The following is a 106812-nucleotide window of genomic DNA, read 5'->3' as shown; positions in this document are numbered from 1 at the left end:
AAACCTATGAATCTCTGTGTTTAACATGAAACACACAGTACAAAAATTGTATCCACTGTTTGCATTTCAACAGCCACATTCGCCATATTTTTACAAAAATCAGCGTTGGTGAAACATCATTTTTTAATTCACAGGTTGTTTACTATTATATGTGACTATTTTTGTAAATGGGTTTTATGTTGGGGAAGGGGGTATGAGAACCAGGTGTTCTACTCTCGGATTCTCTATAATGTACAGACAGAAGTGATTTGCATGAAGGCATGCTGCACTTGTAGTTCATGCATGGGAAAACATGACGTCGCACAAAGCAGCAGAGTCTGACTACTTCCATGTTTCAGGGTGGCTCTATATTTTGAGGTGCTTAACAACAGTATCCATCTAGTATCTCATCCAGACAAATCTTAATGTGCCTGTAAAGTCCCAGAGAGTCTACAATAATAGAACAGATTTTTATTTTTTCATAAGTCATTTAACTGTAGTTGAATGAACTCTGCATAAAAAATTTACTGAGGGACAGACAGTCCATTTTTAACTATTCTTCTGTAGAAAACAGCTTACCTGAACTTAGGAAATTGAATTTACCAAAATTCTATAAAACTAGGATTATGAAGTTGTTCTGCTTCACCCTGCAGTATCATTTAGCTATCTTTTGCTCTCAGCAAGGTTGACATTGTATGTGTTGATTAAAAAAATACCATCTATGTAAATAGTTATTTTATCCTGTGGTGCATGTTTGAGCAAACAAATAATGACCTGTGCACAATATTTATTGCATCAAATATGTACCACAATAAGTGTAGTTTGCAAGCTTTCAACAGCCGATATGAAGTATTCTGTACCATTATAGATAGTTTGAAAGCTATCACTGATGCATGTTTATCTTGCCTTTGCTGCTGTAATTTTACTCTTTCCACTGTTAAAAGTCTAATATGGGAAGCCATATCTCAGTGGTTAAGTGAAACAAATTGTTCAACTGATCATCATTCTTTCATGACATCAAGCAATAGTTTGCAGCTACTTAAGAGCTTCTTGCTTTGCATTATAAAATTTTAAGTGAAACTGTATGGTGTATAGTCAGACTGTACAGGATATGTTGCAAACTGCTTAATCTGTTGAAAAATACATGGATAGAATTTTCTAAGAAAATATAAATATTGTAAAAAATACCATTTTATTTTATTTTTCAGCGTTTTGTACATAAGAAATGAGAATTATCTTCAGGTTGATGTCAGTGTCACTTTTGTTATTTTCTATCCATAGCACTTTTTAATTCAAGAACTTCACAAAATAAGAAACAAAGGAAAGAATGGGGTAGTTTTAGGTTTCTGCTTTTTTATTAGTACTGTATTTTTGCACACATTTTAATGTGAAATAAGTTTGAAACTGAGTCCAAAATGCACTTGCTTCCAAATAGACATAACTTGTAATTGAAATGTGGTGGGGAAGATTTGTTTGAAATTCTAGCACTGCCTGCATCAGAAGTTTCAAGGTAGTCTTTTTATTCATGAAATCTTTACCAGTGTTTGTTTACATAGACTATTCTTATTCTTGTTGATTCATGCTGCACTAGAACTGTTCTAAATATAATATGGAATTCACAATGTTTTTTTCCCACAGAAATTAAATAGAAAACTTGTATAATTGATCACATCAGGACATTTTTGTTTCTTACACAAGCAAAAATTCAATGTTGACTCCTCCTTTTACAAAGATATTGACTTGTGTGTCAGTGAACTGCATGCAGGAAAATGCTATTACCATAAAGAACAGTAAACCACATTACAGTTGAGCCAAAAGAATAAAGACTTCATTTTTTATTGTATTTAATTGTTCTGTCTTTGTTTTCATCATAAAAAGCTACCGAAAATAAAATATGAATATATAGAATGTTAGAAATAGGAAGTAATGATTAAACTCATAATGATTTGCACAAGTAAAAAATCGAAGCTATATTCTTTCAGAAAGATCTTCAATATGATTTGCACTTACACTGTTCAGGTTATTAATCCTGTTTAAAACTGTTACATAGTAGGATAGTGTTTACATGTACATGATGCTTAAACCCCTTTTTCATGTCAGGTATTCTGAGACAACTAGGAAAACAGATGTTACAGAAACTACCTAGCTATCAAGGCTGCAAACCAGTATGTATAATTTCAGAGACATTTTACAATTTAAGTGAAGAGTTGTAAGAAAAAGTTTGGTTTGTACATAATTAGTAAAATATTTATAATTTATTATTTTGCTTTAAGACATGAGGGATAAAAGTCAGCAGAAATTTTCCTGGAAGTTTAGGTAAAGTATCAAACTAATTATGGGGTTTTTTTTGGTGGGTTTGTTTGTTTGTTTTTAATCTAAGGGTGCTGGATGCAACTATAGTGTGAAAAATACTATAATTTTAAACTTCTATAGTGCATTAGCAGACAGTGCTTCTCACTGGTAGGGAAGCATCCCCATCAAGTGATGCATAATTGCCTATGGAAGGGCTAATACCAGAACGCAGAAGTTAGGTGTAGGACAAGCATTATGAGAGCAGTAGCAGTGGAACTAAGAAATTTTAATTTGAGACGAATAAAAATATTCCTTGTGTCAGTCTTGTCATGTAAATTATCTAATCTATCTGCACTGTACAGAATCCCTCATGAAATGCTTAGAAGTATGTGAGAAAAGAGCCTGGTATAAAAGTACTTATTTTTCCTTCTAGCAGGACTTCTTATACTTTTGAGATACAAAGCAGTTTCACAAAAAATTGAAGGACAAGAAATTGTCATTGGGCTTTCTTTTGACTATGACATAAAACTGTCTTCTCAGTGCATTAAAATTAAATTTCATTTACATTGTTGCAAAGTCCAGTAAATCATGCTAAAATTGGCTATGAATAAAATAGCATTTATGCTGCTGAAAGCAGCAGAGCCACATTTTCAGAAAACAATTACATCAGAGCACTATATCTAAAACTTTCTCTGATGTAAATGTGAAGTAATGCCTTGTGAAAGTAGGATACACTGAACAAATCCCTAGGGACATTAAAAGTCAGGCTTGATGGGGCTCTGAGCAACCTGTCTAGTTGGAAATTCCCCTGCTTACTGGAAGGGGGTTGGACTAGATGACCTCTAGAGGTCTCTTCAAACCCAGTGCATTCCATGATAAATTAAAAGCAAAGGAAAATATGCACAAACTTTCCAATAATCATCACAGATGTGCAGACACAGAGCTCTGTAGATTATCAGGAAAATCAGACGAACAAAATCACATACATGATGTGTAAGTTCTAGCACTGGGTGTGCACCCAGAAGAAACACATCTCAACAGAGCAGTAGAATGGTTCGTGGCATTTCTTAGCTCTGCAGTTTTCACCACTAGTGGTCTGTTGAGATTGCTTACTCCAAGAATGAGTATTGCTATGCTAATGTAACAAGCTCGTAGACCGAGGCGCTGCAATTGGATTTTTCACCTCTGCTATGAAAAAAAACAGTTGTTGAGAGTCTAAGATACAAAGCAATGAATCTGAAATTCTGTAACTGAAGGGCCAAAGTTATGGGTGGCAGGTTGGTTTTGTGGAGGAAAATGTACTGAAAAAAAATGCAGACACAGAAAAGATTATTGTGTGAATTATTAGACCATTCAGAAAATAACCTGTATACATCTTGCAAGCATTTACACTTCACAGAAGACTGTTATAAATAAAAAAAATAATTAAATGCTCAGATGCTCAACACTGACAAGCAGGTATATTTTTGCTTCTCCCCATCCTCTCCCTTCCTCCCCCTTTTTTTTTGGTGGCATATCAGTAGATTTACTAAAAACACCTGCTAACACACTGAACAACAGTTATGCACAGGCTTATTCCCCAACAGTAATCTCCCAGTTTTTACCCATTGGGTTACTGCAAGACCCCGCGCTCCCCTTTGCGGCGTTTGAGGCAGCGAGTGCCGCAGTGAGGTACACAAGCTATGAGCGTTCAAGCAGCGCCCTCAGCCTGCCCCTTGCTACTGTTTGCGAAGCTGCACCAAGGGATCCGTGTGGCTGGGTCTCTCTAGGCCCCTGTCCCGGCTTCAGGGAGCCGAGCGGCACGCATCGGACGGGAGCGCCTCGGCTACACCCCGCAGCTCACACGGCCCAGCGCTCTGGGGTGGCCACTGGCTCCGCCGTTCTGCGGCACAGCGCCGCTCCCTGGCCGCGCCGTGCGTCTCGACCAGCGCCGCCCCATCCTCGGCTCGGACGGCAGCCGCAGAGCGGAGCGGCATGGAGTGGCTGCTGGCATTTGGCAATCGGGCGGCCAAGTAGCGAGTGCCCGCTCCGAGCTAGCCGGCCATCAGGTGCTTCGGGACCTGCCCGCGTCTGCAGCTGCTTGGGACAGGTACGGGGAGCGCGGGGAAAGGCCGGTCTGGTGGCAGGCGGCGAGGGCGTGGCGTGCGAGGCGTGCCGCTGGCAGGCCGAGGTCTGGTGGTTCTCCGGGGAAGACAGCGAGCTCCGGGCGGGAGGTGGGGGTCGAGCAGCTCGATAAGGACGCGGGGCGGCCTCGGCTCATCGGCTGGCGGAGGTAGCGAGTGACGGCTTCAGCCCGGGGGTTGGTGAGAGCGGCCCTGGCCCGGCGGCAGGTGAGCGCGGCGCGGAGGAGGCAGCGGCCTTCGGCAGCCGTGTGGTAACACTCAGCCCGGCGAGCGTCGATTGCGGGCTCTGCTTTGGCGGTGCAGGGCACGGGGGCCAGGCGCACCCGTTACTTGTGTTATTCGTAAAAGCCAACGTAGGGCCGATTACCCCAGGCAGTGGCAGGATGAGCTGAAATAACAGTTTTCCAGATGACGACTCGTAAGCGCGCTGGGTTTTTGTAACCACAGAGGAGGTTGTGGAGGAAAGCTCAGGAGCTTGGGGGCTTCTTCGTGAGGAAGAGAGCAAACTCCATTGGTACCCAGGTTTGTAATTTGCCTGGAGAGAGCAATTGTCTGCAAATCAAGATCTACTGGGGCCTCGCCTATGAAACTGTCTTTCCAGGTGTTTTTGACACCTGAGATGTTAAGAGGGGTGAGGTGAGACAGCCTGCGGCACCCCTTCAGGCCGACATGGCTATTAGCTGTCGCTGGGTGCTGCAGGTGCCCCAGTGCTTTTTCTCCCTGCAGCAACGAGTGGCTTAGAGCCCCTTGGTGGAAGTGGGTGTGGGGAATTGGAGTGCTGGCATGTGGGTGGGGGTCCAAGCCTGCCTGCCTTGCTGTGCAGGTGGAGGTAGAGCAGTGTGAGGGCAGCTGGTGATAGCCAATGCAGCCATATCCATACATTGGGATAGTGGAATAAATGTGAAACATTTCATGGGCTTTTTCTGTGTTCTGTGGTTCTGGATAAATCTTGCCCTACTGCATGACTGTGCTAGTCCTGTGTAAGAAGCCAGGTTCTAAATCCACTTAGTGTGGCAAACTTGGGAGCAACACGTACCCCCAGTTCTTTCTTTGCCTGAAACACCTTTTAGTCTGAGTAGGCAGGAAAGACAAACTGTTGGGTAGGGGCAGTGTCTGACACAGACAAGTAGAGCTGAAGATTGAACAGGTTGCTTCAGAATGAAAAATGCAGTCAGTTTCCCATGTTCTTTCATTCAAATGAATTAATTGTACCCCTCTGAGTGTTCTGAATGAGGATGTAGACTCATAGAATCATTAAGTTGGAAAAGAACTTTAAGATCATTGAGTCTGACCATAACCCAGTTACCATGACCACTAAACTATATCCTGAAGCACCACGTCTACACATTTCTTGAACACCTCTAGGGATGGCGACTCCACCACGTCCCTGGGCAGCCTGTTCCAATGCCTCACCACTCTCTCAGTAAATATTTTTTTTTCTAAAATCCAATCGAACCCTCCCTTGGCACAACTTAAACCCTTTTCCTCTCTATTGCTAGTTACCTGGGAGAAGAGACTAACACCAGCCTCACTACAACCTTGTTTCAGGTAGCTGTAGAGAGCAATAAGATCTCTGCTCAGCCTTCTCCAGACTAAACAACCCCAGCTCCCTCAGCCACTGCTTGTATTACATGCTCTCCAAACCCCTCACCAGCCTTGTTGCTCTTCTGTTGTCACACTCCGGGACCTTGATGTCTGTCTTATACTGTAGCACTCGGAATTGAACACAATACTCAAGGTGTGACCTCGCCAGGGCAGAGTACAGAGGCACAATCACTTCCCTACTCCTGCTGGACACATACAGGCCAGCATGATGTTGGCTGTCTTGGCCTCACTGGTGGCTCATGTTCAGCTGGCAATCCACCAGCACACCCAGATCCTTTTCCACCAGACTGCTTTCCAGTCACTCTTCCCTAAGCCTGTCGTGTTGCTTGGAGTTGTGACCAAAATGTGGGACCTGGCATTTGGTTTTGTTAAATCTCGTTCTGTTGACCTCAGATGATCGATTTAACCTGTCCAGATCTCTCTGCAGAGCATTCCTACCTTTGAGCAGATCAACACTCCCACTCAATTTAGTATCATCTGTAAACTTGATGAGGATGCCCTTGATCCATTCATCCAAATCACTAATAAAAATGGTAAACATAACTGGTCCCAATGCCAAGCTGTGGGGGATAGCGCTTGTGACCAGCTGCCCACTTGATGGAACTCCGTTTGTCACAACTCGTGAGGCCCAGCCATCCAAACGGTTTTTAATCCAGCAAAGAGTCCACCTCTCTGTGCCCTGGGCTGCAAGTTTTTAGAGAATGCTGTGGGAGACTGTGTCAAAGGCTTTGCTAAAGTCTAGGTAGACAACATCCACAACCTTTCCCTCACCCACTAGGTGGGTCACCTGGTAATAGAAGGAGATGAGGTTGGTCAAGCAGGAACTGCCTTTCGTGAACCCATGCTGACTGGGCCTGATCCCAGAGTTATCCTGCACTTGATGTGTGAGTGCACCCAAGATGAACCACTTCATAATGTTCCCCAGTACAGAGGTCAGGCGGACAGGCCTGTAGTTCCCCAGATCCCCCTTTTGGCTCTTTCTGTAGATGGGTGTCATGTTGGCAAGCTCCAAAAATCTGGCAACTCCTCTGGCATTCCCAAGACCTCCCCTGCTAACAAGAGAGTGGCTTGTCAAGCTCCTTCACCAGCTGCCTCAGCATCTTGGGTGAATCCCATCCAGCCCCACAGAATTGTGAGTGTCCAGGTGGCATATCAGGTTGTTAACTGCATCCTCCTCGATTACGGGGAGTTGATGCTACTCTCCATCCTCATCAGGAGCCTGAATACCCTTGAGGGTAGTGGGTCTGACTATTAAAGACTGAGGCAAACAAGGCATTAAGTACTTCAGCCTTCTCCTTATCCTTGATAACAGTATTCCCCCCTGAATGCAATAAAGGGTGGACATTTTCCTTGGCGTTCTTTTTGTGTTGAAGTATTTGTAAAAAACCTTTTTTGTTATCACTCAGCAGGCAGGTTGAGTTCTAGCTGGGCTTTTACCTTTCTGACGTTATCTCTGCATAACCTAACTAAGTCCCTGTGCTCTTGAGTTGCTTGGCCCTCTTTCCAAAGGTGGTAAACTCTCCTTTTTTTTCCTGAGCCCCTGCAAGAGCTCCCTGTTCAGCCAGGATGATCACCTTCCTTGACAGTCTGTTTTACGACATATGGGGACAGCCTGCCCCTGTGCCTCTTCCTTCCTGAAGAATGTCCAACCTTCCTGGACCCCTTTGCCTTTCAGAACTGTCTCCCAAGGGACAGTCTTAACCAGTGTCCCAAACAGACTGGTCTGCCCTTCCAGAAGACCATGGTAGTGGTTTTACTGACCCCGCTCCTTTCTTCACCAAGAATCAAGAATTCTATCATTTCATGATCACGAAGCCCAAGACAGCCTCCAACCACCACATCACCCCCCATGTATTTTACTGTGGGATTTATTAACTAAACTCCACCATAAATGATTTTAAACCCACATTTGTTGTCATTTTTTCTTTTTTGTGCAAATTGGAGGATGGAGTTTTTTGCATAGTATGTGTGGAAAAAATAAAGCTGTGAGAAGTTCGTAAATTTTAGTACACTTTGGGAAGTGGTAAAGACATGAAAGCAAAGATGCTGGAGTGGAGTCATTCTGTTTAGCCTTGTCAGAGTAAACTATTGCAATCTCTCAAATGCCATTTATAAAAATTTACTATAAGGAAGCGTCTCTGTATGCCTATTCTTATCTCTGGCTTTTGGTTTAATACGTTATTTTTGTGTTTATTATATGAAGCATGGTTCAGACCAGCCCAGTAATATACCTCCCTAGTCTATGGCCAGTCACTAAAAATCTGGTATTTATTTAAGATAGAGAATGGAATAAAGAGCAGGAGTACCAGAGAACTCAGAGGGATTGTTTTTATTTATCTTCATTTGTGACTAAGCATTCTTTATTTTAAAATGCTCTTAGATATCTCAGCAGGAGATCTTTAGATCTGTCTAGCTTTTATCATGAAAGAAACAGAACTTTCCGTAGTACAAGGTGTAAGTTTGGTTGAACCTAGAGAAATCCGTTTGTAATTTGAGTTAGGTATTCTCAGATTTCTGGAATACAAAGCACTTCAACGTAGGCTGACTTCCTCACTTTGTGGGGACCCTTACTCGTGTAATAGATTGAGAGGTGTTTGCAGCATGTGATGTTACCTTGCTGTGAATGCATCATTGTTACTTGTCTTGTTCCATAACGTTTAGGTTTTGGATTCTGCCAGGTCATTCTAAGGACAATTTAAAATTATATTCTGCCTTTATGATTGCATAGCAGCAGTCGGGTGATCTGCGGGGAGTAGTGGTGGTGCAGAAATAAGCAATAAGCCACTGCTGGATGTTGTAATTGTTACAATGCATCTACTATTGTGAATTGTTGTGCTTTGGTAACAAACGGCCTTGTAGAGAGGCTACAGATCCGCATACAGCCTGGTTTGGTGTTTGTCTTCTGCAGCAGTAGAAGCAGCAGCTTGCTTTAACCACAGACAGATGTAGCAGCACTGATGTAATACATTGATCTATTTGTTCAGCCTGGAGAAGGGGGTGAATGGGGCTGAACAGTGCTTTAGTTTCTTTTCCAAATAGCTAAATATAAGTAGGGAAGTCATCTACAGTCTTCCAATTTAGAGAAACAGTGAGCCAGAGGACAAAGATGAGTCTGAAAAATGCAGAGCATCCCTATTACTGAAGTGACTCGTTAAATAGATGCAATGTTCACAGCATCAAAGGACTGATACATGCAGATAAAATGAACTATAAGATTAAATATTTTCCTGTGTTTGTTACTATTTGTAGTATATGTTGTTGTATCAGTTCTTACTTCACAGCCCTTTTCCCTCACCAGTCACCTTAGAGGAAAAGACATTTGCATTTTTGTGAATTCTAAAAACTGGTCAAAAGATCGATGCCATACTATTCTGAAAGCACTTCAGAAGCTCCACTGGAAGTGCTTTGTGTTACTCAGAATATTCTCAGTTACTTGATGATTTGTTGAAGCATTTCACAAGACCTGTGCAGTTCTGTGTCAGTGTGCAGGCAGTCTTGGTCAAAAAGGGGACTTGGCATGGTTAAATTGCAGGTGGCTTGCCTTGTTCTGTCTTCTGGGGATGGGGGGTGAAGAGTTAATCAAAGCTGATTGGTTTCAGTGTTACTGTGTTGTGTATAATGTACTGTTTGATAAGCAAGTGTTGCTAGAATAGATTTAAAAAGTATGTATCTAAGAACAGATATAAAAGCATTTATTCCCTAATTAACAGTTCTGCAAAGCCATCTGGAACCATGAAGCAGTCTGCAGATAAGATTTGTACTTAGTTTCCGAGGTTTCTTTTTCAGTTTGCCATAATCTTAGGTAGTTATACTATTAAAAGAAAAATGTATTTCAAATATATATTGACACTGCTTTGATATGCAAAAGCAATTTATGTAGACACTGTTTTACAGAACATTTTTCTCCAGGTTTCTTTCCAAGTTTATCATGTTACAAACCAGCATATGGCCTAGAGATCACATAATTTTTATAGCAATTCTATCTAATACTTTTCATGGGGCATTCTTGAGACATTCCATATTATAAACATATTTGACAGGAAAATAAATATATTGAGATGGAGTACTCTGAAGGGTACATTTGGTAGTATGAATTCCATGTTATTGCATGGATCTTTTGATCAGTGTGTTGCGGGTTTTTTATTCACACTTCTTGGAACTGTTTATGTTCCAGTGGGAATTTTTGACTCTCTTTTTTCACTTTACTTTGAAGTGCCAACAGCCTTCTCAAAAGGCGCGATATTCTGTTTTAGTAATCAAACGTTAATTTTTGTTACCTGGTAAGAACACAGCTACAAAGGGCAAATTGCATATATAACTAACCTTGAAATACTGTTTTAAACAATTGCATTATAAATCTTGCTTTGTACAGTCTGGCTTATACAATATTCTTTTGTGTGTGTGTGTGTGTGTGTGCTTCTCAAGCGCTTTAAGGCTTTTTTAAGATCTGTTTGTTGCCCTCTGCCCAGATGGACTGAGTGATGTAAGTCATTAGTGCACAACTTAGTACGAAGGATACCTGGAAAAGATATATATGCAAGTTGGTGTTCTTGCATTGTATGTAGGACACTAATATGCTTACCATTCTTGTGTAAACATTATATAGATGCATGAGTAAATTTTAGGGAAAATTGGCAAAATATTTGTGGAAGCAGAATTTGGAGCTAAGATTTGAGGAGGCATTTTGTTTTCAGTTTGAAAATAACCAAGCATTTTTGATTAAAATTCCATGGGCTACTGGTAAATTCCCAGCAGACGTTTCTGTTGTAGCCTTGCAATATCATGACTGTTTGTGGGTTTTTTGTAGTCCCCATGGCAACAAGGATTTTTGATCTGCAAAGCAGAATACTGCACGCGGTTTGAGGATGTAGAAATTTTCTTTACTACAGAAGACATTTCGATCCATGAAAGCTTATCGGGCACCCTGCTGCACCCCCTTCCCATCCCTTCTCTTAATAATCTGTGTTTTGCCTGTAAATTCACATGTAAATGTGAATTCCTATTTGGTAAGAATACAGTTACCTATTCTAATTTTTGACAGCATAAGAGATGGTGTAAAATTTGTAAAGGCTTACTGTAGTGATAGCATGAAAAACGTCATCCTCCAGTTGGAGTCTTGAAAAACAGGAAGGTATCATATATGCATATAAATTTGTATGTGTGTGTATCTGTGAACCTTGTATATGCATCTGAGAGTTAAAATTGCTCAGGACTTGCATTGGCTTCTGCTAATGTTTACTTTGATTTGGACTTGTTTGCATGATGTATTCATAACTTACTTTTTAAAGGGACATAGACATTTTAAATAAAGAATCTCAGAATGCTATAACTCGTTCACAAACTAAAATTTGTTAAGTGGTACTAATTGTGTCATTTTGGTTGTGTGTCTATCCCTCACCTTCTCAGATGAATACATGAGTGCTGTGGAACATTTGGGATGTATCCTGAACCAAAGAGTTATAGGAGAAGCCTTGATAGAGTAACTGCTTAGGGGGCATAGGTAATTCTTTTCTAAATTAGGCAAACTTTCTGTGCTGTTAGTGTTTTCCTTTTTGAACACCCATTCTGAAAAAAGACAGATTCAGATTTGTTAATTTTCCTCCACACCCCCGTTAGTTTAGTTTGGTGGGTTTGTTTTGCTTTTTTTCATATGTGTGTACTTTTGGGGTCTTTTTGTAACTGGTAAAAAAAAAAAAGAAAGAGAGTTATATAATTACTGAGGCAAACAGCACAGGTAAACTAGGCAATTATTGTTTCTGTTGGAAAAGACTTTGTATAGTACATCTAAGAAAGCTATGAGATCTGAATGGCAATTTAGATCTGCGTTAAAAACAAATCTGGAAAGTCTGCTGCTAGTGGCCTGCTGGTCTTTATATGGTCTGGGCTGGGAGACCTCCATCTCCCCCTGCCACTGTCACCACGCAGACATACATGTAGGATCATTATGAAAACAAAAAATACTGCATTAATCTGTGAAACTGAAGCTACTCATTGAAAGACATGCACTGTTCTGCTAGAGTCTTGTTATATGGGAGTAGGGCAACCTAGTATTTAGGTACTAACTTAATAGTTATTACTAGTTTCACTGGTGCTATCACCTGTGTATGTCATAGCTGTGACAAAATAATTCGCATATACATGAGAGAGAAATTGAGCTTAACATTCATACCCAACATGAACACCCTAGATGCATTTATTTATTTATTTATTTATTTATTTATTTATTTATTTATTTCCAAGTGAAGGTAGACGTTCTGAAAGGTTTAATTTTTAAAATATTTTTTTCCCCACTTTCCTCCTTCCCCAGTGGCCTTCTAGGAGACAGATTGAATATGGCATGTGTGAGTTGTCTAGACCTCTGGGTCACTGTGCTCACAAAGAACAACTTTCAAGTCAGTTCAGTGCTAATGTTGAAAAAAAAGTAAATCCTATAGCCTGCAGTAGTGTATCAGTCAGAATATCATGTGTGACTCTGGAACATCTTTATATTTGGGAATTCAAGAAAATTAAGGTATGAAAACTGGAATTTTGAACGTGGATTGGCAAAAATTTACAGCAATAATAGCATCTGGCAGTGTATTGCATACCATCTCCTCCCCTGACCCCCAAAACATCCTCAACCAGAAGGTTTCTTTTTATATTTGTTTTCCCAGCTTTGCTTGTCAGTGCAGTTTTTCACCAAAAAATTTTCCAGTCCTCCCTGAGAATTCAATAGAAGAGATAGTTGCTGGCTTGGGCTTTATGCTTAAGAAATGTTCAGTGTTTCGGGGAATGCAGTTAAAGAATAAGAATAATTATGAGTTGCAATGTTGGATATTTTCCTTTGTGTATGGAGAGGATGTGAAGCTGGTGATTCTGCATGGAGCTGGATGAATAGGTCAAACAGCTAGCTTCTGCATATCCGTTGAGATGCTTTAGGACAAGTGACAATGTGATGACATAATTGCTGACCCCAGATTGTTCTCGACTATAAATCCTCTGGTTGCAGTCTCCCCTGTTTCTCAGCATGTGCTGTTCACATTTAAGGGCTTTTCAGATCATCTCCATCACCATCTGCTACATGGTAGAAACAAAACAAGTGTGCTGTGTGTGGAGCCAGCTGACTTCCTGAGTGGAGATGAAGGTTTGCAAAATACATCTAGGCTTTGAGAACTTGTTTTGTCTGTTTGGTGTCATTGACATGCTGTCACTGGGCTGTGGTTATGGATGAGAAATAAAAAGAGGTAGTGACCTGTTTACAGGGACACACATGTTTTTTGAGCAGGTTAAATACTGCATGGTGTATGTGCATTTTTATGCCTGTGCACAAAAACTATTGTATATCCTAATATCTCTCTAATTAAAAGAAAGGAAGCATAGTCCATATTTGGAAACAACTTGTCATCATTAGTAACATTTGTCCTGCATAGGCAATGAGAAGATAAGCAACAGAATTTCTCAACTGTGGGTATTCACTAGGTGTCAGTGCATGATCACACAGAACTGATGTTTTGCTGAGTAGTTGTGCCTACCTTATGAATACAGATTTTAAAGAAAATTCCTATTTTTGTCTCTAGAATGCAGTGTGGATTAAATTTATGAATAAGTAATGATTAAAAGTAATTAATACATTTAATTACTTTTAGCAGAAGTCTAATGCTAATTTAAATATCAATAAATTTTGTGCTAATATTCTTTAAAGATAAGGAAATTTTACAGTCTTCATATTGATATGTTATCTCTAACACAAACATGTTCACTTTAATTATTTGCAAAACTATTGTTTTCCTTAACAAGGTGAAAGGTTGAGTCTGTAAATGGCAGTCAAAGTGGACAAAACCCCCATGAATGTAGCTAAAATTGCCTAGGTTTCCGTAAGAAAATCTTGTTCTTTTTGCCATGTCATGTCATTAGAATGAAATATCACATTTCACAGAATTGTCACAGAATTGTCACAGAATCACAGAATTATTGAGGCTGGAATAGACCTCTGAGATCATCAAGTCCAGCCTATAACCAAACGCCACCACATCAACTAGACCATGTCACTAAGTGCCACATCCAGTCTTTCCTTCAGCAGGGATGGTGACTCCACCACCTCCCTGGGCAGGCCATTCCAGTGTCTAACTACCCTTTCCATGAGTAAGTGCTTCCTAACATCCAACTTAAACCTCTCCTGGCACACCTTCAGGCCATGCCCTCTGGTCTTGTCGCAAGTTGCCTGGGAGAAGAGCTCAACCCCCACCTTACTACAACTTCCCTTCAGGTAGTTGCAAAGTGTGATAAGGTCTCCTCTGAGCCTTCTCCAGGCTAAACAACCCCAGCTCCCTCAGCCTCTTCTCATAAGACTTTCCCTTCAGTCCCTTCACCAGTCTCATGACTCTCCTACTCCAGTACCTCAATATCTTTCTTGAAGTGAGGGGCCCAGAACTGAACACAGTACTTAAAGTGTGGCCTCACCAGTGCTGAGTACATGGGCAGAATTACATCCCTAGTTCTGCTGGCCACACCATTCCTGATACAAGCCAAGATGCCATTGGCCTTCCGTGCCACCTGGGCACACTGCTGGCTCATGTTCAGCTAGTTGTCAACCAGCACTCCCAGGTCCCTCTCTGCCTCTCTGGATTTAGAGTCATACTAGCCTAGCTGTAGTTAGGGAATGTATCTTTTCAATCTGTATAGAGCGATCTGCATTCATCTGGAGTTTAAATTTTTTCTGGCCAGAAAGTATTCTGTGAGAAGTATGCATTAGTAGGTTAAAATAGCAAAAAATAGTAAATCACTTGATAAATGCAAATATTTGAAATGTCTCTTCTGTATCTTCCAGTTTGTACTGAACTTTTTCTATTACATTTTAAACCATAGCACTCAGTGAATGGTAAAAATATTACCCTTTCATATCTCTTCTGTTTACAAGTGAGGCCTTTCTTAGCACTATTGCCTGGAATCCTAAGGGAAGTGTTAATACTCATGCTAGTAGATAAGACAATTTAGTCTGGTTACAAATACACATTTTTTGATTCATGCTCACCATTATGTTGCTGCATATCAGTAGTTTTTCTACATACTGAATACGATTTTCAGTGACTTCTTGTATCTGTAGAAGAGGACCATCTTTGCTTTGTTTATTTATACCACTTTACTGTCAGAAATTATTTAATCATCAGACTTATATTTCTTCCACCCCTGTGTCCTTCTGGTTGCATAATGCATCTCTCATCATGGGACACAGGTACTTGCCTGGCCAAATTTTAAGACAAATTCTTATTGAGCTTGTATCAGAAGGTCCACAAGCAATATGGTAGGAAGCCTGTTGAGATTAAAATAAACCAGGCTAATGTGCACCTCTCCGCATATAACAAGTCCTAAATAAAGGAGAGCTTGAGAGAGCTCTCATTGCATATGACTCTCTGTGTCTCTGAACAATGAATGAAAGCCCATTCTTAAGCTTCAGTTGCTCATTAAGTTCTCCAGATTTATTATCTAATCAAAATGATGCAAAATAAAGTGGATTCTTCCACTGTGTTTAAAATTCCTCTTAATTAAGGCTTAACAATTTATGTATAAGAAATGCCAGTTATCATTTCCAGTGACAACGTCGGGTTTTTTCCAGGACCTCTCTTCTGAAACTGATCTGTCTGAAAAGAGATCTGTCTTCCCAGTGACAAAATTTTTATCTTTCCTTGTTTGACATGTCTTGAGAAATTTGTTTAAGATAATTCCTGGTGCTTTTTTTTCTACTGTCCTGTTTTTATTGCCAATCATGACATTCTGTCGGCATAGGTGCTTTGAAGTTGATGATTCTGCTGAGCATTTTCTTGCAGTTCTACTGCTGCACCGAAGGTGATTAAGAAAGGCAATGCAGGAAATCAATTTTATATTTCTCTGCAGCAGCAACTTTTAAAGTAATAAATACTGTGTTTTCTGTGTAGAAAAATAGGGCTTGTGTCTGCGCAAACATGCAAACAAGCAAACAAACAAACAAAATTCAGTTACCATGTATTTCAGTGGAGTCCCCACCTTGATGAAATAGACGTATTAGCACAGTAGGATATCTGAATTTCTGAGCTTCTTTAGAGTACAGGCAGCTGCGTGCTCTGAGACTCCAAAGCACTGATCCTCCTTCTATGGGACTTTTAATGTAATAGGATTTTCTTTTTTACCAGTGATAGACATGTATTTGTTTATTGTAGTTGAAAGTACTTCCTAAGAAAGCAAGAGGTCTGGTTATTCTTCTTTCCTCAGCCTGAAGATGTTAAAATCCATACCTGCATCTTCCAGAAATGTACTTTAACTGACAAGTTATAAAATAGTTTTTCTGAGTCTTGTCTTTTTTGGGGGGGTGATACTGAATGAAAAGGGGCATAACATTCTAACTTAATATTGAACCATTCATTTCTGTGAATCTGGGCATTCTTGTTCATAAAATTGTTTTGGAAATAAGAGACTAGACTCCTGTTCTCGCTCCTCCCCACGCCCAAGGGAGTATTTTCTTCTAGAACAGTCTTTTGCAAATCTTTATGTGAAGACACAGAACACCATTGCAGAACGCTTTTCTTTAGTGTGCTTGAAGTTCATGTCGCTTGGGGAGGGACCTATGCACCAACATTTTGAACCTCTACCTTAGCCATGACAGAGCAGAAAGGTAAATAATGACCTTTCTTGTTGCAAGCAGCGTGACAAATCAGGCACCTGCTGCATTTCTTAAAATGTAACTGATCTTTTGTATAATTTCTTTTGGGATTTTCCCAAACAGCTTTCTTAAACAGCTTTGCTGCTTACAAGCTTTATAGTTGTTTACTTTACATTCAGTATCCTAATTTAATGCTATATTTGTAATCTGCTAAGATTAAAGATCTTTACCTAGTCCTCCAAACATCTGATGCTGACATTTGTCTTTTTCCAAAAGTATTTTGTATTATCCATGTTAATGTTTTTTCACCTTTACCCTCTGGATTAAATGTAACTAATTGCAGTATAGCACACATCTATGTTTTTGGGCCTTTTATTATGTTGTGGTACTCTCTGCAATGAAGATTTCTGAAAAAAATACTAAAGTCTGTCAAAAAGGGCAAAATATTTATGACATCTGTTTGTTATTTAATGAACTTCCAAGAACATTTAAATACACACACATGCATGTGCAATTTCAAATCAATTTTCAAGCATTTTCTCTAAATGCAGGTTCAGTAACAACATCTGTGGGAATCATTTACCATAAGCATTCTACATAAACCATGCTTGTTTTTGAATATGAACTTTTACGCCGTGGCAGAAATATAGGTATTAAAGACTGATGTTGTAGTTACTTTATCAATAAACTCCTTTATTCATGGTCCTAAAAAAGAGAAGAGGGGGAAATACACTTTCTTTATATGGACTCTGGTATTTATTAAAGTAATAATAAATGAAATAAAAATATCCAGGGAGTCTGGGACATGTGAAAGGGCTGCCTTTTTTTTTTTTCTTTTCTTTTTCCCTCAGGCATCTTTATGTGTAAATGCCAGCTAGGTCAGAACTGGATTGTCTCAAAATCAGCTTAAAGGTTTCATCAATTCAGTGCATTAGTAGAGGAACAAGGAATATAAATAAAAGAAGGAACTCATCTAAACTTCAAAATAAGCAGAATGAAGAAGAAGTATCTTTCAGGTAGTCAGCTGTGGTGACTAAGTAAAATCTCATAAGGTACCTGTTATAGCAGTGAAAAGTTATATTCCTTCCTGATGTAGATCACTGGAGCAGGTAGGGCTGAAACCCAAGAATTTTATATACAGCTAATGAAAACTGAGCAAGTAAACTTGAAAGTTATAAGAAGTGGATTCCTGATTTTTTTACCTTAGTTGTTGGTATGCAAATAAGAAAAAATTGAAATAATTTCTGTGCTCGAAAGCTGCTTTATGAGATTGTCACAGATGAATTAATGCAAATTCATATAGGCTCTTGTGCAGAAGTTCTTTGCTTAACTCTTCTCTCTTTTGTATCATTTATTGATTTCACTGAAGGCAAGTGACTGTACTCTGCAGTTTATTGAAGGAATATAAATGGATGTTGGTAAGTGGGTGGAAGTCTAAGGAAGTTGAAATGCATGTACCTTTGACTTTCTAAGAGGTGAAAATTAATCTGCCTTGATTGTTTCTCAATTTTGCCCTCAGATTTGTTTCCACCTGGCACTATTTCTGTTTGTTTAGGGTTTTTTCCACACAAGCTGGTTTTGTTTTTCTTGTTTATACTGAGGAAAGGAGAATTGTTTTGGGGTTTGCTTGGTCCTGTTTATCAAAGAGTAAAGAAAATCCTGTTACAACCAGAGGTGCTGCAGTGCTGTTTCTCTTAGAACTAAAGAAAGAACTTACTCTTTCTGTCTTCAGCTGCACTACAAGCAGCGTAGTCTTGTTTTCTTTCTTCTTTTTTTTCCCCCCTCACCGTCTTAGAATAGGTTTTACAACTCCTTCATAGATAAATCATCATAAAGTAAGCTGTTCTCAAGTATCAGAGCCACTGAACAGTATGGATACTTTCTAGCATCCTGGTGTGCCATATAAAAGGGCTTGGTTTGTTACTGTTCTGATCTGAAACAAACGCTGTTTGACACAGCTGCTTCAGAGAAGGGAGAGTCTTCTAGGTTTTGTTGCAGAGTAAAAATGTAGGAATGCTGTGGTAAAGTAATCCTAGTCTTCTTTCCTGATTACAGTTTTGATTTTCAAACTATAGGATGATGTGTTTTCACAGTGTATCACTCATAATTATCCAACTTCTTCTCCAACCTGAACAGTCATCCCTTCAGGCTTCATTAAATGCAGTCAGTAGGGCATTGAAGCCAATATAGCTTGTTGTATGACTTCTGCATTTTAATACATTGCTATTTCTGACTGCAGAGTTCTTTTTCAGAGAGTCATGGAAACCGTACCACAGATGTCCTATTTGATAGCTTCTCACTATTAAACCTTTGACTACTGGAATCCTACATGCACTGAGAGATTTCTGAAAAAGAAACCACAATTCTCCATTTGGTTTCCATCACAAGTATTTTCCTTGCAGTGGCAGCATCTTCAAATTAAGGAAATGTAGACCTTGATTTCATGATCAAACATCAGTGGGTTCTAGTTCTTTTGACTACACGAATTTTCCAGCAGCAGCCCTGAGTGCACACTTGTAAGATATATGTAGTTCACTTGTAATTTTAGCCTTTTTTTCCCTATCAGTGTTTACTGACAGAGAAAGTGGTTACATGCTGGCCCATTTCTTAATGATGCTGGATGCTGAGTTGCCACATCAAAGTGGTGGTGACTGCGAAATTCAGATAGTCTTGTTGCTGCCTTACAGGCTCAGTCCATTTCTCTCTCCACAGGCAGACAGGATGCTGAGAAACGAAGTGTTACAGTGTCTCTCAGGAGATCTAGTAGATCTAAAGTGTTGAATGTGACTTGCACACCTGGGATCTTGCTAGTAGACAGTGAATATGTTCTTTATTTCTACACTGTATGTGAGAAATTTGTTTGGATGTCATGATGTAAGTAATGATCTTTCAAGAATGGGATTATGCTGTAGGAGATCTGACTTCTTCCAGCATTAGGAGGTGAAGTAACACTTCTTGCTCATGAGCTGCTATTTTTTCAGGCAAATGCCTGGTCCTGCAGTCAATGCCTGGTGAAGAGTGGTAATAGTCTCAAATGTCTGCCTGTAGCGTTCTCTAAATATCAAGCTCCACAAATGTCTCCATTAAGCAGAATGTTAGGGTGGATCTCACACTTGACAGATCTACAGTAATTGGTTTCTAATGAAGGACTATGTGATCAACTACCATGGAGTTATGTAACCCAAGGATAGTTTCTGGCAGTCATGCACCTGTGTTGATTATCAAGTAGAGGGTGAGATATGTTTCTTACCAGAAGTGAGATGACTTTGAGATATGTGTTTATGTAGATTTCTACAAGTACCTTTTGCCTTCAGCCATGATTTCCTTTTCCTTCTCTCACTACAAAGGGATGGGAGTGGAACACCTTAGCTCTGCTAAAGGAAGAGTTTGAAAGCAGGTATTTTGGGAAGGGTCATGTTCAGTTTTAGCAGAATGTGTTATGAAATCCAAGAGATTTGTTTGAATTATTTACTAAGCTGTGTCAGTTCATCTTTACAGTCAAAGTTGTCTAAAGCTTTAAATTGTTTTTTTCCAGCATCCTTGAGTGTGGAAGTTTGTATAGTTTGATCATCATCATCATAAATAAATGATACTGATACATTACAAGTTTACTTATTTCCCAAGGGTCTGTGCAGCATCTTTCAGCTTTGTTTCCATAATAGCTTATCATTAACTCTGAATGGGAAGTAAAAAATCTTTATTGATAAGCTTGGATATTACGAAGAGCTGTGAGTTGCAGGTGAAACCTGAACCAAGATCCATGAGTGGTTTGTAATGAACCAAACCAAGAACTGACTTCAGCCCTGATGGCACAGCTATATAGATTTAGTCAAGGGACACTGGCAGCCTTGCAGATGCTGATTTGAATTTACTTGTTATTTTCATTTACTCAGTACCTTTATATAGTAAGGGAGAGTGAATTACTGAGATGTTTCATATGTGTATATATATATTTTAAAAAATATTTTTCCCTGAAGCTTTTTTTTAAGGAAGGAGATGATCCTGTAATATCTAATCCATGAAGGGTTTTTCTGAAGAAGCTTCGTTCTTTGTAGAGTCAGAGAAAACAGAAGCAGGTATTTTAGTAGAAACAAACATAAGAAAGGAGAAGTGAAGAAAGTCACTGTAGGAATTTGCTTCTTGATGAAGTCTTCCTTTCACCTAACATGATAAGTCTGGAAAACAAACAGAAAAAAGAAAGCTGAAATAGCCAAACAAATAAGCACACTCAATAATCACTTGAGTCTCAGCAGGGACTAGGTACAAACCTGGATTCAAAAAGGAATTTTCCCTTTCACCATCTCTCAGTATATGTGATTAATTAGTCTAATAATAGGAATTTGGAGCCAGAGAGCACTGTTAAGACTTCACAGGTGCTGGCTCTGGAAAGGGAACAGCCAGACTTTGATGCCATGTGGAGGAGCAGCCAGGGCAGCAGGTGGCTTGGGAAGAAAGGGCAGGTAAGCCAGAAGCTGGGGGTGGCCCATCAGTACAGCAGTACAGCCTGAGCCAAGAGCCTTGTGATTTGATTTGTAGTGGTGAGGCAGGTCAGAGATCCTCCTGAGGCAGGCAGGTGTAGTCAGCTCTTCGGGGTAGTTGAATAGCTCAGGCAGGGGCCAGGGGCAAGAGGCTGAATTTGAAAGCAGCATCAGGCACCGTGGGCAGGCCCTCAGCAGGGCTGCTGCTCTCTTCTTGCTTTCTGAAGGCCACCAGCTGCATTGGCTGTAATTGGCCTTATGCCCATGCAGCCAAACTGCAACCTGCATGGGAATGTCCTCAGCACCCTGGTGTACGGGTGGAAGTGAATTTCATATACTTAAAATGCAGTTTAAAAAAAAGAAAATTAGTTTAAGTTTTGATGTGCAAATTTGGGCAAATTTGACAAGAAGCATCTGATCTTATGTAGAATTCTGAAGAAACTGCCAAGTATAGGTTACAGACATTTTGCACAGACACCACTGCTGGGGAGTGTCTGTGTGCAGTGCTTGTGAATTGTGGGGGAAATATCAGCCTGCTTAATGATAATTATTTCTTGTAGCAAGGCTATTTGTGTTTTATTTTGGAAGCACTATATTAGAGTTCCTTTATTTTGGGGCTTAGAGATGTTAGGGTTTTTTTTGTTTGGTTGGTTGTTTTGGTTAATAGCTTCCTTTTTTCATAGCAGAGTTTTGCAAGGCATTGCAATTTACTTTTTGGTACCGCCCATTTCTCTGTTATTAGTTATTCTAATAATGCTTCAGGACTGGAACAGTATTGCACTTTGCATCTGTATTGAAAAGACTTTTATTAAATCCTGTTATGACACTACAATTTTGTATGTCTTTTTGTTTCCTTCAATAGCCAGGCTAGTTAAGAAGTAAAGCCTCTTTCTTCAGATTTAAAAAATAATAAAATAAAGCTGAAGGTATATTCCAGTCAGTCACTTATCAGGGCAAAAATATCACTTTAGGTTTTCCTTAGTGTTCCCCACAATTTCTTCCCACTAAAGAAATTTGTATTGATTGTCTGGATTTGAAACCTTATAGTTATTTTAGTTTTTTTAATGCTTGCAGGAATATATTTCCATTTTTCTAGGAATCCAGGAAGAGGTTTTATGTTAAACTGAAGTAATTTGATTAAAAAGACACCTTCTTTACTTGTTAAGACAGAACCTGAATGTAATGCTTAGGATTCACTGGCAGTTCATTATGATAAGACTGACAGCTATTTTTTTCAGAAGCTAAACCAGCTATTTCTTTGTAGTCTAAGTATGATAATTGGTATAGTCATGCTGTGGTTAAAGATCAATAATTCACTGAAGAGGATAGATGCTCTTATTTAAAGGAATTCTCAGTTAATTTTATTGTAAAGCCATAGAAAAGATTGAAATTTGTAAGCAGAAAGGTATTTGTCAGCTCCTGCTGCTTAACATTTTCCTTCCAAGGGGAAATCTTGGAGTACAAATGCTTTGATGTGGCAATAAACATTCCCTTAGCTAAAACTGAAGACTCATTCTTGATTTTTTTTTATTTTAATTAAACTATCGTAACATAAATCTGATGAGCTGATACCTGATTTGTACGGGTATGTAGAAAATAAAGATTCCCTGATCTTGGGAAACACTTTTTTCAAATAGATTTAAGAGGCTACAAATAGACTTAGTAGTATATTTAAGGCACATGAGCTGAAAATTATTCATCTAGTAAATCTGTGCATTTGGATTGTTATTTAAGTATAAAATTTTGTGTGGACAAAGTTCATGCAGCACATTGGATTTTGGCTGCTATATTAAAAATGCAGTAAAATAAATGCACATGCAATGCTTATACAGGTAGAGCTTTACATAGGCAGAACTTCAAGAAAAAGTATCTAGTAATTACTCTCAGATATTTTATAAATACTGCCTCAAACAGAAAGAAAATGTGTTTAGTAGGAAATTACTGGCATCCATCTCTCACTTACTGTATTTTGCATTGAGATTTTTAGATTCTTACTTTATTGAAAAGCACCATTTTTATATTGATAATCACAGAATTTCCTTTCCTGAAGATGCAGATAGCTGAGTCAGTCTCAAAGAATGTATGCAGGCAATAGCTGTGTTCCTACAGCTCTTTGCTTGCTTGTTCCTTATAAAAAAGAGCTGAAAGGGAGAATTGCTATTCACTAGTGGAGCTGAAGGTTATTAATAGACTTTTTTTTTCCTTGTCTTTAAATTTTGCCATTACCTTCCGGTACAGAGTGTCCTCACTGATTGCTCAGGAGTTCATTAAAGCCAAGCTTCAGATGTGCTTTTTTGTTTTGTTTATTTCTTGCTGTTTTCCCATTTTGGTAGCATGTAGATGGGGGTGGGGAGTGAGAAATAAGGCAGGGAGCATGTTCCAGAGGATGCCAGGATGACTTCAGTTATTGGAGGACTGCTGAGTGATGGACAGAAAGAGGAGGAGTGAACCTTTCAGACTGCACTGACGGAGCTGAAACACAGAAACCCGATTTACAGGTAAGGGTGAAAAAAATCCCTATTTTGAATAGCTGTTCCTGATCCTTGCCACAATATTTCTTGTGTATTAAAAAAAATGCATATGCAAGAATCTCATTTGTTCCTCCTTAATGACTTTGAAGCAGCATTTCAGATTATTATTCTGCCTAGGAGGTTTCAACCCATGTGAGACCCATAGACAGCGATGCTTTCAACTTTCTTATGTGACAGTATAGGCACTGCATCTCTTTGATGCTGAAGTTGTTCTGTAAGCTGTAGGAAGAGAGGTCTTCTGTGTGATTGAAATACTCCCTGTTGGAAATACAGGGTATACTATAAGCAGGAGTGCTGGAAGATCTAAAAATATTTTCTTTAATTTTGGATAGTAAAAGTACTTACAAATGAACTGCTCCTAAAACTGTATGTGCTTTATTTACTGTTGAACGTACAGTAAAAACGGCTCCTGAGAGCAACTCTTAAAGGGGTTTTGTGTATTTGTGCATTATGTTTAGGTCTGGAATGAATGTGGTTTATGAATCAGTCATATAATTATATTTGTCATAAAGAAAAAACATGATGCATATAATTCATTTATGTGTACAAGACCAATACATCTTGTAGTACCTGCAGCAGTTATGTATTAGTTTTAATAAACATTGAAATAGCTTGTATGAATCCTCTTCTGCTGAGTTTACATGTTAGCAGCAGCTGTTACTTCAGATGCTGTAGATCACAAGTAGAAAATAACTTACTTTGTACAGAAAATGGGTCTGTTTATTAAGCCACGTTATTTGAGGATGCAGGACTATAGGAAGAAGTCCTGGCCTCACTGAAAAAAAATAAGAGTTTTTGATATTGGCCTCAGTGGGGCAAAGATTTCAACATGTCAGCTCTCTATTGTCTTATTTCTATTTCTACATGTAGAAAATAATTGTTGTACTACAGGACCCTGTTTTGCTGCTTTGAAGCAGAAATCATTATTGAAATAAATAAATTGTTATGGTCATTGGTTTCAGAGAATTTAAAATAAGTGATAAAATATATTTATAAAACTAAAACAGTGGAATTCAGTGTTAATAGATTTCCAATATAAAAATGAGTACATGCATACATCCCATTTTTGTAGTATTCACTGAGTGAATTCCCTTAGAGTAGACTCAAAATTACGGTAAAATTGGACAAAATGATAAAAAAAAATTGGGCAAAGACATAGACCTCTTACCGAGTACTGAAGAGGACTGGAAGAAGCTTTGTCCTCTGTCCACTTATTTGTAATACCTTACCAGCTGCAAGCATCTGGAGTCGTGTCCTTTTCTCGGTGAATGGAGCAATGTTTGCTAAAAAATCAATCAATGAAGTTAACTTATATCAAGTGTTAGCAATTCACAAAATTATTTTAGAAGACTGATGAACTGTATTTTTGGTTTTTTTACCTGAATGTGAACACTTGGTAAATAAGAAAAATAGATGAGTTGTATCCTAATATTTGTTATTTATAGAGAATGGATACCTGTCTGAAAGCATAAGCAACAACTGTTAAATTACATTCTCAAATCTATGTATTCCAAACACTTTTCCCTCTTCAAATGAGTAATCTGACTCAAAGCAGCTCCAGGAACACAGAGGAGTTGATGAAAACAGAGATCTAGTTCCACATGTATTTAAATTATTCTGTCTCCTTGGAAACACTGCTACTGCAGATGGATTTGGCTTTTGGTGGCTAAAAATATCTGCTGCTTAATAATGACAGCATGAAAGATGCTGAATAAAACTACCACGTTGTCACTAGTTTTAAAGTTCCCTAATGATTCAGGTATTCTCAATGACCTACAGATCTGCATTTTCTGTCCAGTATTCCCTATCAGCTGCTGCCAGCATTCTCTAGCTTGGTGTAAATGAGGTACGATTATTAGCCTTGGCTGGAGACTTTACTGAGAAGGGAGCATGTGTTTGGGGTGCAGGCTAGACAAGGAGTTTGAAGCAGGTAGAAAGTTGTAAAAAAAAAGGTAGAAGTTGATGGTGGTGGTATGGGTATGCATTGTGTAATATTTGAGGTTACAGGCTTATTCCCAGGGAAGCCTATGGTAGGAAGAGCATGCTTAGACCCTACGATAAGCATAAGTTAACAAAATCAAAAGTATTTATTTCTCTTTTATTTATTGGAAAATCTTTAGTGAATGCTTCCTTGTTGGTTGTATGTGTAAGTGATTGAAATATCACACAAATCATTTTAAGTCAAATATTAAATTACTGTATAAAGCCAAAACCTAAATTACTTAGCATAACTTGTTATAGGCAAGAAATAGCATTACACTACTTAACATTACTAATGTCATCCTTTAATTCTTATCAATTAAGAAATTGTATCCCGTACTTTTTTTTTTTTTTAATCCATTTTTTATCATTTATTTTTTCTAAATATCACAGTTTCTTTTGTTGCTAGCTGGTATGCAGTATATATGAAATATACCACTTCTAGTTCTACTTTTTTGATCTTTGTTTCATTTCCAGTGGATGACTTCCTGCTTATATCTGGCAAACAGAACAAATGACAAACAATTGCTCAGTGCTGCATAGCAGGCTAAATATACCTCTTTATTCTTTAGTTAGTATGTATGTGATTTGTTATAGCATAGTTAAAAATTGACAATTAATTTTCCATTATTGAATGAGGCATTTTTCCTGTTCTGCAATGTCTTAAAGGCAACATTAAAAGATTACATGGTGTTGTTACACATATAAATAATCCTGCAAAGTAATACTAAAATCCATTTTTGACTGTCAATGCAAGTAGCAAAGGTCATGTAAAGAAAAAGTTCAGTACTTGGGTTTGATTAATTAAAATGATTTAGAGGAAAAGAGCTTGTATGTCTCATTCTTTAAGAGACTATTAGCATATTAATAAGGCAAATTATTAAATGGATTATATAAAATTTTCTATGAGGATAATAAAGCATAATCATAGCAGGCCTTATTGAGAAGATTGTTTTGTATTAAGATAAGTAAACTCATGTTGCTTTAATTTTAAAACCTTTTCTATAGTAATTTTAAGATTCTGTGGAGATAGTAAGTAAATCTAAACATTATTTGAGGAAGTAAGGACGAGGAAATCGGTTGCTAGAAGTAGCATCTGTGTATATTACAGCAGCAGCCAAGTTGTACCAATTTGACATGAATCCTTTGATTTCTGGATCTGCTGAAAACAGTAATGAGAAAGTTTGTTGGACATTGCATGTTGTTATGTTTAGGTTGTTGAAGATAATGATGATAATACACATTAAGTACTGCTTTTTAGGGGTTTGGGGCTTTTTGGTTGTATGTGTTTGTGGGGGGGGGGTTGTTGTTTGTTTGGGGTTTTTTTTTGGTGTGTGTTTTGGTTTTGGTTTTAAATAAGTTGCAGGCAGATGAGCTGAGGTTTCTGCCAGGGTAGATTTATCCAACAATTTTCAGCATTATTTATTCATGCATGAAGAGACGGAGAATGGATAACCCTGTGTCAAGATGCAGAGATGATGGGGCAAAAAGGGAGAGCTCTTGAGTTCATAGTGTCTCTGATGGCTTTTATAGCAATGGTGAATGAACAGTCAACCTGTGTATTAAATTAGGAGCTAAGTGGCATGTGTCAGGGTTGTAGAGGTGTGAACGCCCTCTTGACATATATCAATCCTGACTAATCTATATTCTGACATAAGGATACTGAGAGATACAAGATAACCTACCATGTTGTGTGGTTCCTCTGCAGGCAGTGCACAAGATTGATGTTCATGAAAGAATAGTGTGCAAGATCAGTACTGACACAGTATGAAGACATGTCTCAGTGCATCAGTTAGTATTCTTCCATGGGCTAATCTGAGCAAAATTTATATTAAAGACCACTTATTTCCAGTACTCTGCAAGTTGATAGCATTTCCAATATCCACTACAGAGCCATACTTGTAGCTGAAAGCAGCATAATGCAAAGTTGCTTTGCCAAAGCATTCTGAAACACTACTGCCAGTTTCAGAACATCACTCCAGTTGCTGGGGAGGGGCTACTCAAGCCAATTGTTTTCTGTCCTTTTGTATAGAGGTGCAATACAGATGTCTTAATAGTGTGTGGTCTCCTGTACCATGGACAGACCAGTTCTCACAATCACCTGTGTGCTCACTCCTCTCTAAAAGGGTGTGTGTCTGTAAGTCAGTAGTTTTTCTGTTTTCTCGTTTCAATTTTATGAAGAGTTGTGACGTCTCCTGGCCAGAGCTATGCTTCAAGCAGTTCTGCTGTACAGTAATTTTTAATTAGAAAATTGTTGTAAATGAAACACAAACTCAAACTAAAGAGCTTGTGTGGGCAAATCTGAACAGGAAAGCCCTCTCTCTGACTGCCTCTTAATCCCCTCCTACCAACTTGCACCTTCATCATTGGAGGAATGGATCCTGGATGCTCGCTTGAATTATTACTGCTTCTTACTCCGCTCATTTTGCTCTCTGGGGAGCGTGCTGAGAGAGCCTTAGGAGACTTAGCCTAGAATTTCCTTCTCTTGGCCAAAATAAACAAATGTTTCACTTAACTGTTGACATCAGTTGATGTGGCTGAGAATTGAACTCAGGTATCTGAAGTCCATTTCACTGCTGCTGTGTGTGAGAGTTTTATATTTGGATGATGGAGAGGGGGATATTTACGTGCTTGATGAACATAGGACCTTCTGAGATGCTTCTGGAGGACTAAGCAAAGCAGACCTACCACCATTGCATCTATACTGTGTTTAGAGACAGGAGGTGAGCATATGCCAACATCCTTTCTGTGCTCTAAATTCACTACCAGCAGAGCTAGTTGGTGTGTGTTAGAGTGTGCAACAATGCGTAGGCAGTCTCAAAGATTAGTGGATTAGTACTCAAGTGTGAAATCAGGAGTGCTGCAAAATGATGTTGTAGAAACCCTGCAAAGAGCTGACTTGGCAGGATTGGGTTTGCAGTGCCAGAACAGATTCCCCAGGTTGAATTGCACAGCCTCATGCTGCAGGATTTACTTAGTACTATGGATTTAGCTAGACTGAGGCAAACAAGCAGAGAAAGACTTTTTCTAGTTAACATCTAGAGCACTGCTGTAAGCACAGATTTTTCAGTAAGGTTATAGTGGTGGTATTTCCTGTGCCTATACAGACCAGTCCCTTAGGTTGAATTACCTTGCTATGTGTTTTTAATTTTTGGAGATTGTAGCACTGAAGCTATTGGAGTTTACCTCTGGCAACTGGTGCTTGTGATTAGAGCTGCCAAATACAGCAAAACATGTACTACAAACATTAATTTGAATTCTGAACAGCTGTTTGATTCATGTTCATGTACCTCTGTTGTTCACTGTTTGCAAGCATTCATGCAAATGGATTTTTGTCTGCATTAATGCAGTCCTTTGCATGAATAGTCATTTTCATAAGCAAATAATATTTTTTGTGAGTGATGTTGTCACTGTAGACAGTGCTAGTTTTAACTCTTCCCCCCATTTAAAACTGCCAGTTACACAAAGAGCAAAATAATTGAGTGCAATATGTGGAACTAAGCAAACACCATTTGATTAGCTCATGACTATCTCTGCTGCTGACATTTGTTCAGCAGGTAAGAAAACTGTTTTTAAAAAAATAAAGCTGTATTTGCTAAGAAAAAGACCTAAATTCAAAAAGAATATTAATCACAACAAATAACCCAAACATCTCTGCTTGTGAACATCAATATTCACAATTTAGCTGTGAAATTATTTGCCAAGTCTCCCTAGCATGTCATAGTACATGCTGACTGGCCAGTGGGTGGAAGTTGTTTGTGATGAGTACTCTGCAGTAATGTTTTATGTGTAACATCTGTTTTCTGCATCCTCCTGCTCAGTTTGCAGTCATTTGCATAGAATTGTGTTTTGTTTGGAAGCAAATCTGTACTGTTACTACATATTTGTCTACTTTTTCTGTACTTTCAGCTGATACATCTGAGACAAGGCAAAATGCAGTGGGACTCATTGGTCAAGCCTTTGCCTGATGCTTGCTTTTATTTTTGGTTTGGTTTTTTTGTTTGTTTGGTTGTTTTTTTATTAGTTTGGGTTCTGTTTGTTGTTGTTGTCTTTGTTTTCAGATCTAAAGTTTTATCTGAGTAGATTTTATCATGTTATGTGGTTCTCAAGAAGGAATTAGTACAAAGTAAGGTTTCATAAATGAATGCAAAAAAGGCAATTAATTGATTCCCCCTCCCCCACCCCTCCAATTGCCAGTGTGTTCCTGGACTTTTTATCATGTTTTTGTTTTCGTTTTCTTCCTGAGCTTTAGTCAGTAATTGACTTTTATAGTAAAGTTTTTCTGAAAATCACAAGGATATATAATTTAAGGCAGAGTCCTATTTTATTATTTCATATCTAGTTTGTTATGCTTACTGCATATGGTACAAACTTGATGTTTATGTCTTAACAGGTATGTTCCATACTTGTTCAATTTCTCACATGTTGTTGTATGAGCTGTATATGGTACTGCTGAATTTTGCAAACCAGGCATTTATTTGAAGACTTTGGCTAGAATTAAAATGTCTTTGGATTAATCTTCATCACTGCACAAAGATTTTTGTCAGTTTTTTATTTCCATATTGCAGCTTGTCATCTGTTTTATTAGTATCTTGTAGCACCTTTCAAAGCAATAGCTGAAGTGCAAGTTCAGAGAAGTGCTTTTCTCTCTCTCCCCATAGTGCCTCTTGCAGATTATTTTTTTGGCTTGTTTTTTGCTATCCATGGGTGTCAGTAAAGCACTGAGGATGTGGCAATTTAAAATTAAGTTTTGTAGAGCAAGTTTGGCAGTGTATGTTATAGTGATAACATTCTAAGAAGAACCTTCTTTTGGGAGCACAAGTAATGAATGCACTGTCACCCCTCCCTCTATTCACTCAGTAATTCTAACACTACTCCTTTGGGGCTTTTCACTGGGATTTGGAGATACCTGGTTTCTAAAAGGACTGCTGCAATGAGATTGTTACCATGGTTTTCTAAAATTCCCAATCTTTTCAGGTACCTAAGAAAATCAATCCAGCCTGGCTTTTACATTATTTTACTTTGTAGGTTCCAAGTAGTAATGTGGCTGTTTTAAATATATCCCCCACATTTACATGGGATTTGGGATTTTTTTTCTTCCAGTAATAGCATGTTACTTCTGAACTTTTTTAATGTATCTTGCCTGCCAATTATCTGGCATCATAGGAAGGCAAAGCCTGTTGCCATGGAGTTTTGAGGACTTGCTTCATCAGTCAGAGTACCTGCAGCTAGAGGACTGCTTAAATAATATCTAGAGGACTGCTTAAATAATATCTTTGTAGGAGTAGTTCCTTCAGGGTGGAGGAAAACTAGGATAGAAAGGAGGAAAAAATGGAGGGGATGCTGTTTAAGAAAGAGATCTCACAGCCCTCACCCGTCATACATGCCTCTGCTGTGTCAAATTGAAGAATCCTCAACTGGACAGGCAATTGGTGTTTGACATAGACCTCACACCAATGTGCATAGCTGATTTTCCTTGCTTTAATACTGTTCTCTCTGTTTCAACTTGGTTTTGCTTTGCTGTGGATTAATGCCAGGTTAGCACAGTGAGTAGCACAGCAGTGCATCGCTGGGTGAGGATTTTTTATTGTAAAGGATACATCAACATACAGGAAAGCTTCCAGTGCCTGGTTTGTTACTCAGTTGTGTGAATCAGCAGGATGCTGCTCTGAATAAAGCTTAGCTACGAGACAGCTTTTTAATAATTATCCAGAAAAATCTGTTTCTAATTGAACTTTTCAAGCTAACTTTCTCCTTTTACCACATAACTGACAAATCTGATGTAGCAGGTCTTCAGCCTTAGCTGGTGGTTGTTTTACAGTGTTTGCCTCTGAAGATTGGTGTTTTGCTGGAAGTCTAAGAATATTGACTTACCACTCTGTGCATTTGTTTTTCTTAGTCATGTGATGTTGCTTGTTTGCTATACTCAGCTGTGGGCTTTCATGTACTGAATTCTATGCACAGATATGCTCATTTGCTCATTTTTCTTCAGAATATACATATTGCTTTAGTACTTCTGTGTGTTTGAGATTATTCCCATCCTATATGATAAACTGTTTTGTATACCATAAGTGACTTCTGTGTTAGCAAAATTATACCACTGCATAGTTATGATTCCTGTTACCAATTACAGGGTTTATTTACAGTTTTGCCTTGCATTCAGGTATTGAAAATAGGACTTGCCTAAGGCTTTCATGCCTTGTCCCCTAAGCTCAGAGAGTTGACACTTCAGATGAGGTTGGATTTAGATTTCTTTGTGACTGTAGTTGCTTAAATTTGATTCCACAGAATCTGAAATTATTAATTCAGTCATAGCTATGGTGGAGGAAAAAGAACAGTATTTTGAGTTCTCTGTCCTGGCTCCCTGGTTCTGGACTTAGAGAACCTTTAGATGTATCACACACTTCATGGCCTCATTGCTGTTAGAGGTTTGGCTGTTGGTCATTCCTGTTGGTCTCTGTCTTCCACTGGGATATATCACATCATCAACAGGGAGTGCAAAATAATTCTTCCATAAACAGTACTGGGCTGTGTGTCACCATGCTTATAGCTTCTCGAGATGTGGATCTTGCTTAGGTACTACAGGAGGCCTGTGTAAATGAGGCATGGGTTAAGTATCAGTACATGCCTCATGCTACTGTGCAGATGTGCCTCTTCCTGAAGAATATTGGCTTATGGAGCAGCAGCTGTTCATACAGATGTTATTATAAAAAAAACTCTTGTTGGTACATAGTGTGTACAGTTTTAGGTAGTCTTTAATCTATCTCTGTGATAGTGAAGTTCTTGAGTAATGGAATTGCCTCCTTAACCATGCATAGCATTTTCCAATGGAGACTTGAGAGCAGAGAGACTGGGATGCCTAAATTTTATCATGACCATTTTGTCAAACAACTGTCTTGATAATCTTCCTGGAAGAGATTGAGAACAAAAATTGGACAACAGTGATACTAAATATATACAATGGATAGCTATGCCTTCTTTATGTGATGTGGTGATACTCATGTTCTAGTGTTCCCAAACAATCTCATGTGGCTAGCTGTTTGTAGAACTAACCTGTATGCCACTTCCAGGAATCCTGAGAATTGTTTGTTATGGTTCGTTACAGCTTTGCTACTATGAGGTTGTGACACCGGGTGCAAATGTAGGCTATACTGAATGCAAGCCAATTTTAAACCTCTGGTGTAGAAAAACATTTGTTTCTGCTGTGAGATGAAAACAGTTCTGGTTATTGAGGCTCTCACTATCCACAACAGCTTTACTGATGTGCAAGATGAATGTTAGTCATTCAGTAGCTGTGTAGTCTACTTGGAGAGGACAACATCTGCCAAAAGGGTTTTTGCCTGGCAATCATCTCAGTCTGTGAAATTAGTTCTTGCTCTCTGATAGTCTGCACAGTGGTGATGATTGCAGCTATTAGGTTTGCCTTACAATGCAGTTATGACTGAGGTTTTTTGGACCTGGAAATTCATGATCCACAATTTCAGTGGACTTGAATGCAGATTTGACCTAAGTCTCACTTTTATATAAACTGTTTATCAGCCCATTTATCACTCTCTATGACTGAGAGGTTTGAGTGTAAGCATTTTCTTTCTCACACTCCAGCTGCTTCTTTACCCTTTTTCTGCAGTCAGGCTATAATCCTGTGGTTTTGATATTGCAGGCTGTTGCCATGGAAATAATGGTGATTTCACAATTTCAGTGCTGTAAGCACTGCAGGAGGCAATGGAAAAGGTGGTTGGCAAGAGATAGATACAGTGAGGATGTGGGCTACAGTTCAGGGGAGTTGTTTCTGAACCTGTTTTTTTGAGAGGGGTTCTGCCCTCTCTCTATTACTGTTAGTTTTCAGTGTGTGTTTTGTTGTTTTTTTCTCTCACTCACTTATTAAAGTTTGATGCTTATCAGTTTCATATATTCTTACATTTTTGGAAAGATTATTGCAAAGTGATGTTAAATGCTCCTTCTTTGCCCTCAGAATAAAAACATAACACTTTCTTTGTAGTTTATAATAATTGATTTTTGGACAAAAGGGCAAAGGTTGAGAACTAAGCTTTAAGTCATGTCTTAAGCCAGAAGAAATCCCTTTCAGGAAAACATTTTTGTTCATATATAGTAAAATAATCTGAGAACATCATGACAGGCATATGCATTTAAAGCTGTCTGGGTGATTGACAGTATTTAAACCTAATATATTCATTATTTAATTTTTCGTGTGCTCCACATTCAAACAAGTTTGGTGCTGAAGATCATTTAATGGAGCATCTGTTCTTAGTGTTGTGATTCCACACCTATACTGAAATTAGACACATCTATAAAGGTAGAATGAAACTTACTGGAGGAATTCAACTTTGTTACAAAATGAATTGAATTGGCAGCTTAACAGGTTCAAGGCAACTGGCACTGGAAAGAATGAGAATTTTTTATACTATATGCTTGAAAGCATCAAACAGCAGCCTTTTCCCCCCCAGCTATTTACAGCAGTGTTCCACTGATTAGTGTAGTCAGAGAGTAGATATTATCTGTAACTTTTAAATTAAGGTCTTAGAATTAATTTCCAGTCTTCAGTAGGATGTAATCAGTAATGGTGATGACACTAAATTTCAAGATCTTTTTTTAAATCAAGATAGAGGGAAAAAATGTTTGGGCCTGTCAGATGCGTTAAAATGACCTAGGAATTACTTTAAAAATATTTTTATCTTTTTTCTGTTTGGTATTTCATAAGTGGAATAAGAAGATCAGCTGATACATATGAAAGGGAAACAGTAAGGAATGTTCAACACGACTCTGGCTTTGTTGAGCAGTGTTATTAGGTAGCCAAGTTCCTAAGGATAGATTCAGTTCCTTGATACTATACTTGTGTGAATATAAATAGTCTACATGTGTGCCAGTACTCGTATCTGAATTTCACAAAAGCTCTGCAAGAAACTTCTGCATAAATTAAAATGACAGAATGAGCCAGAATTGTGTGCAGAGCCTGGCCTGAAAAGATGCAAAGTATTTCATGCTCTCAAATCTAATTGAGAATGTGGGCATTTGATAGTACTGACTATTACATAAATGAGAACTTTGAATCAAAGGAGAGAACTTTTTCTTTCTGAACTGTATTTATTAGTAAACACTGATTTTTGTCATGTTGCTCGGTACCAAGTACATTTTTAGCTATTGTACATTTCTGCTGAAATGTATTACATGTGAATTAGATATACTTCATGCTTGGCCCAGATTTGCTGCATAACTGAAGTATTTTTTAATGCATGAGATTGATTATAGAATGATCTGTGCTGGTGGAATTCAGATACCATTTACCTTCTGTCTTAAGAAAAAAGTCTGCCTGGAAGAAAGTCAGTGAGATAATGAGTATACTGATGGTCAGGATTTTTGTCTCCTTCCTGGAAAAGTTGTTTAAAAATCTTGGTAAGGAGCCATTTAGCTACAAGTAGTAGCATCTGAATGAGGTTTTTCAGGTGTTTCAATGCTTCATTGCCTCTGTTCCTGTTACAGGTGCATGTGACGGCATTGCAGCAATGAGTGGAATTTTAAAGAGGAAGTTTGAAGAAGTTGATGGCAGCTCACCTTGTTCCTGTGTGTGGGAATCAGATGATGATGTTTCTAGCAGTGAAAGTGCTGACAGTGGAAGTAATGTCCATCCATCTACATCTAACCATTTCACTCGTAAGTACTAAAGTGGCGTGTAAGGCATCATGATAATTTTTTAGACAAGCTGAGCATGGTTCACCATACTTGGAAGAAATACAGTGTAGGCTATCTACTTTTATTTTGAAGCATTTTTCTCTTTTATTGTATTTAAACGTTGACAATGTGAAGAATTGGCTTTTTGAAAAGGGACTGTTTTCTCTGGTGGTAGTCATTTGTGCAAGCCTGGTCTGATAGCTGACCTTGCCTTTTCTATTAAGCCTGTAGGGAACTGTCTTTTGCTTTATCAACTTACTGGCTCAAGTCTCTGCTAGCTTTGGAATCTGTTTGCTGCTTTCTGCTGCCAAATGTGTGTGTGCATCCTGTGTTCTGATTTGATACTTTCAGTTTTGCTGCCTCACCTCTGGTGAGTGCAGATGGCAGCCAGTACTGAGTGGTTTTGAAAACTTCAGGTTTTACTGTAGGCAAGAAGCTCAATTTAGAGTGCTAGTGGGAAAAACAAAGACTGAGGTGATTTGAGGCACAGGTAGTTGTTAGGTGTTCAACTGCCTCCCTCTCCCCAGTTCATTATTACTCTTTGTTGATTGTGTTTGAGGCTCTAGCTGTTTGCTCTTGGAACTTGAAGTCTCCAAATTTAGCAGTGGGATTTTCAGGCTGGAATTTCTTCCGCTTGGCAGTCTGCTAGTGCTTTTGTCTACTCTCTACGGCATGATGCAGATACATTTATTTTGCTTAGCTTTCATTTGTTTTCCAATTTAATGTGCTTTTGTCGGTTGGAGGGAGTTTGTTTGGTTTCTGTTTTGTTTTTGTTTGTTTGCTTGTTGTAGGTTTTAAAATTTTTTGTTTTATTTTTTTTCATTGTTTCATTCTTGACAAAGCCAAAAACTATTTGCTCATGTTTCTGTAGGAAACGACAGTACTTTTATAATGCAGCTTCCTAAGTAAGTATTTTGTAAGATTTTTGAGGAAAAAAACCCCAACACCTCAAAACATCTCATCACTAAATAAACTAGTTCAAGTGTTTTTGTAAGGCGTAAATAAACAAGAAAGATTGACTTTAAGGAGCTTGGCTCTCCATAGTTGAATCTTGTACAATTTAGCAGTATCAAAACAGAAGCCATATCTGCACTGTTTTTTATAGTAGTGTTTATACAAGGTAGTGAAGAAACAGACCTATAGCCTAAGAAAATATAATATTTCATAAAAATTAGCTGAAGAACTTTTGAGTATTTTCCTGCTTTATACCTCAATGAAAATCTTTCAATTTTCTCAATTTTACTAGCATCTGTTGTTTTTTCTGGAAATGTTCTTTCATATGTTTCTGGGGAGAATGATCTTATTGGAGTGATTACTGCAACAGATGACTCCTTACCAATGGTTTTTCGGGGGATCTGGAATTGTGTATTTTGTATCAGAACTCATTTCTTTTCAATCAGATTCTGGTGGTAGTAATTTTCAGATTATTGTCATCTGTTGTTGATAAGTTCTATTAGTCATCAGCTTCTTCAAAACCCAAATGGCAAATCTATTAGCAGTCCAAAATCTCTAGGTGTACAATGAAAATCCGTAAGAATATTTTCAAATAAAGGTTATTTGAGCAAGTTGCAGAATTGGGTTGCATAAAGTTTTAATACAAGGCAAAACAACAGAGCATGCCTTGCTGCTGCAGGCAGCCCTGTCCTCACTAGCCTATGTTATATGCATAACAGCAAGCTCTTAGAATATGTAAGAGGTGTTTGCTCTAGCCTCGTCTGTGACTGGTGTGAAATTCTTTCCTCCTCAGCCCACTTTATGCAGTGATGTGTTTATTCTGTACACGTTCTCTGAACTCTGGACTCATACTGCGTGCCCAAAGCCACTCTGCTCTTCTTTTATCAATACATGTGCAGATTCATTGCTTCTCCAAGGAACTGCTGAGATGCACAACAGCAGTCTAAAAAATCCTCTGTTATGCCATGAGCTCCAGTAATCCCTCTCAGCACATAGTAGATAGTGGAATGCAATATTATAACAGTATTTTATAATCTGCATATAGATTAAAACTGTTGTTAGTAATTAATACTCAACATTTTACAGTAATCTTTATATTTCTTTTCCTGTGGTAGCATGTTTTATTCTAAAATAACTGTTAGGCATATCCAAATCAGTTCAATGATTCAAGTAGCGTTATATTGCTTTTCATTTCCTCAGTTGCTTCAATGGAAACGAATGTGCCTTTTTCAGTAACTAGAGATAGGGGTCTGTGTGCATGTTTACACATGTGCATATATTTATAGCTTGAAAAAAAGCATAACTGTATGTATATTTACTGTGGAAAATAATTTCTCTGTGTTTTTGTACCTATATATGAACAAGAGCAGTAACTGTGGTATGACATACAGAAATGCTAAGTGATGTTTTAAGTGTAAAGTGTCTGACAGAATGCCACAGAACTGAAGAGTGAGAAGCCCTAGGGTTTTATACATATTGTTGACTAGGGCCCCAGTCTACTGAAGAAATGTATCTGTCTCCCTCCTCGTAAGGTTTAGGGATTTGTGTGAATCAGGTGCTTGTTTTCTAGGAAGATATATTTAGGAAACATGATATATGTAGGAAACAATTAATTAATGCCATTCTTGTTATGGAGCTGTGATTTGTTGTTGTTTCTTTATTCCTTGAAGAAAGTTTACTGTTTCTCTGGTGGATTGTTAGTCATTTTATTGAAATCAGGATTTCACTTTGCTTTAAATCAGACCCTTTTTCTAAACTCTTGGTTAGGGAGGTTGCAGGTGAATTTGTGCTGGCTCAAACTTCATCTTCGGTGCAAATGGAAAGTTTATCTCATTTATGCTCACCTCTGCCATTAAATATAGTTCTTAAGCAGGGTGGAAGGAGGTCAGTGAAATTGTTTAACAGGTCTGGAAACTGCTAGATGTAATCATGATAAAACAGATTTTTATATTTAAGATAATATTAGGAAAGCACAGGGAACACCAGGACCTGTTTGCTTGCTATTCATAATGCATGTACCTAGTTATTTGAAAGAACAAATAAAAGCTACAGAATGAAAATACATCTTAAGAAAACCAGCAGAAAAAGTCCCTTAAATTTCTCCATAAAACTCTATTCAAAGCTTCTGAGATTTTTTTTTTCAAAGATGTATTTCCACATTCACGTTACTGCTGTTGTGTTATTCATGGTTAAGCTACTTGCCTGCTCACCTGCAGTGAGGCCAGTCCTACAGTATTCCTGTGTATTGTGGTTGCTTTATTTTCAGTGGAATGGTTTCTGTTTAAAGGGCAAATGGTTGCAGTGCATCAGTCCTGTCAAGTTAGTGATTATGAAGTGTCAAGTGGTTCCTATAAGAGGCAGGAAGAACTCTGCTGTGTGGAGTTGGTCTGTGATTCAATTCTGAGAGATAGAGAGTGAAAGGCTCTTGTGGCCTCTATTATTCAAGAGTGGAATTTTATTTTAGTAAGTTTCATGTCTTAGGAAGATAACCTGAAATAATATCCATGGAGCTGGACCACCTTGAGTCAGGGTCCAGGTCTGCATGTTGGAAGTCTTTTTCTGAACAACATATATAAGAGACAGAAACTAGTGGCAATGTATTTTTTTAAAGTGATTTGTCCTAGTTTAAAATGCCAAATGTGGGACCTCAGGAATGCTGACCAAAAGTCCCACCAGGGTGTCTCAAACTTGTGATCAAAGAAATTCAGTACCCTTAAGTGGAGGCTTGTACTGAATGTTCTGGGATGAGCCTGTCTGCTGTTAATGTACCCAGCATGTAGAGCAGGAGTAATAAATACTGTTACTTCTCAGACAGTGACAGGATTATTGAAAACAATAATCATACCTGTTCTTATAAGATTCTTTGTTAGATTTGGGGAACTTCTTGACTCCCTAGTTAAATTCACGGAAGCATTTCCAGCATGAAAACCTGAGCCAGCAGACATTTTCCATTATCTTGTTATGTCATGACTGCCTTCAGTTTTTGCAGTTTCTATGACAACTGTGATTTTTAATTGGTAAAGAATAAAGTGTTAAAAGATTTTTTTTTGGGCTGTACAGTATTTTTCCATCAAAGGACTAGAGTGAAAACATCAATATGCTTTTTTTCTAATCAGCACTGTAATTGAATTGCTGCCTAAATGTGGATACCTGTTTGTGGCAGACTCTGCATACACTAATTTTTCAGATATAACAGATGAGAAAATAGCCCTATTACAGTTGCCAAATAACTCTGGAAAATTAATGATAATTTCTACTTACAATTTAAGACATTCTTACTTTTCAGGTCATGTAGATACTTACATTCCAAAGTTAACCCTTAAAGAAATGTACTAATCAAGACACAGCTCAAACCCACACTGTGGTTTTTACCTGAGATTGCTTGGCAATTTTTGTGTGTCATCTGCAAGATGGTACTTGGGAACTAATGGTGGAGTTTCAATAGGTGGAAGGATAAAATAAAGGAGAGAGAGAGGAGCAAGAACATGACTTGCTGGATTATAAAAGCATGGAGTGCATTGGTGAGCAACTAGTGGTTACTGGGGAAGTAGAGGAGCTAATAAAGAGGGAAAACAGCTATGCCATGTAGAGAGGAGGTTCTCTGAGACAAGGAGCCTGACAAGCAACAGGGTGTTTTTTCAGTTAGAGCAAGAAAGCAGTGGTAACAGATTTTACTTGGTAAATATGTCAGTTTGCAGAAAAGGCTACAGATTGGCTGGCTCATAACTGGGAAAAGAGGGAGGGCTAATGAACAGAGTAAGAATGAGCCAGTTTATCAAGATCAAAGGAATTCAATGCTCCAGCAGTTTGCAAATTCTTAGTCAGTGAAAGTGACTCAGTCCTCTCACTACATTGATGTGTGTGGAACGTATTTCAAAAACGCATTAGAAAATTGCTGGGAAATGAAGCACTTTAGGACCTTTTTGTGGTTATTAGTCAATAGACAAGCACCTTGCAGCGAGAACTTGTGTAAATCCTGGTCCATATTCTTGAGAATGTACTGTCTGTGGGTCTGGAACCACCTCTTGCAGACAAGTTGGGGACCCCTAGTGCAGAATGATGCTAACATCATGTATGAAATGATATTTTCTAATTTGCTCTTGTCTATGAGATTTGCTAAAAATGAAACATCATGGTTAAATTTTGTCCTTGATTTGTGATGCAGAATAAAAACTAGATTTGCAATTGGAGTAGTATATGAGATTGAATCTTAGTCACTAGTTTTAGACTTTTTTTAACAGTTGATGCCTCTAGATGCTATTACACTGTGCAAAATAATTTTGATAATTCTAAAGTCTAATTTATAGACATAGACATTTCTCATCTATGACATGTACATGATGAAACACACAATCATGATGACCATGCCTTTGCTGACAAACATAAATGTTCCTAAGCCCACGATCCTTTCAAAAGTTCCTTTTCAGCTAACTTACTGTTTGGGTTTGAACTAGTCCTACACATTCTTTTCTGAAGAAACCATAAGGTTGGGATATAGAAAGGCTTTATTTTAGTGAAGACTTGTTCCATGGTCTTTGGCAAACAATATCAGAATTTTAAAATGTGTTTCTAAGAGTTAAAACCTTAAGATGTTTTGGGCACTAAGAGTAGCCATCCTGCTCTTCAGATATGAAGCAGCATTATGACAACAGCTGGATACCATTGAAAGGTGTGGACAGCCTGATACCATTACATTAACTTCTGTAAGGAAATCACTGATGAATAAAATGACAGAGAAAAATTATTTTTTCTGTTACCAGTTTATAACTTAATAGATTCATTACTTTCTGAAAAATTTTCTTTGTGCTTGCCTTTGCAAGACAGCTGTATCCCAACACTAGCTTTTATTCCTAGTGACAGTCCCAATGGACCTTCAGCAGCTTTCTTTGAATTGCTTTATGTGCTCTTACAAAGCAAAGGAATCTTCAGAAAGACTATTACAATATCCTCTCTTCTTACCTAGTGCCATGTTGTTTCATGTGTTTCATACATATTCTTCATTTTTCCCTGGTTTACAGTTTTTACTACCAGTCTCTAAAGATGACTTTAAAGACATTTTGAAATTTAAAACCAAGTTACAATGAGTGCTTTTAGCAAATTATAGTCTTATTGTCCATTACTGTAAACTTTATAATTAATTTCAGTGTGTAATACCCCTTGGTACATGAGCCATTGGGTAGTGTGGTTTTTTCTTGCTGAATGCTGCTCTGCTGTTCTTCACTCTTGCAAGCAATTGATTTACCAGTAGGTGTGACTGAGGATAGTTAATGTCAGAAGGACAAAGACATAAGATGCAATCTCTTTTTTGTAGTGAGAGGGTCTTGTTTTAGAAGTTCCTTCCATCCAGTGGCTTATTCCTGCTCAAAATTTTTTTCCCAGTTGATATAACTTCCAAATCTGTGTTTGTGTGACAACAATGTAAAAGTCTCCAGCAGTGAGCTGGGAACAGCATTCTGCGTGGCTTTGATTTCTTTTGGTTTAGTTTTGTGTGTTTGATTAAGTTTTTTTTTTTTTTTTTTAAGCAGTTGTACTTGTAAAGCAGAGCTAACAAGCAAACAAACTTAGTTTTATCTTCTCTTGGTGCTTCATGATGAAACTGTTCTAATGCGTACAAGAGAGATGCAACTGTATCATATTCAGTATTATCTGACTTCAGCAATCAAGATTTTTATATTCTGATTTTTATTATGTCATTTGTGTTGTGGTAGGGCTTTTTGACCCTATTTGGTTTAGACTTGGACCTGCTTAAGATGAAGGCCTGTGTCTGCATACATAAAATATAGACAGGCTTCCTCAGATAATTTACAGTCTTAAAAGACAGAAAGCATTTAGAGTAAATGTAGAACTGTGGGGAGGAATGGATCCATGAAAATTACTTGCCTGTGAGCAAAAAAATTAAAGAGCTTTGATTGAAACATTATAGAAAAAAATATTACTCAGTCTGCTGGTGGATGCGTTGGCTTTCTGCTTTCTTCTTTCTCTGCAGACCAGTCTCATCTCCCACATGTATTACAGTTTTGCTGTTTGCCGTAATGTCATGATGCTCATGGCAGTCCACTGGTATATGCACCAAGTGAAAACTGTATCAAAGATTCTGATCCTTAAAGGTTTATAAAGAAACAGAGTATTAACACACCCCACTCCCCCCAAATACCATAGTGACATTTTCAGAAGCTCCAGTTATGGGAATATATAGAAATTATTATTTCTTTGAAATTTGCCAATTCCGTGGAGTAAAACTGGTTACATGGATTGTTTGAGGATTTTGGGTTTGGGTTTGGTGTTGTTTTTTTTTGTTTTTTTTTGTTTTGTTTTGTTTTTTTTTTTTTTGCTAAAGTTCTGATCGAAATGAGACAGCTTTCTCAAACTTTCTCCATTCCATGACAGCTTGTCCTTTTTGCTTCCCAGCAATCTTGCAGTGGTATCTTGTGGTCATCTACCAGTGGTTTTGAGCTTGCAAGCATTTAAAGCAAGCGAGGGGACATGATTCTTCATTGATGCTATTCAACAGTATTGGTTATCATTTTTCTGTTCACTAAATATGTAGCATTTTTGGTGTTTTGATGGTGCAAGTGAATACTAATGCTATCCTACTTGTGCAATGTACTTGTGGTACTAATAGCAGTAAGACATAGGAGTTAGCATCCATACCTCAAAGCTTATGTTTCAGAGTTTTTATACTACTTGTAAAAAAATATGTAAGCAGCTGATTTAATTTGAACTCAAATAATACTTAAATGACATAGTTCTAAAGGAGAAAAACAGCATTTGTCAAGGACATTGACTTGTTCTGTTATTTCCCAGTTCACTATTAAAGCCAATTAGAGCTTTTCTGTACCATGGAGTCTTTTGTGTTTTAATGAATTCATCGCCAGCTATGTATGCCCCAGAGTAATAGTGGTGAGAAAGGGATTTTCACCATCAGACTGGCTGAGGACTATACCACTTCCTCCCAAGTGAGGCTTTAACTGTTATTATCCATGGCTCCAGCCTTGTTACATGACTGGGTTTCACTGTGTGCTTGTGTGCAAAATAATAATAAACCAGCCCATTAACTCTGATTTGCAGTGAATGTACTGAATATACCATCTCTGAACTTGCTGTGTGCTTATTAAAGACAGTGCTTCCTGAACTTCTGTATTGCTTGATGTTTAGTAGGTTGCTTTGTATAAGAAGTTGCAAATAAAATTTATAAAGTTGATTGTCTCTGTTTTGGAGACACTAGGCTTGAGATGCAGACAGAGCAGATTTTTAATACTGAAAGCTCATTTTTGCCTGTTTCCAATTGGTTAACAGAGTAATTTATATACACATGGATATTAGGGGATACTTTTGAAAATGTTAAAGCAGAAGTTATGTTTAGAAGTAAACTAACGGTGATTCTAAGCACTCCTTTAGCTTTTATTTTAACTGAGGCATGACTGTATTTGTACACCTGCTAGCAAAGAAAGCAGACATAAGCAGTGGTCATCTGTAGAGCTATAGTTCAGCAGTGGTTACTATGGAAACTGTAGGTGACCTACATTTTACCAAAAAGTGATAAAGTTTGTGTGATTTTTATTTTTTTTTTCTTAAAGGAAGCACACCTATTGATTTCTATTGATGTTTTTCATCTTTTACACATTGTTTATTCAACTAGCATTCTTAGTTTCGAGTGATTAGTGTGGAATGGATACAAAAGTCTTAGACCAAAGATACTATTTCATTGTTACGCTACTGTTTAAAATTATTGGAAATTGTTGCCTTTGCTGTCATATTTAATTGTGTGTTGTTAAGAAGAAGATAACACTAATTAATTACAACGTACATTATAATTATTATTTATCTAGCTCCCAGTGAATGGTCTATAAGGGCTTGCAGTGGAAAGGCTTATTCTTGTGAATCTATCCATTTGACTAGTAGTACAAGTCAATAGGCTACTGTGTGAATAAAGTTACTGAAACTATTGGACTTTGAGTAAGCATCAAAAAATGCATTTTGGCTTAAGTAAATTTAGCTTGTTGTTGCCATTAAGGAAGTGAGAATTTTCTCAAAAAAACCCCCAAACCTGTTAAAAGAAATTCTCAGAGGAAGGATGTACATTTATTATTTGGGTGGCTTTGCTAGTATTTATATGAAAAAAACCCAAACCCTCTTCTACTTTGAATTATTTGTTGTACTTTGTAGCATGAAGGAACCTTTAGTTTCACAGAAATGTAAAACAGAGAAAAGCTAAAACACAGACTTGTTAAGAACCAAATGTATTTTCCCACAAAACTTTATGGACCACTTGCTGATTACTGAAAGCTTATCGGCCTCAGAGTCACTTGCGACATTTGGTGGGAATGCCGGAGGCTGAGGTGGGACTTCACAGATGTGTAACTACCCATATTTTGCAGTCCTTCTTCACTGTTGACATATACAAGATCATTTGTGTCCTTGCAGATGATAATGGAACTACCTCTTGATTTCTGCTGTATTCCTTACTTCCTCTTCTCTACCCATGTATCTTTTGTAGCCTTGTTTATAGCTCTGAAATTCATACAGCCTGCTCAGTTTGATCTATACTGTGTGGCACACTGTGTTCCATCGCTTCAGTCATGTGTTATTAGGTTAGTTACTAATGGATTCGTTTGCTTTCCTCAAAAAATAAAACATTGATTCATACCTTCTTTCTTGCTCCAAATAGCTCAAATTCTATGCACAGCGTCCATCTGCCTACACTGTGATGCATGCAAACAGCAGCAGTAGTATTGGCAAGCAGTATTACTTACTTGTGTACTGCAGCCAGTACTCACTGTTTTGGGGAGTTTATTTACTTTGCCTTTATGATGCAGACTGTAATTATCACTTAAATTTCACATATTATGATCAAAACCTTTACTTTCTCAAATTAATTTGATCCTAAAAAATATTGAGTATTGGTGCAATGGCAAGTGTTGCACTGCTGATGCTCAAGATCATAGCAGAGAGTTGTATACCCAGAGAGCCGTGGCCGGTGCTGAAGGAGGGTGTGAAAGTCACCAGAGGTCTGCTGGAGTTTGTATCAAAAGCTTCTTCATAATCATGTCATTATGAACTCACTGTGAGCACAAATACCTTCCAGGCACATTTGAAGTGTCTCTCTGCTGCTTCTGGCCATAAGCCTGGCTCCAGCTGTGCTCAATTATCAGTGCCATTGAAGATGGGAAAAAATGATCACACTGTAGGAACCAGATTCTGCATTCAGAAATGTTGAAAGGAATATTCCTTTCTAATCCTCTGCAAGTTGAGCTGAAATACTGAACCAGGATAAGATTGTGACATTATTTTAAAGCAGGAACACAAACGTTAGGGACCAGAATGGAAAGTGACACAAACAGGCATCTGTAATGGCAAAGCCAGAACTGTTGCTGGATTGTGCCACCAGTCTCTTCTTTCTTTACCACAGCCATGTCCACAAGTGCACACTGTGGATCAAACGTGTGGGTTTTTTTCTTTGCAAAAAGCTATATGAAAAAACATCTTCTAAAACAATATCAAACCTTGCTTTAAGGACTTCAACAGATGGCAAGTCTGCCACCTGTCTTGTAATCAGGATTAATGTTTAATTGTCCTTGCAGTTCTGAATTTTGTTCCATTCAGTGAAATACAGGGAGTTTTCAGACACCCTATTGTGTCAGAGCAGAAGTAGCTCATGTGTACCAGAAACCAAATGTGCATACTGGCTGTGTACTCAAAGGTTGTAATATCATTTACACTAAAAGTCAGCTCTGCTCTTCTGAAATATAAAATATAAGTTAGTCAATAATTGTTTGCCATTATTAAATATTTTGGTAAAATAACTTTTGTGGCTTACTCATATGCGTGATTCACATGTTCTGATTTTTTCTTCCCCCCTAATATGGTAATTGGTTTCACTGCAGACAAACTGAATTCTCTGTTGTTCTGTGAGTGTACATAAGGCATTGCTAATGCTTTGATAGAAATTCTAAGTGTTTGTTGATATCATTTTAACAGTAATGAGACATGAATTTCATTACTTTGAGGACAGATTAAGGAAATGTCTACAAACCGAAAACATGATTTCAGAGGTCTAAAAATCTCTTGAGAGAAAACTGGTGTTCTTTGAGATCACAAGGTCAGTAGTACAGTAGCAGCTATTCACATGTGTATATCCATCCAATTATGCAGGCCCAATTTCACTTCTGTACCATTCTGTGGTACAAAACATGATGTTATATTTTATATCTTTGCAGAGATATTATTAGCAAGTTTTGAACAACATTGGTAAAAGATTGCAGTTTCCAGATGCAACTTTATACTTAAAAATGCTTAAAACTCATGCTAAAAGCTATTGGATTACTATACATCAGCAGCTTCCAATGTAATTAGATTTATACAGGAAAAATATTCCAAACTTGTAGCCTGTGTTTGTCAATGAATTAATTATTGTGTATTTGCATCTTTCTTCACTAGCTTACAAACTATAAGCTGTTTAATATTCTGGAAAAGGAAACAGAAAGTTACCTGAAGAGGTACCTTCAAACCTGTACTTCAGTTTGTCACATCAGGATGTGATTTATTTTTTCCAAAGTAATGGATATGATTTATTCAGCCACAAAGAGATGGCAAACACATCTCAAGTAGTAAATGGGTTGAGAGAACTATGTTTAATCAATGTCATATTTTTAATAACATCAAAAAGTAATTTAAAATACTTGCTATTTATCAAGGAAATTATGATAGCATCTTCTCTTGGATAATGTTCATAATTTGCTGTAAGCTTTGCCCAGATACTGGAAAGCTTGTCTAATTGTTACCTTTTAGGTGTTTGTTATTAAAATGTTATTTTTAAATGCTGCAAGTACTGATGAAGGAAAAGTTAGAAAATGTGAGTGTAATTAACTTTTATCCTGAAGCATGTTTGTTTATAGGTTCATTCCACCTAACTGCCATTTCTTCTTGTCCTATCACTTACTAGTAAGGAGGTGAGACCAACAACCACCCTGCCACAACCTCCTTTCAGGTAGTTACAAAGAGCAAGGTCTGCCCTCAGCCTCTTTTTCCCTGGATTAAACAACCCCAGTTTTCTCAGGCACTCCTCATAAGCCCTATTCCCCAGACCAGCTTCATTGTCCTTCTTTGGGTAGTTCATGACCATAGAGTTACTGATCTCCTTTTTCTGTTTACCTTGTTGAATGTTTTTATAGCCTGACTCAAATTAACTTTCTGTACAATTTTTCACGTTGTCCGGATTATCCTTATCACACATTACTGAAGGCAGTTGGCAGTTGATTCTTTTTCAGTAGCTTAAGACACATACTGTGTTGCTCCTGATTTTGATAATCTGATGAATTTTGACAGTGAGGAGGAGGATACATGCCATTTAATGAAGGCTCACTTGGCTCAGTTTTCCTCTTCTTTAGTACATAAGTGTAGTTTAATTCATTAGAAAATTTGCATAATATTATTTGAAGAATAACACTTTGATATTGAAGTATTTTTCTTTTGCTATACTCAAGCATGTTCCTTTTATTTGTGTTCTTAAGATGCAGTAAGATGGAACTGCAATGAAAAACAAAACAACAAAACAAAGACAACCCAGAAAACAATATGGTTGACTTAAGAAATGCTCCATTAAGTTAGATTGGTAAATGCTGAGGAATACCTTCCAAATTATGAGCATTGTTCCACAACTGGACACAATTAAAAATATGATTTATGAAGGCAATAGACGAATATTCTTTTATTGGCTGCATCAAAGAGGGCAGTTGTGAGGGAATTTCCAGGTATCAAGTAATTTACACTGGGCAAGCTGAACAGCTTACTGTTAATTTGTGCCCTTCTCCAGAGAGATCAAACATATATGTGAAATTATGGCAAAATTTTCAGAATCATATCATAGAAGCACGTTATGTTTGTGTTGTGATAGAATAGTAACATCAGCTGTTCTTGAATTATGGCATATAAATGAATCTTGTAATGCAAGGCTTAATACAGCCATTGCTGAAGAAAAACTTTGGAAAATAAGGCTTGGTATCTAGATGATAATGCTATGTGTGTAACTTTCTTTCCCCTCCCCCTTTGACTTCATTAACTCTTAATGGATTTTAGCAATTTGAGGAAGCTGGGCTTGGAGTTATTAGCAGTAGCCAATCTGTAAAGATGCTTGGAAATTAATAGATGTGCAAACATAGAATCCTTTACATTGTTCCTCCAGAGTGTAATACTGGCAGTCACCAAAACAAATGCACTTAAATTCTGCTCTGTCTTAGAATCTTGTAATGGCTTGGGTTGGAACGGATGATAGAGATCATTCTAGTTCTAACTCCCCTGCCATGGGCAAGGGACACCTCATACTAGATCAGGTTGCTGAACACCCTACACCCTTTCCAACCTGGCTTTGAACACTTCCAGGTTTGGAGCCTCCACAAGCTCTGCAGGCAACCTGTTCCACTGCTTCATCACAATATTGTTACCTGAATTTGTACAGGTAATATCCAAGAGAGCCTTTCATTCACTGCCAAATCTGCCCCCATGGAGGAGCCGCCAACTGTTGTGGCGGTCTGGAATCCTAGTCCTCCTGCCTGTTAGTAATGTGCAGCCACTGGGTATAGGAGTCTGTGTTCTCGTTCATTGCCAGAAATTAATATCTAAATAAGAAGACAGCTTTCACCCTCCTTTTTTTCTTCTTCTCACGATAACACATATAAGAGGAGAGCATGTGATTCTTGACGTACGGTTTGATTTGATAAGAATTTTAGTGTTATTTAAAATTGCCTTTTTAATAAATAATTTGTTTATTTCACTAAGCATCAAAATATACATCAGATTTCTGGAATTAACCTTCTTGGGTGCCTAAATGTAAAATTTGTTGAAACAATTGTATCTAAAATTCTGGGTCGTGATCAGACACTGAAAGCTGTTTACTGCCTACTAATGATTCCTGGTTGCATCTGCTATTGTAATCCTGAAGTGTGAAGCCAAGATTTTGTCATATTGTTCCGATCTGAGACATAGAGGAAGGGTAAGAGTTCCCACCGCCTCCCTGTTTCTCCCTCTGATAGCTGGATTTAGGATTCTGGAGTATCAGTTCAAAGGGATTTCCTCTTCAAGGCTTTGTTTACTAAATAACATAAGTAACCTATCTGATATGTGATATAATAGCGTAAATAAATAATGTGACAACAGAACAGTTACCTAATTTTTTTATTTTTATTTCCCTGCCCTTCATCTTGTAAAGGGAAATGTTGTTGTATTTGTTGTTTTAACTGTTAACAAGTTAACCGCTGTACCTAGTTCACAGGAGTAAGCAAATTCCAAAACAAGTACAAGCTGAGAAAATTAATAATTTAACCTTAGAGCGCTGAGATATGCACAGAATTATGATGAAAAGTTTTTGCAAAGGTTTTTGTTTTTACGAGTTAAGTATAAAGTAGCTTCAGAAGTGCTTATTCTGCAGTTGTTTTGTGACAGTCTGCCAGTTCAAGCATCTCGTCACTTCTTCGCCTTCCTCCTCAGGCAGTAACCTGCCTTTCCACGCTTTGTGGACACCCCTTCTATACCTCCCTTCCCATACAATGTCACAACAGCCTTCACCTAATTTCTTCCCGTGGATCAGTCCTTCCTCAGAATTGTCAACAGTCATCACAGCCTCAAAAGAGCAAGTGTATTAAGGTATATGCTTTGATGCACCAAGCAAAGCCGTTTTTCCATTTTTTGAGTGGTTTCTTCTCTCTGTATCTTACTGAGTTAGAATTTCTCTTTCAATTACAGGTAAAACAAATGATAGAAAATTCTGCATACCTGCAAAATGACAAATACGATTTTGATGAAATAGGTTTTGTCTCTCTTGTATGGCAGAGGTAGGAATTGCTAGCGGATATCAATTCTGCTTTTGATTTTTATTTTACGTTTTTTCATGTCCAAACACATGATTCCTGTCCACCGTTTATCTCAACACCCCAATCTCTGGCTAAAAGGGAAAAAAACCCAATAACTGCCACCAATAAAACTCAAACAAGCCTCAAAACAAAACCCAAACCAAAATCCATCTACAACTGCAGATGACTGCATTTACAAGGTATGAATGGTGATGAGGATGAAAAATGTACATCTTCAAATCTCAATCCACTTACCTTAAATGGGAGGAAGCAGATATAGATAGCATACAATAACTAATCTAATTGTGCTGGAACAGCTGCCCAGATATAGCAACTGTGAAATCTGTAGTTGTTTTTTAAGCAGTGTGTCATCTAACTTAGTCCTATGTGCTGTGTCACAGTTATCTGGATCTAGTGCCTGCTTTCAGATATTTTGGCTGGTGGGAATAAACCCTGATGAGAGTTACTGCACCAATGCAGTATCTACATCCTCTTCAGTGGTGCTGGCCTGGTGCTAGCATGTGTATTCACATGACACAAGGAGATGTGTGATGTGAAGAGATTTACCAAAGGCTAGACGTTTCTGAAGAGAACGATCCCCTCTATCACAAATGCAACAGTTTGCCCGTGCCAGAATCTATAAAACTGCAGGACAACTGAGCAGAGGATATTTCAGGGACAAATGGCATAGTCTTATTTCTAAAAAGGACATCATTTAATTTCATGTGACAGGTGCCTGCTTTTTAATGCATAGCGTAATAAAGCCCGAACACTTTGGCTGGGGTCAGCCTATCTAACGGTGTCTTCTTATAGAAGTAAAGCATGTAAAGAAAAATTCTTCTCTTAATCATTTTCCAGTGGTTCAGTGTAAGAGTTTTCAATCAGAAATCACAATTTATGAAAACTTGGAAGATTTATGTGACTATAAATTCTCTCATAGGAGTTTTCTCCCTAGAAGTCGGAAACACAGAATAAAAAGATAAAAAGGTGCATGTCCCGCGTTCCAACTCAGGGAGCAGCTACTGCAAAATTTCTCTTGTAGTACTAGGAGCTTATATGGTAAGTTTTGGGGCTTTGGTTTCCTCTCTGAGAGTTTGACTGAGATACCTGTACTAGATTAAAAAAAACAAAACTGAGAATGGCAATCCTCAGTATTTAGAGAGAGCAAAATTAATTTATACATTTTGTACATCTTACTGTGTAAGCTATAAAAATGTATGAGTTGTCCACTTCAGAACTGTGAGGCAGTTTAAAAATCCTCAGTAACTCTGCTGGAGAAGGTGGGCATTATACAAAGAATAAGCACTTTCATTGTGTTTCTATCTCTTTTTCTGTGACAATACAGATTTTTGTTGATAACATATATAATGTAGTGTTTGCTCAGTAACACAGAGATTTCAGAGACGTGTGTTCTAGGCTCTTAGAGTTTCCTTCCTTTGTGCCTGAATCTGAAGAATTCATTAAATTTGTCCAGAAGCGATTAAATCCCTGTTTCTGCAAGATGCTTAGGATATATTCACCCTTAATGAGAATAACTGTGCTGGGATTATTTATTTATTTATTTATTTATTTTTCTGAATATCTGTCCTCACTCAAATGGAGCCTTAAAAATCCAATTATCTGGAACTACAGCAGAATAAATGGTTAAGGATGCTGATGAAAAATGTCTAAAAAGCGTATTACTCACACTTAAGTATTTTAATAGTTTCTTTCTACCTCTGTTTCTTCTTCATCATCCCTATTATCATTCTGACTATTTGAAAAGCATTTATAATTTAGTAGTCCAGTTTAGTACTTAAGTAACTCCTAGATACATTCTTGTTGTTTCTAATCCATCAAGAGTACCCAAGAGCTCCTTTAGTTTCTTCATAGCAGTCTAATGAGGTCAGAAAGGTCAGAAGAAACTAGCAAGAAAGGTCAGAATGGCTTATACACGGATCCTTTTCTTTAGGCTGATATTCAACATGCTGGGAATAGGTTAGGCTATAGTGTTTGGATTGTGCAGTGAAATAATGACAGGACCAATTTGACAAGTAGTCTTCATTATTCTTTCCCACAAAATGTGTTTGTGCAACTAGAGCAATTAGTAGGGATTACCTTTGAGAAGAGGAATAAATTAATTGCTTTTTGTGTACTAAAATAACACTAGATGATTTAAATGTTGAGTATCTAAAGATTTTTTAATATTTTTTTTTAATAAATACAAATGACAGGATATACCCCTGTATCAGAAGAAACAGTACCTTCCCACCCACATACTGATGTTACTTAGAAATAGAATTGTCATGTCAGGTTGTTTAAATTTTCAAACTTGCCAGTAATTTTCTTGATTTGTGTGTGTTTGGTTTTGGTTTCCCATTCCCCATCTCCCCCTGCCTTGTTTTCCTTCCTTCCTTTTTTTTTTTTTTACTTAGTTATTGACAAAAGTGCAAAACAATTTCTGATTGACTTTCTTCCTCTAATTATTTTGACTCGTTCAGTGCGACCAATTCTCTTGCACTGATGGTCTTGAAGCATACCTGTTACTTTTAATCACTAAGAGCACAACTGTGGGCTAAGTCACAGTAAAATGTTTGATTTTTTTCATATTTTTTTTACTTCATATGGAGAAGCTAGGCATAGAATAGGTAAACTGCTTGAAGTGTCACAGAATTACTTATTAAAAATGGCTTTCAAGGTTTTTAACTGTTTATGGAAACTGAAACCCACCTGGATGCATTCCTGTATGATCTGCTCTAGGTGATCCTGCTCTGGCAGGGGGGTTGGACTAGATGATTTTTTGAGGTCCCTTCCAACCCCTAACAGTATGGGATTCTGTGTGATTTCAGGTCTCTGCTTCCAATTCAATGCTAGCAGCTAGATAAGTTCACTAGTTTACAATGCAGAGAAAAGTTTTGAAATACAGTCATTAGTTAAAGTATTAATAACATTTGTATAGTGAAAATAACAGTTGTGTAGCAATTAATAAGTGCTTGGCATGACATGCTATTTGTTGCTAGCTTTTATTCCTGCTGTTGAATTGTGCACTCTCAGACTATGGCTTGAGAATCTTAATTGGTTACCCACAGTCATGTGAAAATTCCCCTACATTGTATTTGACATTTAATGTATACACAGGACTCTGGATTTTTTGATTAGCTTTCTGAAGATTTCACTTGGGCTGATTACTGGTGTTGGATAGAGGGTTCCAGTGCTCCTACCACCTGCAAGGTTACTTTTTATGCTTAGATTGAAAAAAAAACACTGGATGTGTGGATAGGCAGGAATTTGCACTCCAGTTCTGGTTCAAGCTACGTTTGACTCAGCTATTAGTCTGTCTAGTATTTTGGGGGTTGGCTTTCCTCATCCCCAACCATAGTAGTTTGAGGTCAATGGAGAGTTGCTTTTTATTGCTTTTTCTTTCAGTGGATAGAATTACATTCCTAGTAGCAGCTGACAGGTGGCATCATGGTATGGTAATTCTGGTATTCTCATTCATTTACTGTACTTTGTCGTTCAGTTACTTTAGGATTTTCTCTGTATATACATTAGATACAGTTATATTTCTTACATCTCAGAATAAACATTTCAGTCTCATCTTCCACAGCCCATCTTCAAGTGTTCACCTTATTCATCTTCTGAAATGCCTGTGCTTTTTCCCACTCTTAGTTCTTCTGTTTCTCAGTTTAATTTTGAAAAGGCACTTATTTTTCAACTTTCTAATCAGTTATATTTTTAGTGGCCTTTTCATTTCTATCTGTACTTCTCTGACTAATCTAAAAAGAAAAAGTTCATTTATGATGTCTAGCTAACAATAGATGCATCTCTCTCAGACTTTTCCAGTAAGCTGTTTGTCTTTCCTCCAAAGATAGTTAACTGAATTCAGCTAAAGCAAAAAACTGTTATACAGGCATTTTAGCGTTTTTCCATCTCAGGTATCGCAAAATCCTGGCCTTGAAAAAATGCATTCTAACTGTGTTCTCATGTATATATAATGCTGCTTCAAAAGTGATGACCTGCTGATGCATTTATTTGTATCCCCTTTAGCATCTCACTCTTTTTGTACTGTCATAAATGTATATTCTTTGCCTCTACTTCTAGAAATAGAGGCAAGTTCTTCTTTCCTTTTACTCCCCACTTAACTGTCAGAGTTCATTAATATTGGTAATTTTTCAAATTTTCAACTCCTGTGCTGTTTATGATGTTTCGGGAAAGTTCCTGAAAATGTATTTCATTTTTCTTTTAAATTATTTTGTACAACTAATCTTTGTCATTTTCTGTATAAAATCTTCAGCTGAGGCATAAAAAGAACTGTTATGAGGTGACAAGTGATACCTCTTTGTTTTCTCTGCAATCCTAGGTCTGTGAATCCACCTTTGTTTCCTGCTTTATATCAAAGATATTTAGCTTCTAAAGGCTATATATCAGAGAGCCTTTTAAAGCTATTTATCAGGTTATCTATAGCTTTTAAGGTTGTTAATACTGTCATTATTGTGGTATCACAATCTAAGGATAACCACCAGGCAAGGTTTGTGGGGAAATTAGCATTTTTTAATTAGATTAACTTCTGTAGTCAGAAAAATAGGCAGGCCTTTGTGTTTATGACCCCTTTCTCATGTCCTCAAAGGGTTCAGTTTTCTTAGTCATCTCAGCTTATCTACTTAAAGATACTGCTTTTCCCTGCAAACTCTATGTCATTGCTTGACACACTGAATGTCATGACAAGACTAGGAAGTGTTGATCTGGGTCTGTTCCAGTATGATTACAAATGTAATTTTTTTGAGTTGCTTACCACTACAGCACAAGAGTATGAATATCAGCACAAAGTATGTACCAATTGGCTGTTTAAAGTATGATGAAAGCTAGATACAACAATTTTTCAGGAATTCTCACAGTCCTGCAGGTAATAAAGAAACTGTAGGATACAAAATACACATTTTAAATGACACAAAATGTTTTCTGCATGTAAATGGGGCCACTCCTGTCTCTTAGTGTAACACATCCAGGGCAGTGAGAATGTTTTTGGTCTGGAAAAGTAGAACAGCTAGCACTGGCAAATCTTTATAATTCTTGAAATCTTAAGTGGCTGAAGTCTGCATGTATGAGCCTGTATCCTAGAGACTTACATAACAACTACTGACAGCAGACTTAGGGCAAAACAGTTCCAGGCAGGCAGCTAGAGCAGTGGTAGGGTCACTGAAATCCACCTACCCCAGGAGATGGAACAAGACAGGCAAGGAACCTTGATTACCTGCTTTTCAGTCACAAAACTGGTGAGTTCCTTTGTGAGCTTGGAGCCATTGATCTAGTAAAAGTCTGTTAACAGCAAATGACAATTGCTATCAGCCTGCACCTTTGCTGTAGCCTGGAAGGTCAAAAGAGACACATGGAGTACACTCTTCCTAAATATATGACAAGACTAATATTATCTCCATTTACTGTAGCAGAAATAAACAGAGTCCTTGTGTTCTTAAAAGGAAAAAATATTATGACAGAGACAATATTATCCTCAGTGCTTAAAGATGCTGGCCCAAAGGTCTAAATTTGGTTGAGAAACCACATTCATTTCAGGGATGCCAAAAATCACATTGAGATAGTAGTCACTTTTTTTCTATAACATAAGGAATGGTCAGGTGAACCAGTGGTCACTACAGTCCAAGTTTTGTCTGTGCCACAAATTCGTGAGCCTTATTCAAAGTATTTGAATATAATCCTGGTTGGAAGACTTTTTTTTTTTTTTTTATTTTTAATCTATTACCTGGAAAAAGATGTTGAATAATAAAAAAGAAAAAAAAATCCCACTGAAAGTGTATCAACACGAGAGGCTGAAAAAACTGCACTCTTTAGGGTCTGTAGCCTGACAGACTCAACCCATGGCTACTGTGGGTGTGACAAGACTATCTACATAGTACCGTAAACAACAATCTAACTGGAATATTGAGTCCTACGGCTGTTAGACATCAAGCCGCTTAATTAAAAAAAAAAAAATCCAGGAACATTTCTGAAATGTTGAAATCTTGGAAGACATTTGGGCTATAAGAAATGTTCTAATAAAGGCCTTTATTTAGTCCTGATGCCTTTTAGAAATCAGTTTCTGAATTGGACGGGTGTACATTCTCAAGCAAAAAGTTTGCTCTGAGAGTATAGTGGTTTGGATTTTCACTTGATGAAAATCTTTTATATATGGTATGAACTTTGTTTTGAATGCTAAAATAGAATAGTTTTTTAATTTAATTTCTTTCAGACTGATTTCAGGGGAAGTGAAATCATTGCCATGTTTTTAGAGTAGGAAGAAGGCAATCTCCAGCAAAATACCTTTACTTTCTTAATGTAGTCTGTTGTCACGGAACACACAGGGGGAAGAAGGTGTTGTGTGTTGCTGGTAGAAGAGATTCAACAAAGCCAATAAAATTCCCTGTGCTGGTGTTATCAATGATGCCGGTACACAAGCAAAGAAGTAAATAAAAATTTATAAGTTCTGCTGGATACACATAAGGAAAAGAAATTAATGCTGGCCAAATGGAAATAGACAGAATTATTAAAGGAGAATCAGTTTCTAGGCTTTAAAGGTTATTTAAAACTGTGAAAAATTATCATACAACTTAGAATTTAATGTCCTTTTAAGCTTTAAATGATAGATCTAAGCTGGTATGTGAGATGTACAAAGGTAGGAAGAAGAGCTGCAGTGGATTCACTTCTTGTGGAATGAGATCCTAAACTGATGTTTAGCAATCCAATACAGACACCTTATTTTAGAATGTAGGTATCTTGTTATATATAAGATTAAAAGTTCACTAAGTATGTTTTTTTTATAAGTAGTGCATTGAAAATACCTTATGTTGTAAGTCGGGATGCTTTGTAAACTACTAAGTGCTTTAAAATCTAAAAACTTAGTTACATTGCTGCTTAGATCTGTCTGTGTCTATTACATTTTTATTTTTGTCACTGCTCAAAATGCTTCCATTTATGGTAGACAGAAACAAATTCAAAGATTGTTACAGAAAAATTCATCTTCCAGTGGAAGAGGAAACCAAAGAACTTGTCTGTTCTGCTATGGAAATTGTGAGAGTGAGGAACAAAGCAGTGTTGCTGGTTTAGCAACTGTAGTGCTTTAGAAAGTTCTGTTGATGACAAGTCCAGTAAGGAAGGATGATCTCCTTCTTCTTGACTGGGTTTTATTCCTGTTTCAACTGTGCTGACCCAATAAATTCCTTTTGGTTTACTGTGGTATCGGGGGAAAAGAAGAACCCAATAGTTTTGAGAAAAAGAAAAAGAGAAAATACTATCATGCTTGCTTCAAAAATCTCTTAATTAATTTAAAACTTTTTGCTGGTCAATAGCAAAGTGAATTTTGTAAGCTGGAAAGCAAGAGAAGAGGGAGTAGGGAATATGTCAGTTAATTAAAAATGAAAATGCAAGCTGTTTCTTCTGGTTTTGTCTTGCAATTCCTAGCTGTACCAAGCAGAGCTCTGTGTAGCTATGTCTGAGCTGTCATGGAAACAGACTACAGCAAAGCTGGTTTATGAAGCACATACAAGACAGCATAGGCAATCTCTCTTAAAGTATCTGCTGCCTTCTAAATATTGATTTTTTTTTTTTCTTTTTAAACAAAATAACAAGGAGTTTGCTCTTTCAAATAGAATCTGTTTTATTTGGAAAACTCCATGCTTTGCTGGTGTTTGGGATGATGGCTATATCAGGCATTATAGCAACACAAAATTAATTGCTTTGATTATTCACATCATCTAATGCAACTGAGATTCTTTCGCCGCTTGGCTATACACCATTCACTCCATTAATTTGCCTGCCAAAGTTAATATGTTCTTTGACTTTGATCATTAACCAATAATTTGGAGAAAGGTTGTGAAAGGAGAAAGAAATCCTGTATGTTTACGACAGATTATTTATATTTGTGTACAGTAGCTGTTCTAATACATAGTACCATTCAGTGGTACTTTCTGACAGGAAATGCGCTTTCCTCCAAGATACCACCTGGTAAGATTTGTTTTACCATTGAAAAATGATGCTATTGTAAGATATATCAAGACTGTATCATTAAAAATGAGCTTGTTTTCAAGAGTTGTTGTGCTAAAAACCATTAGGAAGTGGTATACTGTTACATGCCTTTTAATGTGTTCAAAGACAATTCACTGTTGTGCATGCTTTGCACCACATGATTCAGGAAGTTGCTCCTGTTCACAGAGATACTCTTTTTAAAAAAGTCAGAAAGCAAGGAAACTATGCATAGTGTCCTTCAAATTAACATGACAAGGCAAATGTGCCAGAAATAGACATGAAGGGTGGCACTGGCAGGCTTACTCTGACATGCTAGCGTCACTGTATGAAGTTTGGAGATCAGATTGCTAAGGTGCCAGACATCAGAACAGCCTCTTACAGGCCTGTCCTTCAGTGATAAGCTGCTTTCTCTGTCCATCTGTTAAGCTGAGCATGTCTTCTTACCTTTCAAATAGATTTTGTCTGTTTTCCTGCATTTCACTTGGTAGACTCCTATTTCAAAATACAGTTGTATTTCTTTGTTGAAAATGCCATTTAGGAATTACTAAGTTTTCACTATTTATGCAATTCAGGAACCAAAGGTATGCTACTCTTTCTGGTGGGCTACTGAAATTTATCAAGCCCCACTATTTGGAACGGAGTAGTTATTGTGGCAGTACTTGAAGGTAGTAGACTGATGTATCCAGAGAAAGGAATACATCTGGGGACAGTGTGAGGAAAAGTATTTGATTAAATTATATTTGGTCTGGAAAGAAATATGTAGAATTGATACTTAAGATTATCCTACCCCAGTGTTACTGACAGTAACTTCAGATGGAGAGCTTTAATTCATCTGACACCAATTTCTCTCATAGATGTGCATTTTTCATGATGTAGAACTTACATTGTAATGGCAGAGTTCCATGGGAAGTTTGCAGCTCTGCCTTATCCTGAGCTCAAATTAGAGGACTTTGCATGGGTTTGGGTTGTTCTGGGATTTCTAATTTTTATTTATTTGTTAAATTATGTGCAAGATACATATTTCAGTGCATATAACTTACATACAAGTACTCAAGTTTAAATGCATATAGGTAGAATAAACCAGGCTTTACATAATTATTCCTTATTAATGATGGAGGTCATTCAATGTCTGCATTTCCTTAGCACTTCCCTGTTTCTGTAGGTTCCGTGGAATGGGAAAGCATAGCAATGTTCCTCTGAGTAGTATTTCCTCCAAAGCAGATGTGGGATCTGACAGTTTACCATTATTTACAGTTCAGGTCAGCAGGTTCTTGATTATTTTTTAATTCAGATTCACAAGGAACCTTTTATTAGAGGAAAGTGATCTCTTGCTTACATCAACTCCCATGGGAGGCCTTGAATGGTAAAGACTGCTAAGCATATCAATGCCATTCTTCTACTATTGTTTCAAAAAGGCATGAATTTGGATTCTTCTGAAGAAGTCCTGTCTGTTACAGGAGAGATACTAGAAAGCATTGTCTCATTTTGTGGCTATTCCTACTATGGAGTGACAAAGGAGGTCTGGGTTCTAGCTACTGTGAAATTCTTGGGTGATCTTTAAAACTCATGGCTACAAAAATACACTTCCTCAGTAGTTTGGACAGAAAGTCAACAAAATGGCCCTGATAACGACTTCTTTCTATTTAGTAAATCTGTAAGAAGAGAGTATGAGTTGGAATATAATTTACCTACCTAAAAATGTTAAATTAGAATTAGAAAATTTCAAATTGTACTATGGAGGATTGAAGCTTCTCTCCCTTCCCCCACCCCCTGCTGAAGAACTGATTAACTGAGGCTGCCTTTCCTACAGCATGAAGACTGCTTGCTGCTATTGTCTCCTGCAGAAACAACACTTTCCTGTTAACTGGTTTAACTGTATCGTGTCCTTGGACATATTTTCCTTTAATCTCCTTTCAGGGTTTGAGAAGTACTCGATAGGGTATATAATAATGACACCCTGAAATGTGACAATAGTATTTGTGTTCCGATCAGATTTTGTGCTTTCCATCTGTCAAACATTTGATTCTTCTTTTTTTCCCACTAGTGCTACTGCAGCAAAAGTGCCTGCCTTTTGTTTATGTCTTCCTACACTAGCATTGTGACATCATCAATGATATCGCCAGGGGAAAAAAATATGCATAGCCGTAGCTAAACCAGCTGTTCGTTAGCAACCCATCTAGTCTGCTTTCGTTTCTTCTCATTAATGCATACACAGTGGTGCTTCCTGCTTAAGAGATGTAGAAGATTCTCAGCCACAAACCATCTGCTTGGTGTGTGCCTTTAAGTAGCTAAAAACGGTGTCACTTAAAAATATACTCATTCTTGATAATGGAATTTTTTATTAAACAAAACGGATGAGTCTAGAAAATATTCGTCACTGGATTTACTTGTGGGGAATTCTGAATCCTTTATGACCCATCTTCTATAATTCAGTGTAATCACAGAGACTGCATATCAACTGTTAGAAAACCTTAATAATACACCAGAAGCAAGATGCCGAGAACAATAAACGGGGAGTTTTGTCATTGATTTGCATGATGACAGAGTAAAGCGCATGCTTCTGTGTTTGTCACGCTCGTCTCTTCTGCCATGCAAATCGGTGGCAAAACTTACACTGACTTCCATAGGAGCAGAGTAATGCCAACAAAGAGCAACAAGCTGTCTTTTATTCTAAAGAGGAAGATCTTAAATAGAATAACTAGGTATTTCATTTGTGGAATGTTAATGAGAAAACAGTTTCTTTTTTCCATCTTATATTTTCAAAACGCTATGAATAATTCCAGAGCTAATTGACTATTTCGCAGAATAGCTGCATCTTTGCAATGTTAATATTATGGTTAATTACATGTTCAGTACCAGTTTTCAGGGTGGAGAAGAGACATTCATTTATCATCACTAGCTGTATGTTAAGAGTTTTAAATGAGAATATTCTGGGAATTCAATCTGCAGTAGGAGTTAAGATATCTCCAAATATTCAAAAATGTATCTCTGATACTAATAATATATCAGTGAAAGAAGTAATTAAATATTTATCTTTTTATATAAGTGCTTCTGTAATTTTGAATGTAATCACTTACTGTGGTGTAAAATGTAAATATTTTTTAACCAATAGAAAATGTTAGTTAAATTTATAATTTTGTGTTTTAAAAAAAAACAGACCACAAAAACTCAAAACAAACAAATAACACCCCCACCATCCCTGAGTATCACCAACTATTATGAAGAAGAGATTAGACTTCATTGTGCTATATAATTTGTCATTTGGATTTGAGACTAATCCTTGCTCAAATGGCCAATTCTCATTCATCTGAGTAGTCTCACTAAAATCAGCAAAACTAATTTTATGACCAAAGATGATGGGATAATGCCCTTGACTGATGAGACAAATTTAAAATCAAGGAGTTGCTTTTTTGGAGCAATTTTTCATTCAGAAGCTCATCCTCTACGTAAAGGATAAACACCATCAGATTAAGTGTTGGCAAAATATTACCTCTTCAGAATGTTAATTTCAGTATGCACTGTATGTGAAGCGATGCAGACAATGCAAGGGTTTTGCCACTCCCCCGGAAGGAAAAATTACTTTTAACAACTGTCTTTAATGTCTACTTGAACCTGTGTTATAGTGGGAGTAATGGTAATAATAATTACCAAAAAAAAAGTGAGGGGATTTCCATAAGAACTGCACTCTTATTGAGCTAAAGAAACCCTTAAGAGTTTGTTATTCCTTCTTTATAGTAGACCTCAGCTGATAAAAATATCTGTAGCTGGTGAAATCAGTGACATGCCTGGCTTTCTCAGACAAAACTCCCATGTGATCACGCAGGCAGCCTCAGTGAGCCTGAAGCTGCTCAGCAAGCAGTAGGTAATGAGTCTTTGTGCAGAGCAAAGCTCTTGTGGCTGAACAATAAAGCATATGGTACCAGCAATAAAACACAGTGCTGGGAAATTTAAGAAGATTCTGCTGGAACTAGGAAGACAGTGAATATGTCAAACGTTATAAAATGATGATCAATCTGTTTTGGTTCCTAATTAATAAAAACAGTGCATGGACTGGAAAAACAACAATTTGAACAGGTCAGTTGTTTTATAGATTCTTCACACACTTCATTATTTTAACTGTAAGCGGGGGGCTTGCTACTTCCTTTTCATTGGTAAAGCCAGGGGGGTTTGCGTTTTGTAAAGTGGGATTGGAAAGGTGCACATCAGTGTGATACCAAGCTAAATAAATTGTGGCAGTTCTGTGATCAGATTCATTGTAAAAATGTTTCTACTGTTACTCTTATGCAAGTCAAACCTCAATCGTGCATGAAAAACTGGATAGCAAGTAAAAATAATTTATGCTAGATGGATCATTTGCCAATATAATAAAATATTTAGTAACAACAATCTATTATTCTGCTATGTATTTGAGACTAATTCTTTCTCAGGAGGAAATTTGTTATGTCTGTGTTTGGTTAAAAATAATAACATTGAAGCATATCTAACAGTGCACTTTTTTTTTTTTATCTTGGATGATTTTGCAAGTGGTGTTGTATGTAGCTGTATACACACAGGAATGATACATTCTAACCCTCTGCATTTATTTCACTCTAATATCAATGCCAAATATGTTATTTATTTTTAAGCAAATATTTATTTATCATAGTAGTTCCTAGTTAATTATGCATAACATTTTATTTTAAAGGTGCCTTCAAAAATTTTAGTGGCCTGTGTTTTCTTAGAGAGGATAGATATTTAATTTCTCCATCATAGAAATTAACTGTGTAGAAGTTTTTATCCATAAATCTCTTTAGTGTTTTTCTCTCTACTCCAGCACTCAAATCACAAACTAGATACGCTGGCACTGCCTCAGAGAAATAAGATGTTGATTTTTGAAAACGGGAGATGGAGGAAATAAAAATGTACAGAACAGGGTCTAATTTTCATGTGATCTTACGATTTCAACTAAGAAATGTTCTTTATAAATACCGAATTGAACAGTTTAAGAATATCTATTTTGTTCCTGTGTCAATATGGGTAATACAGCTCAGCACAGCCAGAGGCACCGGGCTAACGTGGGGGCGAGCCGCCCGCAGCTCGAGGATGCTGGCTGCAGGCCGGACGCCGCACTGGGTTGGCTGCGCTGGCTTTGTGTCCATGCGGCGTTGCCGTGGCGGCTTTGCGTGGTACCCGTTCACGTGGGAGAGCTGAGACAGGGTGCGCGGAAATCGGGCTCGTCGCCTTCCCCCCGCGCTCCCTGCCCTCTGTGATTAGACAGAGAAAGAAGGGAGAGGAAGGCCGGGCTGTGGCCACAGGGCCGGGGGCAGTGTGGATCTCCTTGGAAACGGCCGCGGTGGGCGGGTTGGCTCTTGCTCGTCTTAGGGCAGGGAGCGCTCGCGAAAGCGGGCGCTGCTGCCTGGCTCCGATGGTGGCCCACAACCACGGTGGTACTGCGGTCTGGGAGGTGAGGTGGGGAAAGCGGCCGCCCTCCGGGCTGAGCCCGGCGTGCCCTGCGGCGGGGGCGGGCCCATGTAGATGAGGGAACGGGGGCGGGCAGAATGGTAGCGCGGCGGGGCCCGGCGCGCGACCGGCGTTGCCCGCAGGTACGGTGGCGAGGCGGCGGCGGCGGGGTCTGGGGCTTGCGGCCTTTCTGCAGTCCCCGGCGGCAATGCGCCTGCGCGGCGGTTGCCGGGCTGCAGGGCTGTGCGGCTGCCCAGCGCCGGACCCTGCTCGCTCTTCTCGGGCTCGCCGGGGATGCGGTGCGAGCCCGCGCCCCTCAGGGCGCTGTGCCGAACAAGAAGTGTCCTTGCGAATGCTTGTGTGTGGCTCCTGCTTGGCCCGTGCTCTTAGGGTCTGGAATCTGTTGTGTCTTTAAGTGCAAAATTTTCTTGTTGTAAATATTACTACACCTACGTGCAGGTGCTTCACAGACACTGTGTTGAACAGCTTGGCATCTGTCTGAAAACAGCCGTGTTCCAGCTTTAGACAACAGAGCTGAAAAGATGTGTTTCAGTAGTTGTTTTATAATAGCTCTCATGCAACTAGCAGTTTGTGTATCGGAAAGGCCTGGTAAAACTGTAGTAACACCTGCAGCACTTACATTCAGATAGACTGAATGTGTCATGCTACACTAATACAAATGGAGAAAATAAAGCATATAGTCCTTCAGTTACAGCATAATTACCATGTTTGTCTAAAATGAGTACAGCAGATTTTAAGTTTAGATTTGTGAGGCATTTTAGTGTTTACAGTAAGTTCACAGACAACAGTGTGCACTAAAATAACAAGAGGAACATCCATATGGAACAGCATTCCCACTGTTAACGGGAATCGCAGCTCTGAAGTACACCTGCCTTTTCCATACATGCACACAGGAAACAAAAAAAAAAAGGTTTTCCTATGAATCCGGCAATTCACATTCTAAAACGTTCCTAGCGCTATTTAAAGAACTTCAAAGAAAAAGATGGAAAGAATTCCCGAAGCAAACAGGTGTTCTGTGTTGCTGCCAAGTTACAGTAACTCTGTAATACACTTTTCGGCCCTCAGCCCCATCTTAACTATGGTTTATAGACACGTTTTGTGCTGCGGTTTGAATTTTGGATGTCAAGCTTCTTCAAGCAACATAAATAGAACCAAATCTTTCTGCATGCATCAGACATTTTGGGGACAGTGACATGATTCTGATCTCCTGTATTACTGAAGTTTAGGGTTTATTCTAGTAGTCTTAGTTTGTTTCTAGAGCTGAAGAGATAAAGTCCAGTGTGTGATTTTGTGTTGTTGTTGTTGTTTGAGGATATACAATGTATTGTGTATGTTAGAGTTTTGATCTCATTTGTTTATTGTAAAAATGAATTTGCTTTTGTTGAAAAATACATTCATTTTGACAGTGTTTTGTATTAATTGAAGACATACAGGTCATGATTTAGGGTCCAAAATGGTAAATTTTTGGAAATTAATTCCAAAGCTTCCATGTTTTCCCTGAAATAGCAACAGATGATTCTGCTATCTGAAACTCTTAGTTGATCTTAAAAAGTAATTTCTACTAACCTTGAAGTTTAGTTTGTTTTTTTTTTTCCTGTGAAACAAGTAGGTGGAAGGTTAAGGTGAAGTGAAGCAGGTATAATCTATTGCACCATCAGTAAAGCTCTCTGTAAGATAAATTTACATGTAGCATGTCAGTATCTGTCTTTGTCCTTGCTCTCAACCAGTTATGATTCTGAGAAAAATTGGATTATAAACATGCTATTCCTTCAATAAAATATCACCAAACACCATCACATCTTTCAAATACTGATGCCATTTGAAGTCCTGCAGGTGAGTTTTGATCATTGTTGCTTCATTGCTCTTTTGTAGGGTTTTTTGACCCTGAAAAAAGGGATTGAATATCGATAAAAGACAGATATGAATCATCTACAATTGCACACAAGCCAAAAACATTTACTAGGTCAAAATAGCTGTGGCATAAGTAGCATGGCTCTAGCTGCTCCATCTTTCCACAAATATAAATACAGTATTCTAATGAAATCTGCAATAAATGGGAGTTGTGAATAATGCTAACAAAAGACAAAACAACAAAAAAATAAAAGGGAAAACTTAGGGCTTCTTTGTCTTTCAGATTTGCATATAATTCTCTCCAATAGCACCCCTTCCTCTACTCTTACCTTCCACCCTCCAAACAAGTTTACATTTCTAGGACACCAGCTTTAGTAGTTCATTACTTCATATCTTTTTTTCCACAATGATAGAGGGAAAATTGGGAAAGTAGTAGTATAAATATGTTTGACTATAAACATTTGGGGGGAAATATGCTTAATACGTAAGTTGTATGAAAGTGAAATTAGGGTAAAATGAAGAGATGAGCTGCTTGATTTTTTTTTTCAGGTTTTTGTACGTTTAAATGCAAAAATACAATCAAGGATACCTTAGATACTTAACATCAGAATGTATTGGACCACTTGCATTTAGGCTTTCTGTTGAAAAGATAGATGGTGTTTGGTTACTGCTTCATAAAGCGTTTTGTGAAATAGGTAACTTGATGTCCCAGGTCAGTTAGGGACTAGTTAGTATTCTGTTCTTTCACAGTCAATATGGATTTGCATATTTATTTTGTCTAAAATGTGTGAAATAGGAAACATGGGCTACATGGTATGGAGCCTCACCCTCATCGGATGTCTTTCTGAGGAATGTGGACAGGAGCTAGAGCATCATTTACCAATTGTAGCTTCACCATCCTGTGTAGTCCTTGGAATTTAATGAGAAATGCCAATCAAGTGATACTGCTATGTAGGGTAAGGCTGCAAAGTAAATTGATGGTAATTGTGCCTTTCATTAGCATGCTGCCCCTTTGAGGGTAGAGAGGAGTTTGGGGTTGTGTTACATTTATTTATTTCACAGTGGTAAATCATTTCTGTGCATAGCTATAAATAAATCATGGGGTTTTCTGGGCTGCAAATCAGGATATAGCTGCAGCTATTCTGCTGGCAGTACCTCAGCTAGCAGGTCCAGAAGAAAGGCAGACAGACCAGCACCAACCAAGGCTTTTGTGTCCCTGCTGGGGGGTCACACCTGGGGCAAGAGGGATTCTTTTCTAAGCTCATCTCCCCGTGCTCCCTGTGGGTGGGGGTCAGTGCTCCCCATTGATGCCTCGTGGGCATTTCTCACCTGAGGAGCAGTTGGTTGGGGCTTCTGAGAGGAAGCTACTGTGATAGATTCAAGAGGAGGTTGGGTATTTTGAATAGCCATTTGAATTTGATAATGAACTTCTCAGTGATTTAATTATGTTCTTTGTTACAACTGAACAGAATCTCCTTGAATGTGTTTAAAAAGTAAGCTGGATTGCAGATGTTTTCAGTTGTACTTCCTAAGCAACAGCAATCTTTAGTAAATGTCATTTGTGTGTGGGTGAAAGGGTAAGCAAAAAAAGAAAGTTGAAAGCCACAAAATGTATTTATTTATAGCTCTTAGTGTGGACAGCAAATGATAGTACTGCCTACTTCCAGCATGAACTGTGACAGCTGAGCAAGCTATTCTCAAGCAAACATTTTTGTCATCAAGAATTTTATTGGGGGGAGGGAGGAACCCCACGACTCTGGGGACTTGGAGTGCTTGCATAGCTACCATTGTGTTGCTCTTTTGTAGTACTAGAGGCTTTGTTGAACCACTCACTCTAGAGTAGCACAAGGTTTAACTGTGTAGCTTACAATTAACTCAGGTGTTTACCATTATGCCCTTTTCACTAACTCCTATTGCTAAGCAGATATCTTCTAATAGTAAAATGTAAAAGTAAAAATTGCAGTGTTAACCTTAGCTCTGCTCGAAAAGACAGAATTGATAAAGCGATATATCATAAAAAGAAACAAAAGACCCAAACCAAAACAAAAAAGCAACCAACCAACCAAACGCCCCTCCCCCAAATCCCAACCCCAAAACAAAACACCTCACGTTGAAAGTGGAAGCCACATTCTTTCACAGCAGTATTTTTCAGGAGAGTGTAGGGCAGATAGTTAATTTTGTCCTAGCAGAGTCCTCTGGCTGAGATACGGTTGAATGGTCGTAAGGTGCTTACAAATCAGGCAATGCTATGGGAATGAGCTAGCTACTTAGTTTCTATTCATCGCTGTTTCAGTGACAAGAGTGCCTTGGAAATTGGATGGGAACATACTTAATATTAGACCTGCAGCTCTTCTGTCACTCTTCTGGAAAAGTTTGCAGCTTTGAACTATAAAGGGAACTGAAAGGGATTTTGGAACACATTTGTTATGATGCCAAATCACTACAGCCACGAAGTCCAGATTTTCTTTAGTACTGCAAAAAAGTGAAGAGAGTCAGCATTCAATTTTAACACAATTGGAATTTAATTTTAGGTCAGCCTTTCTGTGGCCCATAGGTTTATACATTCATGTCGTAGTAACATGATGCACCCTTCCTTTGTCTGCCTTCATCTGTGTCAAGTATACAAAGGTTCACAAGCACAGGTGAGTGAGAACCTATGTGTAATTTTTGATGACCAAAAGTATGAATATACTGTTGGAAAGACTGGCTGTAACTGACTATGCACCTTAAAAATCACACCTGTTTGGGTTTGTCAGTTCTTGAAATTACTGAGACTACTGGCTTACAGAGAAATGTTTTAGTTTATTGATTATGCTTGCTTTGTCTCTCTTCATAAAAGTAAACAATCTCATACTGTGATGCTGTGGTCACTGAATTTGGGGATTTGAAATCTTAGTGAGTTGCTCATTTTGACTGTTATGTTAAAGATCTTAGGCAGTTACACTTTCTCTGTGCCTATCACATGTTTGATATCTGTCATATTTTCCTTATTTTTTTTTTAAACTCATTACCTCATTTCAACTGAATTTGAAGGAGAAGTAGAAGATCTTCTTCAAGTATTGTGCAAACGGATGCCAAGATAGAAAAGAGAGAGCCTTGTAGTTTGCATCAGTGAAAAAAGTGCTTGATTATTGAGGTAACCACATAGAGGAATGCTTAACCCTGACCCTAGGGAAGAGCATCAATGAACATAATCCCCTGCTGCTCCTCAGGTAATCCATCCAGAAGAGGCAAATGTGTAAAGAATCAAGTCCCATTGGTTTCTAATAATAATTTATTTTTTGTGAACTTGAAATTAAATTCTAGGTCAGCTTTCTAGCCATTAACTGAATAGCTTTTTTTTTTGTGTTTGCTGTTCTTAGAAATGAACTGTCAAAACTCTACATATGTCAGCAGCAGGAGGAATTTTACCAGTTGTATTCTATAATTGCACCATTTCCTGCATTCAGTAATTTGTTGTGTGTGTTATGTGGGTTTCCAGTGAACTTCCCTCATTAGTATTTATTATTGAAAAAATATTATTACTAAAAATCTCCAGGGATTTAAAAAAAAAAAAATACTGGTTTTCCTGGCTGAATAGATACACTGTGTATGGTGAAAAGTCAAAAAACAAGTAATAGAAACAAATATTATTTTTACCTCTTTAAGTGTTGTTTTTTTTGTGGGCCTGAATGCCTACTTAGGACTGTCTTGGATGTGTGTAAACCTGCAGAGTACAATGTTATATTTTGGTTGCGTATTGTCCTTGATTTAGACAGAAAACTTGAATTATTATAGCTGTAAAGCTATTCTTGAAGACAGTAATTTCAAGACATCACAGCCTTCCAGTAGATATTAATATTTTATACTTTCCAGTATGAATAGTTTTATTGACTGTCTTCTCCAGGGAGAAAGATGCACTTAAGTATTTTTTTACTAATTTTGACTTCACTTGAGGCCAAGCCTTGAATGAAGTCATGATTTTTCCCTCGTACCATGGAGCTATATTCATGTTACTGGTGGCAACTGAATGTCAGCTCCTACTGACCAAAATTGGTTTTATTTATAGAAGCCTGTTTCATACATGCTTTCTCAAATATTTCTGCTGAATAAAATAACAGATTTTCTGTTTTTTTTTTTTGAGATGCAGTTTAGTTTCTTGCTCCTAGTAGCTGGGATGAATATTTATGTGGTGTCTTAAGAGTGTGCACAGCATGTGAGGGTGTAGAAAATGGGGTTAATGATGGGTCCAATTTTAACGTTTATGGCAAAGATAAAAAAAGAAGATATGGGAGACTTTTATGCTTTTGTGTTCAAATAAAGAGAAATGAAACAGGAAAAAATAAAAAGGGATCAACTCAAAATGTTTTTGATGTGTTAACTGTAAGTTTTTAACGTAAGTTTTAAATGACTTGCGGCTGGAGTTAGAAGAACGTCATATGAGTGTTGTAGTATCAGGGGCACCACATCAGTTTTAGTGTTCTCCTTCACTGAAAACCTGGAGGCTCCTGGCGCTCCCAGCTTAGGGCATAAAAGAAGGTATTCCTGCAGCTGTGTGTTTTCTGGGGTGAATGTGACAAGACAAAGGCACCAGGTTAGACGAAATCTGCCAAGCTGGCATTTGAATGCTGAATTAAGGAGAGGAAAGTTGAAGTAGTCTCCATTAGGGAACGTGCTGAGCAAGGCTATTGTATAACGCTGCAGCAGTACTAAAACGCAAATGGCTGCTGGCTGTGCACAGGCAGTTCTTTAATATCTCAGGATTTGGTGCATAATAAGCTTCGACGATTTTTCATTCTACCTATCTGATGAATTCTTCTTAATTATAATTAGGGTGTATGACACCTCTACATTAAACATATATACATAATTAAATTTCACCAGTGTATGACGAAAGAAAACCTATGTTGGAAGAGCAACAAAATTTGCAGAGCTAAGCCATGAATACTTGGCAAATAGCGTTACTTTTGCCACCATATGACCCTTACTGTGTATTTATTTTGCTATCTAAATCAACATATACTTACACTTCATGAATGCCTGTTGAAGCTAAGAATATATTCCACAAGGGTACTGCAAATGGTCTAACTGTGTCAGGGCTGCATTCTGCTTGACAAATTCGTTCTACTGAGAAGCCGAATGTATCAGAACTGATCTGCTGATTGTGCTGGCGTGTTCAAAGTGAGCTGAGTTAATGCAAATCCTTCGCTCTGTGTTCGGTCAGATACATAGCATAGATGAATACCTGCTGCACAGTAGCACTCAGCTTTGAGGACACCCATATTTTTTGTCTGCTTTGTTTACCTTCTTTGATCATGACAGTGAATGTCTTTGCTATTTTATTTATGTTTCTCTTAAATAGTGAAGGAAACTTTAAACTCAGTATTTTTGGCTCAAGGGCCAACTTCTGTAGAAAATGAATTTTTAATAACCTTTTACTTCAATCTTTTCTCATGTTTTTCTTTCTCCAGTTTTGCCTCCTCTATTTTGCTGCTACTCAGTCTGTATTTGTCATTCTCAAAAACTGACTAATTCAGGCAGGTTTTATGTATTTTGGTACGTCTTTGACATTTGAGATAAGTCTCCACTGAAAATTTCAAGACTTTTCCTTAAAGTTCTTGGGAGTGAAAATGCTTTCCAACCACTGCAGCTGCAAGATTATTTTTAATTATTATTTTTAAACACAGATGAAACCGTTTCCCTCTTTTCACTTTTGCCATGTTTAAACATGGGTGAAGGTACATATGCAAGTTGCAAAGGAAATAGCACAAAATGGGAAAAAAAACCCACCAGAGAGAGAATAAGAGCAAGCTTTTCCAGAAGAACATATTTAGAGGTCAGAATAGCCAGCCTAATTGATTCCTGCCAGAGGCAGTATGAATTTATATCTTTACCCTTGACTTGACTTTTAGCCTCTATTTATTTAGTCATTTAAATTGTTGTAGCTATTTCTTTTGAAATATTCTTCCCCTTGCAAGTCTTATTGTTGACACTTTCACTTCACTTCCTCCACATTTGAAGTCACAATGATTGGAAATATTTTTGAAAGAAAGTGTGTAGGCTACAACTAAATACTGTATCACTCTAATTCCAAGTGTTAATGCTTTCTCAGTTCAAGTAAGCATTGTGTAGTGTAAGGTATATTTCCTCATAGGGACATTGTGACTTAAGTATTTAAATTGTAATCTTGTTGTTAAGTTTCTCTGTGGTATACAAACTTAATGTTTTAAAGATGTAATTAAAGGGTGTCAAGAGAGCTAAGTTGATTTTAAAGTGTGCAGAAGATAAATTAAAGGAATCCAAATGCCTTTTATCGAAGGGGAAAAGGATTAATGTTCAGAAAAAGAATTTTGAAAATGAACAGGCCAGGCTATCATTCCCCCAGATATCCTATTATTTAATACATCTCCTTTGTTTTTCAAACATTTCCATTTAAAGTGTTATAGAATTTATCAGAATCCCATTGTGTTTGACTTCCTGAGCAGCAATACTTCTTTTCTTTTAGTAGTAGATAGGCTGTAGTCATTGAAAACCACAGGTCTTTTGCTTCTGAGTTTTGTTTCAGGATTAGTTCCTAAGTCATATCTGCTTAATGAAATAAGAAACAAGGCAATTAGAGGTTAGATACTTGAGAATTAAATGCTTTGATCCCCAGCTTCTGGGTGGTTACCCTCCAGCATAGAACCTCATCTCAGCTGTTTTCTGTTGAAGCTCCCTCTGCTACACAGTGTTCGCTCCTGAAGGCAAGTGCATAACCCTTCCCTTTCAAGAACAGAGCATAGATCACTCTTCCTCCTAAAACTTTTTTTTTTAAAAGATCTTCTGCTGAGTGGGTTTCTGTGATTTACTCAGTAGTTTAACAGCTAAGGAACTCAACAGAATGCTGGAGAGCTGAATCAGTTGTTCAGTAATTGCTGCCTCTACACTGCAGTTTAGCAAATAGCACCGTAGTCCTTTGCTTAGGTGGACACCATTTCACTCTATAGAAAAAAATGCCAAGATTCCAAGATTCATAGTCCAAAGAGAGTGTGCACATGTAGCATGCCAAGTGCTGTACTGTATTTACCAGCCTTCAGGTGCATACACAGCCTGGCCCAACCTTTCCACCCTTTTTCCTTCTCAACAAGCTCTTTACTCATACTCCCTTTGGTTTTCTTTTGTTCTTAGACACCTTGCTTGAAGATGACCTGGACATGAAGTTTTTCGAGCAACTCAAATCTCTAAATTCTGTGTATGTCCAGAAGTGGCTCTTGTGCTAGGAGAGCTTCAAAGTGGGGAAGTGAGACTCTGAAAAATCTCCCATGCTGTTAAAGAAGACAAGTTGGTGACAGATGGGCAGAACCTTCTAGGAAAGAGGTTTTGATATGAGGACTGATTAAAGACATGGGCATTAAAGTAATTTAAAATGTTACTGGTTTCTCCAATGAAAATGGTTGTTCCTCAGTCAACAGGTGGTAATCAACCATTTTGTATGGCACTGTGCCCTCAGGGGTAGATTGAGCAGATTTAACTGTGATGTGGCAATTTGTACCTGTTGAGACTGCACATCACTCCTCCTGCTTTTGTTTTCTGGCCCTAGGGAATCTGACACTAGTTCCCAGAGCAGATGCAAGATGATTGTATTAGGGACCAATACTCCCTATACATTACTCTCAAGAGTTGAAGACCTTCTGATGGGAATGCATGTCTTTTTATGGGAATCATTAACTCAGAATTGCAAAGGTTCTGTTTGGATAGTAACTGAGTATGCATTTTCAGACCTGCCCAGGTTTTTGATCACTTTATCTTCTGGCTGATGAACACTTTAGCTACCATACTAAAAGACAGATAGTGTCATCAAGAGGCGCTGCTGCCTTGGGTTGTTCCCCAGAGGTAGGCTGATCAGGGTTGCACAGCTGTGAGATCAAGAGCATAGGCAGTAATGCATCGAGTGCTTTCCAGCAACTGCAGCAGTCAGACGACTCAGCTTTGAGATGGGTAACTCAATGCTGCAGTTCCAGTTGCATCTCTATTGCCATTCCCTCTCTGAACCCCCCACCAAGTATAAAGGCATTTCCTAATTCTGTACAGGATCAGCAGATGCATTGCACTTTCCTTGTAATATAATCCTTATTGGTGATTGGAATGGAAATCTCACTGTCAAACAGCAAGGAGACCTCAGGGACTTCTCAGCTATTTCCACTTTGTGGAGGGTACCTCTGTGTGTGGAATTCTATCTAACACAGCATACTGCTAGATACTGGTGCATTTCTTCTGCTGCTGTGATTTTGAAGGGTCTCTGGCTGTAGTTTTGGAAGGCTTGTTTTGTTGTGGGTTTTTTCTGCCAGTAAACTAATATGAAACTTGTTCCTCAGGAGAGCAAGTCAGATCAATTTATAAGAGCCTATGCACTGTCATATAGCAACATTTCAGTTGTATGCTTAGTGGAAATTGACTGCAAGGATGAGGAAGCATATCCATGTATCTGCAGTGGTTGTGGCTAGATTTCTCGTCCCATTGCTTTCCACTGAAGCATTAAATACTGCTGCTGGAGACAGGATATTAAACTTGGTGCAATCATGTATGTGCTTCTCAGAGCTTTTACTTACTAAGAAGAGAATGAGTCCTCTTATTATAAAACTTCTATTCTAGTCCTTGCAGTTAACTAATATCATAAAAATGTTGCATAATGTATCTGTAATTTCTGGGTTTGACTTACAGACAGGTTTAAACTTGCCTTTGTAACTCCTACTGTGCTTAGGGGCTGGCAAACAATGCAAAATACTTTGTCAGCAGAGCAAAACAAGTAATTAGAACTAACTTTCTGTTGCATTGGGATAAAACCATTATATTCTTGCCACTTCAGTCCCAAAATTTCCTATGGAGAGACTTCAGTGTTTGCTGAACCATGAATTCAAATTAGTCCTACAGACTTTCTAACCTGGTGAACCCATCAACTTTTCAATTTACTTTATCTTTGGTAGCTCTCAAATACCTGTTCTAGCTTTGTATGAGGTTGCAAACCTCTTCATGCTGTCTCATAGAATTGTTTAGGCTGGAAAAGACCTTCAAGATTATTGAGTCCAACCATTAACCTAACACTACCAAGTCCACTGCTAAACCGTGTCCCTTAGCACCATATCTACATAATGGTTGATTTGTTTTTCCCAGGGAGGAAACTGGTATTCAGGCTTGAAGGGAGCTATACAATGCATAGGAGACATTGGAAGTACTTGCTACTAGACTAAGGGTGAGCAAAGATACCAGAGGATCTGCTGAAGTGCTGTGCTTACAGGTTCAGAACATAGCAGCTATGTCACTGAGACTACCTCTGTATTAATAAAAATTATTAAAAAGATGCAAGCTAAGGACAGTGTTCTTTGGCTTCTGATGCCAAGTGACAGGGTACAGTCCACAGTGGCTAAGTTCTCAGCCCTCTGCCAAAACCCAGGTGCCCTCATCCAGCCTGCCTGCTGTGAATGGACCTGGCTCGTGCTTCATCCTGTGTTATCCAGGAGAGTGTGAGGGGGCCTGGGCCAAAGCTCTGAAATGTGCTAATTGTTAAGCAGTATGGTCGGTACTGGAGTCTCTGCCATAACAGTGTCTTCTTTACTAGTAGTCATTTAGCCCAACATATGTTAACTTCCTGACAGATTTTTTGGCTTTTTAAACACACAGCCACAGAAATGTTGGTTGGAAGGGGACTCTGGAGGTTATCTAGTCCAACTTCTGGATGGAGCAGAATGCAGATAGCTCAGAGTTAATGAGTCCTAAAGGTAATTGTAGGGATTAAAAAAGCTCTGTTTCAGTGAAAAATGTAAATATTTTTTTTCTTGCTTTCAGTGTGATTTGGCAGAACCCTGTGTTAGTCCATAGTGCTAGGCTGTATGCCCATCTTGGAAAGTCTAACATGTCATCAATCCTAGACAAACTTTTTGCCTGCTTGCCTCTGCAGTGCTGTGGGCAGCATGGTGGCAGCTGTGTGCCCTCTAAGCAAGCTCCAGCTGTCCTTGACCACTGCTCAGTTAGTTAAAGGTACACTTTCTCCTTAATCACATGCAATTTGTGTTATATTTCTACTGCTGCTGCTAGATTTCTGCTTGAATACTTTTCCTTATAGTCTACTCAGCCTCAGGGGTATATTCGGCATCTCATTTCTTAATACAGGAAGGCGAGAGTTTGGGAGGTGACTGGTGTCTCTGAGTAAAGTGGGGAATTTCTGAATGCCAGGCATTTATTGAGCACTAAATTGGCATATGGTCTTTGTGACTTCGTTGTCTTTTATCTGTCCTTAGTATTGGGATTATCAGAGGGATTTCTCATAGGAGTGATGTGACCAATGATTAGATCACATATGGGAACTGTAGTGTTCAGGATAATTTCTTCTTATTTAATCCCTAATTGTGAACATTACATCTCCCTGTGGCAGCCAAGGGAGAGGCTGAATGATGGTGTTTGAAGAGAAACTCTCTCAATTTTTTTTACCTTGTTTGAAATTTCACAACATAATGTAGAAACCAGATATGCTATTGACATCAAAATGGGAAAATACTCCCTGAAAGCAATCTGTTTCATACTGTTCTAGCAAAATAACCATCTCCATACATGTCAAGTTAAAGTATGACTTATGGTTGGGTTTTTTTCTTCCCTATGGCTTTTCTTTCCTGTGGCTTCACTGTCTCCTAATTAATTACATCTAATTTCATACTAAATTATTATTCAGGACTGGGAAGTGGCAGCTTACTGGTGCTTCTAAGTATATTGCATATTCTACAGTTGGATGTTTCAATGCCTCATTGCTTCTGTTCCTGTTACAGGTGCATGTGACAGCATCGCAGCAATGAGTGGAATTTTAAAGAGGAAGTTTGAAGAAGTTGATGGCTCCTCACCATGTTCCTCTGTGCGGGAATCAGATGATGACATTTCTAGCAGTGAAAGTGCTGACAGTGGTGATAGTGTCAATCCATCCACTTCTAATCATTTTACCCGTAAGTACTGAAGTTGTGTATCTACAGTTCTTCCAGTTCCTCAAATAAAATTAATGTTATGGTTAGACAAACACAATGATTTTAAATTGAACAGGTGATTCAGTTTGTGACTTGCTCAAAATCACTTAACAAACTTGAAACCTTTGGCCTTCCTGTTAACCATACAGAACTATTTGTCATTGTGAAAATTTGAAGTCACTTGGAAGTCCCTACCTATTTGCTGTTTGGATTATGTTTGTAGGTAATGCTGGGAGTTGTGTGTAAGGTTTTCCAAACAGATGTTTTAGCTAAGCATTTCTTTTCCTTATCTAAATTTTGTGCAGCTGTTAGCTGTCTGCAGTATTGTATAAGTGAGAGTTTTCCAAAGAAAATAATAAGGTTTCTTTTATTTGGAACTGAGGAACGTTGTGTATGAGACTATTGCAATAGTTTCCATTCTTTCTGTAGGGGAGGATATCTCTGTACTAGGCAATGGTTTTGTGTGCAACAATGTGTTTAAAGTTTACATTTGTGATTTATGATATTGGGCTAAGGTGGTTATACTGTTTTAATAGTGAACTGCATGTTTCAAGAAGTGTGGGTTTGCCTCTGTCTCACATTGATCTCCCCCACTGGAGTTAGTGGCTGTAAAGATATTAAGACTGAGGGCCAAGGAATAGGTGAGGCTCTTCATCACTGCCTATCCACAATGTCATCCTTACAACTGTATGGGTTAGATTGTGTCTAGAAATCATGTCTGCTGTGCAGTATGAGCGAGGGTTTGGGTATGAGGGTCCAAATTCTCTTTGCTCTAGCATGTAGCACTCATGTGCAAAGGGTTGCACAGGCACAACTTCTCAAATGTGTTTAAATGTGACACTCTTGATGTAGTATATTTAAGATGCAGTACTAGTAGGGGACCTATTTTATTGAAATGCCAGTAGATCTTTTTGATAGTGTTAAGAAATATCTTGGTGGCAAAATTATCTGCATGCTGATTTTTTTAAACTTTAAGGACTTGGATGATTATTCATCGTAGACTGATGAGTTTTACAACTCAGCCCAGTTTTATAGAAGTGATTGCCATCCTCATAGAAGACAACTACTTTATTGTGGTACACAGATAATACACAGAAGGCTTGTAATTCAGGGTAGAAACATGGAAGTTGCAGTACATGCATGTAACAATAGGCTTTGATAGCAATTGACAAAATAAATATAATTAGGTTTTGAATAAAATCTGTAAGGGAAACTATAGCATTTCAGTGTTGAGATTAATGATCCATGTAACTGAGATAATTGTGACCAAAGTGATAAATGTTTATCTGTGCACACACTCACACACACACACATACATAGAAATTATGCATATTACATTTTTTTAAAATGCATTCTATATGGATCAGTTGGTGATACAGAAATAAACTGTATGCATGTGTATCGATACTGCTTTTTTTAAAGTAGTTTTGTCCTTGTTAATAGATGCAGCAACCTAAATTCCCAGGTATCAGTACAGAATAATCTCAGTATTATGTAAGGCTTGTTTGGGAAGTGAGGATTTGAACAAGTAGCCTTGGTGCTATATTTGAATAGGCAAATCTCAAGGTCCTAAATGAAAAGACTTCTGGAGACTATTTTCTGTGCCACTGGGACAGGGCATTTTTCAGTGTCTTAAGTTTCTGCTTTGCTCTGACCGCAATACAGTGTGCTTGCAGGAGCTTGATAAAGGTGATAATTCATTGGTAAGAAAACAGAGGGTATTGACGCTCAGAAGTACAGAGTAGAAAAGTGGCATTAGCCCTGTCTGCATCCAGACTCTCTTATTTTGTACCTGTAAGGAGGACCCTCCATGTTGCTCCTGATAAGCAAGTCAGATTTTGTCAATTTATTGTTAAAATTCTGTGAGATTTTGCACCTCCTTATTTCTTAATATTGAAACTTATCAGTTACATGTTTACATGATCAACATAAACCAATTGAGAGGTGTTAGAAAAATCACTTAGCTGGTCTTAGGCACATCTGCTATATATAGAAGCAACTCTATACTTAAAAGATGAATCTTAGTTATGATGCATGGTTGTAAAGTTAATACATGTTTGCAATAAAAATTAGTCATGGCTAAATTTAAAATAAGTAAGATACTTGATGAATACTGACATGTGTCAAACTTAGTAACTACCTACCTCTAGAAAAAAACAGGGGTTTTGTGGAGATTGGATTTTTTTTTTGTTTTGTTGTATTCTCCTCACATTTTCCTGAGTCTTTGTGTGCTTTGTTTCTGGAAAGAATGTTTTAATTGTAAAACCAGTGAAATTTTTATACACACAGGATTTTTTTCTATATCAGTTCTGTGTGTGATACTGGATGTTCTTCATGGCATGAGCGCTTTTCTTTGTATGTACTTTGAGTTGTGGGTTTTTTTAACTTCTAGGTTTTCTAAAAGTACTATTTGAAAAAACATATTTTGAGTTCTAGGAAGTAATAAAAAATTAAGTAATCCTATTTGGCCATCATGTCAAAGCAGGGTATGTGGAAATAGTAAATGCTTATATCTCATGAATAAAGGTGTCTTACAGAGTGACTAACTGATGCTCACTTGAAAACTACCTGGAGATGTGTTGTACAGTAATGAAACTGTTAACAGGGTACATTGAAGAGTGGTGTGTTCATTCTTTAAACACATTCATGCCCCAAAATAAAATATAAGAGCTTTCTTGTGTTGAATATTTGAATCTGTACTTTTAAAAGTGTGTGGAAGAGTTCTGTGAGATTTTTTTCAGTAAACAGACTAAAAAGAGCCAATGCAGAAGAAAGGCTGACTGGATTCCTTGCCTGATACATGCCTGAGTACCTTCTTGGTAGAGGGTATCTTTCTAAGTCATTTCCTGACACTTTGTACCATTTTCCTGTCTCTTTTGTGAGATACTGTCAAGTCCTATGTACCATCTTCCTTCCAGTCTGTTTTCATCTAAGTAAATCTGAAGTTCAGTAGTGGGTCAGGTAAACAAGAAACTTTCAGCTATCCTGTTCCATTAGCCTTAAGGTCAGTTTAACCTGCCAGCTAAATGAGGCACACAGCTGTTGTGGATCATTCAGGTGGGGCAGAACTGCCAGAAGATAGCTTTGATCTCAGCAATTAACCCTATAGCAGAAAATATATGACTAAGCTGTCTCTAAGTGCTATCCACTGTGAACACTACACAGGGATAAGTACAGTTTCTTTAACAACAGAGTCATTTAAACAAATCAGACAGCAACCAAATAAACAAATAAACAAATCCCTAGGCTAAGTTACAGGCATCTTTTTCTGACTCAGGAAATGAAGCTACAATCTGTAAAGCATAGACAACTGTTACCAGGTTCATAACGAAAAAATGAATAAATGCAGGATTTTCTTGGTCAGCTATGTGTATGTATATATGTAAAATCTCTTAAATGGTGGTAGAGTGCCTTCATGACCAAGAAAAATTCCTAGCATCTTTTGTACTTACTTTTCTTAGTCTGTTGAGGTAATTTCTATTTGATTCAGCAAGCCATTAGTCACACCCCATATTTACCTTAATGGATGCCAAAACATACTGCTAACTAGTCCATGTACTTGTCACATTTCGTGGCCCCTCCGTAACAGAAAGAGGGATGTTCATCTTTGAGTAGCAGTCCAAGCATGCATATACAGTATTAAGACATCCATTAGTTCCCTTTTTCCTTATAGGTACATGGAATACAGAGTGGGAGAACACCCAATGTCCTTTCAGCTGCCATAAATTGCCCTGGTGAGCTAGGGCATCCCACTGCTGTGTTTCAGCAGCTCCACAGCAAGTTGTCCCTGACAGTTCCTGTGATTGTGTTTGCTGAGGGATGCTGAGTTTCAAGCTCCAGTTCAGATGCTGGAGATTCTTACTGCCTTATGGAAGTACCTGCCCCTAAACAATGTATCTATTTTTCTGATAAAGAAAACATATCCAAATTTAAGTTTAGAATTGCATGCAATTGAAAGACTGTCTTTTAAGTCCTTTTACCACAGATCCACCTCTTAAGAAACATATTTTGAGGAGCTGCTGCTTTTCTCTGCCACTTCTGCTTCAGTGTAGCATAGCTGAAACTTTTAGACTAAAACCTTTATTCAGAGGCTTCTATGCCTGCAGTGACAGGCAAAATCTCTAGCACCAGCTCATCTGATAAGGTGATCTTCACCAACAGGACGTAGAACCATTGCACTTTCCAGCTGATATCCTCCATCAATTGTCTGTATCTTGCTCTTCACATTATCACTGTCACTAGCAAGGTTATCCTGCAGCCAGCCATAATCTTAGGTCCTGTCATTCTGTTAGAGTACTGTCTGCAAGAGTATTGGATGCCTTCGGTTCATTATGAATGTGGCTGGTCAGTAAGTGTTCTGAGAAAACCCTTTGGTTTCTAAATGTTCTCAACAGCTTTTGATTTTACCAATGAAGATAAAGAGGAAGTTGAAAATACAAATACATCCCTAGTGCTCTTCTTTCAATATGCCCTTAAAAGTACTGTTTAATTACTGGCTCATCTAAATGAGCTAGAAGTGGTGATGCTAGTTTATTATGGGAGAACACTTTGGAGGTGTAGCTAAATGCAGGCATTATTTTTTCATGACATCTTGCAATTATTTATATTGCCTGCAGCCAGGCTTGGAATTTTCTTTCTAACAAAGAATACATTCTTAGCATTATTTGTTGGCTCCTGTTAGGAAATGGAAACAGGCTGAGAGATTCTAGGTTTTGATTTTAAAATGAGTCAGCTCATCTGGGCAGTAAAAACCAAGAAATGCAAAGGCATTCCATGAAATGTGGTGCAAAGTCTTTGCTCAAATACCAGGCAGTGTATGCCATGACAGGGTCTTGCCTGCTGTCTTTCATCTGGAATAGCAACTACTGTAGAGGGAGTTTTGAAAAAAACGTAAAGAGGTGTTAGGAGGCAGACACCCACTGATTTTTAGGCACATTTGTGCAACTAATTCTATTTCTATATTTTTGAAAAATTTTCTCCTATTAAATTATCAGATTTTATATGTTACACAAGTAGACAGGTTTTGCCTTACATGCCGGAATTTTTTGGCTTAGATAACGTATCAGCTACTTTTTGTTGAAGATATTCATGACAGATATGTAAAATATGTTTACAAATGCAGTGTCTTGAAGAGCTGAATGGGTTAGCTGTATTTGTACCAAAGGGCTGTTCACAGAAGTCACCTGGAAGATGGGACAAAGGATTGCCGGTACTGTCTCAGGAGGGTTCAGCAGGTATAATTGTTATGCGTGGGTATTCCTGCAAGGGTCTGTGGTAGCAGCTTTTCTTCTCCCACTGTTCAAAGCTGGGGCCAGGGTCAGAACTAATCATCTAGGAAACAGCAGCTGGCATTTAGAATAAATGGTGAGGCAGAGAGCAGCTAGCTGTCTCGACTCCTTACCACAGGCTGATTGTGTTTGCAGAGTGGAGAAACTGAATTAGTGTCACTAATGTCAAAGCATTCTGATATAGAAGGTGCTGAGCAAGTAAGTTTAAAGCTTTCACTGAGATTTTTAGCAGTAAAATTCCAGCTTTTAGCATGCATCCCAAGAATTTAACATTTCTGTGAGATTTTAGACAAAATTGTGACAGCAAGGTAGAACATTAAAGTACAAATTAAAAACCTCTCCTATTCATGTTAAACATGTCTGTGAGCTCATATTTTTCAGTGACCTTTTCAAATGTGACATAAATAAATCTAGCATTAGGCAAGTGTTCCCACTGAGCCCCTCCTGTGAGGTGAAGGTGAATTTAGCTTAGGCTTTAACCAAAAGGAAGGTGCCAGAAGGATGGAGCAGTGAAGTGCTACTAGGGTAGATGTTGCTGTTCTACAGCATTGTTCCTGTCCTCTCCAATTTCTGCTACTCAATTTATGCCTTTCTGAATATGCAGTTCCCTTCAGTACTTCCAGGTTCAAATTTGTTACAGAAAATCCCTTCCTGCCCTCAAGCCCACATGTTTCTTTGGGAGGATATACTATGTCACAGGAGTTCCTTCTACTGTGGTTTTCCAGCATGTAGGAAATGTGTTTCACCAATAAGGGTTTAAAATTTGTAAGTTTAGTGTGTGAAGACACTTAGAAATTCCTTTTCGGGAGGCAGTGGGGTAAGAGGAGAGGCAGGAGGCAGAGGTAGAAGCAATTTATGGACTATAACCTTTTCTCAAGTTTTTGTTTTCTATAAAGATCGTGAAGCGAGCGGGTTTTTATAACTGGTGTTCTGACCTGGATTACCACGATGGATTTGCTTGGCTGTTCTGTGGTAGACTTGTTGAAACACTGTGTGGGAAAGTCATAGAGCAGGTGGAGAATGGTGTTAATCCTTCTTGCCATTGTAGTTTATATGGCAGTAAGAGTATGTAAAAATCAGACAAATGGGTAGTAGAGTATGAGAAAATCAGCATTTCCTCTGGTCTCAGATAGAGTTTTAATTCAAAAGGCTGCTTCACACGCTTTTATTCCAGCCTTCTGAAATTTTCATGTGCCTAAGATATTTCTGTGCTGGTGGCAATGAATTGCTTTGCCCTTATTGATGCAAGAGTGCTAGTAATCTGCTGGGTAGCCATATGGTTCACATTTATTTTAATGTGTCTTTGACATCAGGAGAATAGCTGAGACAGCAGAAGACAGTGCTTATGTATTGGAGTTCAGCCAGAACTGAGATCATTGATGTTTTGTAATCAAAGAACTACCAGTATTCTTAGTAAAAAATGTTTGAAAAACATGATGGGCTTAAAATATCATTCTTATCAGGGTTTCGTAAAATTAGAAAGCAGACTTTGTGTTTCATACAACCACAGTGGGATCTATTCCCAGGCTGGGGCGGGGGATGTTGAGTCCTCTTTTGGCCATTAAGTGTGAAGAGGGAAATTCCTTGTCTTGCATGAGTTTCACACTGCTGTAGCTCCACTGCCCAGAGATCAAAATAAGGATATTCAAAAGTGAAGAGAAAGTGTAGCTGTATGGTGCGTTGTGTGTATGTGAGAGCAATTCAGGAAAACTTGGTTTCAATCTGCCAGGTCATTAATACTGGTGCTCACCTATTTCCTCTGTTATAATTTATACACTTACAAATGAAACTTGGGTGATTCTCACATGGCTAGACTGAACTGTTAGTGTAAATATTGATTTTTCTCCTTTGAAAAATCACTTTTCGTGGGATTTGGAAGTTGGATGGGCCCATGAAAACATCTGTTACCTCGACTTAAGAAATGTATTATTAATAAATAGGATAAAACCTGAATTGTTCAACTGTGGAAAGAGTTGCAGGGCTTTGTATGTTTTACTTTTTACAAATTCACAAGTAGATAAATAACGGTTATTCTCAGGGGACAGAACAGAAAATACAGCATGAGGTGGCAAAGGAAGAGGCACTAGAAGCCGCTTCAAAACTTCATACCAGCTGTGGGAGAAGGCAGTGGCTGGGGATGTTTGGTGCAAGAGGTACCAGTAGATAAACAGCTCACACCAGGTGCAGAGGTCAGTAGGAATCTCCTGTGCTTCTAGCTTCCCACTTCATGCTTTGAAAATAACTTGGTTTGGGGTAGGGAGATGAGAGACGGATGCACAGTTTCAGAAGTTAGAGAGGTAATGATGCTACATAGCTTCTAATAAGATGTGGAAAATGAGCTAGTAATAAAATTCTTCAGTCTCCCAATAATACCTAAAATGAAAAGTAAATTTTATTTACAATACAGAAGGTAAGTGCAAAAATGAGACTTTGAGTAGGAATAAGGTAATGGCAACCATTATTTGAAACTAACTTAGCAGTAGGACCAGATGGATTTTTCCATACAACTACAATGTTAAGGAGAGAATCTCTAACCCTAGCGGTTTAGTTACATTAAAATGCACCACAAAAACACTGACAATGGTTTGTTACAAATCTGCATATTGATACAGTTTCTTCACTGCTCTGATGGAGTGGGTCCAGAGGAGGGCCATGAAGATCAGGGGGCTGGAGAGGTGGGGTTGTTCAGCCTGGAGAAGAGAAGGCTCCAGGGGGACCTAATAGCAGACTTCTAGTATCTGAAGATGGCCTACAAAGAGACTGGAAAGGAACTATTTACAAAGGCCTGTAGTGATAAGACGAGGGACAATGGTTTGAAATTAGAGAAGAGAGGATTTAGAGTGGATGTTAGGAGGAAGTTCTTTACCATGAGGGTGGTGCAACACTGGAACGGGTTGCCCAGGGAGGTAGTTGAGGCCCTGTAGATACTCAAGATCGTGCTCGACAAGGCTCTGAGCAACCTGACCTAGTGGGGCATGTCCCTGCTTACTGCAAGGGGGTTGGACTAGATGACCTTTGAAGATCCTTTCGAACCCAAATCATTCCATGATTCTATTCACACACTTCTCTACGCATGTGTGTAAACTTTTTGTGCCATAGAAATTGCTTCATTCTCAACTGCTGATGAACAGAGGCCCTTCTTTATTCTTTAACCTTGTGTGGGAAGTCTTTTTTCCAAACCCAGAAATTATCTCCACATTTGCTCTGTTCGGTGACGGAATTCCAGCACAGATCAATGCTTTGTACAACATACTTTAGCCAGGATGAGTCTGACAGGGAGGTTTTATTGTCAAACCTCTATTCACCTTGATTGCCCTTTTCCCATTAATCATCATTGTAATGAAGGTTCATGTGACACAGCAGCCTGAACGAGACAGAACAGCAGCCTTGGAAGCTAGCTTACAGAACATTTTTAATTTTTAAGGCTATTGTTATTTTCATAATAGCTATATTTTATTTTCTTTTCTTACATTGATACTTTCTTCAGTTTTGACTTTAAATTTAATTTTTAGAGTATCTTTGAGAAATGAATTAGTGTGTCTTCATGTTTCCCACAGACATGTGGAACACACTGTGTCTGAAAAAATCCATTTAAAGCATTTGATCAAGTACCTAGAAGCTTAAAAAAAAAAATCTGAGGAACACATAGTCTCTCTGGCTAACCATCTTGTATGCTGTTGCTTTTAGCCACTGGGTGATAAAAATTGTACTTTTTCTGTTGATAGATAAAATGTTACCATTTAAAATTGCAAGCACTGAGATAAAAACAGTGGTAACAGGAGCTACAACTTAGTGTCCTGATGCAGGAGGTGATCCTCAGCTATGTGTATAATTTCCCACCTATAGGAACAACCATAATGATGTTTTATCTTTTGATAGTTGGTTTTCCTGTGTCTAGTAAACCACAAATTGGGGAAGACAGCCTTAGGGTCAAGACTCAATCTGTGTAATCTGGAGGGGTGGTAGCAGTGTGGGGAGGTGGTAATGTGTTGAAAAAGGTTGTCTTGAATTAGACAAAGCTTGCTTCCTTTTGGTGTGCAGTCTTATGAATAAACCGCTGCAATCTTAATTTCTTGAAGGCCTGCTGAACAATTATCTCTGTTCTGTACTACAGTCAATGACTGGAAAAGGACCTTACTGAAATATTGAAAACTAAAGGAGTAGAGTTTTTGAAAAGATGATATGGAGGATTTAGGCATTGCACCTTCCTGCAGGTCTCTGGCTTCCTGTACAAATGTTCTTAAGTTTTGGAAACCTGAACAATTCCTTGTATGTTCAATAGCCAAAGAAGTGCAAAAGCTAGGAATTCTGCATGAAGAGAAATAGCAGAAATATCATATGCTGTAATGATATAAGTTATAATCACTGTGAATAAAGAAAATTGCTATGAGAGAGAGAGGGGTTAATATAATAAATGCACCCTACTGTGTATATGTGTGCAGGCAGGTCATGAGCAAAGACAGCAAAAGAGGAAGTGCAGATAGCAGGTCGTGTTTCCAGGGCAGGCCAATCATGCTTGGGTTAAACAATTGTTTGCTCTTAGAAGTTTTATTTTAAGTCGTTTGGCCTCACCTTAGGAATTTTCTTTAGAGACAGTTGCCAGCTTTGCCATACATGGTGCAGATGACCTGTAGTGTGGCTGTTACCTTGGGTTGAGAGCTGCCTGGATGTGGCTGTACTGTGTCCAGATAACAGCCCTGAGTCTCCAGCAGCTACTTTTGCATGGCCAGGAGCTGATAGGCCTACAGGACCTGACTTGACTCCGTGAGGAGGCAGACCAGTCACAAGCAGGTTACTAACTTGGGTTCTACTCTGTTAAACCCAGAAGCAGAGCCACTCAAATATCAAATGCCAAAAATCATAATTTCAGCAGCTGATACAACTTCAGATGGAGAATTCTGTCAGTCCTGTTTGAAGATACCCATGTCTGAAAACCTTTTCCAGATAGTGACCTTTTCTAAGAGATAGTTCTGTAGCAGTAATTATGTTCTTAACAGTATCCTTCCCTCTGATGATTGATATATTTTATGCATTACAGTACTTATGTATCTGTCAAAAATACTTAGTTACATACAATCTTGAAACATGGAACTAAAAATGATATTGTTTAAATACATTAGAATGGAGTAATTTTTTACTTCCATGGAATATATCAGACTTGTAGTATATAAATGTGTTCATGTGTGATCTGTAGAACAGTTCTGGGTGATGGTGACTATTCCTATTCCCTGTGGCATCTTCGCTTACCATGAACTGTTAGACCCATGATAGTGACACTAATTTTGAAAAAAACCAACCTTACAGTTCTTGACAGTGTATGTCCAGCAGCTGCTAAAGACCTACATCTCTGCTAGCAGACTCTGTCTGCAGTAAATATCACCCTTTTTGCACAGAACAGATGATAGTGGCATCTACTGATATCACTTGTTACACAAGCAGATGGCATGTGAATACTTTTTAGAACTGGCCAAAAAAGGAAGCCATTACTCAGTCTCTTCTGGAAAAGTGTGATGCTTACACTCTGTGGATAAATTTTTATTTTACCAGCTTTTGCTTCCCTGCAAAACTTTTGAAACTGACTCCAAAGATGTATGCAAGCCTTGTGCAATCTGTCCCCCTCATTCTGAAAGAAACTTACTGATTGATTAATGTCAGAAAATTCTGTCTGGGCATATGTTCCTGTTTTCTGATAAATCAGAAAACAGGTATTTTGTCTGTCCTTCTGCTCTGTCTTAAGTGGTGTCCTTAGCAGTAACTACAACTTATTTTAATGTCCTATTTAAGGTACAATGCATGCAAAATAACATGCCCCTGATTATTGATAAGATGATCTGATATTCTGAGTTCTGGTTGGCTTAAGGCAAAAGAGCTAAATGAGTTCTAGAATACTTTGTTACATTACATTCTAGACTACTGTACTGCTGTCTGTCTGGCCTCTTATGGAAACTGTTTGACAAAATTAACATTTGCCTCTTTTCTAGTGGCCCAATAAGGTCTTTCACTGACACACATTCAGAAAGTTAAAATAATTGGTAGTTTTAATATATTAAAGCAACAGATACTACAGATTTGGGATTGCTAGTGATAAATTCACTAACTGCTTGAGTTAATAAATCCCAAGTAATATCTGACAAAATCAGATACTAATCTGTGCAGTAGTGCTAGTACAATAGAAATGGTAATGCTGGCAAAAGTTGAGCTGTGTATTGAATGTGTAGTTCTTAGCAGAAAGGTGTCCCTGCCTTGAATGGAGAAAAAAAGAGCGCAGCCCATGGACTGTCTCTGCTAAATCCAGTCTTTCCTCTGTAGAGGAGAGGTGTTCACCTTGCTGTTTTATGTCTCCTAAACTTGTCTGTCTCTGCCTTCTAGGTGATGCTTAGCATGATTTGGGTGGAGAGTTGAGCAACGTAGTCATATGTGTTTAGCATGTACTCCATTGGGCTCATTATCATACTGAGAGGTGTAAGCTTTAATATTAAAATTGCAGTCCATTAGGCAAAGATCTTTGCTTGGGCACTACAGCCTTCAGAATACTTTTTGAAACTGCATGTTTTGTTGTTTTAGCCTTGCCTCACTAGTTTTAGCCAAAACAGGGTCATCTTATCTTCACAAGATTCCATCCTTCAGCCATTCGGCAGGCAGCTTTGTGGATCTCCATTCCCAGAGGTAACAAAAGCGTCTCTTGGTTGTAAGCTTTGCAACCTTTCTCCCAACATGTACTAAATTAACTTGCATTTCTGTCCCACAGCAAGTTAGATGGTTATCCCATACACTTGGTCCCTGATGTTAGAAAATGTTCAACATCTCCATTCAACATCTAATAATAATTTATTCTGAGGTCACTTTAAGGCAACCCTCTGCTAAGAGATTTTAGGAAGTATAGTAGAATAAAAACATAGTACCTGTGCAGTGCTGACTGTGCTTCCTTTTCTGTCTTTGGTTATTGAAGTGGTCCCAATTCTTCACTCCTCTTATTGACATCTCAAACCTATGCTTTTGAGTAGTCAAATAAAATCTTGTAATCTTGTGCAGTTCTTGCTGATCAGCTCTTTCAAACAACACTCTCATAAATACGAATATGTTCTGACTATGCCCTAGCAGCAATGTAGAAGAGATGACTACAGAGCTGCAGCTCCTCACTTTAATGAACTCTTGGGTGAGACAGAAGCAAATCCATAAGAGTTTCAGGAAAAAAAGTAATTACATGTAACCTGAGAGCTCTGAATGTTTACATGCTTGTTTATATTATAATCTGTATAGGTAATTTGTCTGACTCTGAAGTACAATGTTAATAAATAAAACCATGAATTTTAATGACATTTACAGTGTCTGCTCTCACACTGTCTTCAGGACAGTGGAATAGTGCTGGATTTATAGTGCTGGTGGTGTTGCAGTTACAGTATGCCCAGCATTTTCTTGAAGTTCAGCTTAATTTTATTTTTACACAGTTTTTGTCAGTGATATGTTAAAAAACCACAAACAAAAAAACTTTCATGGTGTGGCATAAAAACTACCTAAAAACCTGAAGAAAAGCATTAATGGGTTCTTTAAGATAGTTCTTGAAAACTATAGTCTTATTGAGAGAGACTGCTGACCAAAAAGCTATAAATGTGCAGCAGTCTATGAAATTCACATTCTAAATTTTGACAGCGCACACATGGGCACTCCCATCCTTCCCCAAACATCCACATAATGAAGAAGTTTGTTCATCTAATCTAGAGTTTTATCATAGATTACATTCTCTTTTTCTTCATCTGGAATTAAATCCTAGTCTTCTGCCCAGCTTCATTTAACTATTAGTGTGTAACATGTGAATAAAATTTGGGGTTGATTTCTTTATGTATAAAAAGCAGTATGATTCCTTAGCAATGGAAAGTAGGATGAAAGTAGCATCTCCTTCATAGGAATTGATACATTAAAAAATGAAAGCACTTTTATTGCAGCATTTTAGTATTCCTGCTGGTAAGCACAATTACCTTCTATTTTCTCATGAAGCATATGTATTTAAGGTTAACCTTCTATCCTTCTTTCCTTTAATATTTTGTTATAGTTTCAACTCTCACTCCCTGTGTGGGTAGTTGTTTTACTTGCCCTTCATTAGCTATCAATATTTCTTCCAAAATAGAGGCAATACTGCACCTGACCTGCTGGACCAAGATGGGTTGAATTTATCTAGAAAGGGTAAGAGGGTGCTGGCACTGGGCTTGGCAGGACTCATTGGGAGGGCTTTAAACTAGGTCTGAAGGGGGTGGGTGTGGAAACCAGTCTCCCTGGAAAGGAGGGAGGACCACACAAACTGGTGAAATCAGCAGCCCAGCTGAAGTGCATGTACACCAATGCACGCAGTATGGGCAACAAACAAGATGAACTGGAACTCTTGGTTCACCAGGAAGACTATGATGTAGTTGCCATTACAGAAACGTGGTGGGACGATTCTCACAATTGGAGTACTGCACTGGGGGGTTATAAGCTCTTTAGGAGAGACAGGCAAGGGAGAAGAGGAGGAGGGGTGGCCCTGTATATTAGGGAATCTTTTGATGCCTCAGAACTCGAGGTTGCAGATGAAAGGATTGAATGCTTATGGGTTAAAATCAGAGGGAGGCCACACAAAACTGACATCCTGGTTGGAGTCTGTTATAGACCACCCAACCAGGATGAGGAGGCCAATGAGATATTCTATAAGCAGATGGAAACTGTCTCAAGATCATCAGACCTTGTCCTTGTGGGGGACTTTAACCTACCAGACATCTGCTGGGAACTTAATTCAGCAGAGAGGAGACAGTCCAGAAGGTTCCTAGAGTGCATGGATGACAACTTCCTGATGCAGCTCTTAGGTGAACCTACCAGGGGCAAGACTCTGCTTGATCTGCTGTTCTCAAATAGAGAAGGGCTGGTGGGAGATGTGATGGTTGGAGGCTGTCTAGGGTGCAGCGACCATGAGATAGTGGAGTTTTCAATATGCAGGGAAATAGGGAGGAGCAGTAACAGAACCCTCACTTTGGACTTCCGGAGGGCAAACTTCAGGTTGTTCAGGCAACTTATTCAGAAAGTTCCCTGGGTAACAGCCCTTAAGAACAAAGGGGTCCAGGATGGTTGGACCTACTTCAAACAGGAGCTCCTAAAGGCACAGGAACTGGCAGTTCCCACATGCCGTAAGACGAGCCGGCGGGGAAGACGACCGACCTGGATGAGCAAGGAGCTCCTAAGGGAAAAAAAGAGGGTTTATCGCCTTTGGAAAGGGGGGGAAGGCAACTAGTGATATGTTTAAGGATGTTGTTAGATCATGTAGAAGAAAAATTAGAGAGGCAAAAGCACAATTAGAAATTAAACTGACCGCTTCTGTGAAAGACGACAAAAAGCATTTTTATAAATATATTAATGCTAAAAAGAGGGGCAAGAGGAGCCTCCACTCTTTATTGGACGTGGAGGGTAACATTGTAACTAAGGATGAGGAGAAGGCTGAGATTCTAAATACCTTCTTTGCCTCCATTTTCAACAGTAAGGCAGGAGGACTTCAGGATAACTGGCCTCCTGAGCTGGTTGATGGGGTCAAGGAGCAGTGTTGTACTCCTGAAATCCATGTGGAATTAGTTCGAGACTTGTTGAGTCACTTGGATATTCACAAGTCCATGGGACCTGACGGGATTCATCCTAGGGTGCTGAAAGAGCTGGCAGATGAGCTGGCCAAGCCTCTCTCCATCATTTTCCACCAGTCGTGGCTCACTGGAGAGGTCCCAGAAGACTGGAAACTGGCCAATGTGACACCCATCCACAAGAAGGGACGGACAGAAGAACCTGGGAACTACAGGCCTGTCAGCCTGACCTCAGTGCCAGGGAAAATCATGGAGCAGATTGTCTTGGGGGCAATCACTGCGCACCTGAAGGATGGCCAAGGAATCAGGCCCAGCCAACATGGATTTAGGAAGGGCAGGTCCTGCCTCACCAACCTGATCTCCTTCTATGATCAGGTGACCAGCCTGGTGGACATAGGAAAGGCTGTGGATGTAGTCTACCTGGACTTCAGCAAGGCCTTTAACACTGTCCCCCACAGCAAACTCTTGGCCAAGCTGTCAGCCTGTGGCTTGGACAGCAGCACTCTGCGCTGGGTTAGGAACTGGCTGGAGGGCCGAGCCCAGAGAGTGGTGGTGAATGGTGCCACATCCAGCTGGCAGCCTGTCACTAGTGGTGTCCCCCAGGGATCAGTGCTGGGCCCCATCCTGTTCAATATCTTTATTGATGATCTGGATGAGGGGATTGAGTCCATCATCAGTAAATTTGCAGATGACACCAAGCTGGGAGCAGGTGTTGATCTGTTAGAAGGTAGAAGGGCTCTGCAGAGGGACCTTGACAGGCTGGACAGATGGGCAGAGTCCAACAGGATGGCATTCAACAAATCCAAGTGCCGGGTGCTGCACTTTGGCCACAACAACCTCATGCAGAGCTACAGGCTGGGGCCAGAGTGGCTGGAGAGCAGCCAGGTGGAAAGGGACCTGGGGGTACTGGTTGACAGCCGCCTGAACATGAGCCAGCAGTGTGCCCAGGTGGCCAAGAGAGCCAATGGCATCCTGGCCTGCATCAGGCGTAGTGTGGCCAGCAGGAGCAGGGAGGTCATTGTACCCCTGTACACAGCACTGGTTAGGCCACACCTTGAGTACTGTGTCCAGTTCTGGGCCCCTCAGTTTAGGAAAGATGTTGAATTGCTGGAGCATGTCCAGAGAAGGGCAACGAGGCTGGTGAGAGGCCTTGAGCACAAGCCCTATGAGGAGAGGCTGAGGGAGCTGGGACTGTTTAGCCTGGAGAAGAGAAGGCTCAGGGGTGACCTCATTGCTGTCTACAACTACCTGAAGGGAGGTTGTAGCCAGGAGGGGTTTGGTCTCTTCTCCCAGGCAACCAGCACCAGAACAAGAGGACACAGTCTCAAGCTGCGCCAGGGCAGGTTTAGGCTGGAGGTGAGGAGAAAGTTCTTCACAGAGAGAGTGGTTGGCCATTGGAATGGGCTGCCCAGGGAGGTGGTGGAGTCACCATCCCTGGAGGTGTTCAAGAGGGGATTGGACGTGGCACTTGGTGCCATGGTTTAGATAGGCATGAGGTGTAGGGTGACAGGTTGGACTCGATGATCCTTGAGGTCTCTTCCAACCTTCTTGATTCTATTCTATTCTAAGATCCAGTTGAGATCCCAATAACAGCAATACTGTTGTATCAGAAATTGGATACATCCCAGAATGGTTTCAATACCTCCTTCAAGCAGAATCAGGAATTTTTAATATGCACTTCCTGTGGGCAATAGCATATACAGGCAGTGAAAGTTCTGACCGAGAATTTGCTTTCATACTAAAATTGAAAGAAAATATCACTGTATCAAAAATACCCCATCTTCCAAATTCTAAAAATTGGGGTTTAGTAAAGATAGTTTTAATGTACTGTTCTTTTCCATATATGCCACAGTTTCAAAACAAAACTATTGTCTCTTTTAATGAAACAGTCCTCTTGCCCCACTGAAAGCTTCCTATAAATATTTTTGACAGGCTATATTGATAGAAGATTTGTTTAAACTTGGATGTAAGTTTAAATAATGCCAGAATTTGGGTTTGATTCCTCTGTGTACATCCTACATGTTTTTTGGAGCATCCCTCCTTGAGAGAATTTAACTGAATGTAGGAGCTTATTTATCTGTTTCATAATCTAACATACCTGCAGTGTATCTGAAGAAGTGCATGTTATTTAGATAATAAAGCATGCTTTTAGCTCCCTAGCAGTATTTAGGAAAAATAATACTATGTCAATGTTTTACTGAGCCCTAAATAGGTTAATGATTGATTATGTCAGTAGAGCATGCTGTCTATAATTTACTTACAGGTCTGTATTTTCTAATGTACTTGTTTTTCACATAGCTAGGCAGGCTACGCTGCTTTTTTTAGGACTAAATTATGTCATGTAAAAGGTTGAGGGTTTTATATTTGTGATTATTAACATTTCACTACATAATAATATTACAGAATGAACTATGTTTTAAATGCAACAATAAACTGGAACTGTTGTGAAACCAAGGCAGAAGGCCAAGTGCTTCCAGCCTTTAGAGACAGTGCAATTTTAGACTAGCAGTGTACATTATGTTGCTCTTACTGCTTTTATAGAATGGTTCTGAGTCTTTCAAGAGTCGTCAGGCACCTTTTAAATCATTTTACTGCCTGAATTCTGGCAGTTGGGTCTCAGATTCATGCCTGCCAAATTGCTGAGCAGCTGCAGAGCAATGACTTACTATCTACAACCTCAACATCCTATTGCCATTTTGCAATTAATCAATCAGGCTGCTTATCTTAAAAATCAAGGAGCGTCTCTCATCTTTCTCTAACGTTTGTGCCTTTTTTTGTCTCTAAAGGCTCACACTGTTACTGGTGAGAAACAATAGATCAGTATCATTGGGAGTTACTAAATGTAGAAAAAAGAACATGTAGCAGTTAAAATTTTGCATTTATTTTTGAACAAATCCATCTTGTGTGATAATGCACATGTGTACAAGAAAATGAGCATGAGTTTGAGGGGAATTGGAAGAGATTAGATTACATGTAATTTTTTGTCAAAATTCTGTGCATTAGAATATATATACACACATACATGTGTGTTCAGTGGATGAAAACAGGACAAAGGTAAAGAAAAAGGAAGTGGATCTGATTGCTTACCAGCATTATTTCTATATTATTCAGTGATAATAATGGTATGAATTTCTGGGACAATATGAAACACTAAATGTATTACCTTTATAGTGTTTCTAACACTGATTTATCATATTTTAGATTACAAGAGAGAGGAATCCTTCCTGCCAATGTGATCCAGCACTTTAAAGATGTAGCTACAGGGCAATACAGCTAAGCCTTCCTGACAGAACAGTGACAGAGCATATAGACCTGTGAGAGGCTGTGTCTGCTGCTCTCCTCACTGCTGTCGTCTGCAACGTTGGTTTTTTTTTGCAAGGGTTTGAAGAAGAGTGAGGCAGTGGATCACTGTAATTGAAGTGACACTGTGAAAGAAGTTTCTTTTGCTGGGATTTATTTGTTTCCTTGGTAAACAGATAAAATGTTTTCATAATGCTGTGGGAAAACACAACTGTCTTGACCCAATTTTTTTTGTTCTAACGTAGACAATAGCACTCCTGACTGTAGCGCTTTGTAATGGCTTTGAGATTTGTGTGTACAGTAAATATTTCTAACGTTGCTTCCTCATCTGTACTGCACACCTTGGAAGTTTAGTGTGTGCACGGTCAGGGTTGTTCTGGTAAGTGGTGCTACACAAACATTGAGTTTACTGTCTGCAGTTATTATTCATACTGTCATTGCATCTGTTCTAGCTTCTTCAATCCTGAAGAGAGAGAAGCGCAAGAGAACAAAAAATGTCCATTTTAACTGTGTTACTGTGTATTACTTCACAAGAAGGCAAGGCTTCACCAGTGTTCCCAGCCAAGGGGGAAGCACACTGGGAATGTCTACTCGCCACAACAGTGTGCGCCAGTACACGCTTGGAGAGTTTGCGATGGAACAGGAGAGGCTGCACCGAGAGATGCTGAGAGAGCATCTAAGGGAGGAAAAACTAAATTCTCTAAAACTAAAGGTAAAGTTTGCTCAGGACTGTGATCCGTGCCTTATTTGTTGGAATGAGCAGCATCAGAGCCCAATATTTGTGGGCCCAATATATGTGTTAAACAAAAGCTTTTCCTTTCTATGAACTCCATTTTCAGTCAAAACAATGGTGCTATTATTATTATTGTTTTACTGAAGATGTATTTTTGTTCGGTCTTACAAGTGTTGTTGTAGCTCTTATAGATGTGTACCTCAAAGTGGTTTATAAGGAGCTTGTTGTTTACTCTCATTTTCTACAGAGAGGAAAACAAAGGTAGGGAGTAGTGGAAGTTAGTCTTGAACAAAGTGTTCAGCAAGAGTCTGGAAATTCCAGGAAAAGAAGGAGTCTTCTGAGCCCTTGCACAGTGCCCTGTTACACAAAGGAATGGTAGCATCCTAAGCGCAGAAAGTGAAGCAGCTTATTTTTTTGGCCAACTTGAGCAAATGTGGCTAAAACATAAAAAACAGTAATGTTTTCTTTTTTCACCAGTATTTATGATCATGCATCTTTAATTCTTCCCCAAAGGATGTCTGTGCTTAAGAAATATGTTAGACAAATTAGAAGGCTAAATTAGTTTAGCTAGTCAGAACAAATCTTGGCTACAGTATGGAAGCTGTCTATTTTAACAGAGCACAGGAGAGGAAAGAAACTCTGTATTTGAGTAGAGCTGAACAGAGAGGGAGATTGTGCTCTTGGAAATGTCCCTTCTGCCTCTTTGAAACTGGTGGCAAAACTTCTAGTTTTGTTATGATTTTTGTAGTGGATGAAATACTTCCTGTGTAATGGCTTGTGTTAGATGTATTTTGGGCGCTTTTTTTTTTTCAGATGTAATTAAATTTCTTGTAATTAAAAGTGAACAATATTTAGAATTCTAACCGAACTGCTGTCCTCTACAGCCTCTTCTTCTGTGATGTATCTCTGTTTCAGACACTACTACAGTCATCCAGAGCAAACTGGCACCCTCCAAGTTTGAGAAATGCCTTTCAGCATTTTTCTCATAGAATGGTCCATGTTCTTGAGTTCTGTGTCTGAACTCCTGAAGAAGTGTGTATGAATCTTACTACTGTAATTACTTCTTTTTCCAGTCTCCTAATTGTTTTTTATTTGAATAACTAAATAGTTTCTTAAGTAGTCATAAAATTTGAACTGTCTTAATGAAAACAAACAAACATAAACCCACTCAGGACAAAGGCAGATTAAGGATGGATATTGGGACAGGTTGGAAATAGAAGACCAGTGACTTACCACTAGGTAGAGATTATAGTTCTAAATATCTCCCATCATTGGATAATCAGACCATCAGATGTGAATTGAGCTGTGTCCCTGTGAGCAGTGATACTGTGTATATCCCTTGGCTGGCTTCCAGAAATCAGCTCAGAGAGAGAAATCCCCAGTGGAGTGAGTAAAGGATAGTAAGGCATGCAAATATTTAACTTCCTTTTTATAGCTAGAAAGTAAATAGAAGTCACAGAACGTAGTTACCTCATATGATTGGGTGAGGCCTTCATCTATATGGAGTAGAGCTTGGCTTTTTGTGCTTTCACAATTTTCCTCTTGGCTGGCATGTCTTTCTTCATCAACTTAATTCCAGCCCACTCTTTTTTGGGGACATAGACTGCATGTTTTGGTCCTCTTCCAAATGCAGCATGTGCTTCCATCTCCCAGTCATTTGAGTGGATGATACTCTTTACTGTGATTTCATAAGTATTGAGTGAATAGGGAAAGAAACCTGATTTGCAACCTAATTTTACTTGTTTCCTTATACCAAATAGAAAAGTCCTTTCCCCTTCATCCAGCAGTGGTGTGTTTATTTCTTCACTGGTCCTCAGCAGTTGATGTTGGAATAGTTTACTTGCATGTTCTGAGATTGGTAAGCTGACACTATTAAGAAGTTGTGGTTAGGCCTTCAGAATCCTGAGACCGGCTTAAAAGTGGTAACTTGTGTTAAATCTCTACTACAATAAAATGTTACTCTTCACTGTAGAACATAGAATCAGAATCATAGAATCAGTCAGGGTTGAAAGGGTCCACAAGGATCATCTAGTTCCAACCCCCCCTGCCATGGGCAGGGACACCTCACACTAGATCAGGCTGGCCAGAGCCTCATCCATGTATTAAAACATAAGGAACTGAAAACTTCCTTTTTGAACTCAGCTTAGTTACATTCCTGATTATACACTTAACAGTAAAAACATTAAAAAACCCCGCTTTCCCTCTCAAAAGTAAATCCAGGACTGACTGAATTAGTAAAAAGTCACTGCAGAGCACTGAGCACAATGGCCTTAAAGGTCTTCTCCAACCTAAATGTCTCTATGATTCTATGACAGCTGGGCCTTGCTGATCTCATCTTACAGAGATGGAAGAGCTGCTTGGCCATTCACATGTTTCCTAAATGAACACAAAGAGGAGACACTGTAGCATTCTAAGGTAACAATGTCAGCAGTTACCTTTAATGAAAAGGTACTAATCAGGATTTGCATCAAAATCACTGTACATCTCAGAGAGAAATGAAGTAGGGCAAAGTTTGCTCAAAAAGGTTTTCCTGTTTGAAGATTGTTATGCTAAAAGTAACATATTCGGTGTGTTTTTTAATGTCAGCTTCCCTAGGTTTTAAAATGTTTTGCATTTGATGAAAATGCGTAAGTCTGTAGGCAGAAAACATTCCCTCATAGATTTTGTTTAAAACAAAAATAAATAGAGGAATATGCTGAAACTGAGTATCCATAATATTAGATTTTGTTTATTATTTTACTTGCTAAAAGTGAAGAGCCAAGTAAGCAACTTCTTTTAATTAAAACAGGAAATAACTTTAAAATAATCCTCAAGTCGAGTTTAGCTATTTAGCACCAGCCTTTGATGTAAACATTGCTGAGAGTGACATAAACTCTTGTTAGCAAGCAGTGTGAAAATTCAAATAGAATTGTGGACATAAAAGCCATCTTGTCAAGATGAAAGGTGCAAAGTAGACTTTAATAAATTGTCATTTGAGAAAACATATGAGTAAGCACAACAAATTAGCTGGAATAGTCATCGTTGCTTACTCTTCATGTATTAAAATGCTTAGCAGGACCCTAGTGATGTTCCTGGGTCTGTGGACATAGCTGATTTTCATTCTGGGAAGTTGTAAGGAATAATTTCTAGCTAGGGCAGGCAAAGGTGTATAACCTAAATTTTCCATGTTTTACAGAGCTGAAGTGAATTTCACCCAAAGGCTTCACATATTCATTGGTCCTTGCCTTGTTCTCTTGCTATGGCATTAACCTTTAACTTCATGAGACACATTTTACCCATCTTATATATAGCAAGTTTAATTCAGATATGCAATATTATGACAATTGAGAAAACTTAATGTTCCCCTGAAGTTCTGTATTGGAAAATGTATTTGACAGAGAAAGGATTTCAATAGCTGTTTTTCTGTAGATAGAAATATTCAAATTACATTCACTGGAGCTTTTTTTCTGAGGCCATGGTAATGCCCACGATGAAACTGTTAATGCAAATGAGTCTCAAGACATGAACATTTGGCATCTGGTTTTTTGTTTGTTTCTGTTTGCATTTTAAGCAAAGTTATTTTATAGAACAATATAAAATAAAAAGGAATTATTACTGTTATACATAAAAAAATCATGTAACTGCATGTTTCACATCTGCTATATAGTACAAAGCTCAATCTCAGTAACTTGAGATTGAGAAAATATATTTTTTTCTAATGAATATCATCATCTCTCTGAGCTTTGTTTTAACATTTGATACTCTTCAATTCTCTGTAGAATCAAGTTTTCTCTGTAGAAGAACTTTTATAAACCCTGTAGCTGTATTGTCTGGCAGATATAAGCAGTACATTCTGCCACAGATGGGAAAGTTAACCTTTCTTCAGTGCAGTAATTTTTTTTTCTCCTTGAATACATATGACCCTTTCTGTATGAGAAGTGTGCTGTCTTACAATTAATATTTGTGCTTGATGCTCATGGCCATTTAATTTTGAAACTGTTTTTGAAAGTTTTGAGAGCTAGAATATACATTGGAAGTAACACAGTGCCAGGATATTGTAGCTGCAGAAGCTTGGAAATTCACATCACTAGGAAAGGAGCACAAATCCTCTAAAATGTTTTTCCACAAGAGATTCACAACTTACTTTCTTTATTCTAAGTTCATTAATTCATTAACTACCTAAGAATAATCTGGACTGGTTAGTGAAGTACTAAAATCTGTGACAACACAAAGCTAGATGGGTTATTTTCAGGACCACAGAGCAGTAGAAAGAACTTCAGAGAAGCTATACACATCAGTACTATGAAGCAATCTAGGTACAAAGGGGCAAAATTAAGTGACTTCCAGGCTTAAAATTCTCAAGAAGCAAATCTGCCCAAATAAATAAGTTGGAAACACTACTTTGTGATCTCAGCTGTACAAACTTCAAACAAAACAGCAGGTCGAACACCGAGATGATTCTCCCCCTCTACCCTGCTCTAGTGAGAACCCACCTGGAGTACTGCATCCAGTTCTGGAGCCCCTATTACAAGAAAGATATGAACATGCTGGAACATGTCCAGAGAAGGACCCCAAGGATGATCAGAGGGCTGGAGCACCTCTCCTATGAGGACAGACTGAAAGAGTTGGAGCTATTCAGTCTGGAGAAGAGAAGGCTCTGAGGAGACCTTATTGTGGCCTTCCAGTATCTGAAGGGGGCCTACAAGAAAGCTGGGGAAGGACTTTTTAGGATGTCAGGTAGTGATAGGACTAGGGGGAATAGAAAAAAAATAGAAATGGGTAGACTCAATTTGGATGTTATGAAGAAGTTTTTCACCATGAGGGTGGTGAGACACTGGAACAGATTGCCCAGGGAAGTGGTAGAAGCCCCATCCCTGGAGGTTTTTAAGGCCAGGCTGGAGGTGGCTCTGAGTGATTTCTGATCTAGTGTGAGGTGTCCCTGCCCATGGCAGGGGGTTTGGAACTAGATGATTCTTGAGGTCCTTTCCAACCATAACAATTCTATGATTCTATGAACTTGTCAGGCTAAAGAGGAACAAGATAGTGATTTGTACATAAAATACACCATTTTACAAATCTGTGAGGCATTCTAATCTGAAACAGTGTTGGTAGTATAATTACTATCTCAAAAGGGATATTGAAGAATTTCAGGCAGCCCAGAAACAGGAACTGAAATCAATGAAGAGCTCAGAAAGTAAAGCAAGTGAAACAATAAAGACTACAATTTTAGAAAGGCATGAGATCTGACAAACAGTGACAAATGATAAAGGTCATAAAGAACCGATAAGAATTAGAAACTTAGAAAAACAAAACCAAACTCTATGATAAACATGAAACTAAAAATGTGTGGTTAATTCATATGTTAAATGGACAAGAACTGGCTTTTCACCCCATCTATAATCATGTTCCGAAACTTGCTGGCAGTCATGCAGCATTTTTGCATAATGCATTACCCCTGTTTACGTCTCTGGCACACGTACGTGTGTATGTGTGTGTGAGCGAGTGTCGTATTAACTTTATTAATTTAATTGTTCTATGCAACAGATGACGAAGAATGGTACGGTGGAATCTGAAGAAGCTAACACGCTGACACTGGATGACATTTCTGATGATGACATTGATCTAGACAACACAGAAGTAGATGAGTACTTCTTTCTACAACCTCTGCCGACAAAAAAGCGAAGGGCATTGCTTCGAGCTTCTGGGGTGAAGAAGATTGATGTGGAAGAAAAACATGAGCTGCGGGCCATCCGCCTGTCCAGAGAGGATTGTGGCTGTGACTGCCGTGTGTTCTGTGATCCAGAGACTTGCACTTGCAGTCTTGCAGGCATAAAATGTCAGGTAAATGTCTATATTATTGCTGTTATTTAACTGTCGAGAGGAGAGGGGTGTGTGCATGCACATGCATGTACTTTTTGTCGTTGAAGTTAGAACTACTGAGAATTAGTTAATTATTACATGAGAACAATTGTAGATCTCAAACTTTTTTTTTTTAAAGGCCCAGATTTAAGACTATATAGTGTGCAACACAAACAGTCTCCTTAAACATCTTTATGATTATTTTAGACATATTTTTGTTTAGGGTTTTTCTTTGTTCTTAAACAAATAACAGAAGAATCAGTAGCCTGCAGATTTCAGAAGGGATATTACTTTTTATTTTAGAGCAAATTCACATACTGTCCAAATGTGAATTACCGTCCGAATTCAATGACAAATGATAAAAGAAACTCTGTGATAACAATCCTGTATTTAACAGGCATAATATTAAAATAAGTGTGATAAATTTGTGTGTGTACGCAATTAAAATAACTTCTGCTAATACAGCAGGTAGCTTTTCCTTTAGTTTTGTACATTTACATAGTGTCATCTGTACAGCTGTCAGTGTCCCAAATGTTCCACAAAAACTGCTTCCACTAATTCTCTGGAGTCATCATTTTGTGGTTGATTTCTTAATACATTTTTCATCATATCTTAAATCTAAACTGTCTCTGCTACTCTAAGTAATAAATTCTCTTTGCAATTCCTGTTTTCATCTTCACATGTGGGGAAGATGCACTAGATTGTGTTAAATGGCTCTCCTCTGCATCGTATTTGCAAGTATTACAGTGTAGATGAAAATCATTCACTTTAAGGTATCTGATCTGACTATCCAACATGTGGGTTTGGTCACATTGTTAGGAATTTAAGATGGCTATTATTAGATATATAACTTCTGTCCACAGTCTGTTGAGCTTACAATATTGCATCTACAACTGGCTGGAGCATCTTTTAAAACATACTTGAGTTTTTATTTATATTCTCTGTGGTCAGGGGTCTCCATTGGCAACTTCTTTTTACAGATTTTTACATATGACTCATTTTGTTTCAGTAACTTTCTAGTTTCTCTGATTTTTACCAAGTTTTAAGACTCACTTTGGTATTGCTTTTGTCTAGATTTGAGCACAACGTAACAGTAAAACCATAAACAGAAAAACTACCTAATGTTGTGTTCTACTGTGGAATGGAAACATATTTTCTCCTACTCTGCAACAGTGTTGCATGTATGGGTCCCTGCCAGTTCCTGTCAGTAGGGCTAAATTCCTAGGCTGAATTAGCTTCCACTACTGTTATAAGCGCTTCTCAAGGTGAACTTCACTCATCTATTGCTCTAGGCTGTCTGAGTTCCATCATATCAACAGGCTTATGCTGTGTCTTGCTAATCTGTATTCTTCTCTTTTAAAAGGTGGATCGTATGTCTTTTCCCTGCGGTTGCACCAAAGAAGGGTGTAGCAATACAGCAGGTAGAATTGAATTTAACCCTATCCGTGTACGAACTCACTTTCTGCACACAATAATGAAACTTGAATTGGAGAAGAACAGAGAGCAGCAAGTTCCAGCACTAAATGGCTGCCACAACGAGTTAAGTGCTCACACTAGTTCAATGAGTCCAGGACCCCATCCAGTTGAATATTCAATTGTGGAGAATTTTGAGATTGAAGCTGAACCCCCAGCTGCAGTTCTGCATTCTCAGTCAGCCGAGGACTTGGACTGCCCAGGGGAAGAGGAGGAAGAAGAAGATGGGAGTAGCTTTTGTAGTGGAGTTACAGATTCTAGCACACAGAGTTTAGCCCCTAGCGAATCAGATGATGATGAAGAAGAAGAGGAAGATGAAGAGGAAGATGATGAAGAAGAAAAAGCAGATGACTTTGTAGAAAGCATGGGCTCTCATGCTGACATGGTGCCTCTTCCTTCTGTCCTTTGCTACTCTGATGGAACTGCTGTGCATGACAACCACTCTAAAAATGCCTCATACTATACTAACTCTTCAAATCTGTATTACCAAATAGAGAACCAAGTTGCTGGCACTGCTAACCAGATCGGTGAGACTTACTCAGAAAGGGATGCTGTCAAGAACAGTGGTCTTTCTCTGGTGCCTTACAACATGACTTCAGAACAGTTTGTTGAATACACACGGCAATCAGAGGAAACTTTTAGCAGCCCTCATTACCCTTCTGCAAACCCCTCAGTGATTGTTTGCTGCTCATCTTCTGAAGGAGATAGCAGTGTTCCATGTAACAGTTTATACACTGAGCATAGGCCCAGTCATCCTCAAGTGGAATTTCACTCATACTTGAAAGGTCCTTCTCCAGATGGCTTTGTTTCAGCTTTGAATGGTGACAGTCTTATACAAGAGCATCCTGCTGAGAATTCACTGAGCCTCCCAGAAAAGAGCAGACTGCATGAAGAGTGCATCAAATCACCAGTGGTAGAAACGGTACCTGTTTAATATTAAAGTTATTCTAGGACTGACTTCCTGTATTAAAATGAACTCACATTGGATTTCCTAGACACTTTTTTAAGAGGTAGACAACACTTGGTCTGTAGTCAATGTTCCAGACACTTTTTGTTTTCTTAAGCTACAGTGGCAGTGGTATTGCACAAAAACAGCTCATGTAAAGATTTAAATAAAAATAATCAAACTGTCTTTTGATAAAAATAAACCATGTAAGTAAAAAATATGTCCAACATATTTCAAAGTAACCTACCTATCAAAGGATGTGGAACCTGCCAAGCTATCTGAATCAAAGCTTCATGTTTTTGATTGTCGGGCCTGTGCAAGATTGTTAATAATGATACTTTGAAATAATCATGTTTAGAGTCCTAATTTTCAACATATCTGAAAAGATGGTAAGTTTAATGTAAAAGTAACTACTGTACAAAAAAAGTTCTGTACTGTATATATTTTATTTATGGTAGTTTAGTACTCATGTTTTGATAAAAATGAACAGCATGTTCATTCACACAGCAGATCCATAGCTGGGTACAAAGAGCATGTCCACTCTTCATCTGGAGTACCTTCTATTCTTCCTTTTTTTTTTTTTTTAACCATAATTTCTCTTAAACTATCTTGAAACATGGTTTTAGAGTGTACTACTTTGTCTTTTACTGTTCTTGACAAACAGAAGAGTCAGAAGGAGGGCATTTGCATTTTCTAGAAAGGTGAAAGGTAGACAATCCTCCATTAAAACCAGTGACATTCCAGAACCAGTACCCTCTTCCCAAAGAAAAATGATCTTGTATATAATGGCAAAGCAGCAGCTTAAGCTTGCACAGCACCTTTTAGCCCAACAAACATTCAGATACTTAATGCACTTTAGTGCCATTTTGCAGCACTGTATTAACTGCAGGAACTGTGAACAATTTTGGAGAAATGCCATAGCTCCAGACTCTGAGGTATATGTAAGATCTTGAAATTCACTGTAACAAAACCTGTATGTTTGTCCCAAGCCAGTTTATGAATATGTCAGTAGATCATTTATAAAAGCAGAATCTTACAAATCAAAGTTTAAATGAAGCATGGAAAAATCCAACATGAAAATGTCTACATTTCCCAAATATTTTGCAGTTTTTATGAAATACAAGATTGGCTTTTGAGGACTTCTGATCACATCTCAAATTTACAGTGTCCTTTGCTCTAATTAGGAACCAGTAGATTCAGTGAGGAAGCACAGCTTCAGAAATTTTATATCTGCTGAAGTTTGCAAGCAAAATAGCATTGCATAATATAGATGTCCATTACCTTATCATTCCATTTGTGTTTAAATGAGATGGGAATTAAAATGTCTGCTTTATCTCAACCTTTAATTTAGTAACCAACGTTGCTTTCTTCTAGAAAAGGAGGCAGAAGATCCTGGTTTTCTCTACACTGATAATTCTGCACTGCCTTATTTTGACTTCAAAATCTGTTTTAATAGTTTGGTTCTTCTATACTGACATTTTATTTACTATCCATCAAGTGGGTTGAAATGTAGATCTGTCTTGTTTGTCAGAACAAGGTTCAGCATCTTAGTTTTTATCTGTGTCGGATCTAGATGGTTACCAGTATGCATGTAAACACAGTGTAAATTTTAGATCTGTAACAGTGACTTTTCTGGTTAGAAGCTCTTGAAAACATCATGTACAGTACTCCAGGAGAAAAACTGCCAAATTTAAAATAAGCTTTTAAAAAAAACCAAAACTAAGCTGACTTAATTGTTCTTGTATTAAATCTGGGCAAAGCGGCTTCTCGTTTCTATGTTAAATTAGCAAAATATTGTTACTCCATGTTGTAACTGGAAAGGTTTTTATTTAGTTTTCTTCACAGAAGTCCTACGTCTTTACATGAACTGCAGTGAAAAGTCTTAGTTCTCTGGACTGGATTCCACCCTTGCAATGTATTCAGTCTCCTGGGTAAGTGCAGTCATGTTGGTTTTCTGACTCAGCAGCTCCTTAGCCTCTCTTCCTCTTAGTCTCAGGACACTTACTCGAAAGGCTGAGTAGCCAGATAACCATGTGTGTCCTCCAATTCCATACAACAAATACCCATCTTTATTTTTAAAGAGAAGCATGTTAGTTCACAAAATACTGCATCTGGGAATAAGAATAATACTGCTCTGTTCAAGGTATTGTACGGGCAAATTTAACAAGTCTCTATTAAATACAGGCATCTTCATTAACAGCAGGCTTAAATCTGGTACTCTCGCTTGACACCAGCACCAAAAGCACAAATCCCTTCTACTTGACCTGGGACAGTAGCTGTGAATCGGTAAAAGTTTTTTAACCTCAGAGTGTGTTGGAGGATAGTGCACACTTTACCAGGGTATTTCTCTCAGGGGAAAGTTAAATATTTTGTTTGCCCCTTACTGAGCAATAAGAGGTTATTTTCTTGGCCCCTGTGCTTTCATATGAAAAATACCTTTAATAATATTAGCAGACAGAGCAATCGATTAACTTTACAAAATATATTTCTGTTAGTTTTAGGACACCAAGATGATGGCTCTTCAATATTTCCATAATGGCACAGGCTTCAGACCTCCATAGTGTTAGCATCTGTATAAATTTGAGTACTTAGGTGTGTGTGTTCTATGCCACTGGGGTGTCAGGGTTGAACAGAGCTACATACTCCATAGCTTGCAGCACAGGATAAGAAGCAGTAGCTTGCAACAAATAAGGTGGAGAAGGCAGGGACAGTAGAAGGGCCTTGGGCTATACTATTTTCACTTGTTTAAAGTAGCTGATTCTTGGGAATCACAAAGTGAAATGTGCAGAATAAGGATTTATGGTTGGAAAAACTATTCTTAATTAGCTGGTGATCATGTAGATAATAATACTTTTCTTTAGATCTGATGTTTTCTGATCAAGATTTGATCTCAGGATACAGAGTAAACAGATCTTGGTTAGATTTTGCAGTAAGTTACAAAGTCAAATCTCTTTGTAATTCATGGAGATTTCCTGGTAGCTGTACTAATAATACCAACAAACTTTTTAACAGACTCATAACTCATACTGAGGAAGAATCCCCCAGAAACCTCTTGTTTTGATACAGGTTAAACCTCTTCCCCAAACAATTCTGTATCAGCAACTAATAACGCGGAGACTTTTTCTAGCATCTATAAGTTGACTAGAATGGGGAAAAAAAAAAAAGTAGATGCAGCCCTGACCAAAACAAGACATATAGCCTAATTTAACGGTGAAATCTAGAGCAGGCTGTAGAAATAAGGTGAGAGTCAAGATTTCCACCCCTTGATTAGACTTTGATGTTTTGT

At 38.3% G+C, this 106812-nt stretch overlaps 1 protein-coding gene across 1 annotated transcript; it reads left to right on the top strand.

The window, feature by feature from the left end:
- Nucleotides 1–23527: 23527 nt before the first annotated feature.
- On the top strand, nt 23528–103514 carry CSRNP3 (cysteine and serine rich nuclear protein 3). Its single transcript, XM_054381279.1, has 6 exons — nt 23528–23595; nt 35106–35269; nt 76167–76337; nt 94989–95248; nt 100793–101089; nt 102471–103514. The coding sequence occupies exons 2-6, from the start codon at nt 35122–35124 to the stop codon at nt 103512–103514; spliced, it is 1920 nt and encodes a 639-aa protein (XP_054237254.1). The 5' UTR covers nt 23528–23595; nt 35106–35121.
- Nucleotides 103515–106812: the final 3298 nt, after the last annotated feature.

The sequence above is a fragment of the Indicator indicator genome, chromosome 5 (genome assembly GCF_027791375.1).
Source record: "Indicator indicator isolate 239-I01 chromosome 5, UM_Iind_1.1, whole genome shotgun sequence".
In the NCBI taxonomy this organism is placed as follows: Eukaryota; Metazoa; Chordata; class Aves; order Piciformes; family Indicatoridae; genus Indicator; species Indicator indicator.
The sequence above is the reverse complement of the archived record's forward strand: the minus strand, read 5'-3'. Positions and strand labels throughout refer to the sequence as shown.

What these genes read in the sequence shown, in the direction of transcription:
- CSRNP3 (XM_054381279.1), top strand. Translation starts at nt 35,122, where the DNA reads ATGAGTGGAATTTTAAAGAGGAAGTTTGAAGAAGTTGATGGCAGCTCA. An exon ending in CACTTCTAATCATTTTACCC is followed by an intron (nt 76,338 to 94,988) that starts GTAAGTACTGAA and finishes CATCTGTTCTAG; the next exon opens with CTTCTTCAATCCTGAAGAGA. An exon ending in TAAATTCTCTAAAACTAAAG is followed by an intron (nt 95,249 to 100,792) that starts GTAAAGTTTGCT and finishes TCTATGCAACAG; the next exon opens with ATGACGAAGAATGGTACGGT.